General features: G+C 38.6%; 9 protein-coding genes, 1 long non-coding RNA gene and 1 other non-coding gene across 17 annotated transcripts; 4 read left to right on the top strand and 7 right to left on the bottom strand.

Annotated features, from left to right (window-relative positions):
• Nucleotides 1–3,248: 3,248 nt before the first annotated feature.
• On the bottom strand, nt 3,249–3,322 carry TRNAN-GUU. The gene has a single exon. It is a non-coding gene; the product is annotated as a tRNA-Asn (tRNA).
• Nucleotides 3,323–7,419: 4,097 nt separating this feature from the next.
• Nucleotides 7,420–9,385, top strand: LOC103712206 (pectinesterase-like). Its single transcript, XM_008798669.4, has 2 exons — nt 7,420–8,340; nt 8,433–9,385. The coding sequence occupies exons 1-2, from the start codon at nt 7,434–7,436 to the stop codon at nt 9,119–9,121; spliced, it is 1,596 nt and encodes a 531-aa protein (XP_008796891.3). The 5' UTR covers nt 7,420–7,433; the 3' UTR covers nt 9,122–9,385.
• A 3,461-nt stretch (nt 9,386–12,846) lies between these two features.
• LOC103723262 (plasmodesmata-located protein 8) lies at nt 12,847–15,896 on the bottom strand. The gene is made up of 3 exons (XM_008814139.4): nt 15,093–15,896; nt 13,186–13,287; nt 12,847–13,103 (listed from the first exon to the last, which is right to left on the bottom strand). The coding sequence occupies exons 1-3, from the start codon at nt 15,820–15,822 to the stop codon at nt 13,099–13,101; spliced, it is 837 nt and encodes a 278-aa protein (XP_008812361.2). The 5' UTR covers nt 15,823–15,896; the 3' UTR covers nt 12,847–13,098.
• Nucleotides 15,897–22,818: 6,922 nt separating this feature from the next.
• On the bottom strand, nt 22,819–24,052 carry LOC103723263 (auxin-responsive protein SAUR36-like). Its single transcript, XM_039121033.1, has one exon. The coding sequence runs from the start codon at nt 23,619–23,621 to the stop codon at nt 23,040–23,042; it is 582 nt and encodes a 193-aa protein (XP_038976961.1). The 5' UTR covers nt 23,622–24,052; the 3' UTR covers nt 22,819–23,039.
• Nucleotides 24,053–28,679: 4,627 nt separating this feature from the next.
• On the bottom strand, nt 28,680–37,352 carry LOC103723264. Of its 3 annotated transcripts, XR_005509354.1 has the most exons (4): nt 35,262–37,352; nt 31,402–31,678; nt 30,656–30,821; nt 28,680–29,950 (listed from the first exon to the last, which is right to left on the bottom strand). It is a non-coding gene; the product is annotated as an uncharacterized LOC103723264 (long non-coding RNA). The 3 variants fall into 3 exon arrangements; XR_606598.4 differs by lacking the exon at nt 28,680–29,950 and having other exon boundaries at nt 30,305–30,821; nt 31,369–31,678; nt 35,262–37,350; XR_003382882.2 differs by lacking the exon at nt 28,680–29,950 and having other exon boundaries at nt 30,305–30,821; nt 35,262–37,348.
• An 11,719-nt stretch (nt 37,353–49,071) lies between these two features.
• Nucleotides 49,072–55,136, top strand: LOC103723267 (NAC domain-containing protein 7-like). The gene is made up of 4 exons (XM_008814144.4): nt 49,072–49,748; nt 52,268–52,452; nt 52,553–52,824; nt 54,180–55,136. The coding sequence occupies exons 2-4, from the start codon at nt 52,293–52,295 to the stop codon at nt 54,750–54,752; spliced, it is 1,005 nt and encodes a 334-aa protein (XP_008812366.1). The 5' UTR covers nt 49,072–49,748; nt 52,268–52,292; the 3' UTR covers nt 54,753–55,136.
• A 2,337-nt stretch (nt 55,137–57,473) lies between these two features.
• LOC103723265 (U1 small nuclear ribonucleoprotein 70 kDa-like) lies at nt 57,474–71,543 on the top strand. 3 transcript variants are annotated; one of them, XM_039120990.1, is made up of 11 exons: nt 57,474–57,664; nt 58,098–58,212; nt 58,304–58,383; nt 63,369–63,444; nt 63,534–63,598; nt 63,708–63,770; nt 65,683–65,764; nt 65,863–66,025; nt 70,089–70,166; nt 70,333–71,094; nt 71,183–71,543. In XM_039120990.1, exons 1-10 carry the CDS (start codon nt 57,479–57,481, stop codon nt 71,078–71,080), a joined length of 1,656 nt encoding a protein of 551 aa, XP_038976918.1. In that variant the 5' UTR covers nt 57,474–57,478; the 3' UTR covers nt 71,081–71,094; nt 71,183–71,543. The 3 variants fall into 3 exon arrangements, with proteins under 3 accessions (XP_038976918.1, XP_038976916.1, XP_038976924.1); XM_039120988.1 differs by having other exon boundaries at nt 57,481–57,664; nt 71,177–71,543; XM_039120996.1 differs by lacking the exon at nt 57,474–57,664 and adding an exon at nt 62,552–62,692 and having other exon boundaries at nt 58,092–58,212; nt 71,177–71,543.
• A 430-nt stretch (nt 71,544–71,973) lies between these two features.
• Nucleotides 71,974–97,984, bottom strand: LOC103705169 (thylakoid lumenal protein TL20.3, chloroplastic). 3 transcript variants are annotated; one of them, XM_039121011.1, is made up of 7 exons: nt 97,770–97,983; nt 97,512–97,680; nt 97,360–97,389; nt 93,717–93,823; nt 78,070–78,104; nt 75,782–75,920; nt 71,974–72,342 (listed from the first exon to the last, which is right to left on the bottom strand). In XM_039121011.1, exons 1-7 carry the CDS (start codon nt 97,882–97,884, stop codon nt 72,179–72,181), a joined length of 759 nt encoding a protein of 252 aa, XP_038976939.1. In that variant the 5' UTR covers nt 97,885–97,983; the 3' UTR covers nt 71,974–72,178. The 3 variants fall into 3 exon arrangements, with proteins under 3 accessions (XP_038976939.1, XP_038976935.1, XP_038976944.1); XM_039121007.1 differs by having other exon boundaries at nt 75,792–75,920; nt 97,770–97,979; XM_039121016.1 differs by lacking the exon at nt 71,974–72,342 and adding an exon at nt 72,954–73,125 and having other exon boundaries at nt 75,792–75,920; nt 97,770–97,984.
• A 9,146-nt stretch (nt 97,985–107,130) lies between these two features.
• Nucleotides 107,131–109,827, top strand: LOC103705168 (protein YABBY 4). Its single transcript, XM_008788791.4, has 7 exons — nt 107,131–107,414; nt 107,654–107,812; nt 107,969–108,122; nt 108,753–108,801; nt 108,982–109,057; nt 109,185–109,259; nt 109,419–109,827. Exons 1-7 carry the CDS (start codon nt 107,313–107,315, stop codon nt 109,491–109,493), a joined length of 690 nt encoding a protein of 229 aa, XP_008787013.1. The 5' UTR covers nt 107,131–107,312; the 3' UTR covers nt 109,494–109,827.
• Nucleotides 109,828–126,773: 16,946 nt separating this feature from the next.
• LOC103712172 (protein GRAVITROPIC IN THE LIGHT 1) lies at nt 126,774–128,585 on the bottom strand. The gene has a single exon (XM_008798620.4). The coding sequence runs from the start codon at nt 128,278–128,280 to the stop codon at nt 126,910–126,912; it is 1,371 nt and encodes a 456-aa protein (XP_008796842.2). The 5' UTR covers nt 128,281–128,585; the 3' UTR covers nt 126,774–126,909.
• Nucleotides 128,586–133,161: 4,576 nt separating this feature from the next.
• Nucleotides 133,162–138,408, bottom strand: LOC103705166 (monocopper oxidase-like protein SKU5). The gene is made up of 9 exons (XM_008788790.4): nt 137,902–138,408; nt 137,607–137,716; nt 137,249–137,519; nt 137,016–137,154; nt 136,184–136,550; nt 135,279–135,644; nt 135,107–135,185; nt 133,683–133,882; nt 133,162–133,556 (listed from the first exon to the last, which is right to left on the bottom strand). The coding sequence occupies exons 1-9, from the start codon at nt 138,052–138,054 to the stop codon at nt 133,448–133,450; spliced, it is 1,794 nt and encodes a 597-aa protein (XP_008787012.2). The 5' UTR covers nt 138,055–138,408; the 3' UTR covers nt 133,162–133,447.
• Between the last annotated feature and the right edge of the window lie 5,771 nt (nt 138,409–144,179).

Genomic DNA, 144,179 nt, shown 5'->3' with positions numbered 1-144,179 from the left:
CTAACATGTTGCTAACAAAACTATTGTTTCTTGTATTGTTCCTAAGTGTAATAATCTAATTTTGGCAGACTTGGTACAATGAACCTCAATATATTCAGGTCCAGAATATTGTGATATTTTTGAGAGAGCAAAACTTTGGTATAGCAGACCTCAGTATGTTACAGTGTTGTGAAAATCTAGTATGCGAATTGTTATGCAAACTATTAGTTATGCTGCAAGCCTCATGCACTATATATCGTTTCACTTGTTACTGTGCCACCACTAAGCAAATTTAAGTTTTCCCCAGGCCTACTCTTATTAGTCCTCTCTGCTATGTTCCATTGATTTTTTCTTATTGCATGTATGAATTCCACAATTTATCTCATATTTATTGTACGAGTCTACTTCTTAAGTAGACTTTTGTTCTTATATATATATATATATATATATATATATATATATATATATATATATATATATATATATATATACCACCAATACTTCTTCCTAAGATTTCAAGGGCTAAAGAACGGTTATCGTTCATCCAGTGCGTGCGTGCGCGTGTATTTCTGTGTTTCTGGTTGTTGTTGTCATTAGTTGTCGATAGTTGATTTTTTTTTTTTTGAAAATTGATAGTTGAAATTCAAAGACTGCTTTTGCTAAGGTGGAGGCAGGGCCAAGATCATTTCATTGCCACTTTGTTGGAGGTGGTATATTTGTTTAACCTGATTGAAATAAGATGGATATCTGTAGTTGACCAAACATTCCAGTATTTTCCTTGTCTCACAAGTACTTTCAGATGTATTGTGTTTAGAAATATTTTCATGGACCTTGGTGGAAAGGCATTACAACTTATCCTTTTTCCAATATTATCGCATAGGTGATAGCTAAGACATTCACCTCATAATTTGTAATTAATTTTTCATAAGTTTCATTTGCTGCTTATTTGCCTTGGACGCATAAAACAGGTGCAAAGCTGCAATGTTCTAAATTCCTTGCAAAACTTACCTAAAATGTTTGAAAACAACACTGATCTAAAATATCATTGCAGATTGCTTCTTGTGTTCTGTTGCTTTATCTGCTCCCTCGGTGAGCACTGATATATAAGAAGTTTCTCCAGTCTTGTCTGGAAAGAAATGATGTTATTTGAAGTCCTCACAGTAAGATAAAGAAAGTGCTTCTCACTAACTGAACCTCTTCGTAGAAAGTTTAGAGCCAACTGAGATTCATAAAATTTGGTTCAGATTCAGCCACAAAAAAATGAATGAAGCGGAGAAAATGGTGATCTGCTCCTGCAGGTGCCCAACAGCACAAAATCCATTGCTGATTGAAATATAATCAGCATATATTGTATCATTTACTTTGAATCTAGACTAGTATAATGCCTCTACTAAAGGACACTTGTGTGATCCACTTCCACTTTTGCACATCCCACATAAAAATGGAGGAAAGATTTTGTTGGAGTTTTTAAACATATAAAAAAAGTTAAATTTTAAAAAATAAAAACCAATCTTATCCCCTATGTGTTAAGTATTTCGAAGGCTTTAAAACTCTTTTCTTTTTAATCCCACATCACATATGTGGAAGCAAGTCTTATTTCTCCACAAATTTTATCCCAATCTTATCACCAAAATTAGGTTTAGTTTTATTATTAATTAAATAAGGTAAAATTTTGATTATTTAGCTTTAATGCCCATCTTATTTCTCCACAAATAACCCGGTCTGGGTAAATGCTGGGGTACATGCCGGGCCGCACAAAATACTATTCAACAATAATATATATTTTAACTTCAGATTATCCATAGGATGGAAAAACTGTACCATATTAGAGCTGCTCCTTGGTCCATTTTAAAGCCTAAAGATGCATGATTCTGATTCACCTCAATTATGGTGATTCTAACCTAATTCTAGCAATCAAAATGACTAATTAAATTTTAGAATATATATCATATATACGATTTTGAAGTGTTGTATGCTTTTTGTATTGTGGCTAACCAACCATGGACCAAAGAATATAGAACATATATAGGACCCAAAATTTAGGTATTTGGCTTGATAAATTTTCAAATAAGCATAAAAAATATTCTACCTTTTTCAATAATACTATTTCATTGTTGGACAAAAATTTGAGATTGTCATAATTTTATTAGTCTTCATATCTTCACTCCACTATAGATATTCTTATATTTAGAAAATATGTTACTATGTAAGTTAACTCTTAGTTATAGGATAGAGTGACAGAAGAAGCGTACCTTTCATGACTACGAGGGCTAAGAAATTTGTAATAATAAGATGGAAAGTATACCATCAATCACACTTCTTTTGATGTGCATTTTAGATGTTAAAAGGTGCCATAAAAATAATCATGTGCACCCCATATCTAGAAGTTAGTAAAATTGAAATTAAAATGATGCTCAAGAAAGGATTCAAACCATCTTCATCATCCCAAAAATCTTTTAATTTAAGATCACACCTAAAATGGCTTGCTTTAGACTGATTGTAGGTTCACCTTGGCCTAACCGGATTGATAGGCATGACAAAATGAGAAAATAAATATAAAAAATTTAAATGGGAGAAAATAAAGATCAAAAAATAGATGTTAAAGAGATAGAGGAATTGTCAGACTGAAATAATTCAACCTAATTTGATCCAGCCAGCATGGCTTCTCAAAAACATATGTAAATACAAAATTAATATAATAATGAGGATAGGATTTGCACTTCCCATCATATGTTGTATAAACAATATATAGGGAAAAAAATCAAAAAAAATTCTAATAATAAGATGGGAAGTATATCATCAATCATACTTTTTTTAATGTGCATTTTAGATGTTAAAAGGTGCCATGAAAGCAATCATGTGCATGCCATATCTAGAAGTTAGTAAAATTGAAATTAAAATGATGCTCAAGAAAGGATTCAAAGCATCTTCATCGTCCCAATAATCTTTTAATTTAATATCACACCTAAAATGGTTTGCTTTAGACTGATTGTAGGTTCACCTTGGCCAAACCGGATTGACAACCATGACGAAATGAGAAAATAAATATAAAAAAAATCAATGGGAGAAAATAAAAATCAAAAAATAGATGTTAAAGAGATAGAGGAATTGCCAAAGTGAAATAATTCAATCTAATTTGATCCAGCCAGCGTGGCTTCTCAAAACATATGTAAATGCAAAATCAATATAATAATAAGAAAAGGATTTACACTTCCCATCATATGTTGTATAAATAATATATAGAGAAAAAAATCAAAAATTAGCAAAGTCGCTGGAGGAAGGGCTTGAACCTTCGACCTTGTGGTTAACAGCCACACGCTCTAACCAACTGAGCTACTCCAGCTAGCTGGAGCACACTTTGTCAAGCAATTGATTATATTGAATAGAAAACTTATAAGAAACATCCGGAAAACTTGCAAATCCGGCTTCGCCCCCAAAACTATGCCATATGAGCCCATAAAGAAAATAAAGGTGGAACGCTCCTGTGCAAGAGGTCTACTCCTCATTATGCAAGATAATTTTAAAAAGACAAGGAAAGGAACGTGTTAGCACAAGTCAATCAAATATTTGTGATATCGTTGGAGAAAACATGAGGTTCCCTGAATGAAACCTCTGAGCTGTATTTGTTTGTTGCAACAAAAATTTCTCAACTGTTGTATGATTCTCAAGTTTCATTGCCTGATATTCTCTTATTTATTAATTTTATTATTTATATGTATTTGTGTGTATGTGCATGTATATATAGATATGTATGCGTGTAAAATAATCCAAGGTAGGTTTAACAATTGTATCACATGAGAAATCATCATTCTAGAAATTACATGTTTCTCATTGCTCGACCTCTCTTTCTCTCTCTTAAAGGCTCGAAAGATAACATCAATTGACTCTTAGATTGAGGGTCCTCTCATTGGAAGATGTAACAATCCAAAATCTTACCCAAAATGGCTAGTATCTTTTTATTAGAGGATGTAACAACCCAAAATCTCATCCAAAATGGCTAGTTGGAAGATATTTTTTGGGGTTCCTTAATTCTGTATAAGTACGCAAGATCTTTCTGACGAATAATTGATATGAGACTAAACACACGCTCGCATGGGTCCTCACATACTCCATTCGTTTAAGCCTTGACATCTTCGTTATGCTAAGGGTCTAAATCCATTCAAATTTAATTACAAGCACCATGATCGGCCCGTAGTTGGCCTCAATGAGCCTATGCTACGGTGTTTCCCTAGTCCACATGAGCTATAGGCCGGGTCTGTTCTAATACCATTTGTAATAACCTAGGATCTTATCCAAAAAAGATAGTATTGGCAATTTTTTTTGGGATTTTAGTCTTGTATACGTATCTAAAATCTCTCCGACGAATAACCGATGTAAGACTAAATACATGCTCGTATGGACTCTCATAGAGGATTTAGATCACATTGTGAATATGGTTACCATTCTACTACTTGGTTGAGGTGCCAATGTGGCCAATCTATCTAATGGACATTCAATTCTCAAAGTACAATTTCGAATATGTGATTGGTAGTCCTCTTAAATGACGCTATATGTCTTTAATATATAATCCCCATAAAATAATGATTGTTCTTTTGAGAGAATTCTTGTCAAGACTTGCAAATTAATTAGGATGCAACTCTTATAGTAATCATTAATTTTGCAATCCTTAGCCCAACATCAACATTGAATAATAAGTTGCATATTTTAACATAAAACCTAACTTTTTAGCATAATAGCTTTAGCTTTTCAGTCAGTTTGTAAGTTAACATTACATTATAAGTAAGGCCATTGAATGGATGCTGAGCCACATATGCATTTTTTTCCTTCCCTAATAGCATAAGCTTTTGAAATCAAATGGTTTATTAACATCATTTAAATTAATAATATTACATCAAGAATATTTTTCCATTATGTTGGACAAAAAATACTATTAATATCAGGAAATTATAGGTTTTGAAACTTAGTTGAGTCTAAAGATAAGTAGAAAGTCAACAACTAAAAGAGCATATCATACAATTTGACAGCGCAAGCATATCATACAATTCATGAAAAATTAATTATTCAAATTTTAAGAGGCTAAGGGAGCATATCATACAATTTGACAACGCAAGCATAGAATGCAATCTGATGCACGTTATAAAATATCTCAATATATACCTTGTAGAATTTCTCGATACATATATATTGCTTGTTCCATAAACATGCTTCATCTACTATAGTGAACTTGTGTCTTTATTGCTTAAAACAACAAATTAAGCCTCATTCTCAGTCTTATAGACATCTAAAACACAAATTGACAAGTCACAAGGCGAAATTTTGGTTCATATTTAATATAATTACCAAGGACACCGTTCACATCCGTATATGTGCCAAGCCTTGATCAGATTGCATAAAAAATCATTTAAACGTTCTTACTTATATGTTACCATTATTTCAGCTAGGGTTTCTCCCATCTAGTTCTCAAAAATTCACATCTAACAACTTTACACATAGTCACGAGGGGAGAAGTTTGATATGAATTAGCAATCCTCAATTTGGTGAAAAAGAGAAGAGTGCTATGGGGTACTTGCATGCACAAAATGTTTCATAACTACAGGAGGATTAGTGTAAAAGTTTTGAAATATAACAAGATCGCTGTGCCGAGTTGCCAAACCAAACAATTTAGTGCACACTTAAACCAATCACTCAGAGCTTCGTCCAAGCTAGCTAGAAATATGCTATCTTAATCCACAATTTTTTTAACAATTTGCCATTCTTTCTTCTTTTTTCCTTTTTCTTAGTAGCAACTAAACCGGCCAGGCTGTCATTGTTAACTAGAGATTAAAGAAAGACAAGGGGGAATGGTGAAAATGGTACTTTTCATCGCTTAATTGGGTTCTACAAGTTGAGCTGCGAAGACGATGCACCATCCATGTGAGCTGTCCATTGGACGCTTTGCTCGAGGCTAATAACTTCATCGTTTTTCTTTCGTTGGTTATAAATCAAAGTTTATCCATACCTAAACAAGCATGCTTAGTGAAGTCTTGCGCCCGTACGAAATCGCGGTAGCTGGCCGGCAGGTCACGTTGCCGCTATTGGCGGGCCGGTTTCTTCTGTTTGACTTCCACGTTGCTCGGCGGCCAGCCTGTCTCCGTGCCTTGCGTTTCACTTCCCAGTGAAGACCGCATCTTTGGATGGCCAGCTGTGCATGCAGCGCGGACAAGGCTCTTTCCGCCTCAAGAGTCAAGACTCGTCCGCATCTTATAAGGGCGGCGTCAACGGTCCCGTTAGTACGTCATACCAGCGTCGCCGGCTGTGCATGCAGCACGGACAAGGCTCCTCCCGCCTCAAGATTCGTCCGCATATTATAAGGGCCGCATATCCTGCAAGGAAGAAGACCGGAGAGGGTTAGGAACAAAGCCATCTATATGTGCAAGATATATCTCAAATATTTTGATGGAAGCTTCCGATCTAAGTTAACTACCATTAACCAAAAAAGTTGGTTCCAATTTAAGTGTCAAAATTATTTCTTGCACCACATACACCAAGATAGCGTGGTTGTGCAAGCGTACGATGAATAGAGTTCATAGAAAACGAGACGAAGTAATTGGTGTGACACATGACCACATGGTGTAGGGTGTAATTTCTCTAGGAGTGCCTATGTTTATTTTGATTTGTTTGTGTTGATTCTGGCGCCCTATCTAGAAGAACTTAGATGTATTGTGCATCTTAAGATTTGTATGTGACAAATGATGTAATACAAGTGCTGGCACATGCGTACGTTGAAATGATTATTTATTGAACATGAATATGAAAATACGACATGAATCTCAAAATATATGATGCACTATATTATGATTCACTAACATCTCTCACCTCACCAAATATAAGGAATGATATATAGACTTTTAGCTTTCATATTCGAGTTGGATTAGATCAACATGCTATTCCAAAATTTTATATAAATGTCAACTTGATCGAGCTTAAGGGCATGTTTGATGCGCGATCGGAATCGAAATAGATTAGAATGAGAATCGGATAGCCATGTCCCCAGCATATTTGATTTATGGTCGGAATCAAAATCGGAATAAAATTTGAATACTAGAAGAGAATAGAGATTGGGTTTAGGAGGATTGAGACATTGCCATTCTTTTTGGAATCTGAATGGGACTCCTCTTAACGAAACAGTTGGAATGAGAGTCAATTACTCTTATTTTTATTTTAGAGTCCGACTTTTTCAAACTAAATATATCCTAAAATCCTTGGACCCCTTCCTAAGCATTTCATAGTCGATCCATCTCGTCCCATTTAGGTGCATGTTGACCAGTCCCTATTGCACCCATGCCTACAACATTCCACTGCATAATAATCAAATCAAATTGATCATCTTCTCGGCGATCCTTGCCCACGCAAGGTAAAGACAGACAACGTTATAAAGCCCGCACAGCCCAAGCCTCTACCCTCTCCTTACTCGCATGCCTCGTCCTACTCCCTCATCATCAACCATGCATCTCATCTTATCATTCCTACTATTCCTCACTCTCATTTCCTCTCTCCCATCTCTCTCCCTCTCCTTCCCCGACTCCAAACCCATAGAATGGTGGTGTCGCAGCACTCCCCACCCACACGCCTGCCGCTACTATCTCGCTCACTCCAAGTCCCCTGAACAACCCAAGGACGAACACCAATTCTACAAGCTCCACCTCCAACTCACCTACGACCTCACCGCCCGCGCTGAGGGCCACCTCGGCCGCCTTGGACGTCGGTGCCGCACCGCGCCCGAGAGCAAGGCCTGGTTCGATTGCTGGAAGCTCTTCGGCAACACCGTCCTCCAGCTCAACCGCACCCTCCACCCCCAAAAGCCCACCTTCACCGCCCTCGACTTCCAGACCTGGCTCAGTGCCAGCCTCACCAACCTCGAGACCTGCCGCAAGGGCTTCGCTGACCTTGGCGCCTCCGCAGAGATCATCCACCCAGTCATGCACTACAACATCTCCGACCTCATCAGCAACTGCCTCGCCATCAACCAGCCCAACGGCACCACCAACACCACCGCCGCTGTCGACGTCCCAAGCTTCACGTCGGTCGCCAACAGGAAGCTATTACAACTTTCAGCTCGGCCCAATTTCATCGTGGCAAAAGACGGCTCCGGGAACTTCCGGACTATCCAAGCGGCTCTTGACGCCGCCGCGGCATTACGGTCTCGCACACAGAGCGGCAAGATCGTGATTCGAGTGAAAGCCGGAGTGTATGTTGAGCACTTACAGGTAGTAAGCAGTCTGAGTGATCTCACCATGGTCGGCGATGGCAAGGGGAAGACAATAATTACCGGTAGTCGGAGCGTGGCTACAGGCTCCACCACCTTTAGCTCCCCAACTTTCAGTACGATTTAAACCTTTTGTTCTCTCCCTAAGCTTTAGCAGTAGCTTCAGTGGTGTAGATGACTAACCATTGCATAATATGTACGTACGTAGGTGTGTTTGGCGATGGATTTATAGCTAGCGACATCACATTTCGCAACACATTCGGTCCAGGATCTCAAGCAGTGGCACTGCTATCAGGATCCGATCGATCCATTTTTTATCGATGCAGCTTCGAAGGATACCAAGACACTCTCTGTGTCTTCACTCAGAGGCAATTCTACCGAGAATGCGACATCTACGGCACCGTCGACTTCATCTTCGGCAACGGGGCGGTGGTGCTCCAGAACTGCAACATTTTCGCCAGGAGGCCCCGGCCGGGCGAGTCAAACGTGATCACCGCACAGGGCCGGACCGACCCGAACCAGAACACCGGCATCGTGATCCACTCCTCCGCCATCCTCCCGGCGGCCGAACTCTTGCCGGTGCGCGGAACGGTCCGTTCATACCTTGGCCGGCCATGGCAGCAATACTCGAGGACAGTGTACCTCCGGAGCTCCATGGATGCCATCATCGATCCAGCCGGGTGGCTGCCGTTCAACGGTAATTTTGCACTGAATACACTGTACTACGCCGAGTTTGGGAACACTGGGCCGGGGTCGGCGCTGTCACGGCGAGTGACGTGGCCGGGCTACCACGTGATCAAGCGGCCGTCGTTGGTCAGGCAGTTCAGTGTGGGGCGGTTCATCGCCGGCAGGACGTGGATACCGTCCACCGGCGTGCCGTTTAATGCAGTTCTTTGATGTCAACACGTCTGGTCATTGTCATTGTTACCTATTAGTTTATAACTAGGAAAGTTGGCAGCGTTGAACTGGAGATTAGTGAAAGGAGACCTTCTCCTCTCACCATTTATAGTTTTACTCAATTGATCTAAAAAGTTGGGAGCGTTTACTCTATTTATTTGGGTGGGCGTGCCATGTATCCACAAGTTCTACCGTTTTTATTGTACTAAATCGACATTCATAATACTAAATGGTATGGCGCCACTCAGGCTTCTAGACAGCTTACACATTTGCAAATATAGTATTAGACGAGGTAAATAATTAATAGTTTAGATTATTGCTGTAGTTTTACCTCATTTCTTTTTTTTCAAATGGGTGCTCTGATTTCTAAGTCTGGGTCTTAAAATCTACAAGCTTATAATTGGCACAATGTGTGAGATATGTTTTCTTTTTCTTGTTTTCAAACTAGTTTTGCAGCATATAATATACTTGATGCAAATATACGCTTAAGCACTTTACATTTGTTTTATTGAAAAAAAATGTTAGATAATATTAACCTTTAAATAGAGGAGAGGATAGATATGGTTTACTCTCTTGGAATAGTATAATATATTATATAATTATTTAGTAGCAGTTGGATTAGTAAGAAACTTTGATAATTGATGTATCTATATATTTTTTGATAATTGGTCTGAATAAATATTTTAACGAAAATACAAAAACTTGAATATAGTTTTTTTTTTAAATACTGAGAATATTTTATTTTTTTCAGATGGGGGCTCGGCTGGTTCATACTTCATACTTATTAGTTTAGACTATCGCTTTACTTTGACCCCTTCTTTTTTTTTAAAAAAAAAAAAAAAGGGTGCTCCGATCCGTAAGTCTGGATCTTAGAATCCATTGGCGTCAAAGTCAGCACTCAGCAGCCGCAAGTTCGAGGAGATCGCTAAAGTGGCGCATGGATTGAATGCATTGGCTTTTTGTTTATTAATTAAGTTTTCAGAGGGGATTTGAGAGATAGAGTGTCCGGTTCTAGGGATTGGACCGGGAGAATTTAATGCGCGCCTCGCTCGGCGGATCCGCTCCCAGTCGGATCCAGTGCGCGCTTTCTTGGCGTTCGCTGTATCGTGACAAGAGCCGGGTTTGATAAGCCAGCTTTTCAAGCGAAGATACCCATCAAGGCGCGCATACCGCACGGACCCAATTACTAAACAAGTCTGTTAATATGTGACAGGTGATTTCGCTCAATGGAAATCTCCCGAAAAAGAAAAAAATTTTACGGAGCTGATCTCTCTCTAAGCATACTCGTCTGGTTCTCCTTGCATGAGGATATTGAAAGGAAATCATCTTGGACAGGAGAAGCAAGAAATTTATTTACTAATTATTTTTTTTAGATTTAAAGAGAGTAAAACCTGATCAAAGCTTATCGTACCATGAAAAAATGAGCATGTATAAGCAAAATGAAGAAAAAAAAGTGCAGGAAAATATGTTAGCATGCTAACGGAGAAGATTTAAGAAGCTGAGAAGAAAACAAAAATCATATGTAAAAACGTTTAAAGCGAGTAGACTTAACGAGAAACTAATATGGTATAGAAAAAGTATATATAGACGCTTGTCTTTATTGCATGAGAGTTAGAGAACGGATCCTCTTCAGTTTGGAGACTTTTGAGATCCATCCAATCCCAAATGTCGAATTGTATGAAGCGAAAAGGACCTCGACATAATTAAAGTTGTGAGTATTGCTCTTTGTTTCAAAAAAAAAAAATCTAAACTTTGTAGGCGTGTAAAAGTTCAAATTATGCTCAATGATTTGTTGCTGCTTCTTCCACTGAAAGTCAAGGTTACAAAATAACCTCTTTTGGGATTTCAATTTTGTTTTAGCAAATTATGCTGTCTTCTGGGAATAATGGCCGTTTGTTGATCAAGCTTTGTGGGGCGAAAAAAATGATTGATATAGGCGGATGTGTGCCATCGTAGTGATGATGCAATCTATTGCGGTACACAGATGCCCACCAAGAAATTAAATTTGTGATAAATCTGAAAATGGTTCTGTTGGAGGGCGCCGAATTTAGTCCCACATCGGCTAGTAGCGAAAAGGTTCTGTACCTTAATTGAGAGGCAAAGCTCTTTTCTCTCGAGGCGCCGGCAAAACCGTGAACAATGGGGGACCAGAAATGGCCCGTTGCACAAAGCTCCGGCCAAAGAGCCGTTCCCGCAACAGGTTCGAAAATAGTTGCACACTTGCCTGGGCCGCGTGAGAAGCATTCATGACACCACCTTGCGTATGATGCCAATCCTAATGTGTGTTATGTTGCATACGAGATGGAGGTCTGGACACGGTAAATTGCGTTGGGTTTGGATTAGGTTCCGTTCTTAACCCACATAGCACTTTCTAAACGTCATGTACATGCTATACAAGCGGACATTTTGTATCAAACTTTGTTCTTGTCAGTAATTTCAAAGTAACAAGAATGCATCTCAGTATTGGTGCCTGGCGCTGGATGCTAGTGGGATTTGCTTATAAGTTAATCGGAGTAAATATATGTCAAACATGTGATTGGAATTCCAGTCTGAAATGTACTGGGAGGTGCGTAAAGTGTACGCGGAGTATTAGCTAATCAATAAGTGTGAACTTTGTCTATTAACACTTAACAGTGACAGACCACCATTGAATTATGTCAATTTGGGAAGCTATACTGCTATACTACTAACATCATTATTGGCAACTTGCTTGGTTTGCATACAATAGTTTCTTCTTTTTTTAATAACGCGAGTGACTTTGCCTCCCTTACATCCAGAAAAAGAAAAATCCTCTGCTTAATCAATATTCTATAAATTGGTTAACTATTATTTTTCAAGTGTTATAAGAAAACAGATATTCCGGTATTCTGTGATTAATGTTTAGCTAATGCTGGCTTTCTAAATAAGCAGAGTTTCACATGTGCTCTACAAGGAGTCCCTTGAGCCAAGGATAAGATTCCTATTGCAATATTTATATGGTCCGAATTTAATGCCCACAAAAATTGTAATTGTCAGCTTAGTCGATAAATGGCTGAGCGATATATAGTGCTTGCAATTAACAACAGGGCAGACCTCCAAGAGAATAGCATGGATGATTATGACCGGTTGCAATCTTGGGGCAGCAAATTAGGAAAGATGTAACAATTTGTTCGAGGATCTTGTGGTCAGATCCCAATGGACTCTCGACCTCCTCTTTATACAAACTAAGTCAGGGGATCCTAGGTATCAAATCATTTACCTCGCTCATAGCTCGTAGCTGGTATTCTTCAACTCTCCTTTCTTCCTTAAAACTTTGTTTTACTAAAGATCTGCCTAATTTATGAATCAGAGGGTCCTATGCTAGACCCGTTCCAACAGCCTCTAATTTAGAAATCAGAGGATCTTATACTACATGCCAACCTTATCCAAGCCGTTCAATCACTGTCATCAGCACCAACTCCATTAGGTCAGATTTTTTACAGCAACAAATACCATTGGGAATTCTCTCGGAGCTATGTGAGGAAAAGCTTCCTAAACTTCTCTCTATGTTTTTATGTGAATGACTTCGCTTTTTATGTTTTTATGTAAATGTGGCCCACGGTAGAGGCTGGAGAGCAAATTTTCTACGGACAATAGTCCATAAAGACACTATGCGTTTAGCTTAAGTCTTGGACTATTGTTAAGAATAAGACTGGGGGCGTGTGGCTAGGTGGTTTTCTTGCATCTTATTTATCATCAAAGACAGGAAAAACAAATTGCTGTCCAGGAAAATTTTATTTTAAAAAAAGACTGTTTCTTTTTTTTGGAAAGATCATTTGTTAATGCGAGAGTAATGGAAAATGGACTCTTTCGTTATTGAACAAAATGAAAAGGATGAGGGAAGCTGCTTGTAGCTATTCGGAATGCAGTCCTTTGCCATTACTTGAGGAGAGGCTCCGCAGCCAAAATTCAGGCCCCCAAACCCACCCGTCTCTTTGGAGAAGGATCTACTCTGGTGGCTAGCCTGCACGCAAGAAAGCACATATTCTAGTTAGGCACTGAAATTCAAGGAATAAAAATAGGGGAAGGGAGGTGAGGGAACTTGCATGCTTTTCTGAGAAACGAAAGGAAGACCACGAAGAGGGCCACTCCTGCCAAGATGCCCACGATTATTGCTACAGTTTTTCCAATCTCATCGCCAGGGTATGCTATCCAACCAAAAAAAAGCAATGGCAGTTAGCATGAACAAGATGCCCACGAGGCGCTTCCATATATAGCCATCCACCAACTACATGAACAGGTAATTTTGTAAGGAAGTAATTGCAATCCAGAATCTCATCCAAAATGGTTGGCCGAAAGATATTATTTAGATTTTTTTGATCATGTATAAGTACCCAATATCTATCCAGCGAGTAATCAATGTGGAACTAAACACGCGCCTGCACGGTTTTCATAGTAATCCTTCAATAGATGTCCTCTGATCCATCGCCGGAATTGGTGTCTCTACCGGCATTTCTTCCCAATGGATGATATGCATGAGCAAGACATCACCAATTTGGACGAATTAAAAAAAGGAAACTCTTTGTTTAGAATACACTGCAGAGTGATATCAGCAAGTGCGTACGGAGAGTGTTTTAATGGTCGATCGGTACTTAATCGATTCATGGGCAGCACCAGGAAATCAGTTTATGGTGCTCGTTTTAATTTGCAGCTAGAAGTGGGAGCACTTGAGGTAATGATGTGGGCGGCTCATTTTGGTTATATAATCTAAAGGGCAATTTAGTGGTCTCCTTTTAACAATATATAAGTTATCCTGATATAAAAATGATCAGCACTGTGGCTTTAGTAGGACTAAGATTGAATTCAATATCTTGTGGTGACAATTAAATAATTAAATCTAAGAGACGATGTTCTGGAGTGAGCATACAAGTAAATCAGTGGCTGAATCTCCTTTTCCGGAAGATTCTGATCAGGCCCTCCATTAATTTATTTTTAAATTTAGACATCAATTTACGCATTTCATTGGAACGATCAAATAACAATTTTAACAAATTTTAAAGATCGTGAGGCTTTTCCTAAGTTTTCTAACCAGAAAAAAAATGTTTGCAAGTGATTGCAAAAGTAGGATGTAATGCAACTATAATGTAGTTTCAAGGATGATAAGATTGTTCTACGACACACTTATTTAGAGAAAAAAAAACTTCATATCATGGTTTAAAATATCACCTCTTGCCATTAGGTTTGTCTTACAACTTCTTTAGCAAGCCAGCCGGAAAATAAATTTTGTGGTATGCTCGATGGGACAGTACGAAGCGAACACACCCATTCATGTGTCATGATGCGATAGGATAACAACAAATTCAATTTGACGAAAAAACTAGAATGATCCTATTGCATAAGGTTTAAAATCTTATTTCACGATTCCCACTTTTTGCTTAAAAATTGGAATAGATTGAAATGAGAATTGGAATGGCTATATTTCTCATGTATTTAGTTCGCGACTGAAACCGAAACCGAAATCAGAATGAGATTAGCTAGGGGAGAGTTGGAATTAGATTTTGGGAGATTGGGGCATTTCTGCTTTTATAGAATTGAAATAGAATGTGAGTCCTCCAATCAAGCAATTGAAACGGAAGTCACTTATTCTCATTTCTAGTTCAGGGAGCATAACTCTTCCTAACCAAAAATGCCCTAAAGATAGTGGATTCACTCAAGGACCAGAAATTCCTTAAGAAACTTAGTCGCCAGTGTCCTATTTCAAGTGGAACCCATGACAACCCTCTTGTATCAAAGGCAGAGCTAAGGCAGGAATTGGTGTTCTATGTTCCTTGTGCAATCTAATCCTTCGCAAAATTTAAACGTTTATCGAAGTTCATCCTGGATCCGTTAAGGCACTCCAAACTTTTAACAACACCCAAAGGGTTGTCCCTTCCACTCACTCAACAACAAAATTTAACAAACACGAAGCATAAGAGCAGCACAACAGCGCATGGCTTCAAAGTTCAAACCTTACCTGTTGTAGATCGGAAGTAGTGCCCGGAGGCCCAATACCTAGCATAGCACTGTGCCAAGTAAACGTCCGCGGCCATCGCCGACCCGCAGGAATTCTTCAGCTGCCCAACGGCCTGAGCCAAGCATGAAGTGCAGTCGGCTGAGTTCAGATCCCCGATGCACTGAGCGTAGCCCTGCACCGTCCCGGAGCTGCTAACTCGAAACCCCACCCCAGTTTGGAGGTCGGCGAGCACGTCATCCCTCCGCCGGAAGAATTGCTCCTCGTTGCTCGTACTCGAGCTGCACTTCCGGTACACCAGGCTCGTGTCAGCCCGCCCGAGGAAGTTCTCGTTGCTGTACCGCACCAAGCAGCCGTCGAGCTGCAGCGAGGCGGCGTAGGAGTCCGGGCAGACCAGGTTGAGCTGGCCTACGGCGCTCTGCACGCACGCCGAGCAGTCATCGGCCCTCAAGTCGTTGCGGCACTGGTAGAGGCCGTAAACGGCTGCGCCGGGAGGTGACGCGGAGTCGTTGCCTGTCGCAAAGCTGTTGTAGGTGGCCTGGGAGGCGGCGGCGGCGACGGAGGTGAGGAGGGAGATGAGGTTGGTTTGGGAGGGGGTGCCCGGCTGGAACTTGGATGGGGAGCAACTGGAGTAGATGAAGTTGGCGGCCTTGGCTCGATGGATGGGATGTAAGAAGACAAAGAAACAAAAGAGGAAGGAGGGGAAGGGTTTGTGAAGTTTCTTGAAGGACATGCTTGTGAGCCTGACTATACTTGTTTTGTTTTGCAGAGCTTCATTGAAGTATTAGGAGTGCTATGGCTTTATCAGAAAAGAAGGGAGTGCTTTTGCTTTTGTATGGGGCGGGATTGGTATTTTGTTTAATGGCCGGGGGGTGGGGAGTGCTTTTCCTACGATTCCATGTCGTTATCCATGGGCCACCGGCTGAAAGGAAAAGGATTCGTGTTCCCTTTTGGTGCTACTTGAGTTTGGTTTGTTGGAGGTAATAATTGCAAGTTCTTCCGGTGTCTTTTATTCGTTTCTCATTTGGATTTGGGGTAAGGGTAGATTATCCCTGTTCATCTATGTAACAAGTGGCAAATACAACTATCTGGTTAAACTCTAGTGATTATATTTATAAGGAGTACTATTTATGCCTAAAATCTCATGATACAAGCTTAAACATGTATCGCATAACTTGATTTCAACCCCACTCTTGTTCCATCTTTTATTAGATAAATTAATGACTAATATATGCTTCTAATAATATAATATGATATTGTATCATATTATTGTCATGTTATTATAATCTTATTATATCATAATATTATGAACAGTATAATATTATGATATTATTCTAATCTATAATATACTATATAATATTATTATAATGTAAAATAATAGGGACTTGAAAGGCAAGCTATTCCAATTTTATGTAAATTTACTTTTCATCCCCTTTCAAGTAACAATCAAATAGTATTTCTTGTCCCTTGTTAGCATTTAAACAAACAAAGAGATAAGGTCTAAGATTTATACCCATTGTATACCAGTATTGTCACACCCCAAATTCAACACCCGAATCTGGAACACGACACGGCCGCACACTCTCTAGAGCAGAATCCTAAAAAATATGCTCGGCTTACAAAAATATATCACAACTTCAATATCCTTGAACAATAATGATCTCAATTCATAATGAACAATAAAACCGATCCAATTATAGAATTAATCATCCAACCAGTATTAGTGATGCTCTATCTATTCATCCCTTTCACTTATAATCTCAACCATAGCTAAGTATTACGTAGCCTGCAACTCTAAAAAAAAAGAGAGCAAATGAGTTGCGAGCTTTATCTCTACACCATAAGTAAGAATCTCAAACCGCTACACCATAAGTAATAAGAAAACAATCAATTGATAATGCCAGATAAATGAATATCGTATCCATAGTTGAAAAACTCATAAATAATATCCAAATAAGTTCTCATTATCATCTTTTCAAAGATATATATATATATACACGCACACATATATATCTTATATAACCAATTATTCAACAACGATTTCTTAAGTCATGTTATATGTTGCTTATTAACTTGATTTTCAGGTTTCTTAACAATTTTTTCGGCTTTGGACTAACCAAGATCATGACTCACTCCAGTCCAAGTCTGATACCGTACCATGTTATAGCTCGTGGTGGCTATCCCACTCGTAGTAGCTTTCCACGCGTAAGCCCGTGGAGGCTATCCCACTCGTAGTGGCTTTTCATGCATAAGCCCATGGAGGCTATCCCATTCATAGTGGTTGTCTACGCGTAAGCCCGTGAAGGCTCCCAATATATCAGCCCATGGGCACTATGATGGAGTTAGTCCAAACAATATCTTATCTATCTGATTTATCTGTTACTCTTGTCAATTATGAAATATACAATGAATTATTTTCAAATTCAAGGTATTTTTGTTTATATACAAGTATATCGTTACATGCTAAACCAATCTAAATCTCACGATACAATTCCAGCGCTACAAACCAATATCAAGGTTTACGCGTTGGGGTTCAGAGTACCTCGGTCAAAACCTTCTTCTATAGACGACTCTACCTTTACAAAATCAAACTCAATTATCAAAAATAAGTCAAACAATGGACTAGAAACCTTAACTGCCTATCGATGTTTACTAAGGGTCCATCACTATGTCCCCCGAGACCTTGTTACCATATACCTGGGTCAACTAAAGAAAGAGAGAGTCACCAAGAGAGAAATAAAGAGGAAGAAGGAAGAGGGAAAAAGAGAGAAGGAAGAGAGAGAAGACAGAAGAACTCTCTTCTTCTTCTCTTCTATTGTTTTTGAAATAGGGGAGACACATCCCTCTCCCCTCCCTCTCAACCGTTCCAAAAGAACTCATGGGTCTGTCTCTCCTCCTCTCAACCATTCCAGGAGAACTCCATAAGCGGCGGCCACTGCAGCTCTTCGCCAAGCGGCGACGGTGACCCTACAGTGACGATCCTTGTCAGCGGCGGCGGCGGCTGCCAAAAGCAAGGAAAATAGAGAAAGTTAATAGAAAAAAATGAAGAAGATATCCTTCCATCTTGGCCAAGATAGTGGTTGTTTTCTCCAACCCATGACTATATGATCTTAGGGTGCTCCAGAGGTGGCAAGGCTCAACCCAAATTCGATGGCCGTCAACAGTGAGCATAGGAGAAGAGACCGAAATAGGGCTTCCTTGTTTTGGACAGTTTTCCGATGATTTGCTAGCTCAAACCCCAAGCAACAGGGGTGAACAAACAAGAAAAAGGAGAAGAAGATGCATGAACATGTATCTCGGTCTGGCGAGGTGGTCCAACATCTTCTTTGGCCAAAATCTAAGGAAGAAGGAAGAGAGCTCGAAATTGTAGTGATTTCTCTCCAAATGTTTGGTGGACATCAAAAGAATAGGAGGGGAGTTAAATAGGCGTGATCCTAGAGTTCAAGTCGAACTCGGATTGTCTCGAATAACTTCAATTTTCGGTAGGATGTTAATTGAGATCGGATCCTGGAGGGGAGTTAAATAGACTCCCTACTGGAGTCTTCCTCCCCCATTCCCCTCACGTGCCACGCACGGGTTGAGCTGGGCCTGGCCTCTTCGGGCTGGGCCTGGCCATCCGGGCCGGCCCACAAGCCCAAAAATCTAGATTATTACAAGTATAAATTAAAATCTTTGATATAATTTTTTCTTGCAAAGTGAATACTTGCAATTATTGCTTGATATAGTGCTATGTTATCCCAATAAAAATTATGATATATATCCATTTATACTAGTATAAATTAATATTTTTGGTATAATTTTTCCTTAACCCAAAAATGTCATAGCCAAACGTTGCCTTAAGGTGTATGTTGTTGTGGTCACGAAGAACATTGTCATGGGAGAAGTATCAACTTCTTTTGGAAAGAGGTATCATTGAGGTTTGCTCCTAGATTGACGACAATTTTGCTATTCATTTCTTTCAATTAACTTTTATACTTAATTATATTCTGTTACATCTGCTTCATGATTTTGGTTTATATTTTATATTTTACTTTTTTTATAGATGTGTATGAAATAGAGGTATTAGGATATGTTTGGTATGCAAGTAATTAAAATATACAGAAAAGGAGAAGAAAAATAAAATTATTTCTATAAAAGTTTGTGGTATAGTAATAAAATCTTTAAATTTTTTAACTTTTTTAAAAACAACTCAATTTTAATAGTTTTGTCAAAGAAGAATAAACTTTTCACGCAATTTCTCTTCCAGTCATACCCTCATAACCTCATGTATAGAAACAAGTCCAACTGGTAATCATTTATAGAAAGAAGTTTAATTATGGCAAGAGACAAGCCTAGTTAATTAACTATGCACAAGGACAATTCAACATGAAATGTTAACTGCGTATGAACTAAACAGCAGTTAAATAAAGGGCATAGAGTTAATTAATTAAGTTCCCTTTTGGAAAATTTTTGGTTTGTTGGGTTTCTGACATTACAGACATTGCACTCACACCTCAGAACACTATAGTCAAGAGTCAGCAACAGAAAGAGTATCAATAGTGGAGATAATGCCACATCAATTAAATTGATCCATTTGTAGTTGTTGTTAAAAGGTGGAAGCATCATGAAGCCGCTAGAACGGGAATCACAGGATTGAAGCATTCTTTACGTCAGTCACCCGAGAATTTGGTTCTTTTATCCTTTCAAAGCGGCCCACAAACTTCACCAAAAAAGTTAAGAGTTTTACAGGTTCAGGAGGATCTTAGTTGGATCAGATTCATCAGCTCAGTGGTGGACCAGTCCAACCAAGAAGCAACAGTGAGGGGAAAAAAAAAAGGAAGAGAAAAGAGAGCCAGAGGCCTTTCGAACGTGTTGCTTTCTGGTTGAATCGATCTATTGCTGAGCTGGTAGATCTGGTCTAACTAATAATTTCTCCAATTAAAAGGCTATTCAAGAGAGATTCTACTTGCTCTCACCTTTTTCTTGTGAGATACTGCCTTTGCCGTTGTCCTGAGAGATTTTTGAAGCATTTCTACTGCAAACAAGACATGATAGTTTAGGGTGCCTTGCGTGGAACCACAAACCACCAATGGGATACATGGAATGACAACTAGTTTTTCGAAGAATTCAAGCATGTGTTATATTTGTACGGGAAAGGTTTTGATGCACTGAGCTAGGGCAAATTTTGGGTATGAACAATTTTGGCGTGTGCATCAGAAGGTTGTCTTGCAATCCATCATCTGACATTATAGATTCTCTTTAATCCGGAAAAGGGTTAACTTTCAGTTGTGCTTACTTCAAGAGAGCTTTCAAATTGTGTACTTGCGTGCGTAGAACTAGCGGTCATGAATGGTGCCTACGTACGCTATAGTTTTAATTTCTTTCCAACCAACCTGAACTCGCTTTAGATCTTCGGCTTGGTCATGTATGTTGCTTGTCTACTTGGTGGATCAAGTGGGTCCAAGATTGACGGCCAATTAACGATATGGCATCGGATCCGCTCGGGTTTGATTTGATTGTGAGCACTTCTATGGGATCTAGAATAAATGTTAATTTATCATATGTGTCAAGTTCAAATTAAATTAGTTAAGGTTCAGATTTGGTTTGTGACAAATTAGTTTGTGCATTGCAACCTTTACAGCGCATGTAGTTTATCAACGCATGCATTGGTATGTTCATCATCCTGCCATAAAGCATTGTATTATATATGTCAAGAACAAACTGGATTCTTCATTGTTCATGTGCTTCCAAGTCCTTGTCAACAATTTACCACAAAAAAAAAAAGTTCTTGTCAACAAGCTTCTTGGCTTCCAATCAAGAGAGCTGCCCCTCCAATAGAAAATCCATCATACGATGTCCAAAACAAAAATTCCGGCAAAAACCATCCTTGATTTGCAGACCATGATCCAAGTGGAACCAATGTCAGGTCTGCAATTTGGAAAAAGGGGCCCAACTGACTAAATGACGCAGCTCCCGTCCAAAATAGTGTTTCTGCTTTAAAATGATCAATTCGGAAAAAGCACAAATGGAAACTTCACTCGTCTTTCCGACACTGCTTCCTCAACTCCTTGCTTTACGTTAGCGGACCTACAGATCGGGCCGGAGCTCCTTTCTCTTTCTTTCTATATGGAACGATGCAGGGGAATGAGTCGACTCGACGAACAACAACACAACTACATTTTCTTTTTTCTCTCCATAAGATGAGTCCAGTGCATTGGATCCGTTCATCGATGGTTAGCAAGTATGATGATTCTAATGATGATCCTGCACGTATTTTGTGCATATCTTACAGGTGGATTTAAAAAACTCCGCAAATTAACTTGGGTTACCGGTGTGGTTTTAGCTGTATTGACTGCATCTTTTGGTGTAATTAGTTATTTCTTACCTTGGGACCAAATTGGTTATTGGGCAGTAAAAATCGTGACAAGTGTACCTAAAGCTATCCATGTAATAGGATCGGTTATATTCCATAATTTGGTGTTAGGATTCAATCCGAATAAAAAAAAAAAAATGGTGTTAGGATCGAGGAGCTTGTCGGCATACATTCATCTAGCAAACAATGGTCTAAATATTCCAATCACGTGAACTTCCCAGGTGATAAGAATATCTACCACATAATACTGTCCCTCACTTTAACCCGAGCCCTCGTCTCCATCTTTGTTCATACCACTCCAACCTACATGGAGACGTAATATTTGCTCAAAATTGGCTTGTAAAGACCGGTAACCAACCGCCAGAAAAGCAATTTCGGGGCCCAAATTTGTCCTCATTCTGAGAAAAAGGCCAAACTTGAACAAAGACCGGGACAGCAGTTTGGGCAAACGGTCCTGACCAAATGGATCATTCCCCCTTTTCATCCCCCCATGCCGCCTCGAATCCTGCCTTATTATTATTATTATTTTTTTCCTGCCCTTTTTTGGCACTCGGCCAGTGCATCAATTGCGGGATGGCTTGGACTTGTCTTGGCTTGTGACCTCCTTTGTGGTTTCCTGAAGCTGATAAAATGAACGCCCTTCCTGCTCTCGTCCTTGCGACGGAGCTTCTTTAAATATCCGTATTTATGAGTCTAGCGAAACGGCCGACGGTTTTGACCAGTAGGCCTGGAGAATAAAGCTAAAACCCCAAGCGCAAAAGCAGCGCCTCACAGCATTTGGTTTGGACTTGTCCAGAAGCCTAGAGACGAATCAATCGCAAATGCAGGTCTAATGAAGTCCACGGCCTAACTTTTCCGCACTACGGATTGGATGGTTCTGCGATGCCTAAAGACGAATCAATTGCAAATGCAGGTCTAGACCGTCCTATTCCTCTTATTGATCCGCTCATCCAAAATAGTATGATAATATAATATAATATAATAATATTTTTATAATAAATATTATGGGAAAATGGATATCTCTTATTCATTTATCTAAAAAATAGTAATACAGAAGAAGATGGGTGAAAAAATTCAAATGTCATAAAAAATATAAATAAATTATTTTTTATTTAAATATTGTCTGACAAATATTCATGTAAAAAATATAAAATTTTCGATTAGTTATTTACCTCGGGAACCGTAATCTCCTGTGTAAATTCAGTTGACTAGATCATTTATGTGCGGGCGTTTTTTCGCGCGGAACTGGAGCTCCATCGTCCCTCTCCTTCGAAAGGGAAGGAAAAAAGAACTCCCAACTCACAAGAAATAGGAAGAAAATAAACTCTACAAGCCCTTAGAAAATAAAACCCATCCCACTGTGTGCAAGGAAGGTAATTTCCAGTTTATCTGCACCAATCTCTTCTTAAAAGTAGAAAAAAAAACACCTCCGAGAAGAAGAAAGGCACCTAACGAGAACAAAGCTCCTCCTTGTTGGAGCTAATATATATACACTAATAAGAGAAGAAGACTAGGAAAAAAAAAGTACAGTTGTTCCTTTTTCTAGAAGACATGGCGTCAGAGATGTTTGATGCTTGGTTTAGAACCAGGGGGCCGGGCTAGGAGCTCTTCCGGCAGGCGGCGATCCGAGTCTGGACGCGCTCGAAGCGAGAGACGGGACAGGGGATGGTGATCCCACCGGGGTGGTGGTAGCCGAACTCGTCCTCCGCCTCCCTCAGCAACTCCGCGAACAGTGGGTGGTTGAAGTCGATCACCGGCACCAAATACCGCTTCGGCGGTCCCCCGTCCTTCTGCCCCCCAACGTACACCACCAGGTGCCCCTTCGGCGGCGGCGGCTTCTGGCGTCCTCCTCCTTTCTGGTGCCCAACAAGCTCCGCGTCGTCGCCGTCGGCTTCCCCGTCGCCAGGGCGGCGGCAGTGCGCTTTCCAGCCGCCGCCGCGGCCGGAGGAGCGGATGCGGCTGGTGAGTGCGCGCCCCCAGCCGTATAGTTTTGTCGTCATCGTCGAGGTTATGGTCTTGGAACAATGGGTTTCGGATCGGATTAGGGATTGGGATTGGGATTGGGTGGCGTTGAGGCGGATGTAATTCTGTGGGCGGCGGCGTCGGAAGACCCGTCGCCATATTCTCACCAGCTTTCGCCCCAATCTGAAACCCCTGGATTTCTTCATGCTTCGCTGCATGAATCAGAATCAAAAGAGACAGAGGGAGATTAAGCCAGGGATCAGCGACGGACAGGGATCGGCGACGGACATGTATAAACAGGGGAGAGGGAGGCAAACATCAGAGAGTGAATGGGAGGTATTGGACATGTTTTCCTCTTATCCCTATCCTCTCGCAGAGAAAGAGCTCGTTTCCTCCTTTGTTTTTGGATTTCTTCAGTATTCCCATCGCGCTCTATTTCACTCGATTGGTATATCGGAATACTGACACCAGAATAGCTCCAGAAGAAGCGAACGGGGGAGGTGACAGGGGTTGATATAACCGCAAATGATACAAAGGGGAAGGGGAAGGGTCCAAGGGAGAGAGAACGGAAGGCAAGGGAGCGGAATCCGAAACGCGATCGATGTGGGATAAGACCAGGGAAGAGACTTGTCACGTATGTGGTTTAAGAATAAGGAAGAAACCTAACTGGTGCTTAGTTTTATAGTGATGGTACGGTGGGATACTTGGGTCACCATATGATTGGGCCCTTGAGATTATATTATTGTTTAATTTTGGATTTTAATGGTTGGGCTGTCAAGATTGTCTTATTATTTATTTTAGATTTTAGGCGCTTGTTTCTCGTTGGAACAATTGAGTCTCGTCCTGTGCGATCCGTGTGGGTTCGATAATCGGATACGGAGAGATCTCCACCCGGCATCTTGGAAGGTAGGAGTTATGGATCCGATGTGGCGATGTCTACTTAAAAAATACAGATTCAGATCCTGCCAAAAGTTTCAAAAATTAAACGGATAAAACGGGATTAGGTAACAGAAATGATGAGAATATTACGTATTACGGCATTGGAGACTGGCAAATTACTTTTGGAGTAGAATTAAAGGCGAGGATAACCAAACGAGCCAATAGGAATCCATTTGTGTGGTTTGATCACATCCACGTAAAGTGGAGCGAACAAATAGCGCGGAATTCGGGTGGAACCGACGAGGGGACGCGCGGGTGGAAACGGAATTATTGCCTGCCCCCCACTAAAAACGGAAGGTCCCGTAACGTACGGTGCGTTCCGCTTTAAAAGATAAATATAAATGGAAGCATAGCAAAGAAAAAGTTTATGGAGTTTTGTGGCAAAATAATGCATTATATGAACTTTGGACGGTCATGATCATGCTTGAAATGTTTTAGCTGCTCGAAACATGACAGAAAGTGCTTAGCTACTTTATTTCAGCAATTTCCAACAGAAAATTAGAATTGCCAATGTGTGCGAGCATAGAAAATTAGAATTTGAATGAGAATTGTGGTATAACTGCAGCGCAGGCACACGCAAGTACACACAAATGCTAAAATGGAAGCTCCACACAATCTAGCCTATTTGATTATATATTTTATTATCTATTATATATTATATATAATCAAAAAAGAGAATCACCAAGCTCATCATTCGCCTTCTGTATTAATAATATTATTAGTGCAGTTTTCTAATCTAATATCTAATATGTATACATACACTAAAATAAAGACTTTACTTGTGTAAAGCTTTCATTACAGGCATCTATTAATGGCGTTATTAATAGAGATTTTTATTTTGGATAATAGGTATGGCTCTTATTTTATATAGTTTTTTTATCAAAATATACTAATATAACATCATTAATAAAATGCTTATTAACTTATTAAATTATATTAAATAAAAAATATTAGTACTACTAAATTAGTAAGAAAATATATTATTAATAACCATATTTACTTAATATATAGCAATATATGCTTATTAAATAAAAAAAATAATCAACACCTGTAAATTAGTATAGAAATTAATGATATTATTAATCACAATATTTGCTCAATATATACTGATATTAATGCAAAATAATAATAATAATTATTGTAACCTGCTAGTATCCTACGAATATCATTAGATAACACTAAGATTACATTAATTTAATATATTTTATGATTATGATATTACTTAAAAATGAAAGGATAACTACTAGTGACCCAACTATATTGCATTTAAATATCAATAGATGCAATAACTTCTATTTTATTATATACAAGTTGATCACGATCTTATTATTTTATAATAATATATTATTATACTATATCGATAGATATACATATATTATTAAATTTTACATGGTGACAATATATCATAATATTAATATCAAAATTTTATTTTAGAATTTAATTAGGCTCTTATATCTATTCTTCTCTATTTTTGCTATCTTTTCTATTATATGTATTCAATATTATATTTCAAAAATAGTTAGAAAAAGAGAAAAAGCTGCATCCTTTGCATCATACATATTACATGCTAGTATATATACTAGAATAGAGGCTCAACTTATGTCGAGCTTTTCTATTAGCCATGGGGACATCTATATTAATGATATTATTAATATAGTCTTTATTTTGGATAATACATAGAATTCTTACATCTATTCTATTTGATTATATATTTTATTATCTATTATATGTAAAATAAAATAGAGATTCATTGAGCTCTCGATTCACGACATGGAATCTTTATTAATAAAATAATTAATATGGTCCTTATTTTAAAAAATAGCTAGACATTTATTTCTATTAATCTAAAAATAATTTGAAAAAAAAGGAGAAAACTACATCCTAGACATCTTTGAGTTGTATATTAATCTAATATATCCAATATATATAATCTAATACATCTAATATATATACGAAAATGGAGACTTTGCTTTTATAGAATTCTCAATTTGGCATTTTCCATGTAGATGTCTATATTAATAATATTATTAATAAAATATTTTTATTTTGGATAATAAGCGGGTCTCTTATTTAATATGGTTTCGTTGGCATTTTTTTGTCCCGTCTAGGTGAGCGATAGAAAACTCAAAATTCTAAAAAATTTGATTGGCTGGTGGAGGAAGGAGTTGAGCTATCTACTGTAATGAAGTTGGCCTGCGTGAGCATGCCGCCGATATTTGACCAATTGGAAAGATGATGATGAGGATTGAATAGAGAATAGAGAGTGCCATGGATCTATGTGCTTTGACCTTCACGAACTTCTACCATTGTCACATCACTATTTAAAGTTAGATAAGGAGCTTAAAGGGTTAGGCTACGGTAGAGATGTAACACTGGGCTTTAGTAATGATGTAGTGCAAAGGGTGTAGAAAACAAAATTATGCTTAGAATGAAAAGTAGATTAAACTAAGATAAAAGATAAAGATTTATTACATCGATCGTCAACAAAACTTTCTTTTAGGTTACACTCATATATTCATGCATGATGCTACTCAAAACTGCCTATTTGCTGTCATTTATGTTTAACTTTCACTCTCCAGACGGTTCTGGATTCTGTTAACAACCACTTCTCACATCCCACATCTGGATAACTATCCCATCATGTGTAAACTACCACTCTAACAAGTGCTACATGTAATCCACTAGATGATTCTCGATCTAACAAGGAGTTATATACTTGACATTATGGCCCCTGAACAGCTCCCAAGATGCAAACGTAAGTGTGCCCTCCATTACCTTATTCTGTGCTTCTAGCGACCAACGCTCTCTTCACATCCGGCCAGATGGAGGACGAGAGTGACGCAGTCGTGTCGATCGCTTCTCTCTCAGCCTGTTCTCGCTATTGAGCGGCTCCAATGATGCGTCAGCCAACTCGTTTGCTCAGCCTTCATTGTCGTGTGGCTCCTCCAGCAACATCAGTTGCAATGTCATCAGCCGGCATGGTTCGTAGCAACTCCCGCAGTGGTGTTGACTTTGATCGACCTCGTTACCCACGTTTTCCATAGCCTCTGGAGATCAGATGATAGCAGATCAGGCTGAAGCTAGCATTGAAGTCATCAGCGTTGTCCTTGGAGTGGTTCGCCTCCTCGCTACGTCAACCATCTTCGGCGGCCTCCCTGACAGCAAACTAGGTTGAACTGTAGCATTTGTTTTGTTTGAACTGCATAACCGCTGACAATCTTGGAGTTTAACGGTGCCGAGGACTCACCTTTCGCTGTGGAGCTCTCGATCCCGTTCAACGATGAACTTGAAGTCGAGGGTAGGGTTGGGTTCATGGATGAGAAGGATGATGGCGTCGGCAGGTCCACGAGTTCTCCTTTATGGGGTGAAAACTTAACATGGCATGGTCTCCAAATTTAGGTAACCAAGACTTTCGATCAATGATATCCTATCAGACCTGACCACAGAATTTGTTACAGTGGGAATGCTATGAAGCCGAAAACGTGATGAACTTACTATGTTCCAGAATGGGACAACGTACGTGTTTGAGGCTCGAGCTTATCAAAGTGATGCAGAAGGAGTCAAGACAGTCGCCGCCAAAAACGAAAAATTCCAAGGACTGGGATAGATTACGGTATCGACCGTTCTCCATTCAAGGCACAAGAATTAATAACCACTGGCTAGTATGGTGGCAGGTCCAATCTTGGTTGATATAACCAAAACAAAAAAAACAAAACATTTGCCTTCCAGTTTGCCTACCGCAATGCCGAACCCTCATTCATACTTCGATGCACGTTCGGAACAAATGTAATATCTTTTGCTAAATCGTTAGGTATAGACCTCGGAAAGAGATGGTATATAAATAGTCTTTTTCACCGCCCACCTTTGAGATGTCATCATATTTTACTTTTTTTCTTTTGTTGCTTTCTTTGTGACGAAGAGTTATGAAGTTTGTCCTCTTTCCGCTTCAACGCAGGCGTGCTTGCGGTCAGCTTTGGGTGTTGCCGGGAACCTTCGCGGAGTATTGATATTTTTGTCTGGATTGTTTAGCCCCTCACAAATTAGGACCAGAAATTTCATAGAACTAGCAAATATTGTGCAGTTCCGTATTTTGTCGAAAATTTGCTACAAGAACAGCCACCTTGATCTCCACCACAAAAATTACACTCTTTTTCTTTGAAAGAATCAAAAAAATCTACCTCGATGTTAACAGAAGATGGGGTTTAAGATTCACTGCCACACATATCTATAATCTAACATTGCCATTTTGTCTCTCAAAAGTGATGTTATACCTAAAATGATGATGAATCTCCTTCTCTCTCTCTCTCTCTCTCTATCTATCTATCTATCTCTCTCTGCGTGTCTCTCATGTGCAAATTTTGATGAATCTCGAGTCTTTGAATCAGCCGTAGAAAAAATAAAAAAAAGGGTTAGGTAACCGGCACCCAAGGCAGCGAACCAATTTGGACGAGTGGATTAAATTGGAGGTTGGTCAAAGATACTTTGCACAATCGTCGAGCACTTCAAATGATTTAACAAAACTGAGAGTAATCCGCGTATTAAAAATATCCAGGTCTTGTCTACCAGAGGGTTAATAAATTACCGCCACCTTCACAATCACGAGAAGAATTTCTGGGTTAGTTTTAACGAATCACAGAGTTTAATGTCGTGGCACCCAAATTGACAACACAACGCTGCCATATTGTGCCCCACAAGTCTTGTTTTACCTCGAACTTTTAATGCATCTTAGGCTTAAAGGACGCTGAAGCACCAAACTTGGGCAGCAATGGATTACAATAGAAACAATTATGTGCGCATAAAAAAAAAACCACAGACGCATGATAATAGTTGAAACATGCACTGATAACAAGCACCGTGAATGGTCTAATGAACGTTATGGGAAATAATCTTCAAATGTTCTGAGTACAGATTGCATTCATTTTGAAGAGAACTCAACTACGGTGATCGAGTAGATTCGAGATTAGCACAGCAATGTTGGCAAGCAGCTGCTGCTTTGCAACATATACAAATTATCAAAAGGGTGTAGCTTCTTCTGGACCATATATGTCTATCGAAAGGCAAATAATAATAGATAGTGATCTTTGCGACTTATCATTCTAGAGAGTTTTTTTAGAAAAAATCAAATATTTATTTTTTCTCTCTTCGTCAATTTTTTTTTTCTGATTTTATTGGTTGCACTCTTGCATTCTTAGTATGAGGCGTAGTTGTATAAAAAATGTTGGAAAAAGCCTTGCTGGTTTTAATGCAGCCTCCATGACGTTAAGGTACCTAACGACTCTATCTCGCCATTATAGCAGGACAAGAAAGAAGTGGAATTGGATATTAAGAGGAAGAGTCGGCACTGGTAAACTCCTTAATTGACGGTAAGCTATTAATGTAGGACCGAGTCCCAAGAGAGGACATGAATTTATCCCGTTAATCCGGCCTTTAGCACGGGCGAAAGGTCAGCATGTTTCTCCCTCTGGCTCGTTCTGTGCAAGTTCCCTGAACTAGTGGAATCTATAAACGTTTGAATAGAAGTTAAGTAGCAATTTTAACCTACTTGGCTCTTTTGTTTTTGTTCGCTCCACCAAATTCGTCGGAGTTGCTTTCCTGATATTGGGTGTACCTGCAAGTTGTGAGGATAGTGACTTAAAATGCTAAAAGGGTCTAATCAAGAGAGAGAGAGAGAGAGAGAGAGAGATGAGTGATATCATAACACCTTCTAAATGGTTTTGCAAATTAAACTCTCTCAGCTAATTGTTATAAATCCCACATTGTTAAGGTGAAAAAGAACAAAGTTGAGGGCTTAGATAAATTGTTCCCCTCTATTAACAATCTCCAAAATTATTGATATTTGTTAAATGCTACAACTTGCATTATATATGCCATGCCATTCAATTTGCCAAGAATAAGAAGACAGAATCAAATTTTAGTAAGACGGCAACAAGAAATCTTTTTTTTTTTTTTTTTTTTTTGTGGGGGGGGGGGGGGGGGGGGGTAGGGATAACTAGAAATTTAGTAGAGGAGAAATATGTGCAGTCGGATGCATCAAAATTTAGCAAAATGAATCCAGAATTTCATTCAAGGCTAAAAAAAAATCTGGGGACAGATGATGCTGCCAATAGAGATAAAGCAACAGCTAAGGAGCAAGAGAATTGAAATAAAGATAATGAACCCTAATTCGTTATCAAACCTGGAGAGACTAGGGAACAACAGGTTTTTGATTCCTATGCATCTAATACTTCAAGCAAAAAGTATATAGGCCACTTGGTCAAAAGATCAATAAAATCTCAGCAAGCTAGCTCACCATGTCCACAAGATTGTCAATTACCTTGCATGGGTAGAATGGGATGGTTGCATATGAATTATAAAAACATTGGTTCAACCACCAGAATGGAATCCTTGACAAGTATGAGTCCATACCCTCAAGCTTGGATGCAGTCAAATTATACCTGGTCTCGCAAGCTTGGATAAGCCGCCCCCTAGATCCTGACATACTTTTGAACAAACAACAAAGAAAATATTTACAATATTATCTCTAGAACAAAATGAGAGGTCGCTAACCAGCTTCTTAACAAAAAGCTGCCGAATTGGCCTATTTCTTGCGCGTACCAATTGAAGTATTTTGAAATGAACTGAAGAAAAAATTGAAAATGGCAATTGGAGTGATATTAACTCCTATTTATTTATTATCTATGTCACGTCAGATGTTCTATGGATACAAGCTATTCAATGTTCCACACTCTAATTTTCGCATTTCGAACAGGCATGGATACAGCATCTATAGGATAACTTCCATCTTGAGAGTTATTTGCGGATTTCATACGATATCCGCAATCTCTCTTGATTTGTAATTCAATACACAAATCAATTGGTTCCGTCAGGTTAGCTATATGTTGTGTCGTGTCAACTATTTCCACGTAAGGTGGTGAGATAATATCTTTAGCGGTTACGTATCTAGGCCCCCTGACGCAGATGGATGCGTCTATGCCATCAGCATTGCTAAATTTGACGTAAATAATTGATGTGAATGCATGATCAAACCTGATATATTGCATTAGCTTACGGGTCAACTACCTGCTTGTGCGGCAACAAATTTCTTTGTGGTTCATTTTCGACTTAACCAAACTTGATGATGATCCTGAAATTGTCAATATGCCACTGTCATGTTGGAAAGCTTTTGATGTCTAAATTCTGGGTCTCATACAGGCTGCTACCATACTGGCTGCATTCTGCATGAACCTTTTCAAATTGAAGATCCATCTTCCAACTTCTTGTCTCTCTTGCCTGGCTTCAAGCCACAGGCTTGAATTAAGGCACCGATGACAATTCAGAATGCCCAAACTCTTGTAGCCTGGCCAGATTTGACAACAGGGAAATGCGACGTGAGATCAATTTCAATTCCAACTTGCAGAACTAGTCAGAAAATTGGGCGGTATCAAGCCATAGAGAGACACATTTCAAGCAAGAAATACCAAAGTCAACTGTAAGTAACAAATCTTATGAACACCAAATATAATCAATATTGACTAAAAAAGGAATAATAATTTAAATACAAACATCATCTGTTTGATGATGAAGTACTAGAAGTTTCATGGAAAGGTACTTTCCATGAAAAACAGAGTATCATTTTGTAGTAACGAATTTTCATGTATTAAATGTTACCTGGTCTTTGTTTAGACATAAACAGGAAAAAGACAATGCACTATGGTATTAATTCATCTGATAAGCAATAAATTTAGAGTTTCTCCTGTTACTCGTGCTGCTGGCTGTTCTTTCTATATAATAAGTGGCATATATTTAAATATTGAGCTCAATCAACTCCCTTCTCCCAAGGGTAAATAAAATTGAAAGTAAATAATAAGTGGAAAAACCAATGATGTTAAAGAGATAATAATTAAAGAAAAATAAGAATATATCTCGTAGCAGTCTAAAATTTAAACAATCAACAAGATTTATTAGTCAAAAGAGTTCCTTGGTGTCTTTAACATTCAAATTCAGTATGTCCATAGATGAATATATTATTACAATTTAATATTATAACGTCCATATCAAGGTCTGCTGAACCGGTACTGAGACTCGTACCGTTCGACACCTGGTACGGTTCGGTACCGGTTTGGTACCATACCGAACGAATAGGGCGTGGCAGTGAACTGGAACACCCTTTTTTTTGTACTTTTTCAATAAATTTAAGTTTAATTTAATGTTTTCTTGATTTTTTTTTTTGATGTTTTTGCAATCCCGGTTTAACTTAGATGATGCACATTCTCGGGCCTTCTCAATGCCACCTGATGCCTTAGGTGACAGTGACAATAATGCCATACCCAATCCGGTTCGAAATCGGGTTAACTCGGTGCGAACTTGCTGGTTTGCACCGAGTCGGCATTGAACCAACCGGTTCCAGCCGGTTCCGATTGGTAAAGGACCAGTTCTGGCTAGTTTAATAGCGATTCCGGTTGGAACCGAATAGGATTGCCAAACCGACCCGGGTTTGCATCGGGTTGGCTCGGTACCGCTCGATTCTGGCGGTTCGACCCGCTTCGGCAGACCCTGGTCCACATAGTCATACATTGGCAAGTCTTAAGGTCCTGTATCTTTATTCAATAAAGGAAAACACCCAAGCATGTGAAAACCACTGCAACCAATAATTAGTTTTGGAAAGTTGAGGAAGTAAACTATAGAGGAAAAACAAAATAAAAATTAACCTTAACAATGAGTTAGAAGTATGTGGAATGGAGATCTCCACATGAAAGTAGGTTTTCAGCATCACTTTCAAGAAATTACTTGGCCAAAAGGCTTGACAGAATGTGAATCAGGTCAAGCTCAAAACAATACATAAACTCATAATGGTGACTAAATGCAAAGGAATTGCACTGTTTTTGTGACATCGCATATTAATAATCACGTTCTAACTGTAAATAAATCAAAATTTGATGTTTGGTCCCTGAACCTTCCTAAAGTTTTCCTCAATAATATTGCTACAGGTAAACAGATCATCTTAAGGATGATGAATCTTTTCAACAATGGTTATGTAGCTAAATAGATCATAAGGTTTCTTCTCCTCTTAGAGATCCAACTAAGAAGTTAATGGCTTGGGCAACAAGAATCCGAGGCTTTAACTAACAGAGGCTTTAGTTTGTGCTTAAGTTCAATACAGCGTAGAGGAAGACCTAAGCTAACACAGATGTATACAGCAAGAGAAGATGTAGAAGAACATAAGAGATATACATATTGTGAGGAAAGATTTGGAAAGTAGTAATAGTTCATGTAGAACCTTAACAAGAATGACTGGCCGAGAGGATTTCTAAAGTCAAAGCCTAAAATATTGTAGCTATGAATTTAACATGGATATTAAGTGGTCCAACATTCTGTTTGACAATCTTATCTCACTAGGACACCTCTATGTTGTGTTAACTCCATTTTACAACTTGGTGATTTTTTCCCCAGACCATAAAACATGCATAACATATATATCATCTTGTTTTATCCAGGTTGTGCATACCATTGCTTAGAGGATGTGCTTCTTTGGCCATGAAGATGTCAAATTATGTTTGTATTTCCACGCCTTATTCTCATGCTGTGCAAGGGTGGTGTCAAGTTTTCAGGCTGAAAAATGAAGTTCATCGATTCCAATACACATTGAGTGGTTTGTTCTGTTGTTTGTCATGATTATCTTGCCAGAATGTTTTATGGCATCCTATCTCCTCCCTTCACCTTCTTCATGAAATCTCCTTCCAATACACATTGAGTGGTTTGTTCTTGTGTTTGTCATGATTATCTCGCCAGAACGTTTTATGGCATCCTGTCTCCTCTCTTTACTTTCTTCATGAAGTCTCCTTCATCCTCAGCAAACTGTGTAGGATTTACTCATTAGTGCGAGGACGGGCATCATTGACAATTTATGTACATCATCTAACTTCTTTTTGGTGTTGTTTCCCCTGTATTTCTGGCGAAACTTCCACTTATAAAGTGACAACACTGCTTTTACATCATGCATGTATATCAAACTAACATCCTCGTTCTACATGATGCATTTCTTAATGAAAGGTGGTGACAGTCAGTGTTTTGTGAAAGCTGCTTCAAACTCATTTTCAAATTTTTATAGCCATATCATTTGCCCTTATGGGAGTTATTTATTACTGTCAATTAAAGACCTAACCTGGAACTAACAATACATATTACGAAGTTAACATACAAAACGTTCACCGATGACTTTATTAACCTAAAAACCATTCACTGATAATGTTACAAATTCAAAATCCCAAGATAGAGCTTGTATAATAAAGCAAAGATAATCCCCAAAGCCCCAAAACTACCTAGCTCAAACAACAATGCCCAACCATGCCCACTGTTTTAAGTACCTCAATAAACCTTTCCTAAAGATGCCACTGCAAAAAAAAAGAAAGAAAAAAAAAGGATATTTACAGAAATTGAGCAAAAGGTTCCTTATCCAACTAAGGACATGTTTAATTGATTGAGCTGAAAATTCTAATGGATTCGTGGATTGAGCTAGTGCAACCAGCAAAATCATAGTATTACAGGCTGGGCCATATAAGGTTAAAATGCGAAATTCATTTGTGAAATACTTTTGAATCAACTCCTTCAAGGATTACAGATGCATTGTTCTTTTCCAAGATGGCAAATATCTGTGGGGTGATTAACATTAAGTGTTCGCCTTCTAAAATATGATTGGTGGATACAATGCCATCTGCAGCTCGGTATAATAATACTTGCCATTGGAGGCTACCTGATTGCCCACAAGGCTCTGTGATACAAACATCTTGGAGCAAGAATGGTGCCTTCATGTGGAACTCAGAGAAGCAAGAGAACAATTAGTAACTTCACACAGAAGTTCCATATATTGATTTGACCAAGCCAGACTTCCAAATATATAAACTAATAGAGCATAAAGAAAGAGAGGACAATAATAAATTTACCTGTTAAAGGAAGGCCTTGAAGAAAGATACACCCCAATAACCAATCAAAACCCTCACGCATCATTTCAGCAAATTTTGATGCTAAATGAGGCATATTAAAAATGAACCATCAGTAGTCACAAATGGGCATGTTTTCCTCTATTTCAAAAGCCATGTTGATTTGTCCTTGCCTATAGCACATTTCCGCCAGATCTCTTTGTTTCTTGATTTGGTGTCTTTCCTCTTTGCAGCATCATATTGAAAACTCTCTGGGCCTCCCACAACTTGTTATTCTCAGAGAGAATCCAAAGCAATCTGTTATAACTTCTGCAACATGGCACATAACCATGTTAAATGTAAATTTGTCTTTCCTCAGCTTTTGCTCTCTGCGAAGACAACCTATTATTGGATCATAAATAGCAACAGTACGATTTGAAGCCTTCCTCAACCATCTGATTAAAGGCTCCAAAAGCCAAATCTATGTCCCCATGCTTGCAGTAAGCATTTATAACAATGGAATAAGTAGTAATGCTAGGAACAACTCCCCTAATCTGCATAAGATCAATGAGTAACACTGAATTTTGTCCATCAAATGACAAGCAACACCGAAGTTTCTCGTCTGTGCACAGAATGCTTATTGTACTGTTGAAAACAACATCCACAGGGAGCGCCACACTTGTCACTATCTCATCTCTGTACAGAATGCTTATTGTGATGTTGAAAACAACATCCACAGGGAGCGCCACACTTCTCACTATCTCATCAAATATAGGCTCGGCTTGTTGTTCTCATGTTTCACTTGAAGAGTAGCCAGATGGCCTAGATAACTTTGGAACATCAAAATTACAATCTGCCTTTGCCAAAGCCCGCAGAGCCTTGATAACTATAGTAGGTTCATGACCCTCTAATGAAGTGAACATCACGCAATCAAACAATCGGTCAGCCTCTACCAATTTGTTTTCCTTGCAAGGTGTCGTAATCACAGCTGTGAAGCACTGTAAATTTGGTGCTAAGCCACGCCTAAGCATTGCATCAAGAAGCTTCAGTGCACAATCCACCCGGTTGTTCCTGCAGTACCAACTGATCATGATATTGTAAGCCACAGCATTTGGTTTCAAGCCTCTCTCCGCCATCAGGTTGTAGAACTCCCATGCTGAATCAATATCCTCCAAGCTTCAGCAACCCATAGATCACCTGTTGTAGGCAGAAACATCAGCTCCAGGGCTGCCCATCTCTCTCATTCTCACGAGGACATTCCGAGCCAACTCCATCCTTCCTTCCTTACAATACCCAGTTCCGCCTCCATGACCCTGTTTCCCTTGCAAAACCCGTACACCAAGGACTCAAACGGGCAGTAGGGGAAAACCCGTGCCAGCCATTAGCGAGCCTCGTCCAGATATCCTTTCGAGCACAGCCCAGGGATCAGGAGATTAAAAGCCGACAACGGTGGGAAAACACCGGCCGCCGGTAATTAGATAGAAGAGCTCCAGACCAAAGCCTCCAAGTACTTCAATTCCGCACAAAGACTATGTAACAAAGCATCGTACGTCTCTATGGACGGCAAGGACCGAATTTCTATCAGTTGGTTCAAATGGGCTTTGGCCTGAATCAAATTCCCGAGCTTGCAATAGCATTCTATCATGGGATCGGGCATGGAGGGATCGTTCGAAGGGAAACCTTTGGTTGCATGGGAAAATAGGGCCTCGGCCTTGAGCAAAGGGTCGGAGGCGACGAGGGAGAGGAGGAAGCGGCCGTGGTCGAGAGGGAAACCCGAGGCGGCGGCGCGGTCGATGGCAGAGGCAGCGGAAGGGAGGGGGAGCGGGCGACAAGGCGGCCTGCGGCGCGCATGACGCGGCGGAGGAGGGAGAGGAGAGGGAAAAAGAGGTCGTGGTGGAGCGGGTGGAGGTGGAGTTGGTTCAGAGAGAGGGGAAACGGGGTTGAAGGGCCCGTGAGGGGAGCATCTCCGCTGGGAGTTAAAGAATCGAGGGGAAGAGGGAGAGCTTCGTTCGAGGATGACGGCGGTTTCGGCGGCTGAAAGAGAGAGAACAGCCCAGGCTTGGCGGGGAAGGGATCAGGCTTTCGAAGTTTTAGGGGCGGAGGAAGCCCAACAATCAATGTTGGCCCATATGGCATATAGGCCAAAACCATGGGCTTCTTGGTGGGCTGACAGACGAGGGGAGTCGGAAGTCGGAACCCTTCCTCTCTCTCTGTGTGTGTGTGTGTGTGTGTGTGTGTGGACGGGAAAAGGGAAAAAGGGAGACCGATTTTTGCCTGCCTCATGTAGATTCCTTGATACAGTGAGGAAGTCAATGAATTGAAATAGAGTGATGCTTAACCACCGGCCAACTAGTCAGCACGTTGGTTTTGCTTCCTTGAAAGCACGACTGCCCTCAACATTTTGCTTAGTGGATATAGTAACATAGTTATGGTGATGAACGGACTGGCTTGGAAGCATAATTTCGTGAAATGATGCATAAAATCACCTTCCGATAATACCATAAAGCAATACTGCTTGTCCTATATATGTGATCACACAAATTTCTGCTTTGAGACTTGTTGTTTTCTGATCTCATTAGATGTATCCGTACTAAAATTGTATGAACCATCCGTTCTAGCACAAAAAAAAAAGAAAAAAAAAAGAAGAAGAAGTCAATCCTTATTGGAACCAAACATGAAGGCAGACACTTGGTGGCTCATATCTTTCTTAATTTTAAGTACATAATCCAAACTAATATCTTTTTGCAGAAAAGGGTCAGTGAAATTCACCATTTTAGATGCAAGGCTATGTAGGTTTCTAACTGAAAAGGAGGGTGTTAGAGAAAGAGCCGTCAGAGGAAAGAAAATCTGAATGGAGGTTGCTTGATCATTTCAATGGTACCTTGAAGCAAATAAGAAGGGAAGTAAAAGCATTTAATATACATCTCATACAAGTTAAGTTAAGAGGAAATATGATACGCGTACACTAGAAGATGCTGTGATGTATTGATGATCTTATTTTTACATAATGTGTGTAATGTGACAATAGCAAAAGAAACTACAACAGCATGGATGGACTGCAAACTTGGAACTCATTATTCAGTTGCACAGTTCGACTTTACATGTCTTGATCGGAGGCTAGTCTGTCCAAAGCTGGAGTTTAGAGATCATGCTTGAACTTTCATAATCTGTTTCTCTTTGTTGTTTGATACTACGTACCACACCTGCATCATTGTGCGAGATGCCAAGACTAAATACATGCCAATACTGGAATCTGATTTATGAGAAAAACTAAAAGATATTGTAATCTTAAAAATCTTGACAAAAATAGTAGAGAAGGTGCATTTTGGAAGAGACAAGTTAACTTTGCTTATTACTCAAGAGGCACATTTGGCATGCGAGCAAGAAGCTTCCACAGCTTCCTCTAAAAGGTATTAGCTTGGGTCTTGAGGCATTTTGGAAGTGTATCTCATTCAAACTTGGTAATGGAAGAAGTATCAGACTCTGGGAAGATAGATGGTTGTGTCGTGTTTTCCTTGCTAAGATATTTCAGGATTTGTACTTTAGGGTGGTGAAACGTAAATGCTTCTTGCTTCATATTGGCATGGTGAAGTGAGAAATTGGAAGATTAGAGTTTATGGTCCGTTCAACTCCTTTGAGCCGGCTCAGTTGGACAAGCTATTGAATCTTCTTTCATCAGTTTAGCCTACCAATTCTGCAGTAGATGTGTCGGTGTGGATAAACAATAGTGATGGATTATTCGGTGTAGCTTCTTATTATAGCTTCATCAATGGTGATGGGATTCTATGTCAATATTACAAGACTATCTGGAAGGCATACGTTACAAAAGTTTAGTTGTTCTTATGGCTGGCTCTGTAAACTGCATACAGGTGAAATATTGCCAAGGAAAGGATGGAGAGTAAGTGCAAGTTGCCCCTCTTTGTGGATCCTTCTCTTCATGCTTGAACTTTAGTGGTCGGCCTCCAAATATTAATGCCCTTTGGACTTTGTGGTGAAGAAAAGTGTAAGCTAGCTGAAGGAAGGGATGGGATCAACTGTGCATGGCTCTCATGTGGCACTTATAGCACGAAAGTAATGCAAGAATTTTCTTGAAGCAAAAGGCTTCTACCGCTTCTATCTTGCAGAAAATCCTACATTATTTTATTTTGTGGGGTACCTTTGTATGGCTAGATTATTAGGTGGCCACAAGTGGGCCTTATCCAAGTTGTCCTCGTTATATTCATAACTTTTGCCTTCTACCCCTCCGAATCTCTCCTTCATTGTAAATACTTTGTTTTCCTTTTAATAATACTATAGCATGGGGTAAGTTTCTCACTTGCTCCATGTAACAATCCAGGATCTCACCCAAAATGGCTAGCCGGAAGGTATTATTTGGATTCCTTGATCCTGTATAAGTACCCAAGATCTATCCAGCGAATAACCGATGTGGGACTAAACACACGCCCGTACGGATCCTTACATACATATTCCATAAAAAAAAAGAGAAAAACTAAAAGATAGAATAAAGTAATAAGTTGGTTTTCCATTTTATGAAGAGCGTATTTGGCATCTAGTCTAGGAGATGCTTGAGGCTGTTGGGTAAAAATTTCTGCGACTTCCAGCTATGTAAGACCAAGGTAGCTAAAAGCCAATGATGTGAAAGCATTCTTTGTTCGACAAACTCCATTTTTCAGACATTGCAAAGGAAATTAGATCAGAAGAGAGTTTTGAGGCCAACATTAACGAATATAGCTAAACTTCTTTTTCCTGGCAGTAAGATTGTGTGTTTCTTGCAGTGATTCCGTGCATCGGGTAAGGAAAACCTACGATACGGTATTACAAGTTGTCAGCAAATTAGTGAAAAAAAATGATGTGATTTCATATTTAAAAAAAATAAAGAATCTATAATTAAAAAGCATGACAAGGCTAGTAAAACAGACCATATATAATAACCAGATATGAAGCATTTGTTTCCGAATGACCGGCAAACAAAAAATAAAATGCTTGGGAGATAACCTAGAATCACTGAGAAACACGAAAAACAAAAAATAAAAATAAAAGAGATTCATGAAGAGACCGGCTAGGAGCAACCTCTTTCAAACATTTCATACTATCTTGACTTGGTCTGAGATTTCCCTTGAGTTTTGCATTGTGCTTTCTTAGACATAACCTATGAAAAATGGGAGCTGAATCAAATCTACTTCCAAAGCAAGTTCATTTCATTTTATTTTTTTTGTTCACGATGAATCGCAAGTTGACAAGGAAACACAACGTTCTCTGGGACCTTTTCCTGTTATTCAAAAAGGAGCAAGGTTAAAAGCAAGATGAAGAGCCTAGCATGCATTTTATGCTTGTAAATCAATTCTATTTTAAAGGGAGTTTGCAAAATTATTCTTAATACTGACATCTAATCACTTGTTTCCCTTCTCATGAGGTAGGTATTGCGCCAAAAAAAAGTGACATTTTAAATTGCTCACTTCCAAATCTGTCTTGTATTAATTTTTCCTCTATTCACACTGTTTCTATCTTTTGGAGGTAGAGATATTGCAGTAAACAAGTGTTGGAGTTTTAAATTTATAAAAAAAATTAAAATTTAAAAAATAAATAAATCACACTTATCTTCTAAATTTTAGATAGTTTAAACACTTTAAGATATTTATTTTTTTCTTCGTACGCTTCTTTCAAAAGAGTTGTAACTCTTCAGAAAATAACGCTAGTTTTGTAGGAATGCGATATTTCCGAAACATCGCATATCTCGAAAATACCGCACTATTTCGATAATTAGAGAGAGTCTATAAATAGGCTCAGCGTCCAGCATATCGGATCACTCAATCGATTCCACTCTCATATCTATTCCTGCTTCACAAGAGAGAGAATACAATACTTTTCTTTTTTTTATTTCTTCTCTATAATTTCTTTTTGATTTTTTTCTCGGCATTTGAAAGAGTCGGTTGGATCAAGCCTTTTCAGCAATCGTGCTCGTAGGAGAAGTATGGGGCTGAGTCGAACTTGAGAATGAGAAGCCACAAACCTGCATGTAGGAGGCGAATTACGTTCTTAGGACAGTGTATATCACATGTTTCGATCCAAACAAGCTCTTTTCGATCTTCTAATTTTATTCTAGTATATTATTCTTTTATAATACTTTATAAAATAAAAATATAACAATTTTAGGCAAAATATATCTAACAATAAGTATATTGATTATTAAACTTGATAATGGGAAAAACTCAATCAAATCGACCATGGCCCACGCCATGGGATCCATATAGAGGCGTGCTACTCAGCATCAAGAATTAATGTTTAATTAGTCCAAGTTTGGGTAGTACTCTGAACATGTGATACGCCTACCTGGAGAACTGCAAATTTTCTGATGCCTTATTACCATGAGCCAATGATATCTCTTTCAATAAATGGGAGGAGATACTGGATATTCCTTATGAGTAGATGATCTTAATCATTTCATATTCCACTCCTTGTTCTCTTTCATCGTTGTGTTTTAATTATACTCCGTTGCTATAATAGGTACTATTATTTTTAAGGGGGCATATAAACCAAACGCAATCAAGCCCTTTCTCGTTCTTATTATTATCTTTAGGTGAGATCTCAGACGTTTCACAACTCCCTCTCCTTTCACGCTTCGCAAAGCAGCAACGCAGAAACACCATTATTAGCCCCACTAAGCCGGAATGGTGCTATTGGTTGGTATACGAGGAGTCAAGGGTCAGGGACGAGTTGACTATTCTGGTGTTCGGGTCAAAGGTTCGATGGTCCCAGCTGATTAAATAAAGATGAAAGTGTTAGGGACAAACGTGGACAGCGGGTTTATTTCTATTTTTAAATTTATTTAAATATAGATAGAAATTTGAGTATCCAACTAATATCGGTATCTATATCTATATTTATTAAAGAAAAATAGATATAGATAGACAACTATCCAATTTATGTCCAAATATTCGATTTTATTTATAACTCTATTTAATTTTACATAGCACTCATAAACTTTTAATAAAAATATATAACCAGATTAATATACTATTAACCTAATTTATACTCACTTAGTAATATCTTTGATTCTGTTATAATAAAATTTAATTATCCGACTTATATACATACTTTCATTATCTGATTTGTATTCGTATCTATTTAAACCAAATATTGACATGAATTTTTGTATCCAACTAATATATGTATTCGTATCTGTATTTATCAAACAAAATAATTATAAATATGGATATACTGATATTCGATCCGTATTCGATTGATTTCAACCCTAGAAAGTGTATGAAAGTTGTATACATCATATATAGTTGTATAAAAGTCACTTCTACTTTCTTCTTTTTAAGTCTTCTGAATGGCATTGGATGATGATCATGAGCCTATACAAGACAATATATTTACATGAATTTGCACTTCAAAATTGATGACTTCATTGGAACTCCAATATCGGATTGGCTCAAGATAAGATGCCTCATGAAAGAAGGATCCAGGAGCTGAGACCTCATTACTTCCTAAATTCGCAAGGTATCGACATCGTTTTTTGACTCAAAACATATCATGGTGGCAACTAATTACCTCCAATAATATTTTAATCACAAGCAATACTTATTTTGTTGAGACTAATAATTTGTTTACTGGCCCAATAAAAAGGAAAGGTTGTCAAGTAAAGGTATTCGAGTTAACTGACACGCCATGGATGACGAGCTCATTGCATAAAAGATTGGAACTACAACTACTACTCACGATCAAGGAAAACTAATGTTTGTTAGACAACTAGATTAACTATTGTCCCATATATAGCTAAGGAAAAATTACTTAGTTTGATTTTTATGACTGATTCAGAAGAAACGAATATCATATTATTGGCTGTGATCCTATTAATCAATGAAGAACAAGGAGATAATAGATGGTTGAGCTTTACCTGCATTATTTGTTGAAACACGAGACAACGTTGCTGCTTATAAATGATATAAGGCATGCGGCATGCATGACGTGGACGAGTAACTTAAGATGAAAGAGCGATGCATGCACAAGAAATGCCAACTTTTTCCTAAACCTCTTTGTTGGGTGGTGCTATGTCATGGATGTGCATAACGGTGATATATATGCGGTATGTGAACCTTATCAACTAACTGTCTTGTTTTCCTTTTGAAAACATCACTTTCCTTTAGACATGACCCAATATGAGCAAAATAAGCTTGGGCTTTGCAAGGACTTAGCTATTTATTGTTTTGAGACAAAATACATAGTTTACGTAGCAGTTCAAGCGTGCCTTATATCTCATCAGTCATCACATTAGTGAAACTTTCAACCATGTAATGAAATAAGATGGACAATAATTTGCCATATCTTAGCGGCCTGCAGGTTGTATTAATAGCAGAATAATGATACATATGCGTAAAGATTAATGATTTTTCTTTTTATCTTGACATTTTGTTATTGTATCATACAGTCAAACTTTAAATGAATTTTCATATAAAATATATGTATGTCAGTGCACAAAATCCCATGCAGTCAGAAGATTACTTATAATAACCTCTTTATAGCGAATCTAAAAGCCTCTCCGGCAACACTTAACTATTTGACGTATTTAATTTATTTCAATACCTTGCTGACCGAGTTGGATTATTTATTTAATAGAATGGCCAAGTTTGGATGCGAAATTTTGATCCGTTTAATATTATGTTGGTAGATTTTTGATCTATTATATATCCGATGCGAACTTATCTTGTTCGATATGATTCGATTGCCACTTCTCTATGCTATCAAACGAAACGTACATTTGCTCTAAAATTTTATAAAATACGTAAGACAGAAGTATATATTCTCCTTGTACTTGTATAAATTATTAATTTAAAGATTTTAATTTCCTCAAACCTGCGAAAGGGACTGATGGTGGAATACCGTATGTTCCTATGTCCGCAAAAGGGGGAATGATCTTAATTTTTGCCAAGCTTAAGGCACGGTCCAAAACTTGATCCGCTGCCCATTCCAAACTTCACACAGCACTCCTACCATGCCAGTCCAAGCTTAGTGCAGGTTCAAAATCCATTTCCCATCTTCAACAGGACGCCCAGGTGACTACATGTTGATTTTTGTGTGGAGAAAAGGGTGTCTTATGTTCTATGGAAATTGAGGTCGAGAAGATTTAGTGGGATATGGCGGGGAAGTATATGCGAGAAGAAAGCTACAAGTGGGGCCCTCGGAGATCTGTAAAGATTTGTGGACAACGCGGTAGACCGTAGATGGGAGAAGACATGATGGTAGAGGATCGAAGGTGGTTGGCGGGGCCCGACGAGTATTGCGGAGGCCGCATCCCTTTCGCCGTAGGCTGCGTGCGCCCGAATGCAGCCACGCGATGGCTCCACGTCAGCCAAAGAGGAAGAGTGACACGTGGAAGACGGGAGGCCATCATGGGATTACGTCGTCGACGATCGTGTGGCGGGCCGACATGGACCCGCCATAAGGTGAATTAGCAAGATGACAACGGACAGGGTAACGTCTTCCCTTTTATAACGTCTTTTCGCTTAACCACCAAATGAGAAGCACTTTTATATTTCTTTTACTTTGGGAAGCTGGGAACCATTCTTTTTGGAGCTACCATCAGTTAAATATAAGCAATGCTTGAGTTCGCCAAACTCTAACAAATGATTCTAAAAATTTAGGGTTTGCATTTCGAAATTAAATTGTTGGCTATATCCTTTTGCCTGTGAATAATTGGTTAGCATCAAACCTAAACTTTTAGAGCTATTTCTGAGCTTGTGTTTGGTATTTTTTCTTGCTATATGAGCTTATCTAGCTAGGAATATAACGTATCTAAGGTTAAATTTGTCTACATTGAAAATGAAGGTATCCACCTCCAAACATCAATAAGAGATTTTAGGATTGCAGAAAGTTTGCTTGGATGGAAGTATATCCTTATTAATCCAACTTAAGATGTATATTGTATTTGAGTTTTGAATGTAAAATTAGCTTAACAACTATTATGGGGCAAGTGCACTAATTTGTTTATACTGAATTTTAGATAATGATCATAGCATTTTAAACCATTTTTGTCAGGTAGTATATTAATTTATACAATTATATTATTGATAATACTCAAATAGCTAGTTGGCTTGAGACTTGTAATAATTTTTCTACAATATCAAATTATGGATCTAGGTTCATATCTAAAATAAAACTCTTTTTTCGATTTTTTTGGTTCAGAAAACTATAACAAAACTCATCTTATCACTACATCTTTGCATGCCTTACATTCATGAACTACATTTTTGTTGATCTATATGTCGCATATTGCTTAAGATGCTGAAAAAGTAGGTTCTTGTGCAATATAGATAAGGCATGTCACATATGATCTCCATTGTTATAATACTGCAGTTGCCAAAGTTACAACCTAGAGTTACTTACATGTTCATTGAATTCATTAGTTGGCACATATTCCACTAATGCTAGCTTCTAATTAAAACATGGCATTTCAGAGCTATTGATAGGACAGTGATGTATGGAGTAAATATTTACCCAGTTATATTATCTTTTAGTTGATATCTTTGCTGTCTTTTGTCATTTATGTCACCAACCCCCTTTACTTTTATTAAAGTTCGAAAGCACCATGAAGCTAAAACTTTGTCGCACTCTTTCTAAAAAAAATTACCAACCTCTAGGCCATCAAGTCAACTTGCTTTCAATTATTAGTGACACAATTTATTTGGATGTTATACGAGTAGTCTAATCATAGAAGGACAAATCTTAACTACATTTAACATATCATTTTAATGCAAATCAATCTCTATAATTCTCATATTTTAATCTTTCTTTGAATTATGCCTATATCAAATTAGATGTAAAATACCATTTTGTTCATTCATTCTACTATACTTGGCCTAGAACATTAGAGAAGTACAGATGGGAAGCAACCACTAGACTCAAACTAGCAATCTCTCCAATATGGAGATGGGTGCCAACTAACTAAATGAGTTCAATTTATTACACTTGGCTTAGTCCAGTATGTTATTGGTATATCTAAAACACTAGTCACACACTCAAAAAGTTATCTATCTAAATCACCAGTCACACACTAAAAAAATTAGCTTTAAATAATGTTTTCTTTTTATTGCATATGTTGCTTTTATTTTTCCTTTTCTTTTTGTATGAAGGATTTACCTAGTACATTGATGGCAAAATGTTGCTTAAGGATTGATAGCATGTTAGTTATAAGCTTTTGCATCTATATATAGAATAGGTCAAAGCAAGATATCTTGTAGAAGTCTTACAAACCAACTTCACATAAAATATGAGGACAAGAAACTTTATGAAATACTTATGGCTTAAAATGCAGTTTGAAGATTACTTGAGAATTTAAAAAATATTTGGGCCAGCTGATTTAGAAATACATAATATATTTTCAAATTTTCATGATGTTCGAACCAAACAATCTCATCATTTAGATCGAGGTTGACCTCTAGGGTCATGTGGATAAATCAAAGGCATATGCATCCTAATGATTCTCGACCAAATGGTGGACTCTGCACAAAATGTTTAAAACCAAGACCTGCTTGAACCATTCACATACAAAGGTATGGTTAAACTAGGAGCTTAGGTTGGAATGTAAAAGCTTTATCAAAGCTTGGTTTAGTCAACAGCTTACATGAGAATGAAATATAATTAAGGTACGTTGTCTCGGTATTAGGCTCAGTACCAATGCTACGTCTTCATTGTGTCGGTATAGTATATATAGTATATGACCGATTTGACGTATCGAGTATCTGTATACCCTTTATATCCTATACATATACTAAATTGATATAGTACGATACATTCCGTATCGTATCGATTCGGTACGGTATGACATTGTGAGGATTCGTGCGGGCGTGTGTTTAGTTCCACATCGGTTATTCGCTGGGTAAATCTTGGGTACTTATACAGGATCAACGAACCTAAACAATATCTTCCGGCTAGCCATTTTGGGTGAGGTCCTGGGTTATTACAAATGGTATCAGAGCGAACCCAGCCCATAACTTATGTGGACTAGGGGACACCGCAGCACGGATCCATTGGGGTTGACCACGGACCGATCATGGTGTTTGTGATTAGATTTGAATGGATTTGAACTCTTAGCCCAACGAGAACGTCAGGACTTGAACGGGGGGAGTATGTGAGGACCCGTACGGGTGTGTGTTTAGTCCCACATCGGTTATTCGCTGGATAGATCTTGGGTACTTATACAGGATCAAGGAACCCAAACAATACCTTCCGGCTAGCCATTTTGGGTGAGGTCCTGGGTTGTTATAGACATACTATGAATCTAATTGTTTATGATGCTTATGCAATGCTAGCGATATGATAAGGTTTAGTTCAGGATGCATTGCTATATCACTTCTTAAGGATACATCTTGTCAACATATCGCTAAAAATTACTAAAATGAAATCTTGGAAGAGGATATATATAGTACCGGTCCCAAATTTCGGACAGGTGCTACATTCTAACAGTTCACGTCAACTAGCTTGATTCTTCGGCAAAAGTCAGCGCTTCGAATAAGAAGATAACGGCCGCTCAAATTGTTGTAAATTGCAAACCCGCACTAATAATTCGATGACATAAAAGGAAATCCTTCCGAATTAGGCAAATTTCTTTTACCCGGCCGTTAATAGCATTTATACAATTATACCCGGGAGCCTTCAGGCAGCTGATGCTGGCCACCGTCGAGATGACTGCCGGATCGCGTCATCGCGTGTGATTCTTTTGCTTTACTTTTCCACCAAAGATATACCTATTTAAATACGTACCTCCAAGATTCTTTACATCTCCCTGAAGGTATACATAGCAATATAATAATTATCATTATTTTATGTAGTTTTGTCGCTCCACGGGCACCGGCGTCCCGACGCCCCGAGAGAGAAACTAACCCGGCTTTGCCGCACGTGTCGACCGCCGTCCCAAAAGGGTCGGGGGGAGCTGGGTCCCACGCTCTGGAAGTGGCTCCCACCGGACAGCCGGCCAGCACCCAAGTTGCGAGCCTAATTATCGGGTCGAGCCCACGCCGGACCGGGAGCCGCCACGTACTGACGCTGCGTGCATCATTCCGGCCCGTTGGCCCCACCCTCCCCCCACTGCTCCTTGCCCCCTCTGTTCTCCTCTTCCATTCTTCAAGCCGAGTCTTTGGCTCGAGATTTATTTAACTCGGCTTCTGTGGTTCTGCTGCCATGAATCGTTTGATTTCTATCTGGAGAAGGGTCTCTGTCGGAATGCTCAGGTCGGTTGAGGGGCCCCACAAGAGGAAAGAGACCCACGGCAAAGTGAAGGAATGGAATGGAAGGGAATGAAAGGGGGTTATTACTCATTGTTAAAAACCAACCAACCAACCAACCACAGCGAAGCCTATTGGTCCCCCTAGCCACTTGTTCATCGAAGTTTCCGTAATGCCCTCAAAGCACCACCATGTTCGTCCCAGTACAAACAGCAGTTAGCTAGTGGTCGCAACCTCACAAACAGTGGCAAAGTTGGAAAGAGAACAAGGTCCTAATTAAGCTATATTTTCCTGGAAGAAGTTTAGAGAGGCTGTTCTGTTACGTCACCTCGGGGTCCTATTGTGGGTATATTTATTTGTTTTGTTATTATTTCTGAGTGCCTTTAGTCCTGGGTGGTGGAAGGGAGAGAGAGCTGAGAGAGGTGTTTAGTGTTCTGGACTCCAACTCTATACACGGGCTTTTTAAGAAAGGTGGTGCCCCGTTATCTGTACTCCGTTACGTTGCTTTTCATCTCTCTCTCTCTCTCTCTCTCTCTTGCTCTTTTGGCTTGGGACAGTGAAGCGGAGGGGCGGAAGGAAAGAGGTATATTGCGTTCAATCTGGTCGCTATCTGTAGCGGGTGGTGGCGGTGGCGGTTGCGGCCAAGAAGGCCGAAGGAAAGAAAAGGGAAGGGAAGGGCTCTTTCTCTTTATCTTTCCGGCCCTTCCGCCATTCCTCCCGGACGCGGAGTCTTTTCCCGCAATCCATCTGTCCATCCCACCGTATCTCTCAGTAGCTCCGGTGACAGAGAAAGCTAACGAAAAAAAGGAGGAGAGAGTTTGGAGTTTTATTAAATATATTTGTTTTTTATTATCCTTGGTGTTTCGGAGGGGTGTTATTTAACGCCAAAGCTCTTGCTTTGTCCTATTCCTCAGCCTATCATTCATTCTTACATCGCACGGGCTTTGGAGTTTCTCTCTCTGTGCGCGAGCGCGCCTTTCTGTCTCTCGGGGGGACTCCCTCGAGGGGCTGCGGTCTTGGGATCTGATCCCTATTGGGATTCGGGAGAGGTTAAGAAAAAGGTGGTGGGGAAGACGAGGAGGTACGGAGGCTCAAGTCCGGAGGGTTCTGTCGAGCGAGACAAAAAGAAGAGGAACAGCAAAAGCTCTCCATTTTCCACCTCTTTTGAGCTGACTCGGATGATCAGGTATTGTCTAGCCCCACGACGACCGCATTGCATATACTAGCAACTGAGGCCTCGGAGAGTGGAGTTTTTTCCATCCAAGTTGTCTCTCATCTTCTTTAACCAGTGAGCTCTCTCTCTCCCCCCCTCCCCCTCCTCCTTTCCTCTCCCCCATAATTTTGCCTCTGCGATGTAAAGTAAGCATGCTATTGAGGGGATGGGAAGTTAGGTTAGATTTACTTTTCATGGGTTTAAAACATGAAGATCGACAAGAACAACCCTAATCCAAGTCTAGTTGTGGTATGGTTGTTTCGTGCTTATGTTGTATGGAATCTGATCTAGGATACTTAATGTACGCATGTGGTTCTTTATGTTTTGCTTTAGTTTGTGATGATGAAGCTGAACAAATATGCATTACCATCAGTTGCTTTTTTCCTCAGCGCGTTACCTAGAAATGCAATTTTTCAATACTCTCTCTCTCTCACACACAGACACACAAACACGCGCGTACCTCGAGCACGCACGCATGCATACACATACAAAGATGAGAGACCTAATTAGGAACTCGAAAGTAAAAGGAGATATTAAAAATAACTTGTGCCTTCCTATTAAAAGGGGTTTACATAACACAAATTTATTTTCCATCTGTGAACTATGTCCTACTTAAAAAAAAAAACTGTGAACTATGCCTAGAGGCCAATGAGTCAGATGAACATGAAAACCTCTCTCTTCATTTTCTTTGTAAAAGTTTAACATATATTTATTTGTTCTCTCCTATTTTGAACAACTACCTAACGTAAGATAATTTAGACGTTAGGTTTAACAGTTATCCACATTTGTCCCCATTTGCTCCCTTGAAGGAGTGGAGTCTCATTGATCTATGTTCATAGGCTGTATAGTAGTAGTCTATAATGAAGAAGAAAGGAGAAATGCATTTTCATGTATTATTCATGGGGACAACCACATAATTAATTACTTGGGTAGATATGCATTTGGGACGCTTTATAATTAGTTGTAATATTTTATCGTAGTTTACTGAAGAAGATGAGAAGTTTCTCTCTCTCTCTCTCTCTCATATTACTGTAAGCCACCTATGAGTTACTCGGTTGATCATTATATCAGTAGAACAACATTTCTTTTGCAATGTATATGATATCTATGGAATATGGTGCTTCCATACATTTTCTTGGGAAAAAAGAAATTTGTAGAAAAATATCTAGTATTAGCAAATTATATTCTTTTTAACTAATATGATTCTTTCATCTATAGTTTTAATGAATAGGCACTATATATATCCAATGTTATCCTGGCGAAGTAATTTTTCAGTAAGAAGTATGCAAGTCTAGTAAGATCGGTTGTTTTAAAAAGCATGGAGATATTTGACTGGCTTCCTTGTATTTATTAATGTCATGAATTTAATTATTCCCACTTGTAGAATTAAGATTTTTTTTGGATTAGCCTGCTGAGTAGATGCTAGATTGTCACATAATAAAATCCCTAGTTTCGGTTCAAGTCAGCAAACTTGAAGGTCATTCAAATCTTGGGAAATGCTTGTTTCAATGGCCAAAAGGAAAATGAAGTCTTTAATTGCTTTCAATCTATAAAACAAGGGAAAGAATGAAAAAAGGAAAGGAGATAAGGGGAAAAAAAGAAAAATAGTAACTGCTCCATATGCAGTGGATAGACCTATTAATCTACTTTTTATTATGACAAGTACCATGTGTTGATATCAAACAAGAACTGAAATATTTCATATATATCTTATATATAAAATATAAGATTAGGAAACCTAGGGACATATATATATATATATATATATATATATATATATATATATATATATATATCTCTTACAAAAGCCTTTTTTTTAAAAAAACAATATGTTCATCGATCATCATCAGCATTATTTTTTTGGTATGATTGATCATCACTCAAGCAGAATACTCTCACACAAATTTGAGTAACCAACTGCTTTTTGGCCTCCTCACCTCTACAGTAAATGACATTACATTTATACATAATTTGTTCATACCATTATCGACAAGCGAATTATATGTAATTCCATGGGGTTGTGAACCATCTTGCTACCAAAAGCACTCTAAAACTCTTTTAAGTAAGGCCATCACAAGATTGTCAAGTATGTTTTAACCTTTACATAATGCACACTTGCAGCCGCATTATCAGTGATTTCTTCAGTCCGGAAAATGGAACGCCAGAAATTAAGTTAAACTCAAGGTCGAGTACATTTGTTTGCATTCCTGGATCCTCAGGCAGTCAGGCTTATAGGATGCAATTAATAAATTGAATGGAATTATTATTTTTCAAGTAAAGTATCCAATTTAAAATAACTAACAGGGGAATATACTAGTATGCTAATTACACATCAACTATTTCATTAAGTAACAAATTTTGATGCAGATGGAACGCTTTTAATTGATTGATGATCTATTTCTATTCTTTTTCCGCTTTCCTATCATATGAAGTCCTTTAGTTTTCTACATATAAGAAATTTTCTTATACTACAACATATATAGTACTCCTTAACTTGCATCATACATCAAATTCTTCTGCGATCTTGTTGCTGTATCACTAATGAGAATTTCAGGTGACTTAAATACTGATTTTGCATTCTACGTTATCTGCAGGATCTAACTACATCACATAGAAAACATGAATACTTTTTCACATGTTCCCCCAGGATTTCGTTTCCACCCTACCGATGAAGAACTCGTGGACTACTATCTTAGAAAGAAGGTAGCATCAAGGAGGATTGACCTAGATGTCATAAAGGATGTTGATCTGTACAAAATTGAGCCATGGGACCTTCAAGGTAGCATTTTCATGGACAGCTAATGCTGGTTATGGCATGATGATATTTTTTTTTACCGATATTTTATTTTGCACTGCCTGTCTTGGCCTCCTTTGAACAGAGAAATGTAAGATAGGAATAGAAGAGCAGAATGAGTGGTACTTCTTCAGCCATAAAGATAAGAAATATCCGACCGGAACTCGCACAAATAGAGCAACAACAGCTGGATTTTGGAAGGCAACTGGAAGGGACAAGCCAATATACTCAAAGAACAACTTGATTGGAATGCGGAAGACTCTAGTCTTTTACAAGGGTCGAGCACCAAATGGGCAGAAGTCTGACTGGATCATGCATGAGTACCGGCTTGAAACAAATGAAAATGGGACTCCCCAGGCAAGTTCGATTATGGATAGTTGATTGCTTACATATGCAGATTATATAATATAGAGAACTAGTGGTACATACATTTTCTTGGGGATTGCCTACTTTCTATCTGAAAAATAAAATCTCTAAATAAAAGTTATCTTCTTTGAAATAGAGTGTGATATGCAACAACCTCTTATATATATATGCTTCACTCTAGTATTATCTAAAAGCAATCTGAAAGTATATATTCCTTCTCTGAGCTTCTTTGCAAAGGGTTACCCATTAATCAGGAAGGGCCAATGAACTTAGGACATAGGAATGAGTGGCTATGTGCTTAAAGCTCTTAGAGTGCCAAAATTGGAAATTTTATTTGATGATGTCCTCATGAGAACAAACATATGATACCGATTATTGTAAGTTATGCAATAATCATGTTTATATAAGAAATATAAAGGGAGGATAACTTCACTTTGTCAATTATATATATATATAGGAATGACAACTCTTCTTAGCAGTGAATTGGGTCTTGTTCCAATGGTCACATCCCTCTGCTTAGCAACCTTAGGTGTTTGTGACTACGGAATTAAAGCATGGATAGGTACCTTTCCCTCCCCCCTCCCTCTTTCTCACTTAAAAGGTAAAAATTAATAACCCTTCTTAGCATAGGGCGGCCTCAAAGGTACTTGATGATCACATCCTATTCCTTGTTTAAATGGTTAGAGAAGTATCAACTGTACAGTCGGGTTATATGTTAGGTTCTCCAAACAAAGGTCGAATACTACTAAAACTTCTCTCTTTTTTGAAGAAATATAATTCTAAGGCTCTAAAAATTTAATTACACTCTAGAAAAATAATGAATGCTGATGATTTCATGGGCAAATTAACATTATAAATCAAATACTTCATCAGTTAATTGATCACATGTTGTTAATTGTTTGGATGATTAGAGTAATATCTGCCATGTACATGGTGCAGTTATAGTTAGATATATTACTAAGACTTCTTCTTCTTCTTCTTCTTCTTGAGAGAAATATATCACTAAGACTTACAGATCAAATGACAGTCGAAATAAATAATGGATGTTGAAATGTTTTTATGAGATACAATTCTGCCTATTTAATCAAACAATATCAGTTACATAAGCACATCGTAGAGGCAATATCACTTATCAAAATATCATAAGAACATCTTCTTAGCATAATCACTGAATATCAGGTAGCCAGATCTTTCATTAAACTTTGGTTTCATATAGATGGGTCTCTCAAGCATGTCACTGACCGCATGTTTCTCCTGCTAAACTAGCAGTGCAGTCTTTTCCAATGAAAATATATTCCCTTGAGACTGTCATCTGCTGCTATCTTGACTTTATTATATCTTTCCAGGAAGAGGGATGGGTGGTCTGTAGGGTGTTCAAGAAGAAAGTAGCAGCAATAAGAAGAGTAAGCGAGCACGAGTCGCCTTGTTGGTATGATGAACAAACCTCATTCATGCCGGATCTAGATTCTCCAAAGCGGATAGCTCCCCAGCTCGACATGGCCTATCAGCACTTCTATTCATGCAAACCAGAGCTAGAGCTGCACCACCTCATGCCACATGACTCATTCCTTCAGCTCCCTCAGCTAGAAAGCCCCAAGCTTCCCAACTATGTCGACCATGGATGCGCTCTCCAGCCATCTGCAGTCACACCTGAAGATCCAATGCAGCCTGGTCACCAACTTCAGATTATCTCAATCTGTAATTGCAGTGGGAGCACTACTGATCCATCGGTGGAGCAGGTAACTGATTGGAGGGTTCTTGATAAGTTTGTTGCATCTCAGCTTAGCCATGGTGATGTCTCCAAAGAACCTAACTGCTCCAATCCAGCCCTAGTATTTCAAGTTTCCGACAAGGAAGAAGCTGCAGTAGAATACGGGTCGACATCCACCTCTAGTGGGCAAATCGATCTATGGAAGTGAAGACTGTGCAGCAATGGGGTTGTATACACATATATACATACTGATCATAGGAATTGAAGTATTAAACCAACGTACAAGTTATGATGCAGGTTTATGTACATAATAAACTAAAAGTTGTAGCATATGGGGTTGCATCCAACTGTTGTAATATGGGTTAATTAATATCCCCATCCTAGTTGGACAAAGAGAATTCTGTTGTTAATAAGGTAATAGATGGATGGTATAGCCGGGGGGTTTCGGTAACTGACTCGGCACTCCAAAAGGAGGCGTCTTGCAGGCAATACAGCCTGCATGTAATGGACTTTATTATGTAGTCCATTGTTCGGCAGCCCGGGGGGCTGTCAGCATATTAATGTCTACAAAATCTGTAGATGTATTTCTTTTTTCCTTTTATTTGAAATGGAGTTTGATCAAGCAAGTTTTTTTTTTCTTTTTTCATTGAACTAACTTTTGTCTAGAAATTCTCTTTCAGGGAAACTAAATCATTTCAGTTTTTTTTTTTCGTTTTCTTTTCTTTGATGGAAATGCCAACAAATCAATATGTACTTAATGAAATGGTCAATGTGGGTGAAACAAATTAATCTAAAAACTTATGATGCAGTTCTTGGCAATAATATCTAAAAGCCTATAATTAATGAACAGTGATGTGATTGCTTGAGAATGATAATTCGTGGTACGCATATTTTGGGTTGAATTATGAAAGTGTTATGGAGTGGGAGTTTATATAAATGCACTTGAAAAACGCAAAAGGCCAAGACAGTCTTCTGCAGGGTTTATTCTTCCACTATTTATACTCACTCTCGATCAATATCCCTTCTCTGAATGCGAAAGGAAAGAATCTAGTGATCTATCTTGACATGCACAGATGTGCGCTTTTTATCGGCCCAGTGCATGGGCGCAATGGCGCAAGAGCCCAAAATCTTTTCTCTAACTTCCAAATAGTTTACTTAGTTCTCGAACCTGAGTATCTTGAGGAAAAACCAAATGCCTTCATTTTCTCAAATCTTGAATAATATGATTTTACTTTTTAAAAAATGAATTCTGATGAAGGGAAGCAATTTTCTTGCAACCAAGTTTCTTCCATTGTAATTCAAAATAAGGATGAGATGACTCAAAAGTGGCTGTAATTGTTGAGATGTACAGGAGAAGCCATGAAAAAATGGACCAAAAATACACCTCAAAAAAGAAAAAATGCACCAAATTTGACAGCTTTAACTATAGACTAATTTTGTCTGACTGTTCAGTTGCTTGTGATCAACTCGTCTTAAAATTGGCAAAATCAATAAAACCATCTATGAAAAAACTATTTAAGCTATTGAAACTGGGAGAATGTTTCAAAACAGCCTAACCTTTTATCGCTTAAAAAAAAGCCTAATATTTAAAAAAGACAGATGAAAAATGCTTCCAAAATATTCAAACTTCAGGTTTTTCCGATGCCATTGATTCAGTGAAATGATAAAAATTTCACTCTCTGGTGAGAGACAAGTATGCTTGGTTGTAGCACATATTATTTTTCATGGCTCATCCTAAGAGAGCAAAGGAGAGCTTCAAGATCAGTACCATTGGAAATATGTAAAAAGTTATAAGGCTTATCGAGAGAAGTTTCCCTACTAGAACCAAGTTCATGATACCTCCCGTGGCCATCTAAGGAAAAGAGATGAGAAACATGCGCCTTGTAACAAGGGTTCTTAAGTCGCCAGACTTACTCGAGCCATCTCGGAACTGGGGCAAAGTGAAATCTCTAGGCCCCAAGCACATGGAGAAGGTACGAAGTTCTGAAGCCTTTGATTAAGAGAAGGCTATTTTAGGAACAATGAGAAGTGGAGCGTTCCGCAGCTACATTGCTTTTGCATAACGCGAACCACAATGGTAGTCTCCACCATGCAAAATAAGGTGTTTTAAGAAACGTTTTTTTTTTAAAAACAAGTACAAGAATTATTTTTCTTAATTATGATTTTTTTTTGGCTTGTCAGTTTGATATTATTGAATATTTTAGAAGACCAAGTCGAAAATTTGCATTGAATTACTTATAAATTTGATAGTTTAGAGCTTTTTATGACTTTTTTAATATTTTTTTAATAGAAATAATTACCATGGTAACATATATGATATTATTTTGATGACATGTTTGGAGTAGAATGGTTGTTTTCTATAGTGGAAGGGATGCATATTGATAGGGTTCTTTGTCAATTAAATGACCAAAATGGTTGAGTCTCATGCACAATTATTTTTATTTTTTCATGATAGATCTATGTTTGCCAATATTATATATTCGTTCATTTGAAAGCCCTGACTATAGTAATTTGAAAATTAGAGATCATGCATGGAACTCAAACTAGAATGGTATCATGGAATGATACAGCCTCATCTTTTATGCCCATTGCTGCATGAGATAATGACGTGCCTACGCATCATTAAAGTATATCAACCAAAAAACTTGAAAACATTCATTTTTAACCATTTATTCCTTTTTAACAAAACACATCTAATGAGGCTCCAGGTTAGGTGGTTTTTTTTGTTCTCAACTATTCGAGAGATAGGTAGAAGCGAGGCGGAGTTCCCTAGTGCTCTTGGGATTGCTTTTTTTATTTATTTATTTTTTTAAATAATCCCAGTCCGCAAGATCGTCTGATCGTGTAACGCGGGGAACGTCGTATCTCACCGTTTGTAGATCGGACGCGTGGTAAACGGCCGATCTCGGACTCGTTTTCGTCTCACGCGAAGATATGAGGCCCTTTTCTCAGTCGCGTCTTCTCTCCAACGGGAGTTCGGCCTCCTCTCCCTATCGCCCACCACCGCCCACCACCGCTTCCAAGATGGGAGACTACAGCGATGCCATGATGCGAAATAACGCCGCCGTCCAGGCCCGCACGAAAGCCCAGAACCGAGCTAACGTCCTTCAGCTCAAGCTGGTGCTCTCTCTTTCCCTAAACCCTAATTCATCCGGCTATCGCTTTCGAGGATCTTGTTTTCTCTCTTGCGATCTGATTCGATCACGATAATCTTGTGGTTCGGGATTTCATCGAGCACTAGTTTTTGGTGATCGATTGAATTCTGTTTTGTGAATCAAGAATTTATTGGATTCGTATTAAATCGATCTTCTTCTTCTTTTTTTGTTGTTGTTAAAATCAGTTGATTTAGTTGCTTCAGCAATGCAAATATTTTGATTTGTTTGAATATATTAGGGATTATTATTATTATTTTTTTGTTTCTTTTCTTTTCCTTTTTTCTTTTGGGTGACGAAGAATTTCAGGGATTTTTATGGCTGTTCTCTCTTAATTTGACTTGCTATAATCGGTTGCATGTTTTTTTGTTCGGCCTTTGTGGTGGGTTGTTTTGTTGCAGATTGGGCATAGTCATCCAACTGGCCTCACCGCCAATCTTTTGAAGCTTTTTGAACCCCGACCCCCTTTGGAGTATAAACCTCCTATTGAGAAGAGGAAATGCCCCCCATATACAGGTATATTTGCTTTCTTTTGTTTATTGTCGCTCAATGCTTGGGCCTAATGAACTTGATACTTCGAGGTATTGACTGGGACTTTCTTTTGCAGGGATGGCACAATTTGTGAGTCATTTTGCTGAGCCTGGGGATCCTGAATATGCTCCGCCTGTCGAAAAGGGCGAAACCCCGGTAGGTTTTCCCTTGAAATGTTATAATTTAGATACATGTGATTTTGTCACCTTTTTATAGCAGTACTTTGGAATCTCTTGTCTTATCATAGCATGGGTCCATTTTTTTCCAGATAATACGATTCTTCTTTTCTTTTCTTTAATGATGAAGACAAAAGACTAAAACTCAAATGTACAGTAATTGTATGCAATTCACTTGATTGATTGTGCTCCTGAGCTGTTTACCATGCTATTTCAATGCTGGATGTTGTCATTATCTTTGTTGGTGGAGGATTTCTTAACATGATCCTAAGTCCTAACACATGGTTTGCAATTTCCTTAATATCATTGTTCTTACCATATGTGTTATTTTGTTGCTGCAAGGCTAGAAAAAGAGAATGCACTTCTGGCTTCAATCAACAAGCCTTTTATAATCTTTATGGAGGGTTTGGCTTATATGGATCACAACAAGATTTGATTAGTGTATACGATTACTAATGATTTATCTCTAGCAGATGCAAGCCTTTCGGACTGCATGAATTCTTAGATAGGCAACTTGAGAAAGAGTGGGGGTTACCATGAGGCTTAGCATAGTAGAAAGCTTTTTTTCTTTCTCTTTTCCTAATGAAGAAAAGGAACCAACTTAGGCGTGCATCCAATGACATCCAATTCAGCATCTATAAATCATACAGTAGGGTTGGAAGCGAGTTGAATCAAGCCAAACGGTATATTGTTCAACCTTGGCTTGTCATATGAAAGCGATGTTTGAGGTCATGTTGAACTTCAGCTAAGCTTGACAACCTCTATTGGAGCCTAGCATTTTTGTGGACTGAACTGAGCTTTAACAAGCTCCTTATCAAGCCCAAAGTGTTCAGGCTAATTTCTTATCCTGATTTACGAGCCAAGTTCTAAAAGAAAATTGTTCAAGGTTGGCTAATTTCTTAGCCGAATCAAACTTGAATGAGCTTGTGATTGGGTGAGGTCAAGTTGTTCATGCATAGCTTGTCTCATATGTAGATCTATCACGTACAGGCACACAACTTGAAGGGTTTGATTCCTTGGGGTATTGGGGGTGTGCATCTAGAGTTCTACATGCTTTTGATTGTGAGCCATGCATTCCATAGAGCTAGCCATCAGTGGTTCCATATCAATGGTATAAAACATAATTTGATGATGATTTTGAAGAATATAAGAATTCAAAGCTGCACAAATCACTGGAAACTTCTGAAATAATATTTTTGTTGCATTTTCTGATATATGATTATACTATATTTGTCAGACATTAATGCCTATTTAGTTTATAAAAAAATCTATTAATTATGGGTTTTCCTCCCTTGTTTTCCTATATCCTTCCCTGCTCCCTCTCCTTTCTATTGCTTAGGTTTGGTAAATGCTAAAAGGGGTTTACATAATAGATTGCGAATGTAGGTGTTGTAAATTAGTTGACATAAAACAACTCATAACCTATCAATCTCTAAATTTGGATGCAGAGCAAATTTGGAGGGGTCGGGGAAAGTTATGTCATGTATCATAGAGGAATAGGGCATTTTGGTGTTTGGTTGAAGGGATGGGTAGAGTGGGAATAAAGTACATTGGATTTCATGATAGATGTGGATTGTATCACAAAAACAAAATTGTCCTCCCACTTTTTGGGTTAAATTGAATAGTGGATAAGGGTGTCTTTGGTGGAGGGGGAAGAATGAAAATAGTAAAAGGAAATTTAGAAAAGCCAAAATTAGCAATCGATGATTGAATTCGAAAATATTGACATAAAAGTTTTCATGTTTTACTAATAGCTACCATGATTGATTAGTTACCTGCGTTAATGGAAGGCCAAGGACCTATTTTTGATGCATCTGCTTCTTATTACATAGTTTTATTGATTTTGAACCACAGAAGAGTAGATACCTTTTCTCGAGAGAAGCATAGTCCATTCCTGTATGTATGTATGCATATAGATATATATATGTATATATGTATATATGTATAAAATACATACATACATGCATAGGTATATATACACAAATACATATGTATGTATATTAGAAAAAAGCACCATAAAGCATGGTAACTTATCAAAATAATATAGTTTATACTTGACGTGATAGCATTAACTTTCACAAGCTCATTGTTGAGTCATTATTCCATGAACCATAATGCATACCTTTATATTTTAAAATTAATATTAGCTACGAAATAGGTCCTCCCTCTCATTTTTGGAGGTATTAAGGAAGTGCCTAATATGCATCCAGAAGTATCCAGGCTGTTTTTTTTTAATTTTGAAAAAATATGATATTCAACACAAGTATTGAACACGAATGCAAGGAGTATCCAAAAATTATTGATATCCAACACGTATATAATATAGAAACAGAGATCCACGTCGTTGATTATGATCTATACTATTAAAAATGCTTAAAAACCAAAAATTACATATCTTGGTGGTCTCTAACTTGTGCATCAAGTAGACAAAAAATGAATGATTTTGTATATGCTAGTATGCTAATGTCCATTATAAAGCACTTAATTGAAAATCCACCTTATTGATCATGATCTAGACATGTTAAAGTATGTATAGATTGAAAATTAATAGATTTTTATGCTAAGATCATAGCAAAACATGGTGTCATATAATTTTAATTGTACATTTTTTGCAACCACTTGGTGAATAGATTAGAAACCATCAAAATACATGATTTTTGGTCTTTAGGCATTTTTAGTTGCATAGATCGTGATTAACGGTGTGGATTTTCAATTTGGGTGTCTAATTGTTGATTTTCAACCTGAGACGAGTAGATATCCTCTACTCTTGTTCGGAGAGTAATCATCTCATGTATATATACATATATAGATGTATACATATATGCATGTATGTACGTGTGTATAATATACAGACCCATACACATGTATATATCCTTGACATATTTTAACCATAGCATATCTTACCTTTTCAAGATTTGTTGTATCGTTGTATCGGTATCATTTCATATTTGTATCTGTATCCATATCCATGCTTCACAGCTTCTAGTTTTCCTAATGGATATGAGTCTAAGATGGCAACACAAATCGGGAAAGATCCTTAACCTGCTTTGACATAGCCTAGGCCTTGGAATCTTATAAACTAATTCTTGAGGCCGTGCTTATTATGGTCAAGGAGGCTATTGGTCTTGATAAGGCTGGAGCACCAGTGCAAGCAGACTGATGGAGATTGAGCCATTTAGAGTAGATGCTCCTTTTGATTGATCAGACTAGAAAAAGAATGTGTTGCATATTGCAAACAATGTTGAATATTTCTTAGTTAACTGGGTTCCCTATCTGCCAAGAGATTTCTTTTCAGAACATTTTACTCATTTGCGAAACCCCACCCCTCTAGAATCCTGAAAACCATTTTTTCATGGCTCACTTAAATCCTTGTGTGGAGTTGCTGAAATTTCTCATGCGTACCACGAGCTAGTTCCGTCTGCTCATTATCATGTGAATGTGTAGGGTAGCAGTAGGTCTTCTCAATTGTTAAATAATTTCCCACCTCATCTTCAAGATCTTGCTTCAATGGACAATTCTGATTGTAATCAAGCAAAATGAAGTAGTAATTTATTTACTTATGAAAAAAAATAAAATGTAAATATTTCATGTTGATTTTATTGGGTTTTTTGTATGAATACTCTTCTAAAAATTCAAATTTGCTCGAATATCCTTTTAAAATTTATATTTATTTCTGTACGGTCATAAAACACTGTTTTTGCAAAAATGCTCCTAATATAACGGTTCTTATAATACCGTTAATAAAAACCATATTTATTTTAATTAAAAATAAAATAAAATTTTGAAATTACTTTTCTGTCCTCCATCGCGATCATTTTATACATATTTTTTTTGCACATCTATCTATTAAAAATATTTTAGTTATTTTAATTTGAAATCGTGAATTTTTTAACGGTGTTAGATGGCGTGGGTACATATGCAAAAACAAGAATAAAAAAAAGTAGAATAACAAAACAAGTGTTTTACGAGGATATACATTCAAATATCAATTTTGGGAGAGTGTTCATGCAAAATTTGATATTTAGGAGGGTATTCATGCAAAAACCTATTTTTATTTGACCAGCAAGGGCTGGCTAAAGGTATATGCAATGCTGCTTCTTTATGCTTCTTTGTTTGCACCATGGATAATTATTTGTTTTTGCATGCAGATGTGTCTGTTAGTTTGGTAGGGAGCTGTGGCTTGTGCATGTGGGAGGGGGAGTATGTATGGGTCTGGTTGGACTTTGATTCGCGGGATGTTGCATGTTATGCCATGTAAATGTCTGCTGTGCATGAGCGTGGATGTGCATGTGAGTATCTTGTTTATGGTGTTAGTTTTGGACTTAGGGTGGGGTGGGGGGGTTGTGAATATGCACTTCTAGAAGCAGCATGAATTTAACATCCTTTGAATATGCATGCTTGCATGAGCCAGTAAAATGTGACTTTATTGGATCGCATATTTACTTGTTTAAGCTGCAATTGATGGTAAATGTTGATTTTAGATGTCTTTAGCTGGCACTAAATTACCCAATAATCTGAGCTTTCTCCATTAGCTTGTCTTTCCAAACCATCCCATGGACATCAAGCTGCTGAACCCCAGGCAGAATAGCATATTTTTCCCCCTCCAGAATCAGTTGAGTTATATGAAAATAGCTATGAACTAGCATTATGAGATAATTTATTAGTGGAATGAATGCATGAGATAACCTCCATGGCTAATATTCCGATTGACCCTATCCATGTTGCAATCACGGCCGCCATGCATTTCTAGTTCTGTTTTGCTTTTTTCTGTGCTCAAGTAGTTTTCTGCAAGAAGGCTTACCTGGATTTTCTGATGTTAGTTATATTATTGGCATCATACTGAGCTTGAGTACACTTGATATGTGGGAACTTGTAGGATTATGCATGCAGAGAAAAAAATAATCCTTATGAAATGTGTTGGCTCTGCTTATGTTTATACTGACCTTGAGTCTTTTTCTGGTAAAGGCACAAAGAAGAGCTAGAGTCCACAAGCTTCGGCTGGATGAAGGTGCAAGAAAGGCTGCTGAAGAGCTCGAGAAATGTACACCTACCAATCTTGAAAAGAAGTTATGAATAATCACATGGTTCCACATTTTGTTGGTAATATGCTTTTTTCAAAATTTTATGCAGATGATCCACATAAAGACCCTAATATAACTGGGGATCCATACAAGACACTGTTTGTGGCAAGGCTTGTGAGTAATTGATTCTTTATTTGGTTCTTATCATTTCCATTCTGTACAATGCTATTGTTCTTCATAAGAGACGAGCAATGTCATTGAATATTCTGGGAACCCCATGCAGAACTATGAGACTACCGAGCACAGGATCAAAAGGGAGTTTGAAGCTTATGGGCCAATCAAACGGGTAAGTATACTAGAGCAATCCCGATGGAAGCTCAAGTTATTGATCTTGGGTAAGGAGTTCAGTCATTCTAACTGGTAAAAACTAAAAGAAGGTTTATCTGACACTACTCTTGCTTTGCCTTGCTGGAAGTTTTAGCTTCTTACTTCTGCTTTCAGGACTTGAAAGTGATTTAAATTGTTTCTTTTTGGCGTCATAAATATTAGTCTTGATCAAAATCAGGCAATACACTGGTATGTTTTTTTTTAATCGCTGGGAGCTTGACATAGAGGGGGAGAATAGGAATTGTTAAACGGTATCTGATCTAGTTATTTTATGTGTCCGCCTCCTGTTATCTTTTATTCCTTGCAAGATCTTTATCTAAGTCAAAGTTCAGTTGTTCGTGCCATTGGGTTAAGTGGTCATGCTCATGTTCTTTTCTACACGCCATATGAAAAAAATAACCATGCAGCGTCCGCATCAACATGATTTTTGGAACTTCAGTTTTTTATTCTATTTTAACAGGGACAAAAGAAAATGCTTGACATTTTTGACTGTTGAATTATTAGTGCTAGAAATTTGGTAAGTCAGGTATTTTTCTTGAATTTGGTGGAGTCAGTTTGTTACATTTCTGCCACCTATGGCGAGTTCCTCTTTTTACACTTCAATAGTGAACTAAATCTTATTAAGGAAGCTGTAAGATTTGCTAGATAAATGACTAGGAAGTTATGGCAGGTGAGTTTGCCTTGAGATGATGACGTTAGTTTGATCATATCTATGTTGTTTTGGTAAAATTTTTAATACGTTGATGATTGATGGATGCTATTTAGAGATCCACAAGACTCGTTGGGTGGACAAGTTTGGAGGACTTCAGGTAAATTCACCAGTTTGCTGTGCTACCATGATTAGTTCTTATTATGTGGTGCTGCATACCAATTATTTGGGGATTGAGACGACATCTTAGCTTTCAATAGAAGGTGTATGGTAAGCTATGCAAGAAGACTCTAGCAAGGATATTATCTATAATATTTTGACACTAAAAATCCGTAATCAGTATTATCTATAATATTTTGCCAATAAAAATCCATAATCAGCACCAGAGTTGCTGGAAGATATGTAAGTTCAAATAATGCAGCAAGAAATGAAGCGGAGACACTTCGATGCAACTTGCAGTACCAGCTTATCCACAGGAAGGATATAAATTTATGAAACAGGAAGTGGAATTTGATAATTTGTTGGGTATAATTTTGCTGTTTACAATAACTAGCCCCAATTATAATTGGGCACCATTCTATTCTTGAAATGTTATTACATTGGTGTGCTGCAATTGGTAAGGGAAAGCTTTAAACTTAAGGTGAGCAGAACAGTACCTATCTCCATTTTCAAGAGTTCATCTCCCTGTCTTTATCCCTTGGATTATCTGATGCTGCATCAACATTCAACACGTTTCAGGAGTACTAGCAACTTCCTCCCCTGTTATTTGATTGTAGCTTTGTAACTGTTCTGCTGCTACTAAAATTTTTATCTTCTGGTTACAAAGGCCAATTGAAAAATCTATCTGCAATCCTGAGGATATCCTGGTATTTTCTCCATTTTACGTAGTGTATCAGTTCTTTATTTTAAAAAAATTCCCTGGTAAGGGGTTGGTAAATATATTGCACATCTGGCAAATGGTCACATACATCAGTTTTTCTGCCAACTCGATTGATATGGTGGGATTCGTTCTGCATGGCGAAGCTGTACACCTTAAAAGGTGAGCACGGCTGGTGAGGCATGGTGCCTGTCTGTCGTGCCATTTAGGATTTACAGTTCTTAAAAAAACTCCTTTTGTATATATGACATATAATTGATTATCTAACCCATCTTTGTTGTTTTTGGAAACCTCTACATCTGTTTACTAATAATTTCATAATACATTGTATTGCGATCATTTCAGGTCCGGCTGATTACTGACAAGGTGACAAATAAACCTCGAGGATATGCCTTCATTGAATACATGCATACTCGGGATATGAAAAGTGTGTTAACATTATTCCTAAAAAAATAACATCCAAAATTATTTTTCTGTATTTAATGCATTATCCGTACCTTTATGCTGATACATAGCATCATGCAGCTGCTTACAAGCAAGCTGATGGGAGGAAAGTGGATAATAAAAGAGTACTCGTGGATGTTGAGCGTGGTAGAACTGTTCCAAATTGGCGACCTCGAAGATTGGCTGGTGGACTTGGGTCAACCAGGATAGGAGGTGAAGAGGTTAATCAGAAGTATTCTGGCAGGTAAATTACCATTTTTGTATCTACTTTTATTTTTAAAATTTTTATAAAACAAACAAAATACTTCAGCTTTCTCTCTCAAGAGATATATAGTTTGCATGTCTGTGGGCTTATGCTTGTATATATATTTTAGATGTTGATATATATTATGTCTCATTTGTTCCTGAATATTTGAAGATCATCATCAGTGGGTAGTTTCAGTTTCCCCCTAACTACTTTTTATAGCCAGTGCCATGTTTTTTTGTACTGTTACTCAAACCATGTATAACTTGGAGTGATGTTTTAAAAATTGGTACTGGTACCTGTATTAATAGCTTACTTGTGTGGTGCTGTACTGACACATGGTATGCTTTAATGTGCTGGCACATCTACGATTTGAGTAGTACACATGTTGGAATGGTCATGTTGCATACCGGTTTCGATACCTTATGGATATGATAAGGTGTGATCCATTAAATTCACATGTTGGAATGGTCATGTTGCATACCTGTTTCGATACCTTATGGATATGATTAGGTATGATCTGTTAAATTCATGACTTGGAGTCTGTTAACCTGTACAAGGACGGACAACCATTATGTTGACCAATGTTATAATACCATGTTAAAATATTATTTTTGGAAACATCTTTGGTATCTGATACTTGTTCAAAATAATTGTAGGTTGCTTCTGTGAGACAAACTTGTTTCATGTTTCCTTCCTAGAATTAGAAATTGTAAAATAAATATGTTGCACCCTAAAAATTTTGCTGGTCTTTTTAACAATGTGTACTAGCTTTGTAAGTATCACGACAAGGGGAGTTAGGATGGAACCTTGTGCCCTAGACAAACTTGTTTCATGTTTCTAAAGCAAAGCCGAACACCCACCATCTTTCCTAAATCAGCAACATGTCTAACTCTATAGTACACTGGACAAAAAGGCAGAAATTTTTTTCAAATCATATTCTCAAGGAGTTCGCAGTTTTCTTATCCAGCTAGACCTAAAGTAGGGCCTTCATATGACCTTCCTACTCAAAATAAAACTTAAAAACTCACCACTAAAATAAGCCCAAAGTATATGGTAAGAAGATTGCTAAAACATATGAAGTCCTAACCTTTGCCCAGAAGTCATACCTGCAAGACTTCTAAGACTCAATAAGATAATTTATCTAAAAATAAAGCCTAAGAAATTGAAATGAAATGTAAGTCTAGGCTAAACCTAAACTACATCTCCTTCTCTACTTATAACATTGAAACTAGGTTGGGTTTGGACGTGGTAAACCTTTGCCCAAAGTTGTTGAAGGCTTAGGGTGCATTAAGAAGCTGAGGTCTCTTAGAGCCTAGGTGCAAGGCGCAATGCAAGGCATACACTTTTACAAAGTGAGTCACAACAAATATAAATATATGTATAGACAATAATTAATACATTATTCTAAACATATATTTAACAATGAATTATCAATTAATGAATGCAAAAAGGACATGGCATGTTGAACATCAAAAATTCGGATTTAATAAGACAATAATCAGTTAGAACACAATAACTGGTATGGTGCTACCAAGTATGAACTACATAAAAGTATTAAGCTACAAGAAAGTTAAAGTGTTCAAAGATAAATTGTTTGAACCCAAAGTCAAAACATGAAACTGATAAAAGCAAACATGCAAGTCCAAAATGCAACTGAGACCAAGATATCTACTCCTACGACATCACAGCCTGAATCCCTAAAATTCATCATCGTTAATAAGTGCAGCATTATCTTCATGTTCATCTTCATCGGATTTATATTCTCATTTCCCTATTATCTTCCTCTTCAGTCTCATATGATGTGTCCTTTTCTTCATTAAGATGATCTGCTAGATTTAGGGCAGGAATTAGGCAGTGTCAGGTTGGGTTTTTATGCCTGAGCTTGTCCTAAAATTTTTTTTGGGCTTTGGGCTCGGCCAAGGCCTGAATTTTTTTTCAAAATTTTGGCCTGAGCTCGACCTGAGCCCAGACCCTAGCTTCACTCAAAACCTGATTGGCTGGTCTGGAGAGGGGGAGGAGAGAGTGGAGAGAGAGAGAGATGTGGGAGAGACATTGAGAGGGGGAGGCGAGAGTGGAGAGAGAGAGATGTGGGAGAGACATTGAGAGGGGGAGAGAGGAGTGGGGGAGAGGGGGCCCAGAGAGGGGAGAGCGAGTTCCGGTGGGAACGGAGAGAGGGGAGAGATATAGGGAGGGAGAGAGGATAGAGCGAAGAGGGGAGATTGATCGAGTGGGAGAGAGAAGGGGGGGAGAGAGAAGGGAGGGATTGAGATAGGAGAGAGAGTGGAGAGGGGGAGAGAGAGATTGGGTGGGATAGAGAAGTGAGGGGATAGAGATCAGGAGGGAGAGAAGAAAGAGGAAGAAAGGGGGGGGGGGAAGAGGTCATGTGGGAGAGAGAGGAGAGGAGATGAGAGGAGGGAGAGAACAAAGATGGGGAGAGAGATTGAGTGGGAGAGGAAGAAGGGAGAGAAGAAGAGGGGGGATAGAGATAGATTGGGTGGGAGAGGAAGAAGGGAGAGAGCGGAGAGGGGGGGACAGAGATAGATCGGGTGGGAGAGAGGAGAGAAGGGAGAGTGTGGGGAGGGGGAAGAGTGATAGATTGGGTGGGGGAGAGGAGAGAAGGGAGAGAGCGGAGAGGGGGGGGGGGGGGAGAGAGAGAGTGCCTATGGAGGGAATGGGGAATAAGGGAGGGTGGGGTTTGTTTTGGGTCATGTTCGGGCCTCTCTTGAACTCAGGCTTCGGGCTTGGTTACGAGCTCGAGCTGGGTCAGGCCAAACTCTGTTTGAAATTCTTTTGGGGCTTATTTTCAGGCCCAAGCCCGGCTCTAATTGCCTCGGGCCTAGCCAATGGCTCGACCTGAAGCCGGCCCAACAGGTCTCGGGCTAGCATGGGTCCAGTTCCAGCCCTAGTTGGATTGAAACCTGAACTTGGATACTTGCTTTTGACCTCACAGTTGCTGCTCTCTTCTACTGTTACCTGTTGGCTGTCCAACTCTAGCAGGTCTAGGTACAATACCCCCATCCCACATCATTAGAAAGTCACCTTCTACTACTCCATTGCTGCATCCATCCTCCTTCCAATAAGCCACTCATTGCTATTATCTATGCCTGTTAGGGATAGAGGATCGATAGTCTCACGCAGCTTGTATCGTTGCTTTAGATTTTTGGATCTTATTTATACCCTATGGTTAGATTGGACCAGGTTTTTTTTCAGGTCCAGCTTGGAGACAGGTTAATTCAGTCAGCTTGCAGCCCTTAATAGATGTAGGTAGGTATATGATTTGTGGAATGAGTAATAAGAGGGACATGCATCTAAGCATAGTTTGAGTTTTATTAATCCCTCAACTCAGAAGAGAAAATGAGGTAGCCTTGAAACAGTTTCAAGATCGGTGAAGCTTTCACAATATTTTTATGTGAAAAACATCTTCATTTTTACCTGATTTTTGAGCTTGGACAACTGATACAAGAAAGTATGTGAACTTTTGACTTCTCATTGGTGACAAATTGTTTTATTCAGACTTCCATGAAGGTTCATTTGTTAAATTAAAATTGCTTGAGACGGAGGTTTGTGATTGTCTGCTAATTTTTTTACCGGAGTCTGACCTACTAATTTTAGAAAATGCTTGATGATTTCTTCATATGTTTGGGCTGGGTTCCTCACACTTAGGTTTGTAGATATCTGCACTGCGATACAGATGTAATTGAAGGCAAAGAAGGAAGATTTCGTGAGACTCTGCTTGGTAAACGGGTTGATTATTCGGGACGTTCCGTCATTGTTGTGGGTCCTTCTCTTTCATTACATCAATGTGGATTACCTCGAGAAATAGCAATAGAGCTTTTCCAAACATTTTTAATTCGTGGTCTAATCAGACAACATGTTGCTTCTAACATAGGGATTGAGTTACTGCTTTAATATTTAATTGTGTTTAGTCTGTTCCTGGCCTTTGCCTTGTTCTTCTTTTTATCCTTTGATGCCAGCTTCTTTTCAGGTCTCTGATGATACTCTAATCTGTCTTTTCTTTTTTTTTAAGTTTTCTCACGCCTGGGTTGTTCTTTCTGAACAGGGAGCAACAGCAAGTTGCATCTGGACGTCCTAGATCAGAAGAGCCTAGGTCTAGGGATGAGCGCTATTTGGAGGATCGGTAGAACATTATTGCTTTTGTCTTTTTAGTTGCAAATTTATAATGTCATCTAGAATAATTACTCTATATCTATTGAATACTATCACTAGATTCCGTTTTCTTTTTTCTCTCTTTTACCTGTACTTATACTCCATGTGTTCATCAATAAACATTGTTCTTGGGACAGGGAAAAGTCTCGAGAAAGAGGAAGGTCACGTGAGCAAGAGAGGTCACGTGAACGGTCCTATGACAGGACACGAGATCGTGATCCCAGAGAAGAAAGACATCACCACAGAGACCGGGATAGGAATAGGGATAGAGACAGGGAAAGAAATCGTGGGCGTGACCGTGACCGTGATCGGGCTAGTGACAGAGACAGGGAGAGAGACCGTGGCCGCGATTATGACCGAGATCGGGAGCGTGAGCGTGATCGTGACCGTCCTCGCGGGAGGGAGCGGGAGAGGGAACGTGACAGAGATTATGACCGTGCAAGTCATGAAAGAGGCCGTGGGCATACACATGACAGAGATGCTCGCTATGATTATATTGAGCCAAAGCATGATAGGGAGATGCCTGGGATGAATGTGAGAGACTTTGATCATGGAGAATCCAATCATGGACGAGAGTGGTATGATGGGCCTAAGCATGGGCAGGAACATGATTATTATCGGTATGAACAACAGAGAAATCAGGAACAATATGATTATCAAGAACACCATGGCCTTGCTGATCCCCAGCATGATTTGGAGCGTTCTAGGCAACATGAACATGAATTCTATAACCATATGCCTTATGACAAGGTGGATCCTGTCAATTATCACAGTGAATTTAATCGTGCAGGATCTGAATCACGTGAGGAGGGTGAGGCATTTGGTGACCAGGATTACGAGCATCATCACTCAGAGAGATCACTTTCCCATGAATACGAGAACTGAAGCTTGAACATGTGGTAAGTACTGATGACATGTCTTATTTTATCTCTTGAACCTTTTGCAGATGTGCCTATTGATGCTCTATGCCCCTTGCAATAGTTTCAGCTCCATAAGAATAGAGCCAAGAGGTGGATCTAATGCTGCTGTTCTGGATCTTGAGAGTAAGACTGTTGGATGTTTGACTTGTGGAGTTAGTGATCTTGCAACTAAATGCGTGTATCTGTAGAGTGTTATTTGCTGAGACAGGTGTGGGTGATGAACAAAGTTGCTGTGGTTATCGTATCTTGTTTTCAGTTTTAGGGACATAATCGAATTGTCCGGCAGTTGGTGTATAACGCTGAAAACTTTCCACTTTGTTCAGCATAGCCTTTGTTGTGACTTGCATTAAGTGCTTTTATGAGATGGGGCATCTGGGACCTTTGGCTGCTTTATTTGCAATATATTGAATGAACTCATGCAGCTGTCATATACATGCGCACTTATTCAATCTCATAATCCCCCAAAGAGATGGTTGCTCGGCAATCCGATTGCTTTCGACTTTTGTAGTAATTAGCCATTTTCTTCTTGGAGAAAATCCATTACTGGTCATTCATTGTTCAACTGATTCAATGATTAGTCATCCTCAATGCCTTTAGAGAGGCCCGGCTAACAGAAAACATAGGTCCAGGTTGCATCTGATAATATGTTATATTCAACTTATGATCAAGATACGAAAATGTACTTTCATATGGTTTGCCACCTTATGGAGGGTGAGAAATATTGGTGAGTTTTCTACTTTAGGCAAGCCCAAGATGCAGTGTTCTCCTTATCATCAAATGTTTGTGATGAACTGTATGGGAGGTTGAACTCGGATTCCACCATTAACCAATATCTTATGACGTCAAAATTTCTCATCGTCATGTAAAGCGTACCATCTCATTGTCAGAAATTAAATTTGATATCCTGAACTGTGAACTTTACCGATCAATTTACATAAAAGACGAGCTTTGCAGATTTACACTACCAACTCTTAATTTTCTTTCAACCTTATTATTTGTACAGCATCTGCTTGATCTTTAAGGACAAATCTTCACTCAGTTTGCATCACAAAGGCCAGTTGCATCATCGCAGAGCCCATTGCGGTCGAGCAGTTTTGGAGGCGGGGCACTCAGGAGAGGGGAAGAAGGGCTCCCATAGGCACTTCTTCGACTGTTCCCACATCCTAGACTTTTTCTTGTGTTCACTCCAGTCATCGGATTGGTACCACTTGCATACTTGCACAACGCCTGCAATGGGTGAAACAACGGAGTTATGATGTCCCTATAGAAATATAGAATATGGAGATGAAACTGTCTAATATGCAAGAAAATTATCTAAAATTTTTAGAATATCACAGAAACAATACCTAGTGCCCCTAATTTCACTGGTTATAGTTGGTAGTTTAGCGCACACTACTGATCAAAGTCCAATCCCTCTTAACAAGCTCCTGTGGGAATATCTCCCTAAACTAAGAACATAGTTCTTAGCAATAACCCGAGTTAGCAGCCAAGATGATGGTCTGATTATAGGCATGGGCGCGTGGCCCTCTTAACAAGCTCCTGTAGGACTCTCTCTCTCTAAACTAAGAACATAGTTCTTAGCAATAGCCCAATTTAGCAGCCCAGCTGATGGTCTGATTTAATAGGGAAGGCACCTTGACATGATTCAAGTGACAAAAGGCAACTCCTTGGGCTCACTCTTGTGCATTGATCCCATTTGCTTGTCCATCATGTTGGTGTACCATGTCCAAACAAACAGAATTGCCTTCGCTACAAGAAGAGTCTTTAGGCAAAACTTCAACCATCTTCAGCTTCCCAAATTACAGTGAAATCTCATATAGAACTTTAAGCACCAGCAGTAGTAGGATTATCATGTCCATCTCAAAAGGCAAAGCTTGTAACATCCATAATACATTGCTCTCCATGTCTAACCTAATTAATAAGATGCTTCTCAACTCCTTTATGCATTATAAAAGGAGTTTTTTTTCCCCATAAGAGGCTGGTTGCTTCTGTTCGAGAAAGGAATAGTTTCTGCATTTTCAAATATTTCAGCACATGAAAAGGTAGATTTAGTGAATTAAAAGAATGCTTAATATTTAGCATGACATTCCAATGAAGATTATGAGATCAACTGCTCTGGTGTTTGCAAATACATAGATGCATGCATGCATGCATACATACTTAGGTACATGTATGTATGTATGTATATACATATGTACATAAATACATACATAAATACGTGTGGCGCATGTTCTAGGCTAAGGAGTCACACCGGATCATGATCTATGCTGTTTATGAAAACCTAGAACCAAAAGGTTGTGTTTTGGAGGTTTCTTACCTATACATCAAGCAAACACAAGTTAGGCAATAGTTGGAGAGTAAATAAGCTAATAAATTTTGTCGGCTGTATACAATATGAATCCATGCCATCACCCTCGATCTAGACATCTAAAATCATGTACAAAACAACATTCAGCTTATATTCTACTAAAAAAAAAAAGCATTCAACTTATATTGATGGTTCTAAACTATAAATCAAACTGAAAGATTCGATCATGCTACTAAGTTGTCTATTTTGTGACCACTTGATTCATGAGTAGAAAAACTTTTGAAGCTTCCAATTTATAATTGTTAGGCATTTACATTTGATCATGTGTAATAGCATGGATTTTTTATCAAGATGATTCATCATTGATTTTGCAATGGTACTGTTGACACTTCAACTGTACTAGAAGGATAGTAACTTAACACACACACACACTCTCTCTCTCTCTCTGTGTGTGTGTCTATGAGCATGCATGCATGCATGCAATCGCGTGCTTGCACGTGTATATTGATGAGAAATGAAATACTGAAAGTAAAGTAGTAAAAATATAAAAAGCACATGAAAGTAGAATTATAAGAGGCCCCATACCCTATCGTTAGTCATTAGTGGTTGTCATGGAGTCAACTTCAAAAAAGATCATGAGTCTCTCTGTTACTCAGTTCTAAATAGCCAATGAGGGAAGAAAGATATGGCAAGGAACAAAGATGGTCTATGAGGACAATGAGTAGGAGACTTCACTGAAGTGGAAGCAGAATTGAAGCAATGACAATTGGTTGAGGAAAAAATTCCCCCTTATGGGAATTTCATCTGTAATTCTCCATTCCTCATGTTCCTGGGGAATCTGATGTATTATAACCTAGATCAAGATGATTGTTCTTTGAATTCCTATACATGTGAGTCCTTGGAAACCTGGTGATATTTTTGTTTTCTTTTGTGCATATTTCTTGATGCAGTCCTGTATTTTTCCATTTTCCTGGAAACCCCTGGAATAGTTTTTCGGTTGAATGAACCAAAAGGAATAACGACTAGTTTGAACCAAGTCTGAAAAATCAACATAACCAATGCCAAGTGGTGCTTTGGGTGCTCTTCTAATACCTCCTATTCCTGAGGGGGTGATCAAGATTAAGCTGCATGCATATTTCTTCATTTAATTTCACTTAAACATTGCTTTATGTAAACTACATGTGTGTACCCTGAAGGATAACCTTAAAAATGATTTGTAGGATTCATATTAGTCTAGATATTGTTAAACAAGCTAGGATTCTTTATGCGTTGTCCGACATATCCAAGGGCTTCATGAAAGTTACCATCTTACCTTTATACCGATCTGAAGTTTGGAGAAACTCTACAGCTGCTATCGTGTAAGTATCGTACTAACAAGAAGTAAACCTAGCCTTGGTACATTTAGCTCTTTCAGACTACAACAGTAAGCTGGGTATAGGCTCAAAACAAAAATTTGATTCTTATATAGAAAAAATATGTCAACACCTTAGGCCTTAATAGAGGCACCATAAGGGTCCCACTCAACCTATACCTAGATTCATGGGGGGCTTGGCCTTAAATTTTGACTCAAAACTCCATCCATTTAAGGACTGAGTTGGGTTCTGGTTCAGGTCCAGGTATGTCAACACTTAACACCCATACTCTATCCATCAACCATCAGGTTTGAATCAGTTAAGGATATAGTCCCAGTTAGAGTCTCAAGTTGGTATCAGTATTTCATAATTTCAACTCCCTTCATGCCCTTCAGACACTTTAATAGAGACACAAATCCCAAAGTAAAATTAAGTAATTCTATATAAAATGAGCAGGATATAAGAGTAAAGTCATATGCTGTATATTAGGTCTGTAAAAATCAGCCCCCAGCGCAATTTTATTAAATTAACAGATCTGATTGGATCCATGTTAGGTAACTGGACCCGGAACCAGACCTAGGATTTTGCGATGAGTCTATCTCTGAATCCATACCCAGCCCATAGGTCTACAGGTCCAGATCAGGTCTGGGTCAAGTCTGAGAAGTCCAGGTCTGTGGGTCAGTGACAGCCCCAAGTCCCTTCCTTCAACCTTAGCCCCTATCAAGGGATCCAAAGATATGCTGAACTAATCTCTTTCTGCAATCTGTCTGCTACAAGTATATAGAATGCTTATGCCCAGCAGTTTACTTAAGCCAAGCCTTTGCTCATACAATGCATCCTACCCTTATTTAGTATTCAATGTTGTTACTAAAATTTATGGGTTAGAACAGATATCGGTGAGACGTGAACAAAACAACAACTATAACAGTAATTTTTTAACATTATGTGAAATGCGACTCTAAGAATCCAAATGCATGTTGTAAGAGGTGATCCAAAACATTCATACATGATAATACCTGTTTTTGCAGTAGGTCCAGAACAGCATCACTGAAGTCAGCACCTTCAATGATTGCACCACCAAGATCACTTCGTGTGAGAACTGATCTAACGAGCACAGCATTTGTGAGATTAGCTTCATTAAGAACCTGCTCAGAAACATTTTTTACATTTAAAATCAAAATGTAACCCTACAACAGATTAAGTAAAGCTTGCAAATGTTACTGTTTAAGAAAAAAAATAAAGCATTCATACAGTTGATCCAATTGGCTCAACTCCATGGCTTAAGAAATGGCCCAAGCTTCATGTTGAAATTGATTGATCTCAATATATCTATTAGAATGACAGACAAAAACTTTGGACGTTCATGGAACCTATATATTTTATATTTTTAATTTGCAGAAAATAGAATGATTAACTTTCAGTTAAGAGTAAAAATAATAGCATGATATGGCGCTTTAGAAAGCTCAATGCACAGACATAATAAGGCTGGCAATAGTAAGTATTCCTCCTTTTGGTTCATAATTCAAAAAAACTACCATTTATTCTAGTGGCCTAATTCTGAGTTGCTTCTTTGTTTTTTCTTTCCTTTGTTTGGATGCATGTTTTGCTGGGGGGAGGGGTCGGGGAGGTTTGGAGTTAGTATAGTCGTTATTTATAGTGGATGAGTTTCCTTTTTATTTTGAGCAACATATATTGCATCATTTATGATACACATGCTATATGCATAAATCTGTTCATTCTTTATACAAGTTTTTAAAGGGATTACATGTACAATTTTTGTAATAGATATAGTCCCTTACTGCAGTTATATGCATGATGTAAGCTTAATATGGCAAAGCTTTCAATCCTAAAGAACGGAGAGATGGCATTTTTATGGAAGACAATAGAAAATGATCACAAAAATCAAAAAGTACAGAACACTTACTTTTGTAATGTGGTGAGGTAAATGAATAGAGAGACTCAAGGTTTTTCAAATGCAAAACATTTAAATCCAATTTCTTTTATTACCTGAGAAGGAAATAACATTTAAACAGTGATCCTTGGGTTTGCGGCTGAGTTTTCCCAAAGGTACATAAAATATCCAACAGACACCAGCCATGGACAGGTTGATGTAGACTTTGCTTTCATTCTGTTGTTTATTCAAGCAATCTTATCATCTTGAGAGGTTTTGGGTTGAACCTCTTAATACATACTCTCATCCTCTTTTTTGTCACCAAATCAATATTCCCAGCTTCTTAGAAAATATAAAGGTGGTATCCTTTGTCAAAAAAAAAAAGAAAGGGAAGAACTGTAGAAGGATAAGTAGTTTTTATATCTCCAGTGGCTGTGTCGCTAATTACGACAGATTAAATTATCAGTAATCATGACCATGCAGATTGGCAGTCAGCACAATATGCAGACAATGCTGATACTTCGTAAATGCAAGGCTGAAGAGATTTACTTAGCATACAAGAATACACTACTTTATCCAAATTATTAAATATTGATCAGTTTTAATTATTTTATACTAGTTTAAAAGACAAATAGGCAACAGCATATAACTTGCCTAAGTCATAAAAATTTAATATTATAAATTATCCCAGGTATTTTTGCAAATTAATGTATAACATGTGTTCTTTGTAGTATATTTGCTTCCTAGAGACATCCACTGTATGAGTTCTTGCAGTATATGGTTATATATATATATATATATATATATATATATATATATATAGATAGATAGATAAGCGCGCGCGCGCGCACATATATATAGATATACACATATATATATAGATAAACTAGGGATAGTTCCTGATTGTCTCAAATAGAAAAAAAATATGTGACCATGACCGTTATGCATGGTTTTAAAATTGAAAGTCATATATATTGTTTCAAAATCAATTAGAGTTTGATAAGCAGTGATATAGACCAGCACAGAACTGTATATAAGTATATACCATTGTGGAGTGCCAATATCCTACCAGCATGGCACATTTTGCAGATTGGTATCTTATTTCAATACTTGCCGATTACACTTGGATAAGCAAATGCTGATAAAGATTGCCCAACAACAGAGAAAGTTACAATTATTGTTCAACTTATTGGGAAGTGTATGCAAATATGACATGCAGAATTCCTCTAGACAGAAAGCTTTCTCATATTACAATGAATTATTTTCCAATACTTGGGTAAGTTGCTAGACTTTTGTTTTATACACATTGTTTTAGATACATGTGCTTTTGAGGAAATATATAATATAAAATTCAAAATATGAAGAAACTTTATAAGATTGTGCTATAAATCTATCAGCTTTACCATGCGATCCATCAAAGTATCGCTCAAATCAGCACCTGCATAAGATCAAACAAGACATAATGTAGAAAATTAGATTTTAATAACTAATGATATGAGAAGGCCGTGATCATATGCATTTTTTTAATGTAGAAAATTACCATATCACGCCCTAGGCCAAAACTGCATGACACATGCTCTGAGTGGAATGTGTATAAAATTTCTTGTTGACAATTTACAAAAGAAATTCAGATATATAACTATAGTACTGGATTGTTTAAGTTATGAGACCTAATCAATGCACTTATTTGAAGACAAAATTTGCATTGTTAGATTCATGTTGTCCAAAATGGCGAAATTGTGTTCATTCATACATCTACAACTAAAAGTTTGTGCAAGGCATTTCACAAGTTGTTGTATTTAAACATTTTTAGGAAATGATGTTCATTACTGTACTGATTTACCGATCAATAAGATATGCAGTGGTCAGCTGTACCTAGAACCATCATAGTACTACAACAGAATGATGCCATGAAGTAAGCATACTGAACAACAGCATTTTTTGAAACAAACTTTTTCTCTGCTACGATGGTTATTAACCATTACAAAGTGATATAATGGTTTATAATAATGAAATAATACTGCTACAAATAGTTTGCATCTAAACAGTAATCTTCTATACATCTATAGGATTGTATATTTATTTCAATTTTAAAAAACTACTGGATATTTCGACATTATATCATTATTACAGTTAAAATGCATTTTTAATGGAAAATATTTCTATCAACTTCAGAGCCCTTGTAATATTGGTCATGATGTAAAGGATGTCCAAACTATTGTTGTAGCTGATGTAACATTAAAAGTAGCCATTATTTCCATCGGAATACCGCCTATTTGTCCCAAAACATCCCAATAAGTACCATAAAAAAATCTTGGATTTGATTCTCTTTTGAAGCTACCTAGATCTTAATTTTAGGAAAAGTTGAACAATCAACTAGAAAGTCCAAATAACTACAATGATATCATGCTGCCAAGGGGGAAAAGAAAATTTGCTCGTTGAATTGAACCTTAAAAAATAAACACATGATGGATTTTTGTGATCAGGAAAAGGCTTGGCAAAGGCCTTATAGACCATGTCCGAAACACTAAAGCATTGTTGGCCACTTGCAGATCTAATCATCTAAACAAGACCAAGCAGCTTCTTCACGTTGTAATTTTATGTATATGTTGAATTTAATATCTGTGGAGCTCTTGAAAATGGTCAGCAGTTTCTAAATGAGCATCCTTTTCTGTTGTACATTGAAAAGAGGGAATGTAACTTTCTTGTGTCTTGCTTGATCCTAAAGGGTTGGACTCAGTTCCCTTGGGATATGATTATAGGGCAGGAAATATATGGTAAATTGGAAAAGTAACATGCAACTTCTCTGTCAACCTATTGCCATGGGATTTACATAGATTTGCAAGGATAGGTATAAAGTTAATACACCCCAGAAACCTTCAGCATAAATCTGGGCGAGAGTTGATTGTGAAGAGCTTAAAGATAAATGGTGGGCTGTAACTGGAAATAGTTGGCATGCAATGTCTGCTAAGAGGAGGTTCACAATCTGTTCAGTGAGCATAGCCTATTTTTTCTACAACATTTCATCTCTATTTCCTACTTTTTTCCTTTATTCATCACTTCATTTGCAGGACTAAAGCACTTATTATGATTGGTCTTTCCTTTTAAGGATCGTCCTGTTGAATCAAAAAACCATTGAATAAAAGACCATATAATGACCTTAAGCCATTTTTTTGTTCTTGCTTTCCTGTTTTGACATGTGGGAAGAGATTAGTTTATATAAACACCACATCTTTTCCATTTTCCTATATTTTTTCAGTTGCCATAAGATCTCCATGGTTTTGATGCTTGATCTCTTGCTTTCAGGAACCTTTTTGACTTAAACCAGGGTGAAGAGTTGGTGCTACCCAGAAAGCATTTGCATGAAAACAGGGGCCAAAAAGGTCCAGCTGAGTAGTGTTCATATCTTGGCTGCACTCTATATGTCAAAAGTCCAGGGAATTCAGATCAAGTAGAGACAACCCCATATAAATGCAGCAAAACTTTGCAGATTCAAGCACAGCAACCTATTATAATAGTGGTGGAACATGAAGAAGGGTTTTAAATCTTTGAGCCTTGATGACTTACATGAACATGCTCAAACTTTAAGGATACAACTGAAAATCCAATTCCAAAATGCATACGCATGTTTAGATTCAAAGGAGGATCTCAAGCCAAGAGAGCTACCATGTAGATGATAGGTCTCATACATGAATATTACGAAAAAGAGAATGGGAATGTTTCAGACCAGGACAGTCGGGCTGTACATAAATTGGTAGGTAGACACTGCATGATCAACCTTAAGACTGCACTGGAAGAAAGAAAGAAAGAAAGGAAATGTATGTTTAGCCTTCTTAGTTTCGCCAAATTCCTCCTGAATTTTTATGCCATTAGGACAACAAAATTCAAGATTACAAGACCAAACTCACCAAAGTAACCTTTCGGGCCAATACTTAAGTATATGCTATCATGGATTAAAGTTCCATGTTGTGTTGGTCCATGTTATACCCTTATTATCTTGTGTGCTGGTTCGTGCATGCACTGGCATGGACTGACACTATAATAACCCAGGACCTCACCTAAAATGGCTAGCCAGAAAGTATTATTTAGGTTTCTTGATTCTGTATAATTACCCAAGATCTACCCAGCGAATAACCGATGTGCGACTAAATACATACTCGCATGGGTTCTCACAGGGTTCTCACATACTCCCCCATTTAAACCTTGAGGATGATAGTGTTATTTTGATGATTAACAAGCAATTCTCTAGAGTATGCTATAAGTTAAAATTGATACTTCATTTATAAGTTCATTGCTCTCAGTACATTTGCTTAATTGGAAATATATATATGGTCTTGTTCATTTGGATGAAACTAACCTTGAGAATGCAGCAAAGTGTGGATTGAGTCGACCCATAGGTTGATTGGGTCGACCCCGGCACATCGAGGAATCATCTGGCACACTCCTGCAAAAACAGCACAAATGAACAGTGAGTTGGGTCGACCCAAGGTAAGCAAGAGTCGACCCAACCTCCAAAGAACCTCAAAATGCAAAGGAAAAATGCTCTCTGGATTTACTGAGAGGGTCGACCCAAGAAGAAGTTGAGTCGACCCAAGTAAACCTTGAGTCGACCCAAAGAAAGGTTGAGTCGACCCAAGTGAAGAAAGGCTGAAATTCAAGGCTCTGAATTTTCTTTGGGTCGACCCAAGGCAACAGAAGGCTGAATTTCAAGTTTCTGTGTTTTCTGAGAGGGTCGACCCAAGAAATGGTTGAGTCGACCCAAGTGAAGGTTGGGTCGACCCAAGGACAGGTTGAGCCGACCCAAACACGGGCTGAACATAACGGCTAGTTGTGCAGAAATGCTTTTTGGACTCCCAACGGCTATAAACGGCTAGTTTCTTCAATCCAACGGTCAGAAAGGACTATTTGGAGGTTGGAGAAGTATTTAAGAGGGAGTATTCATCAGAGGAAGCAAGCTTTTGGGGGAAAATACATCAAGTGCATTCAAGAGAGAACCCTAGCAAGACAAGCTTCATCAAGAGCTTCATTCAAGAATCAAAGAAAGGGATTGAGCAGATTCAAAGAGGCATTAAGAGCTCCTTCCCCCATTGAAGAGTGAAGCTTCCTTGACCAAGAAGAGCAAAGCAACTTCAAAGCGATAATTTCTTTCTAACTCTTCTTGTTGTTCATATTGCTTTATATGCTCATCTAGGAGTTTAAATCTTTTCTTTTCATTTGTTTAAACACTTTGTAAAGGTTCGTTGGTAAGCCCGCAAAACCAACAAAGGTTCGTTGGTAAGCCCGCAAAACCAACAAAGGTTTTTGGTGAACCCGGAAAACCAAAGTTGTATAGGTTCGTTGGTGAGCCCGCAAAACCAACAAGGTTCTTGGTGAGCCCGGAAAACCAAGTGTATAGGTTCGTTGGTGAGCCCGTAAAACCAACAAGGTTTTTGGATTGTGAGCCCGGAAAACAATCCAACTGTAATCCGCAAGATTATAGTGAATTCCCAAGGGTACGCTTGGGGAGTGGACGTAGGTGCTAAGGAGAGCACCGAACCACTATATATTGGTGTGTTTGCATTGTGTTTGTGCTTTCATTTTTTCTTGCTTTATCTTCTCTTCTTGCATTAGATTAACTCACTTAAATAACCTAAGAGAGCATCCATCGCACTTAATTAAGAAAGTTTTAAAAGTACCAAAAATTTAGAAGAAACCAATTCACCCCCCCCCCTCTTGGATTGTCACCTTGGGCAACAAGTGGTATCAGAGCAGGTGCTCTATAATTCCTTGCCTTTTTTTTTTTTTTTTTTTTGACCTAACCGTCAAAGAGCCAAAGATCATGACAACTCAAATAGACAGTTTTCTAGGAGAGGGACAGTTAATTGATCGACCTCCACTATTTAATGGCATAAACTATACACATTGGAAAATACGCATGCGGATTTTTATACAATCAGTTGATTATAATTTATGGAGCATTATAGTCAATGGAACACACACAAACACTAGACATAATGAGAAAATGGTTCAACAAAATTCAAAAGCCATGAACCTATTATATTGTGCGTTAGATAGGAATGAGTTTAATTGCATATCTTCTTGCATGACTGCTAAAGAAATATGGGATATGCGTGAAGACAAATATGAATACACTAACAAATCTGAAACATCATGTGTAGAAGGAGAGCAGTATCATATTGAAAATCCATGCTTGGTGGCACAAGAGGTACATACTGAAACTGAAAGCAATTTTACATTTGATGAACTCCATGATGCCTTTTTTGATTTGTATTTAGAATATAAGAAACTTATTTGTAAGAACAAGAACTTGAAGATTGAAAAACAAATAGATGAAAAACTGAAACTAACCAGTAAAACTGAAATCTTAATTAAAGAAAATCAAGAACTAAATCAAAGAGATCAACTTCTCACTGAAAGTCATGATAAACTTAAGAAAGACAATGAATTACTTTCAGAAGATAACAGAAGATTAACTAAAGAAGTTGACAGATTAAAACCTATTGTTGAAAGATTTACGCTCAGCTCTGAAAAACTGAACCTAATGATAAATAATCAAAGAGCTGAATTTGATAAAGTTACATTAGGATATCAACCTTGGTACACTCAAAAATCTTTTAAAAATATGTTTGTTAAAACAGTTTTTAATTATTCTAAAACAGATTCTTATAAACAAAAGCTAATTAAAATCTCTTCTGTTGTTCCTAAATCTATACATTACAAATTTGATAAACCAAAATGGGAGAAACAGAAAACTGGAAGTTTTCCTACTACTCATGTTCGATCTAAGTTTGTTAAATTCAACAAGAGGATACAGAAATACATCCCTTGTAATACTAAAATCTGTAAATTCATGGACAAAATAGCTATTAAGAAAATATGGGTTCCAAAAGGAACAATTATAGCTAACCTACAAGGACCCAAAAGAGCTTGGGTTCCTAAGTTGAAAATATGATTATTTTTCTGCAAGCATGTCTAGCTATCCAAGGTTCTAATGAAAGACGTTATCTAAACAATGGGTGCTCTAGACATGTGTTAAAGAATTGAATGTAACTAAGAAGAATGATTCAAATGAAAGAAAGAATGAAATAAGTAATTCTTACATCTTCTCGTGTTGAAATTACTTCATTAGTTGATTAAAACATAACTTGCAAGTATTAATCATTTTTGTGATATAAGTGATATTTTTTTATGAAAAGAAAATATATTCAAATCACTTCATTTTTATAGTATGCTCCACTTACTATTGGATAAGTTGCAAAATGGTTAATTAATTTATTAAAAAATAACTCGATGAATTCTCTATATGCTTGATTAAGAATTTTTATCCATGGCATTATTTTTTATTGATCATGAAAATGATAATGTGTACTTGGTATGCTTTTGAATATTTGCACTATGAATACCAAGATTAAAGAAACCATCCTTGGCACATAGAATCAACTCATGCTAGTATGTACTTACTCCCAAAAGATCTTGCCATAGGCCCACTTAGATTATCTACTTAAAGGTCAAAGTTTTGCTATGCATGCTAACTAAGGAAACAAACAAAAATCTTTTCTAAATCTAAAGATGTTGTTTCCATCTCTAAGTTTTCAAAAGCTTACGTTGGATTTATTCTTGGAAAATAAAACTGAAGTATTTTTCTGTATTTACTAAATCTTGTAAAAGTGTTTCAAATGATAAAGGTTTCCAAACTGTGAAGATAAAGAGTATCATGGCACAGTGTTGAAAACCAAAATCCTGATAAAGGTTATACAGAAAATAATATTAAATCCAACGATTTCAGCACCAAGGACACCATAAGTAAAATAGAGTTAATAGAATTCTTGAAGAAATGCAAAAGATAATTATGTATGATAGTCATCTACTTAAATAATTTTTAAAAGACTATCATCACTGCGTGTCATACATATGATCTCTCTTAAATCTATTTTTTGATGAAAACTTCTTTTGATCTTCTGAAAAATAGAAAAAGAACTATTGCATATCTCTCATATTTTTCAGTCGTACATGTTATGCTTGATATGTTCCCATGAAAATAATGCCAAATCTGATAAAGATATTTCTATCCTTGGATATCATTCATCAAGCAATGCATATAGAACATTCATGAAAACTTCTAGTTGTAGAAGTATCAATTCACTTTATTCTTTATGAGACTAATAATTTATTATCAAAATACTAAAAACAAATTATATATATGTATATGGTTAATCTTTTACATATAACAATCTGAAAACATGTTAATAATTAGAACCAAATTGAGTTTTTCAGAAATGCACTTAATGAAGAAAAATTGATGACTACTAAAAGACTAAATCAAGAAAAGATAAAATAGATCTTGATGAGATTCTTGTATGATTAGAAGTAAAGATCACCATTATCATTTGCTTGCTTTATGAGCTTTATATGCTATCAAATGAATGTGTAGAACTCACCCCTATGTGGTTATTTCATTAAAAAGGAGATCTATGTAAAATAACCACCATACTTAAAAATACACATTACATATATGATAAAGCAATATGTGATTTGGTACAAGCATCAAAAGCATGATATATAAAAGCTTAAGTAACCTTTTTGATAGAAAGTAATAGTGATAAATCTATGCATCAAAAAGAAGAATTTGTAATATCTTATTTGCTCAAAGTATGCATTGATGACATCATTTTTGGGTTCTACTAATGAAGAATTATAATGAAGATTTTACTTAGCTCATGTAAGGTGAGTTTGAAATATGTGTGATAAATGAATTAACATCTTCTCTCAATCTCCAAATTAAGACAAACAAGAAAGGGGATCTTCATTGACCAACGGTAGTCCACAAGAAAATTCTTATAGAAGATTGGCATGAAGAAGGTACATCTATGACCCCATCTTGTAGAATTTGAAAAGGATGAGCAAAGTAGATCTATTGTTTAAAGCTGTATTGAAGCTTGATAGAATAATTATTTCATCTTACAGCTAATAGACCAGAATGTATGCTCATTATGTGCACTTGGGCAAGACTTCAATCTAACTTTAATGAATCTTATTTTATTGATAACAAATAAATCATAATCTGAATTTTTGATAGAAACAACTGATTAAGATAAAATTGATTAAAACTTAGCTAATATGTCTTATTGATAATTATCTTAAGGAAATAGAATCTAAGCTAAATTGATTCTGAAAATAAAAATTGACTTGACCTTGATAAATCTTTCCATTGCTCACATGCTTGTCATTGAACTATCTTGGTTAATGAAACTATCTCTTTAGTTCAAGTGATATGTGCTTGCTTATATTTAGGCAATCTCTTGAGTAAAGTGACTCAACAAGCAACTATTGTCATATCTTATATTGAGTCATCTAGTTTAAAACAAAGAATATGTTGGATGAATGTTTTGTATCTTGAAGAAACTAATGACTCTCCTTCAAGAAAGAAAAGGAGTTTGTTAATAATGCAGGATCCTTGAGCAAGAAAAATGAGAGATCTCAACTTGAAGGATATCTCCATATAAGGTACAATAAACATTCACATGCAAACAAGAGAGAGGACCTTCCTCAGCCAAAAGTTCATACATAAGAAATCTAGTAGGTATTTGACTGAAGAATGCAGAATGAAATGGTAATTCTAGATACTTCTCTCATAAATTAATTGAGCAAAGTCAATAACTTAAATCTTATTATGGCATGATTGAGGCCTTTAATTATTAATTTTTGATATCATGTCTATAATTGATTGACTTATACTTTTAGAGATTGTTTCATGGTTTGCCCAAACTAGAATATATCTTTGCATATGTCATAACCATGAAATACACAAGTTTATGCTTAAAATTTTGATCTAAAATAACTTGTGTGAAATTATGAATCCATGAACATAATGAAAATGTTGTTTGTATGATACACAAGATTAATTCCTCATTCTGCTCTTTCATGTAAATTACTTGAGAATAACAAAAAGAGAGAGAGATAAAGAAAAGAAAATGAATATTATTCAAGAGGTGTAGAATCTAAGCAAAGGCAAATACTCCAATCTTAAGGAAAAGTAAAACAAGCATAATATATTCGGGACATTTGGAAGGGATAAAATCCATAATTAATTACACTAAAACAGGAAGAATTCGAAGTAAACATTTTAACCCTTCTATATTGCTCATTATAGGGATGGTGCCAATGGGGAGGCTAGTGGTAGTACCCGGCACTATTTGACCCAACTATTCGGTGTAGGGCATATTAGGGACGGCACAAGAGGGAGGCTAGTGGTAGTACCTCGTGCCCCTTCCCAACTCCACCGGATAGGGAGCAAATAGAGTATAGAGCATAAGAAAGTAAAAATGAAAGACAAAGTAAATGAAAGTATATAAGAAGAATCAAGTCAAAATGGTTAATCACTTGAAAACATACTTTAAGGAATATATCAGTGCGAAATTATATTTAAATAGGGGGAGTTTATTTGAAAAGAACTGATTTTGATCCTTGACATTCTTGTTCTTAGTATTTTAATGCATGACTTAACACATGATATATTTTACTAAATAAAATATTAATGTAAGAAAAACAGAATTAATTTTGATGCCTTGGTTGATTGCTCTGATACGCATCCGAAACATATCTTTTCTTATCATTAAAATGTACTAATATTGGTCTAAATGATGTGTCTTTCAATGATCTTGATTACAAGCAAACATTTTTAAATATATGATTATGTTTTGATATTTAAAAATTCATTGAGCTTCATGTATACATTGCTGAAAAACTGTGATTAAGAAATTGAATTCTATAAATACACGTACCTCAATGATCATCTATAAAAACTGTGATTTAGAAAATCTCTTTTGATATTCACTAATGAATCCTAATTGACTTGATCTTTAGAACTTAAATTGTGTGCCAATTCATATTTTTATGTATCAAATTGTGCTTATTTTCTAAAGGGATAAAAGAAAGTTTGTAAAAGAACTCTAAGATGTATCAAAAACTACATGAATTCACATTTTGGTACTTGTGCCCCAATGCTCTTTTTATCATAAAAGAACCTTGAAGTCATTAAAAGTTAATGATCCAACATGATGATATGACTTTCAAGTATATAAGTTTTGATCTTTCACTCTGAAAATTAATTAAAATTACTCTCCTGTTGATAAAATACTTAATAAATTGGGCAAAAGGTCTTAAACGAACAAGCTTTCATACTTAGTGAAGAGAGAGTAGATTTCCACTCATGTCCTTCCTTGAATATCATTCATGGTACTTCTTGAATTAACCTAAGGAAGATTCCACCTACACTTGATTAGAAAACTATCTTTGGAATCTACATTTAGAAATCACTTCTGGCTTACATCCTAAATATCTCATTTCTAAAGACAAACACATAGAAATAAGATAAGGGATCATGTGCAAAATGGAAACATATGTATTGAGCATATATGCACTGAAAAAACAATTAGCCGATATATTCACAAAATCCTTGAGTGAAGATAGATTCTGCACGCTAAGGAGGAAATTAGGCATATGTGATCCTTTTTATTGAAGAAATATAAAAGGGAGCAAGTAGTCTCATGATACATTCCTCCAATTTCTAAAAATCCATGAAACATGAGTCAAAACTTGTTATCTATAGATTCCTTACTCATGTATCATTGTCCCATAAAGAGTTTATAAGGATTGGAAGCAAGGAAAACATTTTAGAAGCAAAACGAAAAAGAAAAATTCTGCACTTGGGTCAACCCAACCCAGAATAGGGTCGACCCAACGTTGAGTCGACCCAAGAAATTTCTTGAGTCGACCCAACGTCGGGACCCCACTATTAAAAGGGGGACCCGTGAGCTATCTAGGGCACTGTTTACCCTTTGTCCTCTTCCGAAAACCCTATTTCCCACTCTCAATTAGAGTCTCCCTAGGCTGATCTTAGCATCTATATTTAGAGCCTAGGCTAGAAATCTAGTTCTCGTATGTATCTTGCCTTTTCTCATATGTATCTTGCTTTTTCCCTTATGAATCTTGTCTTTCCCTTATATCTTTAAATCTTGATTGTGGAACATTGTACTTTTCATCATTTTGAGCATTAATATATGAAAATGTTCCTATTTTGATCAATGAAGTCTGAAGTTTGTTCTTTATTGCATCTTTTCCCATATATATGTTTTTGATGATAACAAAAAGGGGGAGAAGAGAAGGAAAGAGTATATAAAGGAGAAGAGAAGGAAAGAGTATATAAAAGAGAAGAGAAGGAAAGAGTATATAAAAGAGAAGAGAAGGAAAGAGTATATAAAGGGAGAAGAAAGAGTATTACTTTTGTGAGAAAGAGTGAGTAAAGAAGTTATGAAAAGAAAAGAGAAATAAATGGGCAAACAAATTGAAAATCATATAAGAAAGCTTACATATCTAAGGGGGAGCAATTTGTAACAATGAAAATCATCAAATCAAAAATTTCTATCATAATTCAGAATTTGGCACATATAAATTCAGAATTTGGCACGCTCCTTTCTCACCCCGATACATAAGCTGAAACTCTTATTTTATCTCAAATTTTTGAAGTTTCATTGCTAATGAATTATAAATGAAAGGGGGAGCCATTCAAAAAATCAAATTGGCAAATTTTGAATGATATAGGGGGAGATTTCACTTATATATATGAAAAGCTGAAATTCTGAAATTCAATCCCTTTTATAAACTGATTTTAAAGACAAGTATCAATAGGCTTATACTCTTTATTTTGTAATCATCAAAAAGGGGGAGATTGAGGATGATAGTGTTATTTTGATGATTAACAAGCAATTCTCTAGAGTATGCTATAAGTTAAAATTGATACTTCATTTATAAGTTCATTGCTCTCAGTACATTTGCTTAATTGGAAATATATATATGGTCTTGTTCATTTGGATGAAACTAACCTTGAGAATGCAGCAAAGTGTGGATTGAGTCGACCCATAGGTTGATTGGGTCGACCCCGGCACATCGAGGAATCATCTGGCACACTCCTGCAAAAACAGCACAAATGAACAGTGAGTTGGGTCGACCCAAGGTAAGCAAGAGTCGACCCAACCTCCAAAGAACCTCAAAATGCAAAGGAAGAATGCTCTCTGGATTTACTGAGAGGGTCGACCCAAGAAGAAGTTGAGTCGACCCAAGTAAACCTTGAGTCGACCCAAAGAAAGGTTGAGTCGACCCAAGTGAAGAAAGGCTGAAATTCAAGGCTCTGAATTTTCTGAAGCTGACCTTGGGTCGACCCAAAGAAAGGTTGGGTCGACCCAAGGCAACAGAAGGCTGAATTTCAAGTTTCTGTGTTTTCTGAGAGGGTCGACCCAAGAAATGGTTGAGTCGACCCAAGTGAAGGTTGGGTCGACCCAAGGACAGGTTGAGCCGACCCAAACACGGGCTGAACATAACGGCTAGTTGTGCAGAAATGCTTTTTGGACTCCCAACGGCTATAAACGGCTAGTTTCTTCAATCCAACGGTCAGAAAGGACTATTTGGAGGTTGGAGAAGTATTTAAGAGGGAGTATTCATCAGAGGAAGCAAGCTTTTGGGGGAAAATACATCAAGTGCATTCAAGAGAGAACCCTAGCAAGACAAGCTTCATCAAGAGCTTCATTCAAGAATCAAAGAAAGGGATTGAGCAGATTCAAAGAGGCATTAAGAGCTCCTTCCCCCATTGAAGAGTGAAGCTTCCTTGACCAAGAAGAGCAAAGCGACTTCAAAGCGATAATTTCTTTCTAACTCTTCTTGTTGTTCATATTGCTTTATATGCTCATCTAGGAGTTTAAATCTTTTCTTTTCATTTGTTTAAACACTTTGTAAAGGTTCGTTGGTAAGCCCGCAAAACCAACAAAGGTTCGTTGGTAAGCCCGCAAAACCAACAAAGGTTTTTGGTGAACCCGGAAAACCAAAGTTGTATAGGTTCGTTGGTGAGCCCGCAAAACCAACAAGGTTCTTGGTGAGCCCGGAAAACTAAGTGTATAGGTTCGTTGGTGAGCCCGTAAAACCAACAAGGTTTTTGGATTGTGAGCCCGGAAAACAATCCAACTGTAATCCGCAAGATTATAGTGAATTCCCAAGGGTACGCTTGGGGAGTGGACGTAGGTGCTAAGGAGAGCACCGAACCACTATATATTGGTGTGTTTGCATTGTGTTTGTGCTTTCATTTTTTCTTGCTTTATCTTCTCTTCTTGCATTAGATTAACTCACTTAAATAACCTAAGAGAGCATCCATCGCACTTAATTAAGAAATTTTTAAAAGTACCAAAAATTTAGAAGAAACCAATTCACCCCCCCCCCTCTTGGATTGTCACCTTGGGCAACAAACCTTGACGTCCTCGTCAGACTAAAGATTCAAATCCATTCAAATCTAATCACAAGCATCATGATCGGCTTGTGGTCAGCCCCAATGAATCCGTGTTGCAGTGTCCTCTAGTCCACATAGGTCATGGGCCGGGTCCGTTCTGATATCATTGGTAATAACCCAGGATCTCACCCAAAATGGCTAGCCGGAAGGTATTATTTAGGTTCCTTGATTCTGTATAACTACCAAAGATCTACCCAACGAATAACTAATGTGGGACTAAACATACGCCCGCACGTCTCCTCACAAACAGACTACACAAAGACTCAAAGTTTTTTATTATGAGCTTTGGCACATAATCAGACATGTGATTGGCAAAGTATGGTATGTGCCAACCTATGACCAACATGGATGAGCTCACAACACTTTAATCCTTGTGAGCCTAAGCATTTTGTCAAAAATCCAACAATTGATACTTGATTACTTAAAAACTGCAATATAAAAGATGAAAAGAGTATGGTTGCACTAGGAATTCTCAATGGAGATGTATCAATTTATATAGAGCAAAATCTAGGTTTGTTTCTTAGGGGCAAGTTAAGGAACTTTATACAAATGCTCAAATTATCTCCAGAGGAATGATGTGACTCCTTCATTCAGGTGATTATGTTTTCCTAGGATTCAATAATGTCATGATTGTTATTCTATCTTAATCTTATAACAAGGGTCCAGGTTCAGACCTGCTAAGTGGGCCAGAACCAGAGACCTGCAGTCAGCACCCAAGGAGAGAAAGGGTCAACGGTGGCATGGCCGTTGTCTGGCCAAGCATGGGCTTGGAGAGGGAGGAGCGAGGCTCCTCTTCTATTTCCCCCCTCCCTCCACCGAGAGCCACGACCATCGAGTCTCCCCCCTTCCTCGCCCTCTGTTTCCTCACTACCAGGAACCACCACCACCGTCACTATCTATCTTCTTCCCCTTCCTCTTTTGCTAGGTTTTCCTACATGGAATGAATGCTGTGACTAAATTTCATGTTTTATGTAATGCATCTTATTTTGGATCCATACAGAAGAGGAGTTAACTCGAGCATGTACAATTATGACCTTAAAAAAAGGGATGTTTAGTCATTCGACCAACTCCATATGAATACTATAGATGGATATATCCATAAACAAATAAACAATCTACAACCTCAAATTGCGAACCCCTCCTTTCCTCATCTTTTACTTTTCATTTCTCTCTCATTTCATATGTTCTTACATTTAAACTTTCTGTCTTTTCATCCCCATCTTCCTTTTATACTGTATTTTCTTGTCTCTTTGGAGATTCAATCCATTGCCTTTGACAAAGGAAGCTGACCATAATAGTCGATTCAATCCCTTAATGGGACTAATGGTTTCTCCTATATGTGTAGGCACATGAGAATTTGCATCTCTAGCAAAGTCGGCGGAACCATCCCGAACCGGACGGTTCCAGCCCACTCGAGCCAAACCGGTGGCTAACCAGTACGATTCCGACAACAAAAATGAGACCCGTTGCCGTAGCCAGAGAAGGAGAAGGAAAGAGAGAGCGAGCGGGGGAGGAAGAGAGAGGGAGAGGTGGCGAACGCTGGCGGAGGGTCGGCGGTGGCTGTGGTAGGCGAGGCCGCGGCCGGTTCTCCTGTTTCGAATGAAACAGGGGTCCGACCGCGGCTAAAAAATTTTGAAATTTTTAAGTGAAGTTGGTAAATACTTAAAAATTTTAAATTTTTTTAGCTGTGACCGGGCTCCTATTTCGTTCGAAACAGAAAAACCAGTCGTGGCCTCACCTGTTGCGACACTGTTGGCCCCTCGCGGCTCTCCGCCAACGTTCGCAACCCTCCGCCAGCCTCTCTCACTCTCTCTCTCTCTCTCTTTCTCTCTCTCACGGTACCAATAATCTCTCTCGGTACAAGCCCGACACGGCCTTTACTGAGTCATCCCAACGGAGAACCGGTACGGTGCCCGGTACCCGTTCCTTCGACCTTGATCTCTAAACTCTAGCCACATGACAACGCAAATAATTTGTATACGAGTTTTGCTCCTTTATCTATCCTCATCAGTTTCAAAAATTAATACTTCTGATGAGTCTAAAGCACAACAAACTGGAATCAAAATTGTTTCTGTCGTGAAAGTCTAGAAGACTCAGAAGTTCACCAAAAATCTTAAATAGCCAAGAGAATAACTGATGTGCATGATTCGAAAAATTACAAAAAGTTAAAAAATTTTGGTTGAGATAACTGAACTTTTGAAACAAAATAAATATTTTTCGATTGTTTGAAATAACTGAACTTTTGAAAAAAAAATTAATTTTAAAAAGTTCCTTTTTACTTAAATATGATAAGCTAAGGATAGATGAAATATACCAAATTATGTCTAAGAATTCTTCAAGTAAGGCCTTAGATAAGCATCAGTTTGCAAAGGAATATTTTAGTTAAAAAAAATTACAGCTACGTAAGCAGTAAGCACCTTCAGACATGGTTAAACTAATTGTTGGACAACTGATTCGAATGTGAAGATTCTACATAGTCTCCCCCAAAGGGTATAAATTACTGAAAGATGTTAGTAATTGCCTTCCTTATGGTATGAAAGCAACCCTGACATAGATACAGATGTGTTAGTGTTCCATAAACTCCACCTTTAAAAATATGAGATAGCAAATATATAGTCGATACAGACAAAAGCTTAAATGCCACAAGAGGGAAAAAACGAAAACTTGTTTAACACATGTACATAAGAGTAGCATTATCAAAAATTTGCTAACAGTTACCTGAAAAATTTGCTTTATAAGCAACTGCCTTTTCAAGATAAGCACCATTGAATGTTGAACCACTAAAATCAGATTCTCTCATATCAGCGGCTGTGAAGTTAGCCCTTCTGTAGTATATACATTGCATTCTTAAAAAATCATGACTGAGTATAAACTGCAGAATAAAGTATTTGAGAAAGTTATTGTCACCTAGAAGGTAATGACCAAGAGAATATGCTAGAGGGCTACGTGAGCTTTCGAGGATTTGTGATAGAAGTGCTCCATTATTTTTCTTATAGCTAAGGTTCAAGATCAGACTTCCAGAATATTTATTGCCTTGTTTTTCAAGTGCATAAGCAAATCATTAGTTTCTATATAAGTTTTTCAGAGAATAAGTGACAAAATAACAGGAAACAGGTATACTGAAATTATTAAGGTTATACTGGGATGTGAGTAACTATTCCTATCACTTATAATATGAGAAGCTAAATTCCGTTAATCCACCCAAATATGATATGCACCAATCATGTTAGAGATTTTCCATTATGGCCATTTAATAACATTTATTAAAATTCCTAATCATGCATTCGCATAAATTTGGAAGTAGGAACTGAAACAATACTGCTGCAGATGTAGAGATTCAGTTCTCAAAATTTTTTGGAAGTATTATATTGAGGATTTGTGTCCTGATAAAGTGGAGTGCTCTTACAAAATTCCCTTGGGCACCAAATCCTGCTAAACCCGATAACATTCCTTATAGGACTACCGTCCACTTAACACTCCTTTTGCTAGTGAAGATGGTGGCTGTGCTGTTTTGTGCAATGTGTATCTGGCATATAGTCCTATAATGTTACCATGGCAAGACTAATATCTGATAATGTATATTTGCAAGTATTCTGAAAAAGTCTTATAAATGACAAGTAACTAGTACAAAAAAACCATTCATGATAATATTAATATGCGTACAGATAGTACTCAGAAGCATAATTCAAATTTCAACTAGACCGAGCAGGTACAATTTCCAAAAGTGCCATTCTTGACTCCATATGGCTTTTATGATTAGGGTCATAAATATTGAGGCTACTGCAACACGAATATTGAACTTACTGATTAAGCTACATTGTATTCTAAATTTCTTATAGATGAAATCTTCTTATTCCTTTTACCTTTTATTTTACTATGATACAAAAGACAGTTTATATTTAGACAACCAATAGTCAAGTAAAAAACCTCATATTGAATTTCATATGCATTAACAGACCAGGAAACTCCCTAACTGGCTTGGTTGGACTGCTTTGTCTACTCAGCCTGGCTACCATCAATTTAGTATTTCAAAGCCCTATCCTTGGTTACCACTTGATTAACGCTGACTGCCTAGTTATAAGTTAAACTTGTCCACTATATGTCGCTTCAACAAACCGGTACTTTCAGATACCCATATCTGTGTCACATGTGACACTTAGTGTCAAATATTTCAGCTGAAAACCAATTTCTAAAGTGCACATATCAAGAAACCAGTAAAAATGGAGTCATTTTCTCCATAACTAGAAGTTGACTACAGATCTATGCTCCCTAAGTTGCAAAGCTCTTAATTCTTAATTCTTTAAATCAGCATTTTAAATTAGAGATGACCAAAGTAGATAACCAAAAATCCCAAATAATGAGCATATTCTAAAACAACATCTAATACATTTTCTTAGCCTATTCTATTTTTGTTTTCGAGTATTTACTATTTTTATTTTTTTTTAATTTTAAGACCTTTATTAATTTCTGTTCAAATATTAAAAACGGAACAAAAACTGCCAAAGCTGCCAAAGTTGAAACACAGTTTATTTGATTGAAATCAAGACCAAAGCTGACTTTGGTTAGTTTATAGGAAGTGTGCTACAGGTGTGGAACTTATCTGAAATAATCACTAATTTTTTCTCTATAATTCAAATTCAAAAGCCTTTTTATTTGCAGTTGAACTTTCCTCTTTGTAGCCAAACAACTCAATATTTTGAACTCCAGTTCTTTGTAGTCAAACTCCTCTATATTGTAAGCATGGCCTACTTTTGTCACAATACACTGGGAAAGCAAGAAAATCCAGAAAGAAGGAGAAAAGAAGGGCTGCCCTTGCCAATTTTTAACTGTATGGAAAACTGTGGGGCCTTACAAGGCACTGGGAATAGCATTTTATTTGGACCCTTATATAAAAGACCAAGACCTCACCCAAAAAGGCTAGCCGGATGGTTATTAATTGGAGTTTTGAACCATGCATGTATATCTTGGTATGGAGTCCATGATCTCATGCCAAATCTCTGAATTATTTCATAGAAAACTATTCACACTTATTAGGCTTCAACATAAATAGAGAAAGAATGTTCATGGATACTATGTCTCTGGATACTCAATATCCACGTTTATATAAATGTATTTTTCATTTGATAGCACATCCATCCTCTATAGTCCATACCTACTCTCCAAGTATATAGATTAAAGAGAGATCAAGTTTATCAAATTCTCTCCAAACAATCATATTTGATGAATTCAAAATTGTACATCAAATGTTCCTTCTTTTGAATAAATCACATGCATTGCACATGTCCGGAAGGGACTTGTAGTAAAAGGGAAAGCACATCTGACTTGTAGTAGTGATGTTCTTCCATGGTCTTTAAGGAAGTTAATTATTATTCCTTTATAAATCACTAAAGCTGTTGGTATCAATGTATTATTGCATAGTAATTGGCTGTTGCAGCCAAAGGATTGCTCGAGAAGTGGGCTATCCTAAGTAGTTCGTTACTACTGTAGTAGCAGCATCCATTATCACTTGATTAGAACTAATGGTAAATGACACTATCCTCATTTTTGCAAAAGCGGGGATTATTAAAGATATTTTCACAAAACAACTGAGGCAAACTGAGTTTGTGAAGCAATAAAAGATGATTAAAATGCGCTTATAAAAAAAAGATTGGTCCAAGAGAGGATGTGAATTCATTAGCCAAAAAAATAAGAAAGTGAAGCTGGACTTTCTGACATCCTTAAAGGTAATGATATCAGGGAGCCACATTTTAGTTGGACAGAAGATGTTTGCTTCATTTAACTTAGTGTTGGAGTAGCATAACTGAGCCAGTGCCAGGTAATAGTAATATTTTGAGCTTGAATCACACTTTTTTTTAAAATCAATTTGTTCCTTTTATAAGGGATATCTCCTCTGTCCATTTGAGCTTACTTACCTTTATCTCCATTCTCCACTGATTCACTATGGTCTTCTAAGATTTTCATCCAAATGGATTGATAACCATGAGATGTTCAACTAATGACATCAAACAAGGTGCCAAAAACATAAAATAAACGGATTCAGCGCTAGAGATAATCCCCATGACTGCTGGGTCGACACTTAACATATGGCATGTTATATTTATAAGAGGCATTCAAATTCACTAAGTTTCAAATTTCGACATAGAAAGGATGAAAAGAATGATTTGAGCAAAAAAAAAAAATCATCAAATTTTCTGAAATAGTGGGTCAATTTTATACGTATCAAAAAAAAAAAAGCTTTAATGTCCTGCAAACCTTGTCAACACCAGTAGCTCTGTACATTACCATCAAAAAGTAACACACTTAACTCTCAATACAGACAATGAGCAAAGACATATACCAACTGAAGAAGCAAAGATCTTACCTGAAATTTTCGTTGACATGGACAGCTTTCCTGCTCAATAAGACCAAACAAACAGGGAAAAAGAGAACGAAAAAGATATTACGATGAATTTAAACGAAAAACAGTAAATTCGGAAAACAAAACGGACAGAGCAACTAGTTGAAGAGCCGAACTTGAGATCCGCGGAACCAAATTGAGCAGCGGAACCTATCCCGAACTCGCCCCGCATCTCCGCTTCGTACTTATTCAGGTCGGCCATCGCCGTCATGGGTCCAATGCCACCGAAGCTCACGATGGCAGCGGCTAGCGCGGTCGAGACGACCGCTCGCCACTTCTTGGGTTCTGCACTCAGGAGAGTCAAACATTAACACATAGCACATTAACTGTTTGGTTAAATGCCGCAGTGAGAAGCAGAGGACAAAGGCACTCGCCGGAGCTGTGGCAGACGATGAGAGTCGAGCGAGGCCGCGCATGACGCTGCGCGCGAGAGAGAGGGAGCGTTCTGGGCACTGCAGTCGCGAGCAGAGAAGCGGAGGCGAAAACCATGATGTCGGGGAATGGAGACGAGAACGGGATATTGGAGGTGAGAGGAGATGAGCGGAGGTGGGAGAAGGGAAGAGGCGAGAGCGAGAAGCCATGATGGGGAGGTGTTGAGTATCCCGACTCGGTGTTTTCTGGCTCGGGAGCGAACACGTGTGACTGCGTCGAAAGTTTTCTATCCAACCACGAAACGAATGCCTATATTCGCGGCTACAAATGGGCTGCAAATGGGCCGGGTTCACCCATGTCCCGATCCGAACATGATTAGATCTGATTCTGATCCGGTTTAAGAACAGGTAGGGTCGACCAGTTCCACATTTCAGATCGGATATGGGTTTATTGGGTTCTAATCTGACCCAATCCAACCTGACCCGTTTGACTTGACTCGATTCGATTGTTATATGGATTTAATTTGGGTTTTCTGGCCTATTACCTGACTCGATACAAAATATATGGATTTTGTCTCAACATACTTCAATTGTGGAATTGTGTAACCAGAAAAGTAGGTAAAAAAACTAAAAACCATAAATAATGGAACCTTTAAGTACCTTTGTTATTAAATTTCTTGGCCTTATTCCTTGTTTTACTCGATGATTATAAAGTATTAATCAGAGAATAGATTGTACAAATTTATTTTAATTGATGGTTTAATCCACATATAGGCTTTAGCATATAAAAAAAAATCTGTGAACTACATTTGTAAACTTCAGCTATGCATAATATGGTAGGAATAAAAGCATAGTGATCGAAAGCATTAGGAATTGTGTGCTAGAATTTGTAGAATTATCTAATGGTGGCATCCATCATCAATCAATTGGTTTGAAATAGCCAATTCGAGCTTCTTGCTATGATGTTATTCATATGACATAGAAGATGTTGAGACAAACTTGATAGCTGAGTGATATCCTTGGATGAAAATTTTGACATTTAGATTGAAGATTGATATCGTGACTAACTGGCATCTTATCCATGCTATGTTTTCCTCTATTAGATATCTTTAAACATAATAATTTATATAATCTATTGGGGAAGCTCGACTTTTGAAACTCTTTTCAATCGCTTTCTAAGCCTTGTTGGAAAAAAATTGTCATGCTGAATGCGTCATAGCATGCTTCTAAAGAGATATTCATGTTTTATGATGAAGTTAGAATTTTCTTTTGTCCAAATTCAACTCTTTGACTTTAAAACTCCATATTTGTGATCTGAACCCGATCCCAAGCTGCACTTGACCAAAATTTTTTAGGTTGGGATCGAATTATACATGCACCCGACTAATCTAATTGATCCCTTGGGTTAAAAAGTTTAACTGTGGATCCAATCCAACCCAATCCGATCTTCTATTAGGTTGGGTTTGGCTCCAACATTGGAATCCAAACAACAAATCGGATCGGCTTGGTGTCACTAATGGTCTGTTCAACTCGATCCATTGGTACCTCTTGCTAGAATGTCTTGTCGGATTCGATCCATTTGCACCTTTTGCTAGAATGTTTTGTCGGACTCGATCCATTTGCAGCTCTTGATAGAATGTCTTGTTGGAGTCGATCCATTTGCATAGTGATAGCTACTAGGCCATCCACATTGACGAGTTATCAGCACGTACGTCGCACGTGATTACTTCAAGGATGAGAACCCAAATAATGGCTATGTCCCATGCACCAATCAAGACAGTTTGCACTAGAATGGAGCAACAAAGTAAATAGAACCTGTGGAAACGGCTTGAAAAAAGTCCGCGCTGCAATAGTAAAGATTGAGTTTCAAATGTACAGCATCCAGCTGGTAGAGAAAATGACACTTGGTTGAGTGTTTGACTCTTTGTGGGCCAAGCTTGTCCTGGTATAGTTTGACACTGTAAGAATGGCTTTTCAAGACCTCGTGGCTCGGGTAAAAAGTTATCATCCTTAAGAATAACATTCATGTCAAAAACACTAGAATGCCATCATGTCAAGTAGGTAGAGATCCATTCTAAAGACAAGTCCTAAATATATGGACCTAAATAATGAACAAATTCTGAACAAGAAGATCTGGGTAAGCACTATCTCTACTGAACATTTATTTTCATGCACCTGTGTCTGATTATATGGCAATCCCAAATAAAACACCCACTACAACAAAATACATATTTTCCGACGCTTGTTAAAGTGTATACCGACGCTTATAAGCGTGGGTAATTTCAACGCCAATGCTTTTAAAAGCGTCGCCTATGTCAGAGTGGATTTTTTTTACCGACGCTTTTGGAAAGCATCGGAAATAACGGAATTTTTGCCGATGCTTTAAAGCATCGGCAATAGTTATTATAACGACGCTTTAAAGCATCATTATAGTTATTTTTTAAAAAAAAATAAAAAGCTCAGTTACAAATTTAATGATGTTATGAATCTACCGTATTTGGGTGGATGACCACTTAACCTTCACCTCTTGAGTTTCCCCACCTCTTGGGTTTTCCATCTTTTGTAACTTCTAGATGTGCCCCTTATCCCTTGGGGATGTCTACATTCATCCACCTTTTCACCTTCTCTTGTCCTTTAATTGTCTTGTGATTATGACTATTATATCTCCTCATTATAACCCTAGGCCTATAAAAGGGTACCTTGAGGAGGATGAAATGTACACAAGTAAAAAGAGAAAGAAAGGCATTAGAAAGAAATGGAAAATACTATTAGTTCATGAAGAACTAATTTTCTATAATTTCTGTGTCTTATTTATTTTCTTGTCTCCAATCTCTTTACCTTTTATTTTACAACAAATGACACTTCAACGGGAGCTTTTGTTTTCTATTTTTTTGGGAAAAAAAAACCCATGTATCCATCAAGAAAAAAAATTAAGAAAAAGAGAATGAAAGAAGGGGTTAGGGATCACTGTGACTTGGAGAAATTTCGACCTGGCAGTCAATGGGTTAGGGATCATTGCACCGGTTCTTGCTCTCCACTGACCATTAGGTTTGACATCAAATGGCAACACTCAAAATCTTACTCCCCGAAAAACGGCGAGACTTAAATATTCTCAATTTCATTAGACAGTACGAGTCGATCAACGTAGGTAAAAATAATTTATTGGATTTCATCTGGAAATAACAGAGATCCGAATTGGAGCTGTAATACCTTAGACAAGAAGGGTTCAAGAACGGTGACGACTGTAACGAGGGATGGATCCAGCCCTATCTCTTCTTTGGCCTCCCTCATGGCCGTCTCGCTATCGTCCGCGTCGCTCTCCTCCGCCTTCCCCCCCGGCAACGACACTTCACCTAATTAATAATACCCAGCAATGAATTAAAGCAAAAGCCCGAATCTCGACAATCCCTTTGGATCAGAGAAAGGAAGGGAGACATTAGTTGGAGATGGAACGAACCGAAGTGGGTGGAGAGGTCGGAGGAGCGCTTGGTGAGGATGATGCGGAGATCACCGCGGTCGCCCTCGAAGAGGCACATGAGGACGGAACTGCTCGAGCCGTTGGAGGGCGGGCGGCACGGCGGACTCGGCCAGCCCCATCCTGGAGAAGACCTTGCCCCGCGCGTCCACGGCATCGTCGTCGTCGGTGTCGGCCGGGGAGGGAGGGGGCTTGTAGAGACAAAGGTCGGGAGCGGAGAGAGGGGAGGACTCGTCGAGGTCCTGGACCGAGAGGAAATCCCTCACGTCGATGGAGCCCAAGAGGACGAAGGCGGCTGGGGGAACGAAAAAAGTGGTTTTGCTGGGGGTTGGGATGAAGACGGGGTTAGGGATTTGTATCAAAAGAAAAAAAAAAGTCCGTCCGCGGGTATTGGGGGGATATTTTGGCCGCTCGCGGGTTTTTGGAAGGGGGGGGGGGGATTTTGGCCTTCGACGATGCTTATAACCCTTATTAGCGTCGTCTAATTATAATATTTTTAAATGCTACGTACCCACAAGCGTCGGCAAATATTGGCATAGTGACAAAATTGCCGACGCTTCTCTCTCGCGTCGGCAATAAAGGGTTGGAAAAACCTATTTTTACTGTAGTGACTGCTGTTCACCACTCAATTTCACCGGATGTGTGGACTTGCCATATCTTCGTGTTATACCCCATAATCATTAACTTTGTCAGATTAGATAAAGGCTAAGTATTGCTGCAATGGAAGTTTTCATATATGAGTTTGGATTAATATTGAAAGTGATCCAAAAAGAATGGTTTGAGAGAGCTTTGCAGTGTACCAGCAGTCAACTCAGTTCGTCTACGTTTTGTTTTGAGAGAAGATGCGGGCAACCGTTGATTCATTTCACAAGACTATTTATTCAAAGTCATACAAGAGAAATGGTTTGAGAGAGCTGTCTAGCTAGTGAAGTAGCAGTCAACTAGGTCATCTATGTTTGGTTTGAAAAGAAGATGTATACAGTTTTAAGGCCCTAAATACCTTCAATCATCACATTATTTCTCTGCCATCTCCTTGCAGCCAAATTTCTTGCCAATTCCCTCAAACTATGACGTTCTCATGCTCTGTAAAGTTTGGTAAACTCTAAAGAATAAGCAAAAAGAGAGAACCTAGCAAGTATCAATTGTACATAGATAATCCCTAATAAGCGATTATTCTAGCATTAGTCAGTCATCAAATAACACCATCAAAATTGATTTTCTATCAATTATCTAGTCAATGATTTGACCAACATTATTTTTTTTTATCATACTCATGACCATGCATGTATATCAAATTCTATCACCATTAGCCGTATCATTGTCACTAACCCAACTTAGATTAATGCAACCAAAATCCTTTTTTTTTTTTGGAGGAATACGGTGGGAACACCACCAATAGGATGCAAACCCTTGATCTCTCACAGGTCGAGAGGGATCTAACCAGCTGAATAATCCAATATCGACAAAAATGGTTCATGGTCAAAGTTGGACAAGTTAAAAAAGAAATAGAAAAGGGAAGCATCTGTCAAGAATTTGTTGATCATTTAAATTCTACCAACCGGCAGAGAGAGAGAGAGAGAGAGAGAGAGAGAGACTTCGCAACAATTCAGTTTAGTGCCCAGTACGTACATTGCATGTGTATTTAGGATAACTGAAAGAAGCGGCTCATTTATCTATACATCATCATTTATCTCAAGAATACATGCATTTGTTCTCCAATACACAAGTATATATGATCAGTTGGCGCGTTGACATGACTATGTTTAATGTCACAGCAGAATGCTAACGGTCTAGGTTTAGCAGTATGCATACATGAAGTTTGCATATACATGCAGTCTATGGTTTAGCCCAAGACAGCATCCTATGTATGGATGTGCTCAAAATTGATCAACTGTCTGAAACTCTTCAAGGATCCATCAGTTTAACGAAATACCAGATAAACAAATAATTCTCGAAACCGGATACTAATCTCTGCCAAGCAGAAATTAATCTTCTTGCGACAATACAAGTCATCGGTAGGAGCTAAAAATCACGAGCCTCCATAACCAAAAACGACATGTCCATTAGAATAAGATACGCAGGCTATGTTTTTCTATAGTTGGCCTTATTAGGCTGCAAGCAAGCTGTCTGTGAAGGAGGTAAGGTAGGAACGCTAGATTCTTCCCATGGTCGCACTTCTTTACAGTGGAGTTAATTCTGGGCAATCCCAAACCAAAAAAGCCTACATTTTGCACGGTGAAGATGACGAAAGTGAAAAAAAAAAAAAAAAAAAATTCTCTTGCTCATTTCATTGCATGATGATTGATGTGGCCACCGTCTGAATCATCCCACACCATCCATGTTTGTCCTTTACTCCTAAATTTAACCAAAATATATAACACTGCTAACTTTTGTACTGAACAAGTCGACGTATCAAGTAATTATAGTACTTTTAGGATGTAGACTGGTGCAACGCATGTGCCTATCCCCGGCCTGTTATTGTTATTTTTCGGCCACAACAGCGGCCTAAATCCTAGGCAGCGGAGCATGGAGCCTAGCAACGTACTTCAAATTGGGCTTAGCACATTTAGTGAAGCGTAACAAAAGGTAACCGTGGCTCTTACCATGCACCAATAGACGAGGGGAAAAAGGTTTGTGTTCAAGGAAAGGTGGGAAAGCAAGCTTTTAAGGTTCAAACCACGCGAGCACGGGCCGGTCTAGATGCCGAACCAAAAGACTAAACCGTACCCAGAGAGCCGTACGAGGAGGTACACCGACTACCCGGCCGCTTTGTATCTGAGGGTCGCTGGGCTACATTGTGAGAGCACCATCACAAACATGGACCCCCAAGCGGATCTTAATGGCCCCCGATCGGAGCCACCCGGCGTCAGTACAAGCCACCTCTCACCGTGGCCCCTCCTTCACTGCGCCCCTCGTAGACGGACTGCTCGCTCGGTTTGACCCGGCAATGACTCGGTCAATTAAGCTAGCTTTCCTCTCTGTCTCTGTCTCTCTCTCTCTCTCTCTCTCTCTCATGCGTCGGTTAGAGAGACGATTTGAGTTGACTTTAGAGGATATCACTCCCTTTAATATATCTTAAGATATATTTATGGATGCCACGTTTCTGTCTTGCAACGTTCAGGGCACGTCCAAATATTACCTCGAAGTGGATGCGTAGAATTTGTGGCCTCACTCGGTCTTCTGAACTCTGTACTGTTGTTGCATGGCAGAGGAGGGAGAGAGATGAGAGGGGTAGAAATGGAATTGGTGGTTGGGTATAGATTATCATATAAAGATGTAGATATAGATGTTTCATGAGTACGAGAGAGAGAGAGAGAGAGAGAGACGTAGATATAGGCGCATGGATGGATGGAGAGATGGGGAGATGAGTGAATGGAGGATGGAGAGACAAGGGTGATGGTGGTCAGGGGTTGACACCAAACAGCCAACAACACGGACAGAGTGCATTAACTTCTCACCCATCGCTTTGCTTTTCGTTATTTTTTTCTCTCATCATCTCCTCCCTTAGTTCGTCCACGCCGACATGATCATTGTAGATCCGTGTCCTCACGTAACGCTTGGAGGGGAGGGGCGGGGGAGGAGACGGCGGAGGTAACAGTAGAAGTACGAAGATGGCGGAAAGCCCCCTATAGTAGGTGACAACGTGGCAGTCAGAGGGGAGGGTAAAAGTAAGTGGCGAGCGAAGACAAATTTTGCCAAATTCTCGTATCACGAGTTACTCGTGATGCCCAGCCATTGAATGAGAGCCGCTGCCACCACCACCCAGACCGGACCGGATCATTTAAAGGGCCCTCCCCCTCCCTGCTGGCTCTACTTCGGCATCAACCATTTCCGCGGCCAGTTGAGAGGCCGACACGTATGAAGCATCATGGCCCAATAATAAGAGCATGAACCATGGCGATACAATGGCTCCAAGGGGGGGGGGGGGGGGGGGGGGGGGGGAATGATGACGTGGCGGCAGCTGGCTCCAGGATGAGGACGGAGATGGGGGTATGGGCTGGTCCTGGGGGTCATATTTGGAATTTAACGGGTGGGGGGGTACTGTATACCAAGGACTGGTCACCCCAAGGCAGGCCAAAATAATACAAGAGCTAAAGCTAAAGCAAGGAAGCATGAGTGTGTGTGGTGTGGGTGCAGTGCAGGCTTTAGTGTAAATGGAGAAAGGGGGGTCGGTCCGGGCGCAGTGAAAAAGTAGAAGCACAAGTTAGGAAAGGAGGGAGGAATGCTTGGTTCGCATGCGGGTGGTCGCTCGGTTTTGGGCTCAGAAGTTAGTAAGAGTTTGGTCGGATAGAAAAGCCTAGAAATGTGTGGAGGAGAATGAAAAATTTAAAGAACCGGAACCAGACTAGTTAAGACAACAAAAATTACTCAAAATGAGCGACGAAAATAATAAAAAGAAAAGAAGCAAAGAAAAACAAGGGAATTTTAGCAAAGGACAAAGGTGGTAAAGATGAGAGGGAGAGAGAGAGAGAGAGGGGGGATTTGAAGAGAGAAGGAGAGTGAGTGAGAGAGAGAGTGGAGGATCTCTGTCCTCTGCTGCTGCTGCTGCTGCTGCTCTTTTGTTACTGAGCGAGAAGGGGTCATGTGCGGTCAAATCATAAAAAGTGGAAGCAATTCTTTTCTCTTTTCTTTTTAATTTTCACTATGTGTATGCTTCTATTTGAACTTTTGAGGCAAAGACAGCACCCTTAGGAGGCGGAAACGGAGGCGGAGGCTAAGCGGGGCTATGCCCCTCTCTGCACTACTACTACTGCACTGCAGCTATTCTGGGCTATTGCCCGGGAGGCAGAAGAGGGGATCCGGGAAACGAGAAAGGCATCAACCTTCTTCCTACTCTCTTTCTTGCTGTTTTTTTCTTACTTCTTTCTTTCTCGCTCATTACTACGAAAACAACGGGTGAGTGAGGGAAAGCTAAGCGGCCCATGCAAACGTCCCTTTCTCGCTCCTCTCCCCCACCTCTGCCGCCCCTGCCCTCTCTCTCTCTCTCTCTCTCTCTCTCTCTTTCTCTCTCTCATTGGGAATGCCGACCACCACACACGAGTCTTAAGTCTTCGCGTCTTCTCTTTCCATCTCTTGGGGGAACTTACTATAGGAGTTTCACGGAGGACACACGAGGGGAGGGGTCACTTTCACCGTCCATTCCGGTGCAACCCGCGACACACCAAGATTTCCACACCTCAAAGATGCGTTTGAGGAAAAGGAAGTTGATCAGATGGTCATCCATCCATTCCAATCCATGGACTCCTCAAACGGGATTCACCACCACCCTGGTGATCATTGGCGTCCTTTGGACTCCCAATACCTTAATTTTAGATAAACCCATGCTATCTAAAATGCGAGCATGTATCGTTTTTACATAAAGTTCGCATCAAAGGTCCCCCCCCCCCCCCCCCCCCCCCCCAACTTATCTTTATTATTGTATCACCTGAAAGCCAGAACCCCCGGCGTATGTTAGCTTCCCTGGCTCATCATAGCTCCTATTATTATACAATATCGTATCGTCTATGAGACATTATACGTAACATGATCACTATACATTCGTTCATGCACCAGCGCCAACAGTAACTTCAACAGACAATTCCCCATCACTCATTCATTCTGATTGCTTTTATTTTCTTTTTATTTTCATCTCGGAAACAGCGGTGGTAGCTGTCTTGTGTGTCACAGAAGAGGGGGGAGAGAGAGAGAGTTGGGGGGAGTGGGGGTGTGGCTTGGCCTGGCCTATATCTTTATCTTTCTCACCCTCGCTCTGAGCCATCTACCCATCCAACCAAGACTTCTTTCTTGCTACCTCTCTTTCTTTCCTCCTTTCTTCTCTTTCTTTCCACCATCTTTCCGTTCATTCTCCTCCTCTTTCTCTTTCCTTCTCCCCACCCCACCAATTATCAAATTCAAACAACAGATCCGAGGTTATTGAATCAGCGGTCAATCAAAGCATCAAATCAAGGCATCAAATCAGATCATCACATCAGCGGGAGGAGGAGAAAAGAAAGAAATTCCCTTCCCCAGGGATCTCCTTCGGTTGGTCAATCAAATCAGGAGCAGCGCAGCAGCAGAAGAGAGGGAGCAGCATGTCATCCTCCTCAGCCGCCTTTTCTTTGGACCACCTCTCCTCACCCCCCTCCGAGCAGCTCTGCTACGTCCACTGCAACTTTTGTGACACCGTCCTCGCGGTATATACCATTATTCTCTCCCTTCCCCCTCTTCTTCTTGTCCCTCTACTCCCTCCCTCCCTCTCTCTACTCTTTCCCTTTAGAGACCTAATCCACTGTTCATTTCCTGCTCTTCGTTTTTTTTTTTTTTTTTTCTGTTTCTCATTCGGTCATTTCTCATGCCAGCTCATTCGACTTACCCAATTTGGTGTTGCTTGGTTTTTCTCCTCTATTTGCTTTCTTACTCTGTGGAGTGGCAGGTGAGTGTTCCCTGTAGCAGTTTGTTCAAGACGGTGACGGTGAGGTGCGGCCACTGCACCAACCTCCTCTCCGTCAACATGCGGGGGCTGCTTCTCCCTGCCGCCAACCAGCTTGGCCTTGGCCACCCCTTCCTGGCTCCCTCCCACCACAACATCTTGGTAGCCCATTTTAAGCTCTTGGAGCTCCTTTTCTTCTCTTCCTATATTTCACTAGCTTCTTCTTTATAAGTTTCTTCTAACTTGGTGCATGTTATCACTTTTTTTTTTGTTATTTCCTGCGTTTATTGTTCTTTTATTTGTGGTCTTAACGGTCAGGATGAGATAACGTGCCCACCACCAAGCTTGCTGATGGATCAGCCCATCCTCCACAACAACAGCAGCAATGGCAATCATAACCACAACCACAACGCGATGGCGCCTGTCAAGGGGACCGAAGAAGAGCTCCCTCAGACTCCAGTTGTCAACAGACGTGAGAAGACTCTTCTTGCCTTCTTCTTTCTTTTCTCCCTCTTCGATTCCTTAGTGATCTCTTCCTTGCATAGTTCTACACTATTGTTATCAAATATTCGTTTTTTCCTTGAAACAAAATTTTTTTGACGGTAGTGCAGTTAAAATAATATAAACAATTGCACCAAAGTCCTTTCAATGAAATTCTTTCTACTTGATTGTCACCATCTACTACCAACCTAATCAAGAAAATGATTGAGAAAGATAAAATGTGGAATAAAAGAGCAAGTAAAAAAAGCCTGCCTGAAAAGTCTCCATCTACACATTGATAGTTGCCTTCTGTGCTGTTCTATAAGAAAACCATTAGCTGGATTTACTCCAAGCATGCACCTATCTTCTTCCTCGTGGCATCCTGTAGCTATAGTAGCTCTTCCATCCTCTCTTCCCCTTTGTCTGTTCGGAAATCAAACCCCATGTTATCATATCCAAAGTACTATGCAATTACTTAATTTAACAAAGAACTCAAAGAACAGTTCAGGATCTACTGACTACCTCCCTTCTATTCGTCTTCTAGCTAGTCTTTTTCTAGAAAATAAAAGGTTAAACAACAGATTAACTAGCGTCTTTGATTGCTTTGGTGTTGTGAGTGCAGCTCCAGAGAAGAGGCAGAGAGTTCCCTCGGCATACAACCGATTTATCAAGTAAGTAGAAGTCCAAACTTTGATTTGGTAACACCAAAAGAATCAAGAAGAGAAGCAGCTAGCTCTTCTCTCTCTCTCTCTCTCTCTCTCTCTCTCTCTCTCTCTCTCTCTCTCTCAGTAATTGATGCTAAGAAGCATGGTTTTTTTTAATTTCCCGTTTTTTTTTTCTGGTCATCATAGGGACGAAATCCAACGCATCAAGGCTGGGAATCCGGACATCACCCACAGAGAGGCCTTCAGCGCCGCTGCTAAGAACGTATAAGACTACTTCCCCTCACTACTGCTCTACTTCGCTACTGCTAGGCTTCTTTGCGAGCCACCTTCCTCCGTCTTTTAGGGTTTCCATTTATTAACGTAATAACGTTTTTGCTTCCTATTTTTAGTGGGCCCACTTCCCCCACATCCATTTCGGCCTGATGCCCGATCAGGGCCTGAAGAAGAGCAGCGTCCGCCAGCAGGTAATGCAAAGAAAAAACTAACTTGTTTTTATATACTTAAAAACTAAAGTAGTTTATTAAGCATATTCTCTGATCACCTCCTCTGTGGACTGTTCCTCTCCTTCACGGGTTTCCCCTTTCAGGGTTTTGATTGATTAATTCTCTTTCTTTTATATATAGGAGGGAGAGGACGTTCTCCTCAAGGACGGTTTCTACGCCGCCGCGGCAGCGAACATGGGCGTCACTCCGTTCTAGGCGGCAAGGACTCTGGCTGTGGTTGGTTCTAGGGTTTCGTTGGGCTTGTGCTGCTTCTGCTGCTGCCACTACTGTTAGGGTTTCCTCTTTCTTTCCTAGCTTTATTATGTGGAAAGGAACTGTTAACAGCCTTTATTTCTAGGGTTTCTCTTTCTTTCGTTTTTACTCTCTTCTTGGCTTCAATGTCGAGTAAAAGGGGGGCTGTGTGCTGTGAAAAAGGTTGAGAACGCCTGTGGGAAAGGTCGGTATGCTGCCTTATATTCCAAATGTGTTGTTATGGACAAACATCTCTTTAAAACTACTTATTAGTCTACTGTTGCCATTTACTCTCTTTTATCTCTCCTCTTCTGCATCCTTCTCTTTTTGCTCAGAGCTTTACTCCTTTTTTAAAGATTTTTAAGCCTTTTGTTCGCTATGTTATTCTCTTCTAATATATAGATATGACAAGGTTCCTTCTAAGGACAACGTTATTAATGTTAAGATATCAAGGTTATAGATGATAGACATTGTTGCACTCACCTTTAGAGCTTAGTTGTCTCTCAATCCCGCCTTCTTGTTCTCTATGAATGTCATCGATGTAGACATATGTAATGGGGAAAAATAACTAAATGGAGAACGATGAACAAAGCACTACAAAATAATGACAATAACTAATAAAAGATAGAAACCAAATGGCAATATGAGCAGATAAATGAAGCACCTCGATACCAAGTTAACGTTGGGGAAGTTCGCTCTCACAACTAGAAATATTTTACGGTCTCCATGGTTTAAGGGGGGAAAGTGATAAAACAATTTTGAGGCAAATATACCTTCCACCTTCTTGCTGTCATTTTACGGTAAAATTTCATGAACTAGGGAGCCCTGCTTCCAGGTTGGTTATGTTTTCAATTGTTAAGTTTCTCATTGATTTTGTCCAGTGATCCAGAGTCTTTCTTCTCCTTAGCTAATATGTTGGTGATAGGGTCTTAACAGCCGCATAGGGGAGTCATTGTATTCTTGTCTAGAATGATAACTAAATCTAATAAGAATTAGTCGTACTTTCTTCACCTAAAATAGTACTTCTTTATTATTATTATTATTATTATTATTGCAAAAGCTTAGGAAAGAGAGCTTAATTGTCTCAGTCGAGCACCACTGCTAACTATATTGGCTTAAAGGAGTCATGCACCAACAGTACCAGACTTAAGACCTATTCTCGACTCAAAATGCAAAATACATGACATTCATACTGAACTCCCATGTACGTATATATTCCCTTCTGACATGAATTGAAAATTTTCATTGGCCACTTATTTCCATGATTTTAAACTCGATCTCACCTGAATGGCCCTACTATATATCTGAACTTTTTTCGCTGTCTAACCTATCCTTCCCGTATGCCAACTTGACAGTAATGTATATATTTCTGAACTATTTTCACTGTCTACGGGATACTCCCCGTATGCTATCATGAATAAATGAACCTATAGTCATCACGCTAGAGAAAGTGGGGCAGTGGGGCAGACTTGAGCTGGGAATAAAACGGTTGCTTCATGGCATTTGCTTCTGAGATAGGATGAGAAGTTGCACGAGTCCCCACTAATCTGTCAAACCTTGAATCTGTCAGGGTTTGCTGTTCCCAGACCAGGATTTCAAATGTCGCATGTTGGAAGACCTCTAAATCCCATGTTGCTTTCAGCATCAAGACATCCATCACCTTCAATTTGATCTTTCTGCAGACAAATAATATCAGTTGCGCCCATCTTGATAAGATTACAGACTGAGTTCTTCTTGTCAGGGACCTCGAGTACTACTATTCCAAGTGACATCACAAACACCTTAATAATTGATTCTATATCAGTGTCACTATCAAACTTCCCAAACCTCAGTTGAAAATTATAGCCTCCAATTAAAAAAAAGATGAATATTTGTCAACACAGAATTTTTGACTAGATTGATTCATCAGAGAAGCCAGATCACTCTTCCATGAAACTGGACATCTGCTAAGCCTGTACTCAAAGCATATAGTTAATATAGTTAGTCTCTCTGAGACCTTAAAACTATAAAATTCAACGAAAGAAGTAAAACTAGCTACAAGGATCTACAATCACCTAGTTATAATTCTATTTGATTTTTTTCCAACAATCAAAGACTAATATGGTATCAGTAGTGATGCATTGCTCGACGGAGGGCAGACCAAGCATGGTCCTGCTACTTCATTGACGTCCACAACGTTCACATTAGGTTTTGAAGTTGTCTAGTTTGGTATATGTCTCATTATAACCTCTGTACCATCAACCGTAGCCCAGATCTCAAACCTAATTTCAGCCTCATTTGGTACGGCAGGAATACTAAGACCTTGTTCTATTTTAGTTGAGCATGGTGAATGAAATGAGTACATGATGCTATGTCTAGTAGTAGAGATTACGATCTCATTCACTCAAGTTCTGGTACAGTAGAAAAACTTTAGACTTCTCAACAATCTTATAATATAAATTCATGCTATACGAACGAGTTTATATAGCTAAACTGGAAGAGGAAGGTCATTTGTTTCCATTTTCATGTGTTTTTCTCTGTTCTTCAACTTTCAATGGACCAACTATCTGTTGGTAAAATTGTAAAACATAAGTGTCATGTTTTATCCAGACCCCATCTTTTTTTGTTGGGGGCGGAGGGCGGATTGGGAAGGCCTGGGGCGGCAGGATAGCCTTGACATAAACTTATTATGTTTTTTCCTTTTTTTTTTTTTCTGAATGGAAGGAAAAGGAGATAGCCACCCAGCTTTTATTGAAGATTAGAAAAAAAATTAGAAGAGAGGAAAAGAAGATCCTCAGAAGTTGAATTACAATCTGATAGATGAAACAAAACATAAGAAAATGAGAAAAAGGAAGTAGACATCTTGTAGAGTAACATTCATAAAAATCTCTAGGGATATTTCCAACCTTCGTCTCAAACTCTTCCGAATTCTAATGGAAGATTCCGGTCACATAATAAAGACTGGTCATTGAAGATGCCAAATCCTTCTTATGCCACGGCTGCAATAGATGAATGTTTGTTGAGAAAAATCGTAGAATTCTATTCTTTCTAACGGACACAAGCGATAGCCATAAGTAGCATAAAAACAACTGGCTAAACCTTTTTAAAGTTCCTCTGAATACAGTCGAGATATAGGTAAGCACAGGAGGATTGAGGATGGAGCATTCTAAGTGTCGAGCAAATAGCCTTCCAAATGTACATAGGAGAAGAAGTGGCAGCAAGAAAAAACGTGGTCTATTATCTCTGAAGTCTGGCTGCACAATACACACTTGCCAACGTCCTCACAGAGTTTCCTCCCAATTATTTATTTGGTGTTTAGTTTTTTCGCCAACACAACCAAAGAAAACATTTAATCTTAAGAGGGCTTCAAAGGCTCCAAAGAGAAAATGTTACCTGCATTTAATGCCTCTAGCATTAAGAAATTGGTAGAGAGAAGCATTAAAAATTGCCTGTGCTGCTCAACTTCCAAATGATCTGATCTCCTCTTGGTTCAAGGTGACCATGGCAAGAAGACCTAACAACTAGCTAGGTGAACTGGGATTAGACCAGCGAAGAGGGGGTAGAAGGCAACCTGATTCTCCAATTCATTGTTCCTAGATAATAATTTGTGCATCACAAGTATGATTGTAAAGTTTGAAGATGAAAATTGCAAGACTTTACTCGTCAGTTCTTCCTATGCTTTTCATAATGATGGTAGTCTCTACCGTTTCACTTGCATTTGCCTACATTTCCTTTGTGATAATAAGATTTTATTTATGAAAAATTGTTCTAGTGCATCTAAATTGAGCTTTAAACTGTTAGAATTTCAGATAATGAATCAGCTCTTTTATATGGAATGAAATTTCAATCTCCCTTGTTAATTTCACTTCTGACAATGCTACTTTGAGCTAAGGGAAAATCTAAAAGCTTTGGATTTGTGCCAAGTATTTAGCATGTAATTTTTTTTTGACTTAATTGAGTATAGTTTAGATTCACTCATGGTTCCTTTATGCTTGGTGTTGTGAAAAGATTGGATGTTTGATTTCATAGATTAGTCTGAAGCCATGATATGGTCAAAAAAGGGGAAACACCTACGATGGCTATGCTGAAGTGGAATGCTGATCATGGGATTTCTCTTGCACTACCAATAAGAGGAGGTAGGTTTCGACTAATCTAACTGATAAATAATGGTCAAAACAATGACATCGGCAAAAACATCCAAATAGGATCCTAGGAATAGTATAAGTAATTGCTAGAATTTGTGCAGGTATGTGTTTAGTCCTACATCAGCTATGTACTAGCTGGATCTTGGGCATCAGAGGTTTGTTCTATCTTATGCTTATATAAGACTAGCCTTATATGGAAGAAGGCATAGTGAATGATATGACATTTTGAATGCGAATTTAGCCTTTGTCTTTGGATCTTCTTATCTTTTCACTCCTAAATCCTTGGTGGTTTCTTAGTGAGATAAGAGTGTTTTCCGATTTCAATTGTGTTACCTCCTTATCTCCAACTTGGCAGTCAAGCCCACTAGTTCCGGTGTTAGATACGGTATCAGAGCTTAGGCCGTCATGGAACATGACTTGCAGGAAAAGAGACAAGTGTGAGACCTTCAACAACATGTTGATAGCAAAATTATGGAAACAAATAAAATGTCTACAAAAGCATCTGGTTCATAGTAGGCCTCCAAGACATGATGAATCTCTTCACTCTTTGGAGTATAACATATCATACAAGGATAAGGATTACATTACACTCTTTCACTCATGCACATGAATGGGCATTAAGTTAAAAGGCTTTCCTATCATGATACAATTAAAGATATGCAACAATCAAGATAATTTCTTTTATGGTAGACTCAAAGTGCACCAACTCTTGATTTTGATTCACATCCTATCTATGATACTTCTCCAAATGAAGTTCTTTATGATGTATTTTAATCTTTCCTTGCTATTGATTCAATTCCTAGAAAAGTTGAGTCCATCATAGTTGATAAAGTTGAGGACATTGATGAGAATGGTATACAGGTCTCCATTCCAATGCATTTTCAAGAATCCTTGAATGAAGAATTGGCTCTTGATCATGATGATAAGTCTCAGCTTCATCATGAGAATCAACTAATTGATCCCTTAGAAGATTTGGTTGAGAAGAGAGAATCATATTTGGTCTTCCCATTAGTTAATTCAGGAATATGAAGATCCCTTTTGCAAGGAGTAACATGCTCATCATTTTTGACCGATAGAACATTATCTGAGTCAAAAGAACATGTGTGGCTGAAAGATTTGCAGAATTTTCTTGAACACAGCATTAAAGGACTCTACCTACAATTCTGGCGTAAGATGCTTGGTGCATAAGGCGCCGTAAAAGAGAAAATTAGAGTTACATGGTGGAAGGGTATTGATTGGATTATATCATCAAGTTTTGTACATAGACTTGAACTCTTGGGAATTAGAAGAACATTGGAGATATTCATTATTTTTTTTGCTACAGAGATATTCATTATTCAAGCCTGAAGATCCTACAAAAGAAATCCATACTTGAAATCTGTTAGAAAGCTCATTTCATAAATTAAGCTCATATTACAACGCTCTTTTGGATTCTCAATTATTTGCCATTTATTAGATTAAGTAGTGGTTTAATTAAATGTTAGATTTAATGTTACAATTAATACCTGCACTCTTTGTTGCTTGTGCAGTCTTTTGCAGAAACTTGAAAAGACTTATTGAAAATTATTATGTCATTAATGTTGCATGCCTAAAATTGGAGACTTATTCCATCCTATGCTTGTGAAAGACTAACCTGGTATGGAAGAAGGTATCATAAATGATATGATATTTTGAATGAGAATTTAGCCTTTGGCTTTGGGGAAAGAGTTCCTTCTTGTTATCTTTTTGCTCCTATCCCCTTGGTGGATTTCTAGTGGGAGAAGAGTGTTCTTCTAGTTCCACTTGTGCCACCTCCTAATATTCGACCCGGTATTCAATTCTAGTTCTGATGTCAGCTTCCTCTCAAGTTATTTGCCACAAAAATCCTGAATTTTAGGAAAAAAGAAAAAAAAAAAAAAGATGATCTCTCTCTAAAAGTTAAGTTTTATAACCTAATAGGCACTTCAGCATTAAAACTTATACAAAAATACTATAAATGAATCACTTCAATGAACACCCAAGAGAATACCTTTACCCTGTGGAACCATCGCATCTGCCCGTTTGATCTTTTCACTTGAAATTCAATAGCTAATTAAGACACAAATAAGATTTGAAATTTTGGAGAAAAGCAAGAATTTAGATTTAAATTCCTCCTTCATGTCACGCTTGTTGGGCACAAGTTCAATTTGCCTAGCCTTCATATTCCAACAACTAACGTTTTGGCACTGATCAAACCAATATTGTAATTTCTTCGGAACTTTTTTCCTCCCCTCAAGTGAGTCCCAGCTACCAACTCTAGACTACTCCAGTAAAAAGGATTTTTTTTCTTTCATATATTTGATGCCTATCATGGCTCAGAAATTTTATTCAGAGAGAATACATCCCGTTAGACAAGATACCTCGATCCCACCGTATATTGCAGAACTCCACAGCCATGCATGAACAGTAAGAGGTGAAGGAAGCAACATCCGTGCAAAAATTGGAAACAAAATTTCATTGCCTTGCTCCATGTCTTGCAACCTCATCAAAAAACTACTGAATTAATGGATTTGGGGAGGTTAGACACAACTTCGATCTGCCATCTCCATAGAATCCGAAAAAAAAAAAAAAAACTTCTTATCTTGCGCGTGTACTCGTACGAGGCATGTAGGTACAAGGCTCATTGGAATGGCTTTTTTCCCGGTCTTCATTTAAAACCACAGGCAATATCCTAACTCCTTGGTCTTCCATGATGTTCCAGAACCATAGATTTACAAGCACCAATGATGAGAACTAATGAGTCTACATGGCAAGACAGTAATGCCAACTAATGACACAGTGAAAGTAAGATGATGGCAGATGTCAGCCCATGCGTTCTGAATGATTTGAGGCCCTGGCTTTTTGAGTGATGACGACATGTCCGGCATCCAAGAAGTGGCTGTTGATACAGTGGGAGGTATGGGAGATGATGGACCATGTGATCATGAACGCAATGAAGCTGTCCATGCTTCATTTGTCTGCAAGTCCCACTAGGTGTCTCTCGTTCAGATAAAAAGAAAGCCTACATTCTATTACACGTGGGGACAAGAGCAAGATGGTGCTCTGAAACAGAAGGGTGAGAAACGTCGGGAGGAAAAGGTTGAGCGAATAGGAACGACGCAGAAGGGGTCCTTTTGCGGGTGAAGTATTTGTCCTGTCATGCTCATAAGGGTGTCGATGTGATCCAGCATGGATACTGGTGCAATATGTCTTAGGGTTCTAGGGCTTTCAGAAGTTGACAGGCCATACGTTTTTAGCTTTGGGTATCATATTTTACAGTTACCATGAGCTGAGCTTCACTCGCTCCACAGAAACGACAATATTCCAGAGCTCAGTGATAGTTATCATTTTCCGTACCTTGAAAACAAGTCCGCCTCGAGCTATAAGGATCATTATCTAATAATAACGAGATGTAGGTATATGTTTCCTCCCTTTTCCTTGCCTATTCTAGTTGCGGTAAAAGTTGATATTATAATCACTTCTGAAGCTAGAGACTAGACCCTATTGGTGTTACTTCTACTAAGTTATCCGCAGTGAGCAGATATATACAAGATGCCAGACAATGTAGTAGCACCATAGAGATTCGTAGTCTCAAAGCAGTGATGAAGGAGATGAGGCAAAGTCATCATACAAAGATGAAGTAGATGAGATAGAGTCCTGAGACAGAGATACAATCTCTGAGGACATAGTTTGACCAGATTGCATCTATGTTGCATAGGTTTGCCTCTCCTCAGGTAAATAACTACATCTATTTGAATATTTTACATAATTATCATGTATTTTTGTATGAGCTTAATGATTTTCATATTCTTAACTTCTAAATTTTATATTTTTTTCATATAGGTTCATGATACTTCATCTACTTGTAAAGATGATGATGATGGTGGTGCCATTGATCCCTGATACCTCGTAGACTATTTATTTAGAAATTTCATATGGATATTTTTTATGTTTTCAAAGCACATTGTAAATGTAAATCGACAATATAAATGTAATCATATTTGAAAATATGAATGGCTTCACACTTGATTGTGATATGTGACTCTTGTTGTGTATGTGTAGAGATGGGCATCGAGCCGGGCCCGGGCCGGGATCGAGCCGGGCCCGGCCCGGCCCAGACCTACCGGGCCACATACCAAATGGGCCGTGCTTGGCCCGACCTGTTACTAAACGGGCCGTGCCTAGCACGGCCCGCTTAACCTAAAGGCTAAGCCCGGCACAACCCTAGGCCCATGGGGTGACGGGCCCTGCCGTGCCCGGCACGAGACGGCCGTGCCTGGCACGACCCGCCTGTCCAAAAAAAATAGCCGTTATAGGTGGCTGGCTATTTTTTTTGGTCCATAACGACTATTTGTGGCTTTTAACCCATTTTGCCCCTCTCAACAGCCATAAAACGGCTATTTTGTGGCCATAAAAATAGCCATGCCGTGCTTGGCCCACGAATCGTGCCAGCCCAGGCCCTTATGGGCCGTGCCAGGCTCGGCCTGCAAGCCAGAAATCCTTAACCCAGCCTGGCCTCCTTTTATGAGCCGTGCCTAGCACGGCCCGTTACTGTAGCAAGCAGGCCGCATCGTGCCGGGCCATGGGTGGCCCGGCCCAATACCCACCTCTATATATGTGTTTGGTAAATGTATATAAAATTTTAAAATATTTTAAAATATTTTTTTAAAAAAATTTAACTCTAGTGACGCTTTAAAGTGTCGTTAAAAGAAGTAACTGATGATGCTATTAAGCGTCGGCAACTGACGACGCTAATAAGCGTTGGCAACTGCCGAAACGATGCTTATTAGTAGCGGTAGTTTCCGATGCTTAATAGCGTCGGTAAATAAAATTTCGACGTTTACATTGCCGATGTTTTTGCAATGCTTTAGAAAGCATCGGCAATAAAAATACCAACGCTTATAAGCGTCGGTATATGCATTAAAAAGAGTAGTAGTTTTTTTTTTTTTTTTTTTTGCTATAGTGATAGCACCCACATCAATTCATTTCATCAGGTGTCAGAAGGACTATCTTGACATATCTGGATCGCCATGATTCTTATATCGGTTCTCAAAGGAACAATAAGAGAACATAGTTGATTTCTAAGGTCAGATTAAGAAATTTCCAAGTCAGGAAGATAGAGAGGTCTTCTCTTTTCCAAGTGGAAATCCAATAATAATGAAGACTGGGTAGAACAAAGCTAGAAAGGACTTAAAATGGATCAAGGAACTCTTACGTGTCTAATTGAAGGTGTATATGTGCCTCGGGATGTAGATTGATCAATAGCAATTTAGATTCACCTGTCATGGTGGAAAAAAGAATTGCATGTGTTGAAAATTAGTATACCAGGAACTAGTCTGACAATGGAGAATGTGGACGGTAACAATAAATTTTCTCTTGAAATGTGCAAGCAATGTTGGATCTCAAATGGAGAGTTCCTCTACCTAAACTATCTTATGAGATTTCAACCGGTACACAACATCCAGTGTAGCAGGGATGTCTAAAAGACATCCTAATATTTCCCATTCATTCTTATCAGGCTGTCTCATGGCCTCACCTACCAAAACCTCATCCATAAAGCAGCTTATTCCTCTACGACCTTTATTGGAGACCTTTGAAGTTATAAGATAATGATAGCTGAAAAATGATACGTTTTCTTCCTACTTTCATGGCCGAAATTTCTCAACGAAAGAATCCATTGGCTAATCATGAATAGAAACTTGAGCTGTCTTTCGTTGAGGTTTTTAAGTTTTTTGATGCAAATACAGTTTTGGTTTCCAGGGCTCCATTTGGTCCTCTTTCTTTTTCTTGCTGCTTGGTCTTTCATTTTCGCTAGTTCAATGAAATGAATTTCTTGTTACATTCAACTGACAGACTAACTGCATAGGATAGGCTAGCCATTTCGAAGATAAATTAGAAGCAACATAAACATTACAAAGCAGTAGAAAGCAATGCAAGGGCAGCCTATGCCTGAACTTACTTTCCAAGAAAAGAAGAGTTTATATTTAAGTCAACAAAAAATATGCTTCATATGTACATCATAATGCCTTGGGTTTACCTACCTCTTTCACTCAAAAAAAAAAAGAGGGGGTGTACATCAAAAGTTGCTAAATTCTAGCTCAAGTTTCATACTTTGGTTTGTAAGGAACTCCTATCGAAAGAAGAAAGACTAATAGTAGTTATATATTCTGACATGTTAAAAATAGTAGGAAACATTGATCCAATGGACATGCCATAATTTAGTATAGCCATCCTCACACTAGTATTTGAGTTGATTCTTGACATATCCAATGATCTTTTTATTGCTAACTCCATCAACTTTTTCAAGGCCTCCTTCTCTCATGCATCTCTTCCTACTTAAAAACCAAAAGAAGAAAATTAACACATCATAAATGATGTAAATTGCTTGAAAGTATGGACTGCATGACTAATCTAATATGATCTTTGTTTTTAAAAAAAAGGGAAAAAACTATCAAATTAAAGCTCACCTTGGATCTCCTCCATCTTATATGATATTGAGGAAAGATCCACCAACTTATGGAACCGGATTCGTGATAAGAAAAGTGATATAATCTTAGGATCGTTTTCCTACTGCTCGTGGTTGTGGTGTCTCTTGTCATAAAAAAAAGAAGAAAGAAAATGAATAAGCAAACACTAATAAGAGAAGGGTGAAACAGATGGATAAATGGAAGGAAGGAGAGAGGGAGTGCTAGAAACATTCTCTATGCCTAGTGAATCCTTTCCTTAACGTACATGAGGACAAAATAAATCAATAACAAGGATGGAAAGAGAAAATTAGAGATGGACTTGACGCCATGATGAAGGATCCATTTATGACCCATTTCTTGAAAAGAAAATCTAGTGAATTAAGCTTTCCTAAGATAGGTTTGATGCAATGTATATAGCATATATGTTGTTTGGTTAGATAGTTTTAGCAAAATTATTATTTCTAAAACCAAAATTTCCATAATTTTATGAAACTAGCTGTTTGGCAAAAGTTTCTTGACAGCCAAAATAGGAAAAATAGGTTTTATTTGAAACACCGGGGTTTCCATGTTTTTCTCAAACGCAAGACCTCGCAATCAGGATTTAGATGGACTCTCCGAAGTCTTACACAATATCAGTTTCTCTCGCCGAACGATAAATCTAGTAAAACATGTTCTACCAGAACGTATTTTTACAAAACTATCATTTCTTAAAAACAGTTCTGACAAAGCTGACAACAACCAAACAGCACCAAAATGATACAAAAAAAAAAATCAATAATAATATTAGAGAAATTTACGTGATTATGCTTCCTGATATGAATATTTTGTTATGTTAAGCATTTAAAACAAATGCATCGAATCTAGTTTGTTTCCTATCAGGTGCTCGCGAGATTCATTCAATGATATTGCTTCCTACTATTAAGAGGGGGAAAAAAAAAGACTAGTCCCATCAGCTCTATAAAGAAATCACCTGTGCGGTATTCCATCAAAAAATTATCTGTGCTATATTTCAATCACAACCGCTCGTTCCTGTAGCAGTGTACTAAAGTATGCGCTTGATAAATGGAGCCCACAAGCATGAGCATTTGTGATTGCTAGGTGCAGGCAGTGTAGGAAATAATTTTTTGTTTTCTAGAGTACCGTTGATGTTTCCGGAAAAAAAAAAGTTATGCCATGTATATATCTTCCCTTTTGGCACATAATCTTTAAAATAATTTAGAATTTTCAGTTAATGATGTTAGAAAATGTCACTAAGATTAGATTTGATCTAATAGTCAATCCATTGGTAAATGGGCCATGCCAGCCCAGTCAACCCAGATATATGGCTTGAAGGAGGAACTGTCGCATTCAGTTATGAGAGCTAGGGTCAAGCCTGCAGGAGCTTAGGTCGAGCCCATTGTATAAGTTTAGGAAAGCTAAACCAGAAAGAAATCCGGATTCGAGCCCAGCGTTTGGCCAAACTGGGGCCCGAAGTTTTAGAACGGAATTTGGCCTACGTGGCCTGGATGCAGCCCAGCCTGGTAACACCCCTAGAAAAATTTGCCAAGATGGTAACTTTTTAATCTTTAGACCATAAGTCTCCTACTGATCAACGTGAAGTGTGAGGAAAAGAGAAAAAAGCACCGTAGTCTATCGTAATATAATCTTGGTTTATTACTTACTGAACTATATATATTCATCCATAGCTCATGCATAGGTTTTTTAGTCCATCACCCATGCAAAGGGAAAAATCTAAGTCTACTCATTTGTACGCCCAAAGTTTGTTAAAACCACATGGTATTAGAGAAAGGACGGTGCATGACTCCATCAAGCACCAGAAGCGAGCAGGTGGTGCACGAGGCCAGAGTCAAACATATGAGAAACCCCTGTCGTCAATTAGCTTTGGCGACATTCATGGTTTCCAAGCAGCTATGAGAAAAGAGCTAAAGCAAACCCTAGATCAACTTGATCGATTTGATCCATCTGGCACATTGGCAACCAAATTAAGCACTATGGGGCTTATGGAATAATAACTACTATATAATAGACGGACATCCATACTTGCTGGACATTACTAATCCAATGCTGAACTAGATAGAATCTCAACTCCTTCAGGTGGCTCTTCCACAATACAACAATTGAGGGAAGAAAACTTTTCGGCGAGCATTGCTCGGTAAACTGTTGTAAAGAGTAGTCAAATGATTGTCACTTGAATTTAATATTTTTTAAAGCTCTTGCCATATTTTCTCAAGATAACTGATCGATCGACGGTGGTGGTAAAAAATAAAAAAGAAATTAGATGGTGGCAAATTGTCACCGATAATAATCTAAGAATTTCTATAATTGTCTCTACATAAAGTTTCATGCATTTGGTTGTGCCTGGTGACGCGGAAGCCTAGGTCCTATGTGGCCAAGACCCTGTAGTCTCTCTATGCCTACTCATCTAGTGAAAGCGCACGAGTCATAACCAGAAGTTCACAACTGTTATAATAATTTTTTGGCCCGTAGGATCCATAAAAATGGAGATGGTGGAGATCACTTCACAATACAAATCCAGCATCCTCAGTTTTGGGGATTGTATGATATGCAAGTTTCCAGGATATAGTGATCTGCATTAAGAGTAGGCGTCCTATAATAGAGTTTATTCCAAGACGCCTTGGTCCATGAATTCTCCAGCCATCCACTTACCTCGCCCTTGCCGCTAAAGATTTGCTCATCAGTTTTGTCTCCAACTTCGTGGGCTGCTACTCAAAAGAGTTATAGCACCAATGTTTAGCATTTTGACTCATTCTTTGAAGATCTAATACAGAAGCAATGTAAGAGGATGGTAATTTAGTTTGGGCGCAGTTCAGGTTCTCAGGCCGGTGGAAACGTGGTTCCGAGAGGAGCAGGAGATAAATGCAACCCAGAATTTGAGATTTGTTGTTCAAAGATGATCACTTCCATGCAAGCCTGTCTAAAACGTTTAACCTACAAATATATGCCAAGAATAAATCTCAAAGATCTGACATGCAGAACACGCTTCCCCAAGGTAAACTCTCTGTTTCTGCAGCAAACTTAAAACTACGCCGTTTGATTTTGGTTTAACTTCATCATATGATTAGAATATAACACAAAATAATGAAACGGTCAGTATACTGGAACTAATATACTATGTACTGCCATTGAAGAGGTATGCTACATGCTAGATGCGCAAACAAGACATCCAAATACTTAGGGATGAATCTAATTATGTGCTTCACTTTGGGCCAATTTCTACCCCAAACAAAAAAGAAAAAAAGTGCCTACAGACATCCCCACTTGTGATGAACAGTAAAGCTGTCGCAACAAGTGCACAAAATAAACACTAACACTGTGTATCGACCGAGATCATATGACCTTTTGGGCATCCCAAAACAGCGAGCCTCTTAGTATTTATTAAGCACCTTCATCTCCTCAATAAAGCCCTACGGAAGTCACTGGAACAGACCTGGGTGGTGAAGTCAGCTAAGAAATGGGAATAGTGCCGATTACTTTTCACCATTCTTCGCAAATATCCATTTGCTGGTAGCTTAGAACTTAAAAATGAAACAAAGCACAGATCAACGGAGATAGCAGCTGAAGTGTTTCTAATCATAAAACTCCAATGGAACTCTAACCTCGAGCAAGCATGACTTGAGTCCTTGACCAACAAAAGAAGGCCCGACTCTAAACCGATAAAGACAGGCCACCGGGGCTAGCTTTATGCCCAAGCCTGCTGAAAGTCATGGGGCCTGAAGGAACTATTTGAAAGGACCTAGTGATCCCCACAGCAATGACTAATGCCTTGTCAAGTCGGTTTTGCTAATTTAAACCAAGTCTTCTCATTTTGGAGGTTGGAGAACAACATACCAAGACTGATATCAAAATAGTCATGTGAAGCTAAATTTCTAGGATAGTCCTTGATGTGTTCGTTCCGACCGCCTACAGCCATTCAGACCTCCATGCTGGCAATCTATTGATGGCCAGCTATGTCAGTTCAGCTGATTTAGATGAGGAAGAGTTTCATCTCTGCTATATTAGATCTGTCCTCTGATTCCATGTATTATGCTGATTATTATAAATTTGGGTCTTTATTGTTGAGATCGTAGGAACTTAAATTGTTCTCCTGCAGCATGCTCGGCCATGATGGAGTCATAAATGCACAGGAATGAGGTCCCTTGAATACTGTCTCAACCACACTCATGATTCAGATTGGTAAGTATATTAGTGAATGAGTTCACCTCTCTTTATACAGAGGTTTGGAAGTGGTCCAAGGGAGGCGAAGATCGCCGAACAGCAGAATTGGCGAGGTAAAGGTTTCATATAAGCTTTCTTCAGAGAAGAGCACCAAAATATGCTAGCTATGCTACGTGATAATTTTACAGGAGATTCATCTTAATGGCGAACAGATGAGCCTTTGGGCCTCCTAAACTAAAAATACGTGAGTAATGAGACACCTTGTTCATTTAAATTTTACAATCATAAAACCAGCACATCAGTGAGTCGAAGGCTAGCGATGCGCATCTCCAGTTAAATTATATGGTCATAATTATTCAAAGGATTGCTTTGTCATACGATAAGGATCTCCAGTTAAATCATATGGTCAGGCAATGGTTGAAACAAAGATCTTAAAGAGGTTCTTGCCAAGTAAGAAAAACTTGTATATAACTTATGGCCTTGTATCATTTGTGAAAAGAACAATAGAATAAGATAAACATGGTATCCAATCTACATATTGTAGAAATACAAGGTGTTGGCTAGAAAGCTTTGCTAATATGCAGATACGTCATTTGTCATTGTAGCGTAACCATGAAACAAATTTCTACCTAGAAATTATGCTAAAAATTAGAGATTAATGGCTCCTAACATATTGGTGACCAGAGAGCCAGCTTTAACTAGTTTTTCTAGGTATTGGTGGATGCGTCACTCCTGCAACAGAATATACCAAACGAATACCGCACATCGATAATTTTGTATTGTTAAAAATAGTTTAAGTCAGGTAATGTACTGCAAACAATGTCTTGAATCTTCTTTTGTGGGGTATATGACTGTATGCATGCATCAATGTAGATAAGTATACATTTATAGCCCTGCTTTCCTGAATGGCTGAAGAAACATAAGGTAAAATCTGTATTCTTACAGTTAGGTATGAATAACCAAAAAGTCCTAACACTAAAGTTGGTGTCCTACAGCTTGACAAGTCATAGGAACAGACGGAAGGGGATAACTTCACTGGTGTATTCTTTCTCAACCTAGAGAAAGAAGTCCTGAAAGACTTCCAGACATTAGTGACCAATGTCAGGAAAGGGATCTAGCAATCTATGTACAGAGGTCAAAAGCAAAACTTCTCAATGCTCCACCAACTTTTCTTGTTTTAACGAAAAGGGCAAACCTTCTCATCGTCACATCATGCATCATGCTGCCTACTGCAAAAACTGGAATCTTAGCAGATGAACTCATGAATAAGCAAAGAACATACCTGCTTCATTCACATGCAGGCATCAATATATTAAAGGTAAAGGAAACCAGCTGATATCCAGATGTAACTAGCTCCGGTAACCAAATACACTTCAGATTATAGAGAATGACCTGATAAATGTACACAAGAAGTCTAATAGAATTAGAAATATATTTAGCAGGTTAGTAAACAAAAATGCAGTTACTAAATGTAAGCCAGTATCAATTCCATAATCACCATGCCCAACCACAGAGATATTTGGATTCAGAACACCATGATTGATTGAAAAAAAAAGGCTCATATAAATCACCTATTAAGCAATAATTTACAGAAGCAGGGTTGCAAATCAATATACAAATGACCTCACTTTAGCAAAATCACAGGAAAGTGGTCTAGCATAATCTTCTTTTTTTTTCACAAGCTTGCATTGTGTGGAAATTTTCACTAGAAAATGCTACAGCCAGCTGAAGATGCAGAAACTATTTTCAATATGATTACGGCAGAAGCTGAAGCCTTGAAGGTCTACTTCAGTAACCATAAGGAAAAACAAGAAGATTTAATACTGATCATTGTCAGGATGCAACTCTACATCTAATCAAAAAGGGCACAACGAAAAATTAAAAAGATGTGCCAAAAGTGGCTGTAAGCTAGATATCTACCTTGAAAATAAGTAAACAACGATGACTCAGGCCCAATGCAACATCTGTTAAACCAAAATAATAATAATAATAATAATAATCTCACACCATCTGTTCCTCTGACTCTAATATACCTTGATTATGGAATGCTTCACATTCCATTCTAACAGACACATAGGACAATATTTGGAATTGAATACTATATGCTAATTCATAGAACTAACACATTATCCAACATAAAATAAGAATTTAGAGAAGAAGCTCAACACAATCAGTTGACAGAATAGCTGAGATCTAGACCTACTCACAGCATTCACAATGAAGCGTCCATCAGATACAACCAATTTGTAAATTCTATTGTATATTTTTTTTATATTCATGATAAAGAAACAGGCCTCTGGTCATAGAACCAAATGCATTTCCTTAAAGGAAATGACAAAAGAAACACTCTTTGACCTATCAAAACTAAAAAAAATGCCATCGAGGTCACAGACTTAATCAAGATAGCTTACCCAAAACAGCCCTTAATCAAACATGTGTTGAAATGAGTCAAAGAAAAGTAGGCCTTACAGCAAATCCAATTAAAAGTTCAAATAGATATTTCATTAAATTCTGTAATCCTTCATTTTATTAATACAATCTTTGCATACCCTTTGTATCATCTCCTATACCAAGAGGGCATCTCTAATATTTCCATTTACAATGTTAAACATGGAATTATACTACCTCCTTCAAGCCATTCAGATACACCCTACTCTGTATCACTGTCTTCCCAACCCGAAACCCCGGAACCACAGTAAACCCGACCTTCGGTCGTGACTTCTTCTCACGGTCCAAGCCCATGGTGACTGCCCTTTGGACAATGCTCTCCATGTAAACCATTGAGAACTCAGTCCCCTTTGCCACGTGAAAGATTCCAACCACCGGATCATACGCCCACGCCAACTTGTGGAGGGTCCAAATCGAGCTGGCCATGCTAACAAATGGCTCATAAAGAGGGCCTGAGGCCCGCAATGCACCCCACTCGAATTCCCCATGGTCTGAATTTCTGCAAAAAGTGGACTCCATGGCAGGATGAATGAGTTGCTGGTACTTCCTCTCACAGAACTTCGCAAAATCGCAACTTGAGCTGCCGCTAATCAGCTCCAACGGATCGACGGTTGAATGCTCGATGAATTGTGTAAGAGAATTCATTCTCTGAGTATTTACATCAATCCCATCCAACCCAATTCCACCACTCCCTTCGCGACTGAAGCCCTCAGAATCGAACCCTCTAAACATCCCCAGACAGATATAGGACAGAATTGCATACGAGCAATGCTCTGCTTTGGCGTAATCCACATTCGGGTAGATCGAGTTGGCCGCCATATCCAAACTCCATCCGGATCTCTTCATCAAATCGACCAGGCGCCGAGTGAACCGGTGCACGACCCGGCAAGTATCCTTGAGCACCGAGTCGAAGACCCCTATCGACAGCAAGGCCTCGACTTTCCCATCAGGAGGCGTGCAGGCCCTGTCGAGCCGCCTCGCCAACTTCGAATTGGCCGTCTCGACGTCCCGGAGCCTCTGCTTCAGGGCGGCGGCCTCGGCGTCCTTCCGGTCGATGTCGGACTGGAGGCGGTTAACGACGGCTTCGAAGGTGCGGAGGAGGTGCTGGTTCTCCAGCACCTGGGCCTGCAAGTGGGAGGAGAAGGGGAGAACCGGCCTGGTGCTAGGGTTAGGGTTTTGGAAGTAGGAGTCCTTGAGGTCGGAGAGGCGGCGGAGGTGGGAGACGGCAGCGCGGTCGGCGGAGCGGACGGCGTCGGGGAGGAGGGGGGAGTGGGCGGTCTGGAGGTGCAGGTAGGCGGCGCGGAAGGAGGAGAGGGTGGCGAAGAGAGCGAGGATTAGGGTTTCGGGGTCGAGCTGGGGGGGAGGGGGGAGTGGGTCGGGCTTGAGGACGACGACGCGCTGGCCAGTGATGATCTCTTCCGGGGCGGGGTCGAGGTCGATGGCGGCGGAGATGCTCGCTCTGTCCTCCTCCTCCTCTTCGTCCTCGGCGAAGAGCTCGATGGTTTTAGTCTTGAAGGCTAGTGCGAATTTTTGAAGCATTTTGCGGGTGAGAGGGACTGACCCGACCGATGGGTGAGAAAAAAAAAAAGGGGAATTGGAATGGACCGAGTAGTTCACGAGGAAGAGAAGTTTTCTTTTCCTCTCTCTTTTAGTTTTTTCTTTCTCTGGGTCGGGAGCACTGCTTTTGCTCTGGACTGCGAAGGAGAGGGGAGGACTGAGGAGAGAAGACGGAATGTCGGGTGAAGGAGAGAAGGTTGTGTACGAAAAAAAAAAAGAGAGAGGGTTGGATCTGGAGAAATCCCAGGAGAGAAGTTTTGTCTGCTGAGCTGGGAATGGGCCTGGCTTCTCTCTTTCCGTTCCGACGATCTCCTTAGCCTGCTAAACATCATTTTTGTTTTTTATTTTTATTTTTATATTATATATTTTTATTCTTAAAATAAATTTAAAGTAAAAGATATTTGATTATTTTTTATTTAATATTAATTTATTATTTAAAAAATTACTTCTAAAAAATTTCAAAAATAAAAAATACGTATTTTTTACTATCACTTTTAGCGTCATCTCTACCTCCTACCATCGGCTTTACATGTCAATATATCATGATCCCTACCACTAACACTGCTGTAATTGTTATTTTAGTTGTTATCATTGTCGATTTTATTACTGCTGTCATCATCATTATCATCATGATTTTATTTTACCATCATTGTCGTTGTTATAGTGATTGTTACTATATTTATATTTATCAAATTGATTTATATTTTTAAAATTTAAATAAAATAAAAATATACTTTTATTTTTTATTGTTAGAATAAAAAAAGTAAAAAATGATGCTTTGCTATTTTTTGATATGGAGCGCCGGATGGGATTACAATGTTATAAGTGGTATTTTTTGGATAAATAATATTGCATTAACTACTTGTCAGAGGCTTGAAGAATTGAGATTGGCATGGCGTGCGTGGTCTATGGATTGCGGAATTGGATTACTTAAAGGAGTGATTAGCATTTTCCTAAGACTCTTGGTGGTAGGCATCACACGGTAGGTGGAACGTTAAATCTCGAGAAGAGAGTGCTTGCCCTGCGCTTCGTGTACTAATTATTGGTGTGGTATCCGCGGATGAACATTCCATTTCCAAGTCGCGACAGGAGAATCCAGAACGAGAGGGTCTAAATTATATTTATTGTTTTAATCAAACTTTAGGCTGGGTTAATTTAAAATTGATAGCTTTTTGGCCCAAAATCGGCCCATCATCAGCCCTATTTGTTACATAGTACGTATGGGTGTGGAGAAAAGGTGTCCCACTTTTGTTTTTTAGAATATACTCTATTTTGGTCAAAACCCCTCTCTAATTGTGGCTGGGATTGACTTGAAGGTTGAAACTAATTAAATAAAAGAGCTACAACTTTGTACTAAAAGGACATATTTTATTTGGATGAAGGTGAAGTTGGTGGCTTGCATTCACCAAGTTGATTCCAAGGTTGTATTGAGTTAGGTTAATGACAAGGAAAGTGTTTTGCCCAAATCTTAAACTAACTGAACCAAAATTGTTGTAGTAGAGCTCTGAATCCGGCCAAGCCAGACCAAATAGCTTATATGCATTAAAATATAACTTAAAACTATATATATGTATGCACGTACCCATGCATTTATGTATGTACATACTCTATGCGGTTCATATGATGTAGGTATATACGATAACCACGTGTCATTAAAATAAACATAAGGATCCTCGATCAGAAACATGCTGCAGTATCTATCAACTAAATAAAAGGTTAAATATAATGATTAATATGACTTACTACATGTAACTGCCAGGATTCCTTCTTAGATAGCTATTGTTGTATCACATTTGAAATCTTCTAATAGCTCATCTCTCTCGTATGGACTTGACCAGATTGTAACTGAGTTAGAAAATGTGAAGTTAGGCAGGACTTGGATCTGCAGGTGGGTTTTGGTCGGTTGGTAATGAAGATGAAATTTGGGGTGGCTCGCAAGCCAACTGCATCATCCTAACTGCCCTCTAGGTTAAAGACATTCACAAACAAGTGTATCAAAAAGATAGTGAATCATCAATTCCCGTACACAATATTGTGTGAATGAGCGTCATTAAAGATAGGCATTTGAAAATTATTTTTAAAGATAGTGAATCAAGTGTTTCAGATGTAACAAAATGTTGTAATGATTCTGATAAAAAGTTAGAGAGAAACCTAGAAATGTTTAAAGGAACCAAATAACTACAAGAAATTAACAAAAAAAAAGGAAAATAACTTTTCCTATCAATATAAGTGCATAGAAGAATTGGAAGCAAAGGCATTGACAACAAGGTGCGGAAAAGGCAAAAGCAACGGCACATGACATCAACTATTCAAGGTCAACAAATACTTGATCTGTAAACTCTAAATAATTTGCAATATTCATTGATTCTGAACAACAGTTACTAGAAGAAAAAAAAACCTTCAAGGAGTCATGCGGTCAAGGAAAAATATGAACACTTAAATTTTAAAGAACAATGAAACAACTGACTTGTATATAATTCATGAAAATCAGCATAGACCATGAGAAGTAATCTAGGTTGTACAAAATGAACAAGATCATAACCAGCCAAAGTGAACTTGACTCGAAAATCCAGTATAGGCTGGTAGAACCTTTTTTTGGTGCTCTCTTTCTACTTACTCAAGGTTAGGCCCAAAATTATAGCCTAGGGTTTCCGATCGCTTCAAGTTTTTTGTCTTACGACACTAACAAGCTTCAAATGGATCAAATCCTTCCCCTCGAAGCTCATCTCATGGAATAAATGAGAAAACTCTCAGTGGCCAATGAGATTGATATATAGAATTCAAGTTTTCTTATAAATGAATGGATTCAATGGTTAAAACATTAAGGGCATGTTTGGATGTCCATTCCAAAGCTACTTCCGGGTATTTATGAATATAGGCCTAGCGCAGCCAGCAATCCTATGATTTTGCTGGTTGTATTGGTCCAACCCACAAATTCTATAGGATTTTCAGCTCAATCATTCAAACCGATAGTGACGATGTCAGTCCCTCTCAATGTTTCAATCTTAACCGATAGTGACTTGCTGATTCCATCTTCGCTGGGCCTAATGATTCTGCTCCAAAAAAAGCTTACCAGGTCCCTAGACCCTAGCTGGTGAAGACTCCACCTTAAGCCCCAGTGGGAGAACCTTTCCTGCTTTTCTGTTGCCTCTTTAATCTCTTGTATCATTCCCTTTCTTATCTGGAATTTACAGCAATGCTTTTCTATCATGACACTTCATACGAGTTTATGAGATAGTTTTGGCCATACGAGTTTATGAGATAGTTTTGGCCCTACAAAGAATGTACAAGTAGGGTATATCTAGCTATTTAACGACGGTATCCACATAATATTTTTAGAGCTAGAAGTGAGAAGCTATTCTTAGAAGGAAAACAGCATCTAGAGCAGTATTGGTGCGAAATGAGTTGATAAATACTCATTTGCTTTTGTATTATTGATGCTCCTTGCTTTCTGAATTCTGAGTAGGTTCTCTTGTCGGTGAAGGCTGACAACATGATAGGCAAGGATTTCGGTGGTAGGCTCGACATTGATTAAAAAAGGGGAAGCATTAAAAGAGGAGGACCGAAAGCACCATGCACACCAAAAATCAAGGCAAAGTACGCATGCTTTTCTTGGGGTCGCATGCCGGAATCATATTGCTTCGGTGAATTGAGAGTTTGGGACGCACGGTAACATGCATGAGACTATTTCTTCCTCCGTTTACACCGAGAAACATATTTCGGAGGCCCCCCCAAGCCCGGGCAAGTGGCAAAAAATGAGCCAAGTCTGGGGACCGCGTCTTTAGAATCCTCTCTATTAGTCGACAGCACGCGGGCAACACAGCCACCTGAACAGATAAGTAGGTATGGAGAAAGAGGAGGCGATCAGGGTCATCGCTCCAGATTAATTGCAGTTGGAGGGCGACACATTTTTGATGTAACAATTACAGAGACGGAGCTAACATGAGAGGGCATCACCTACACGAAGTATGCTCTAGGGGCTGACCGCATCTGCCTTGGAGGGAATTTAGCTAAGGTGATCAAGTTAATATGGGACAAAGTCTGATGGGAGGGATGGACACCCGTTACTTGCATGTGACATTTATAGGCTCGTGAGAGATTGCGGCTCCTTTCAGGCTCTTCATATATGCCGAATAAGGCCGCAGATTGAGTTGCCTCTTTTGCTGCTCAACATTCGAGAAAGTTCTTCCGAACATAGTTATATAGCTGCCCATTCATCTCTGCATCATCTCCTTTCTCTTGACTCTATAGGCTATACTCATGCAAGAGCTGTGTGAGCGGCCATTGTACCAAAAAAAAAATAAAATAAGCAGATATATTATTGAAACAGATATTACATCATTATAGTGTCTATAATGCATCATACAACTACATACCACTTACATGTATCCCAGAAGTTCTATAAAGGCCGTAGTTTGAGACTAAAGTTTGGAGTTACCATGTGCAGACTAATATTGTTTTTGATCTCTTATTTGCTTGCTGAGATGAAAATGCTTCTAATCCCTCAGGAAGAGATATGATAAGAATGAAACTTTTCCATCTCATTATTGATTTTCAGAACTAGCAAGAGCTTAAATTGTTCTAACTTCATAAACAGAAGAGAGTAAATAGAAGCGTTACAATTACTTATAAACCGCTTCAGCGGAAGGAACATGAATAGCTATACGAGTAAATAGAGACCATCGTGTTTTGTTAATTATTTGTTGAGATAGCTATACGAGCGGACATGAACAGCTCGCATGCATGCCTCCCGTATCCCAATCTGAAGAAACGCCAGCACTCCTTTCTGTTTCTTATCCACAGTTCGCTGTGAAAACCAACAACATAGCCAGTGGAAGCAAAAAAGATCAAAGAATTAAAATATAGATGGAAACGCTAGCCAGCGGATGCAATTTCATTTAAGATCGACACCGAAGCTTGTATTACATAGCCACACAGAATGGAAGCTATAAATAACAGGTACATAAACACAAGGTTGAAAGAATGGTTGGTCCCCCTAAATAACCCAAACTGAAAATTAGATGGGCACAATCCAGGAAACAAGTTATAAATCACAGAGAACACATCCATAGCAAAAGATGCACAACCTACAAACTCAACCACATAATTGCTCATGGGGTAATGTTCCTCACAAGAAAATTGGACTTTTTTATGGCAGCACAGCAACCGAAACCAGAAGCAGCATCAGAATGAGCAAAATGCCTCTTATATAGGTGGTTGAAGAAGATGAAGTTGCTTTGTGATGAGGAGTCTGCTCACTGAAAATTTTTGAAAGTAACCAAAATATCAGTAATTGTAAACTTCAAGCAACAAGAATACATGCATCATGTTAGCAAGCCTATCTTCTAGCAAGAAGATAAAGTATGCAGGTTTTGTTGACATACTTCTGATACTTTTGGAGGCGACCGCAATAAAGGGCATTATCTGGCACAGGCAACTCTGTTTTGTTGGTCATTTCTGGATTGACAACCCTTACGTAGACTTCCTGCCCAAGGTACCATGAGTCAAGATTCTGCGCTCGCACATTCCAGAATCCCACATTGTCCAGAGAGACTAAGATTGCAGTCCATGCTCCTGGGAAAACCTGAGAATAATGCGGGCAGACATGTTACTAAGTGATCATTGTCTCCACAGTTAGGATATCACAGTAAGCAACATTTCAGCATGTTCCTGATTCCCAGTATACAAAATGACACATTTCTTATAAAAAGCATTCATACATAGGAATGATAGAGCAATTAACAGCGACCTTGATAGTTTGTGTGCTACAAATCATACAGAAAGAACATATCGTGCATCTAGGAGTATTTTCAAAGACTATGTTATAAAACTGGATACTAGGTACTGAATACTATAATAAATTCAACCAATCAAAACAATGACATGAACACCCAGAAAATCTGGCCTTGCAGCCCCCACACTGTTTAAAGCCGACGAAATCCTGATTATTGCTATAGGAACCCCACCACCTAGTAACATGTCTTATTCAGCCACTTCTGAATTTTGAAAAACAGTCCAATTTCGCATGCGTTGCTCAGGAAAAGATAGCAATCCGTCCTTCTCTTAAGTTCATTTCATATGCCAAACACTAGTTTGAAAAATGGAAACTGGAAGGTAAAAAGGAAATATGCAAGTTCTGAACTAGCAGGTAAAAAGGCATTAGCTCTAATAATTCATGCTAGTAGGTTTCAAACCAAGAATACCTAGGATCTAACAAGAGTATCATCATCGACTAGTGAAAACTCCTTGAGATGGTAAAGTTACTCGGTGTTGGGTACCAGTGACATAGGTTCAAATCCATGGCCCTGATTTAGGCTGGAGCACTGGCTTCCCAAGCTAGTTCTTAAAAAAAATAAAAATGAAAAAAGAGGCAAAATACTACTGCTGAAATTCTGAAATAAAAAAGCAGTTGGCTAGATCCAGAAAAACTTCTTTATATTAGAATCAAATAAAAAGTATATAAAATAAAATGCTTCACATCCAGAAGTAGGATAATATTTGGTGACCTTTAAAAGTTCCAAAAATACTATTCAAGTAGCCAATTGATATCTCGGTCAATAAAGTTTTTGTAAGGAGCATTGCTAAATTGAATAGCACAGATGTATTAGATGCATCACAAGTATCACTATAAAACAAACCCATCTTAAGAAGCTCAAGCTGATGGCGTTAACAAAAAAAAATGAAAAATAATCAAACTATCAGGTAATTTTGATGATTCATAAACAAGCAGATTCAAGAATACATAAGGATGATAACTTAATCTTTGTATCCAATTGCATGAGAATGAGGAAAGTTTCAAGCTCTACACCTGTGTCGTGCAGCGTGCTACACCATCCCCTTTATTATATGTTCCTCTGCTATCTTCTGTCCACTCTCCATAGTCCATCCTGCAATTAACAGAAGCCCATGCTGTTAGCAGCAAGATAAGTGAACACATGCATATGTACACATTTAAATATGAACTGTGATGCAGTCCTTACCCAACAACAAAAAATGAATATCCATCCATATGGTAACTCTGAACTTTAGTATCATTGTTCTGAAATACGATTTCCATGAATCCCCTGAATGTACCATTGATCACTGATCTTCCAATCTTAGAAGCACCCTTGAGTGGCCTTGTGGGAAAATCAAGTGTGTATACTCCCTCGATATTATACAGATCAGCAAGCCTCAGTGGTGTTGCAGGAGGAGAATATGAAATTCCATTGATTGTAGATCGACTTTTTCCATTAATAACCACCGGTGGTGTGTTTTTCAACACATACAACTGGGTCACATTGATTGAAGCATATCTGAAAGATCCCTGAGGATTGGTCCGTGCAGCACCAGAACTTAGATTCCACCTGATAGAGTACAATGAACTCTCAGAATGAAGGCTAGGAAGTCATATATGACAAGCAGGAGAAACAAGTAAACATGCAGGTAGCGAGGGAGCCGACTCTCCCTTCATTTTCTTTCAGAAAAGAGAGAGAAGGAAAAAAATAGAAGTACCCAAATCTCCCATCAACGCCACTTAAGGTGAGATAAGAACCAAATCTCTTCTCAATACACCAACAAGGTCCACCTATCTAACAAGAAGTGATTAAAAAAAACTGTGGGTGGAAGGACAATAAAAATCATTGTAAATACCAGAGATCAGTCATATATGCTTTATCTATAAACAGGCTCTGATATAGACATGGTCAAAAACAAGAGCCTACATAGTCACAAATATAAAGTGGCAAAGTGATATAATCCACGAATGCAGATATAAAGTGGCAAAGTGATATAATCCATGAATGCCATTTTATGATGAACAAGCAGGAGCACAGATACCAAAATTTTTAGGAAAAACAGCCAAGCTACACCTGCAAATGAACCATATTCGACAACGTACACAGACCTGATGGATCTTGCCTGATTCATTGAGTAAGTCTTGTCGTAGAAATCTTGAGGAGGATCTGGAAGAGGACCGGATGCTTTGCCTTTGGAATTTGAATAGTGCAGAATGGCAACACCAGTAACTCTTACCCAACGTGACTCATTTACAAACCTAGCACTTGCCACAATGTAGTAATCGCTACTCGCATTCTGATCCATTGTAACCAAGAAGGAGTATGACTGCCCCACATGAATATCTAGGTTGGTGTAATTCTGTTGCACAGTGTACGAGCCTTCTGTCTCCACAAGCAGCATGTTATGATTCTGGATTCTGAAGTTCAGACTAGTAGAGATGCCAACATTGTGCACACGGAAACGGTATGTTTTGCCTGCTCCAAGGCCAAATCATAGTCAGCCATCATATGCCTAAATCAGAAAAGCATACAAGATTTTTAGTTCCTTAAATTTGTGCCAATATATATATATGCTTTTGTGAACTTCTAATATAACCAAGTATATAACTATTGCAGTACATGTTACATTCTATCCATTTGGTCGAGGACTAAATTCAAGATACGGTATTAACTTTTGACTCACAGTTTTTTCTTTTTCTTTCCTTTTTTTTGTTCTTGATGGAATGAAGCAGATAGGCTATTTGTGCATAATTTATGAAAATTGCTATAGAAACATCAGTCTCAGCTTAAATGGATGATGGAGTAGAGTTTCTAGGCTATACATAAAATTCCTATCAGGAATAAAAGCACCAACTCAGCATATCACAAAACTAAATGGCAGAACCAGAAAATGCCTCATATCCACAGAAATATAGAATCATTAACAGGAAGACTAATTACCAGGATGAACATTGATAGACTCGTAGTCGATACCAGCCGGAACAAGTGTCTTATTGTATCGATACGGGCCCTTCCCATTCATAAGAACACCATCTGGCATCCCAAGATCTTTTCCTTCATTAAGAGCCTTCCTCAGGTCCTAAACCACCCAAAACTTCCCGTCAAGCTTCTTGAGCCAAAATCCAGTAGTTCATATCAGGCATTCTTTGTTAAAGTTTCGCAATTGTACTGACCGTATGGTTCCTGATATACCAATCCCCAATGAAAAGGGTGATGTCCCCGTCCGGCTTCCCGAAGGGCACGGCGATGACATCCCGGTTATTGATCGTGATCCCGCCGAACCCACCGGCCGCTCGCTGGAAGTTCAGAGGGGGGAAGTAGAAGAAGCTCCCAATCTGGTCCTTCACCTGGAATTGGTATGTCCAGTTCCAGCCTGATGGGATGGGGCAGTTCGTGCCCGACACTCCGTCTTGCCAAGAATTCTTGCGTTGCTGGATGCCATCCCTATAGCCACCATAAAAGATTTAAAGATCCGGTGCTCATCACCATGAGAAATTTTAAGGGGGTTGAGAGGCTAACGGTCGGTACTACCAAGTGAGGAGGAGATCCTCATCGAGATCGTTAAGAACGTTGACGACAATGTTCCAGTTCGTCGTCACGTTGACGATTGGACCGGGGAACTGGCCGTTGATAGCTATGACCTGCCACCAACAAAGAGAAAAGGATTGGAGGAAAGGAAAAAGTTAAAAGAATAAAAACGAGGAACTAAAAAAAAAAAGGCTTTAAGTAAAAAAAATAGTTTCAATTGATGAATGGATTCCAAAAATTACGTCGACAGGTCATTTATGAAAAAAAAAGAAAAAAGAAACAGAGGGAAGAGGCAGACCTGCTGCTTGACGCCAAGGGGGGCGGCGGTGACGTAGGAGACGTCCCAGTCGAAGTAGGCGTAGGGATCTTCGGCGGAGCAGGGGACCGCCACCATCGACGCCCAGACCACCGCCGCCACCAATGCCGCCGGAATACGCCACCGCTCCGCCATTCTACTATCTGACCGCACCTCCAGGGTAGTCCAAGGAACCGGAGAGAAGAGGGGGAAGTAAGACGCGGTCGCCTGCTTACCAGTCGGAGTGCCTGGGATTCACATTACCGGCTGCTCGCCCTTCGCGTGCAAATGGGGGCGTGTTGCGAAGGAGTGAAGAGGGTTGAGTAGAGAGAGAGAGGAATGGCGGAGGGATGAGAAGGACAACGTAAAGGAGCAAAGTGTGCTGCCGCAATCAGAGTGCCTCGCAGGCTGCTCCCCTAGTTGGAGTACGGAGAGCAGTGAGGTCTGGTGTTAGCTACCTGCTGCTTGGACTGTGATAAAGTTTTTTTACTGATTAAACCCGTTCAACGAAAGATGAGCAAGGTGATGGATGGTCTAAGTTTTTGTACAATGAATTATTCCATGGACAGCAAACTGGTGCTCACCTACAGTCTAAAAGCCTGCAATTGGCCCCCATGCAATGATGGATGGTTTCGAGGATTGCTGAAATGAAGGAGGAGTAAGTAAATTTAGACAAACTCGAATATATATATATATATATATATATATATATATATATATATATATATATATATATATATATATATATATATATAATATCAAATGCATATATTGTTTGGAACTTAGTCGAGCCATGGGACCAAGGGTTAAAGTACCTAAAATCTTCAAAACTAAATGGCTTTTTGATAATAAATAAATAAAATATGAGATGCTTGTTTGACCAAATTTCTTAGTTGCAGAAAAACTGGAAAGAAAAATTATGCCTATGAGATTCTCTCTCTCTCTCTCTCTCTCTCTCTCTCTCTCTCTCTCTCTATATATATATATATGTATATATATATATATATTTATATATATTTATATTGGCTGTGAGACTTGAGCTCATGTGAGACGAGACGGACCAAGATGGTTGATTTTAAAGAAAAAGGCTACTAGGCTCAAACTTGTTGCAAAATTTGTTCTTCCTCGATTGGTGTGGCACTCCATAATAATCAATTGCCTCTCAATCACATCCACTCATGCGAGGCATTTGTCAATTTCACGTAGTTCATATTTGAAGTGCCTCATTCTTTGTTTTTCCTCTCTCCCTCTCCATCACTATTGGAACCCTGACCTGGCCGTAGTGGCACGCTTCAGCTAACAACCAAGGACATAGAGAAGTGGTGAGGATCTACAACTTATACTCAACCAAAAGTAGGCAATTCCAATTGTTTGCTTTCTCATAGCTAAGCTTAAGATCTAAAACATTCTTGATCATATAAAAATGTTGAATTTAATTCCGAAGGATTCTCATGTCTCCAAGATCAAGTTTCAGTTGCATTTAATACTGCTCTAGTAACGCTCATCCTCCTCACTCTCTCCTTATAAAGAAGCTATTTATAAACATCAAATTTGTGACTATTATAAATTTATGTGATTGATGCATCACCCCGTTTGTTCTATCTTGGTCCTATTTGTCCTTTATTATCTTGTTTCAAGTCATTCAATAAGACAGTTGATGAGGTATATGCTATCAAAACTTTGGGTCCACTACTTGCAATGCCTCTCCATCGGACAGGAATAAATTTCAACTTTAACCTCCATCTTCAATTAATGAACAACAAACTTTGAGGTTTGCATGGCTGACTATACTATGGAAAATACAAATCATCAAAGTTACAACTCGATGCTTTGGAGCATACCTGGATCATGCCCTTAAATCATAGGTGGAGGTCACTTACTTGGAGAGATTCTGAAGAAATTATTTGAACTCATTTTGTATCTGTTACTTTATATTTGTGGATTATTTGTGGGCTGCCCCTGTATCAAAAAAAAAAAAAATCAAAGGTAAGTCACTTACTTGGCACTCAAAGATTGGAGCATTGAGGCGTATGGTATTCCTCTTCGAGCACCCACGGCTTGAAAGTGCGGAGAATATCCTGAATCCTGATTGGCCGACGACGACGCCAGCGAATCGCCAGGAGAAGGCGCCGATCCGTGGGAACGGCGGAGGATCCGCTGTGCACTTCTGTACACACCGAATGGTAATCAACAATTCGGAGCTACCAACATTCGCAACTCCACACGTGTCAGCAAGTAGCTCGTTGGTTAGGTACGTGATGTTGGATATAGAACTCTTGATCTTTGCTACATCTGAAGAGGCATGTGCACTGTGGGCCCCCGCACTAACTTCCACCGGAGTCCGGAGTCCAGCCAGTAGATCTGGCGCGGTCTGTTCACCGGAAGTGTGCTCACCTCCCCGCTCCGCTCCGCCACACAAACGCCATCTTTAATGATGCGATTTCCGCCTGCAACTAGGCAGGATCTGGTCCACCACTGAAGGTTTTGTCTGCTGATATAAATTTTCAAATGAAACAGACGATGGGGCTTGTTTAATCTTAACCTTGTGGAAGCGGGCCGTTGGAGGAAAGAAGAGAGACAAGAACGGTCCGTAGGCTCAAGGCTTGCGACTTACCTTGGTAAAACTCGCACTCATCCAGGACTGCAGAGAGCTGCCAAAAGGTTTTCAAAAAAAGCCAAGATCCAGCGCTTGCTCCGTGAAGCACGTCCGCTAGTACAGAGCTCTGTGAGACTGCGTTTTCCTTCAAGGAAACTGCTCGCATCGATGAGCTACACCTTCCAATCTATCACAAGAAAAGGAAACTTTAGTCATCATTCACCGGCAAACGACGTAAACGCCACAAGTTTAAATATTAGCTACCAACAAAGGTTATAAAGTACCACCACTATGGTCTATGGATCTCTAATTTCTCGATTCTTATTGGTCAAACGGTTGGCATTTGCTGATCACCGCTGGAGCTTCCACCGGGCTGGGCTGCGGTGATGGGAGCTCGCATGCCGATTGCTGCATTCCCATGTTTTGTCGTTAGGATGCTCTCAGGCTTACAAAAGCGACAGATTCTGAACAACGAATGTTAATTTTGCATTGTGAGCAATCATGTCGGCGTGTATTTAGTTTTATATTAGTTATACATCGAGAAAATCCTCAGTACTTATACAGGACTAAAAAACCTAAAAAATATCTTTCGGTTAGCTATTTTGGATGAGGTCCTGAATTGTTAAAAATAGTATCAGAGTGAACTCGGCCCATAGGCTATGTCGAATAGGAGGATGTCACGGCCCAAAAAAATACTTTTGGTCTATCTGTTTTGGGTTGTTTGATGCATCCTAATGAGATTTGATTAGTCTTCCGTCCAACCAAAATGAGTTGAGTTGCACCTTCAGTTAGACTAACCCTCAGGTGATGATCTAATTATCAAGTTAATGACAATAGCACGGTTGATGGCGATGGTGAGACAATATCCTCTTTCAATAGAAGGATAATCCTACTTGGTTTATTACCTCCGTTGCAAACAAGAATGTTGTGCACACAATTAGAATAAAGGAAACACTTCACAATGCATATGCTGAAGAAAGATAAGGAGCGGTCATGAATTGTCTCAAAGATTTTGGTGAACCACAAGATTTCACAGGACAATGAAATAGGCAGAAGTCAATATATTTCACAGGACAATCATGGGCATGTTTGTAAGTCCATACAATGCGGCCCTGCATGATTTTTTTTTATTTTATGAGTGAAGTCTTGGCAAGCCTTGGCATTTTAGAAAACTAATCCTTCAAATTGGAGAACAATAGAATGAATCCTTATGGTATTTATTGAATATATTCCATGTACAAACTTTTTGTTTAACTCCTCTCACTACAACATTTAGAGAAACAATCCTAGAATCTCTGATAGGCTCGTCAACAAACATGTCTGATTTTATTTCCGACTTGTTGGATCTAAATTTTTTCCAGGACCGGCTCAATCCTTAGGCAACTGAGGCAGTCATCTAAGGCTCCGGCCTAAAGTCTCTTAGCTATAAATACATTGAGGCTTCCAAAAGGCTCTTAGCTCTAAATACATTGGGGCCCCCAAATAATTTTCAAATGCATATATTATTATTATTAATGAGTTCGCTTTAGGCCTCCAAATTTATTGAGCCGCTCCTAATATTTCCGTCCTGCGTGCTTGTTTAGCTTGTTTACCTGGCCCCTCTACTTTCTTCTGCTGCGGCCACACAGGTGCCTCTATTAGAGTCATCATGCTGGACTCTTACGTTGGCAGTCTCTTGGAGCTACGAGGAACTCAAGATGACGAGCTACAGAAATTTTGATGTCAAAACCCATTTCCAAAAGTTTTGACTGGTGTTAGAAAGCATATTGGCTCATCATGTGGTCCTTTCAGGATGATTAATTTAACTATCAATAGGTCTTTATGATGCAAATGGAGCCACCAAAGCGATGCCAAGAGTGTCTCAAGAAAATACAGAAATTTCGGGCTAGGTCAAGATTAAGCTGAATGGTTTTGATGTGCTTGGAAACAATGTATGGTTTGCACCGCAAAGTCTGATGTAGCACTCGATAGCTGCCATCAAAAAATGAATGGTCATCAAACAAGACACGCCATATATGGCAGAAAAGAGCGCCTTATTTAATGGCCGTCCATCTTCTGAAGATGGCCGTCGAGCACTGCATCGGACTCTACGGTGTATACCGTGCTTCAGAGAGGATCCATGCACTTGGCAATTAACCAGCATGCATTCAACATTTTCATTTTTGGGAAGAGGTTCATATCTATATATAGGCCGTTGGCCTCCAGCAGGCCCATGCATGCTCTTCCTTGTAAATCAAATAAATGTAACTCTCCAAAACTTTATGGACGTATACAATGTCATGGGAAAAAACAGATGGGTGGACCATGCTTTTTTAGCTTATGCTCGAACCTCCTATATTGCATATTAATCTCTATCTTTTTCACATTTATATTAAAAAAATTGTGAAACTTTTTGTGTATGCAAATCAGCCCTTCCACTAGTTTTTGTTGATTGTTTAAACATAACTAGGATTGCAGAAGAACATAATCCTTGGCGTAACAACTGATAAGATTCAGGATCTGACGACTTCTTGCTGAAGACTTGACTGGTCCGGGATCAGCGATGGAGGGGCAAGGGTTAAAAGGTCAGTAAAGTGCAAGACTCGGGGCAAAAATATCCAGAAGATGTGGAATTAACAATGAGTATAAGCAAAATTTTTGTTATTAACTCAGGACTTCTGCTTCTATAAACTTGAAGTTTGAAGAAGGGGTGGTGTGAAGCAAGGATGAGCTATTATTAGATGCAAAAAATCAAATTCTGGATGCAGAATATCTAATGCAAGTTTGATTTTACCAACACAATTAGGCCACATGAAAAAAGATACTGGCCAACACTTATATAGAAGTGGTGAAAATGCTAGATTTGAGATTCATTTGCATCTAAAACCTGTCACGAAATGGTAAAGTGGTGGGCTGGTTCAGACGCCCAATAATCTTGCAGGACTTGATCTGCAACTTTATCTTTAGAGTTTCATTTGTTATGACACAATGAAAAAGTTTGTGAAATGAGTTTTAGACTAATATTTTCTTCCACAAATGAGTCTTATCCTTTGCCCTCTACTGCCCCTCCCCCTACCTAGGTTGGAGCCCAGGTTCCAGGATAGACCAAGAAACCACTCGCGGAACCAAAGATTCATACATCAGGGATCCAAGTGAGGGTCGACATCCTTCTTGCTACGACCGCTAAGGGTTATAGCATCCGACCAAACGTTTGATAACGGTCAAGAACTATTTCAATTCTATACTTTCAAATTAAGCTGCCTCCTTGGGAGCATGCATGCTAATGAAAGCAATCTGCTGGGGATATATAATGGATTACTAGCTACGAGGCAATCTTTAAAAATGTTTCCTTTTAACTTCCTCAACTAGCCATGAACACAACCTACTGAAGATAAAGAGAAGTTGCTATAGATTAATAGCGTTTGCAAACTTTAAAAACAAGCATATACTTTTCATATGTTGCTTGATCTTTACTTAATGAATGATTTGTAACTTTGGGAAGTTAATCAAAGGCATGGCAACAGCAAACCAACAATGCCAAAAAAGTTTGCTTAGGCTCCAGTCATGTCTAAATAGAGTGATGATAAGAATGGAAACAAGTATGACCCTGCCACCACCATTTTTTCTAACAATTCAGGATCTCATCCAAAATGGCTAACCGGAAGGTGTTATTTGAGTTCCTTAATCATTTATAAGTACTCAAGAT

This window comes from Phoenix dactylifera, chromosome 2 (genome assembly GCF_009389715.1).
Source record: "Phoenix dactylifera cultivar Barhee BC4 chromosome 2, palm_55x_up_171113_PBpolish2nd_filt_p, whole genome shotgun sequence".
In the NCBI taxonomy this organism is placed as follows: domain Eukaryota; kingdom Viridiplantae; phylum Streptophyta; class Magnoliopsida; order Arecales; family Arecaceae; genus Phoenix; species Phoenix dactylifera.
Note: the sequence above shows the minus strand (reverse complement) of the source record. Positions and strands in the feature narration are given on the sequence as shown.

Bases quoted from the DNA above. Each gene is read 5' to 3' on its own strand.
- LOC103712206 (XM_008798669.4), top strand. From the start codon at position 7,434: ATGCCTCGTCCTACTCCCTCATCATCAACCATGCATCTCATCTTATCA. The intron at 8,341-8,432 runs GTACGATTTAAA...GTACGTACGTAG, and splicing joins CTTTAGCTCCCCAACTTTCA to GTGTGTTTGGCGATGGATTT.
- LOC103723262 (XM_008814139.4), bottom strand. From the start codon at position 15,822: ATGTCCTTCAAGAAACTTCACAAACCCTTCCCCTCCTTCCTCTTTTGT. The intron at 13,288-15,092 runs GTAAGGTTTGAA...TTGGTTGGATAG, and splicing joins CTACTTCCGATCTACAACAG to CATACCCTGGCGATGAGATT.
- LOC103723263 (XM_039121033.1), bottom strand. From the start codon at position 23,621: ATGCAGCGAAGCATGAAGAAATCCAGGGGTTTCAGATTGGGGCGAAAG.
- LOC103723267 (XM_008814144.4), top strand. From the start codon at position 52,293: ATGAATACTTTTTCACATGTTCCCCCAGGATTTCGTTTCCACCCTACC. The intron at 52,453-52,552 runs GTAGCATTTTCA...TCCTTTGAACAG, and splicing joins TGAGCCATGGGACCTTCAAG to AGAAATGTAAGATAGGAATA. The intron at 52,825-54,179 runs GCAAGTTCGATT...ATATCTTTCCAG, and splicing joins ATGAAAATGGGACTCCCCAG to GAAGAGGGATGGGTGGTCTG.
- LOC103723265 (XM_039120990.1), top strand. From the start codon at position 57,479: ATGAGGCCCTTTTCTCAGTCGCGTCTTCTCTCCAACGGGAGTTCGGCC. The intron at 57,665-58,097 runs GTGCTCTCTCTT...GTTTTGTTGCAG, and splicing joins ACGTCCTTCAGCTCAAGCTG to ATTGGGCATAGTCATCCAAC. The intron at 63,599-63,707 runs GTGAGTAATTGA...AACCCCATGCAG, and splicing joins CACTGTTTGTGGCAAGGCTT to AACTATGAGACTACCGAGCA.
- LOC103705169 (XM_039121007.1), bottom strand. From the start codon at position 97,884: ATGGTTTTCGCCTCCGCTTCTCTGCTCGCGACTGCAGTGCCCAGAACG. The intron at 97,681-97,769 runs GCGAGTGCCTTT...TCCTGAGTGCAG, and splicing joins CATCGTCTGCCACAGCTCCG to AACCCAAGAAGTGGCGAGCG. The intron at 97,390-97,511 runs GTTCGGCTCTTC...CTTATTGAGCAG, and splicing joins TTTGGTTCCGCGGATCTCAA to GAAAGCTGTCCATGTCAACG.
- LOC103705168 (XM_008788791.4), top strand. From the start codon at position 107,313: ATGTCATCCTCCTCAGCCGCCTTTTCTTTGGACCACCTCTCCTCACCC. The intron at 107,813-107,968 runs GTAGCCCATTTT...CTTAACGGTCAG, and splicing joins CCTCCCACCACAACATCTTG to GATGAGATAACGTGCCCACC. The intron at 108,802-108,981 runs GTAAGTAGAAGT...TGGTCATCATAG, and splicing joins GCATACAACCGATTTATCAA to GGACGAAATCCAACGCATCA.
- LOC103712172 (XM_008798620.4), bottom strand. From the start codon at position 128,280: ATGCTTCAAAAATTCGCACTAGCCTTCAAGACTAAAACCATCGAGCTC.
- LOC103705166 (XM_008788790.4), bottom strand. From the start codon at position 138,054: ATGGCGGAGCGGTGGCGTATTCCGGCGGCATTGGTGGCGGCGGTGGTC. The intron at 137,717-137,901 runs GTCTGCCTCTTC...TGTTGGTGGCAG, and splicing joins CCCTTGGCGTCAAGCAGCAG to GTCATAGCTATCAACGGCCA. The intron at 137,155-137,248 runs GTCAGTACAATT...TGGGTGGTTTAG, and splicing joins GGTATATCAGGAACCATACG to GACCTGAGGAAGGCTCTTAA.